Below are 121679 nucleotides of genomic sequence, written 5' to 3' on the forward strand. Positions count from 1 at the left end.
GGGGGGGCGATCAATAATAGCATCGGAAGGAGGCTCGTCCTGTACAGGATGAACAAGCAGGCCCCTGGGCAAGATGCTGCCCTTCCCCACGACAGGGCCATACACCAGCCACCTGAGTGAGGATGCAGGTGGTCAGTGCCTACCAGACGATTGCGGACTGCTACGAGAGGGCGCCAATGTCCCTGGAGATAGATAGCCTTGAAGACGGAGTTCAGGAGGAGCGTCAACCACACATCACCGCCGGGTTGATCATCGACCCGTGCGCCACGTCCGCGGACTGCCGCGCGGCCACGGCTGTCATGGTGATCAGGTCTGGAGTCCACATCCGGCCTACGCTTGGTTCGAGTCACTCGCCGCCAAGTCGAACCAGGCTCGGATGCGAGCCCAGGTACATACGGCATGTCGTTCATCGTCGGCCTCAGACCCATCAGGTTCAAGCTGACCCCAGCCGGTGTCGGGGTACGTGACGAGGAACTGGGGTAAGGAGAGAGCCTCGACCTTGAGACGCTAAAGACCACCTTGAAGATCATCTAGACCCCGGACCCGGACATGAAGACGGAAAACTACACGCAGTCGTTGATCGGCGGGACCACCTACAGCCCCGCGTGCACAGTCGCGTTGGCGAAGGTGAGCAAATTGTACGGTGGAGAAGAGAGAGGCACAGTGATCCTGGACGTAGTCACGTAGCCTGAACGGGCTCATTACCACCGACAGACACACGACGATTAACAGCAACGCCACCATGAACAGCAAAGACAACGCCACCAAGAGCGGGAGTCCGGTCAGGAACAACGTCCAGCCCCCGACCAAGGACGCAGTCAAAGGACACGACCAAGGACCAGGCCACGAACAGGACCGCGAATATGGACCCGAATGTGGGTGGGACCGGCGTCGGCACCGAGACTGGGACACGAAGATCGAGACAGCCGGGTCCAAGACTCGCCCGGCGACAAAACCGCGAAGACGGACAAGTTGAGGGAGAGTGCCAACGCCGCGAACGAGAGCAAGTTGATAAACCAACATGAACAAGCTGGAGCTGTTCGCCTCCACGAAGGCGGGGGAGTGGAAGACGACGGCCGCCCCCCTCCCCCTCCAAGCTCGCGCGACCATCGAGGTGGACGAGGACGGGTTCATGGTCTCCGGCAGGAACATCGGCGCAGAGCAGAGGGAGCCAGAGTGGTCGAAGGACTAGTTGGCCGTCATCAGGCAGATGGCCGCGACCACGCTCCAAGTGGTGCCCGTGAAACCGACACCAGACGCAGCGTCATCGACCCGATGGGTGAGTACGTACGTCGCGAGGGACGACACGGGCACCATCGTACCCACCGACAAGGCCTACGTCTCGAACCTGGACCCGAGCCAGTCAGTACTTACTGCATCGGGGTCGGCCCCCAGAAACACGATACCACCGAGTCCCTACGCTACTATACAGACGTGGTTATGACCGACATCAACGGCAACTGGCTGGTCAACCAGTGGACCTCGAAGGGGGTCGTGATCGAGGTGGGCGTGTCCAACCGCGTGCTCATGCAGCAGAACAGGACCGGGAACACGAGCGGGCGTGGGCCTGCCGGCCGGTGTACGCATTCGGGCCTCTGTTCAACACGTTGAAGACGCAGTACCCGGGCACCCTGACTGACCCATGTGGCGACCGCACAGAGGGGTAAGTACTACTGGATGAATGCGTCCTGGGATGTGCAGTCGTTCCTGGGCACCTTCGCGTGGATGGACGGCGAGTCGTTGCAGAAGACCAACACCCTCGAGTGGACGTGATGAGGATGTTGAACGGCAGGTCAGGTCGTCCCTGTGCCTGGCCACCATCGCCATCTTCTCGATCACGACTCCGGTGATCGAGGAGAAGGTGACCCAAGACACGAGCAGCTACGTACGGCCTGAGCATCAAAGTTTCACAACGCGTTCCACATCGAGAGACCGTGGACTACCACCACGGGGCCCCCGCAGCAGGGCTCGACGGGCACGAGGATCCCGTCAAGCATCGCGGCCAAGGCCAGGCCCTGCAGGACCTTGACCAGGCCCGGGAGGCCCGGGATTGTGAGCGTGGGCAGCGGCGGCGGTATCTTCGCGAACGCGAACAAAGAACCTGTTCCAATCAGAGCGCCGTCGTCGCCGGAGATCACCTCTTGGAAACGACGCCAACTACATGTAGACGGTCTAGCCCGCAGTGCTGACGATGAAGAGGGACGTGTTGGTTGATCCACAGAGCGGTGACGAGGAGGAGAAGAGGAGAAAAAAGAAGAAAAAGAAGGGGGAAGAAGAATCATCCTCGGAATAATGCCACGATAATGAGGTTTCAAGAGGCATCGACGGGGATGAAAGTCTGGATGGATCGCAAAGCCCATCACGCGGCCGCACCCCAGCTACACTTGTTACACGAACTCGACCCCTCCCGGGCCTCGGATGCCCACCCTGTCGACGGAAAGGGGAGGCGACGACGGACGTGGGCACAACCGGCCAGGCATGAGCAGGCAGACTACAAGCGTTAGGCGGCCGTCAGCACGGCACAATAACACGTACACGTGGCACCGCCGCCACCTGAACAGGGACAAGTCCACGCTTTAACCACGCACGCAGCTGTATACCATCTAGCCCGTATCGCCACCGTCTATAGGCAGAACTCCCCGACCACCACTCCGCCGAAACGCTGACGGACAGACAACCATGAGCACGGCCGTCGACGAGCACAGCAGCAACAGTGCGGCGAGCATGTGAACTACGCCTTGTCCGAGAAGGTGGCCACATACCCGATCGAGACCATAAGGAGCACCCCTGTACTCGATCGCCCTCGACGTGTCGGTCAAGAAGGCGTCGAGGCTGGTGTGTTCAACCCCATGACCACGTTGGTGTACTACGACGGGCATGTGGAGACGAACTTCTACGATAACTCGGAGCTGTCGGTGATCAGCACCATGATGATGAACATTAGGTACCTACCCGGTGACCAGCGCCTACGAGATCAGATGTATGGTTACGGTACTGGTGTATCTGGAGGAAAGGTGCTCTACGCCAGGACCACGGCCTCGGTCTCGGGACATCAGCGACGATATGGTCGTATTCAGCGACTACTCGGTGGGCAAGATAAAGTACGCACTTACGGACATTAATGACTCATGGTCATGAAGCGGGATCACGAGTCCCTTAAGGTAACCAAGATGGCGGGAGGCGGACAGGAACGAGGGCCTAGAGATGCTCAACAGCTGGAAGGAGTACAAGCACAGCGACAAAACCAAGGCCAAGGACGAGCCTGTGTGCGACTCCGGGTAGGCACAGCTCGAAGGTGATGTCCAGGTCCAACAGCACCGCCTAGACCGGCTACATGTGTAGGGTCCCGTACGCAGTCACGCGCGCTGACATGCGCAGGGCCGTGGGGGTGTTGGGGGAGGGGAGCATCGCATCCAGGAGACCACGTACACCTACCTGAAGGTGACCTAAAACAACTGCATTTTCAGCTGCATGTCCATGTCCAGAATAAGCATACGACCGCAGGGCGACATCTACAGCAGGAAGTTTTCGGTCAACATGACCACTGACGGGAAGGCGTCGGGTACTGGAAGCAGTGGGAGTTGACGAATATGGCCCTGACCTGCACTATGTGCAACGTTACGTGCATCTTCTCGAAGGAGCGGACCGACCTGGACATGGTCAGAAAGCCGGACCCGACCGGGACGACGATCATGTACTCGACGTTGGCCCGTTGGTGCGGAGGTCTCCAGAATGAGCAAGAACATCTGCACCACCATGGCCTGGACGGAGAGGGTAGGACGACCGACGGCATCCCTCCCAGGATCAGGACCATGGCCGACACCTCGGTGGTGGAGGCGGTCTGGGACAAGATCAGACGCGAGAGTGTCATCCAGGCGACTGTGGAGATGGTCAGCGGGTTAGAGGTGTTGTCGGACGGGGAGAGAGGTTCAATCCCACGGTCAGGGGGCTGATGGCGGTCAGCTACGGCGTGCGAATCAGAGTCATGTACATCGGCCTGTACCCGTACGAGGAAGACATCTTACCGCCCATCGCGACCTTGCTAGCAGACGACCCCACGAAGTGCTACGGGTCCAGGTCCTGAGCCAGGGCATGACTATGGTCGGGCAGCAGGGTGATGAACGGAGTCGTGAAGCAGGAGGAGGCGCGCCGCCCGGCCTCAGATCAGCAGCGAGGGCGCGCTGAGGTCCAAGTTCGCGAAGCTGCTCAGGTGCTCTTATATGTCCACGGTAGTAGGCGTGGCGGCGTTCGTCAACTACGTACCTGCGCCCGTGGACAACGCCGCGAAGAAAGTCAGGTACGCGTCGCTGTTTCTCGGAGTGGCTCGCGAGGAGGATGATCAGGATACACGACTCATTCCGGTTCAAGATGACCATGCATGGCCTACGAATGGAAGATGTACCCGAAAGAGATCGATCCTCAACGACTTCTTGAAAGAGGACAGCATCAGATCTCCAACTAACACGAGCACTTCTCAACTGCACTATCGAAGAGCTCTACATCCCGTTCTCGAACATGGCCGGGAACCTGTTCGGCAACATGAGCGCTGTCCGCAACGTTTTCAAGCCCGGGGCTCTCTGCCCGACGTCGACAGGGGCCATCTCCGCGAGACAGGGTCAGCAACAGCAGCAGCAGCAGGATAACGGTGCTGTCACAAACCAACCAGAGCGGGAACGTGGTCACGAACGAGCGCCAGTTGTTCGTCACGCGCAACTCCATCAACGGCCAGATGACCAGCGGACGCCTCGGGAAAGTCGCAGTCGCAGCAGGTCATGGTCCTCGAGAATATGATGACGAAGCTCCACGATGTCTTGGAGTCGTACAGGACCAGTCCAGGGATGTGGTCCTGGCCAAGCTCGAGAGCAAGATCGACATGCTGGTGGACAGGCATTCGGTCGAGGACGAGGAACTCGACGAGGTCGTGACCATAATCAAGGAGAGGTACCCGGTCGACCTCGAGGAGCTCGAGAATACCACGTCGGTGGTCGCGGCCATGCCCGCCGTCATCAAACGGGAGATCCAGCCCGCGGCGCCGTTGATGCGCAGGCACGACGGCTCGACCATGAGGGACATCGTGTACGAGCAGGTCATGGCGGACAGACGGTCGGGCGTCGCCCAGAGCAGGAACCCGCCGTCGAGCATGGGTATCTTCCAGAGTCCGAACGCCGTTCAGGACATGACCACAAACATGAACAGAGGCGTGGTCGGCGTCGTGAACATGGGGGATGTCGCAGAGTGCGGCCACGAGCGCCGCCGCTGTCGAGCAGCACATGAGGATGCTCGGGAACAAGGCGAAGAAGGATCTCTTCATGAGCGCCGTCGAGGAAGCGTTGGGCCGTTGAACATGGATTACAGACACTAGTCATTGCTATGGGCCCATTATATAGCGACCGCGATGTTGGAAGCGCGAGATACGGCAAGTCCTCTAATGCGTGGTCCAAGTATATGAAAGGAGCTTCAGGTCGATTTGCAGAACATACAGGTCGCGGTGGCCGACAAGCAATTGTTTTGACCAAGCCACCGCCAGACATTTACAGTCGGAGAGAGTGGTCCAACTATCGATGCTTAGAAGAACCGATCTTGACAGGAGCCTTCGGGGGCGCAAGGGCCATCCAGATCTGCTACAGTATGTCCACCCAACAATCAAGGGTGCGGTCGCTTTTTCAATATCAGATCTGGCCTCTCAATAAATCGGACGAGTGGGACAGTCAGATCTCTTTTCTCTGGTCAATCCCTCCATGGTCAATCCCAGTCCAGGCGATCTCTGGAAAGTGGCATGCTACCCTCGACAAAGCCGTCAGAAGCGTCGCCGCCATCCACTTCTCCTGCCCGCGTCCCTTCGATACCGATTCGTCCTCGTCCAGTCAAGCTACACAGGCTTCGTGGTCGATGCAGACAAGGGATACATACAAACCGCCATGTCGTCGGTCCTGGGCCCTTTTATAGGTTATTGCGTCTTTGACAACCACGAGGAGGTCAGTTTTGCGTCTCAATAACTTGACAATTGGGCTGAACGGAGAACGTCGTCGAGACGATCTCGACGTACATCATCGAGGACGAGGGCATGCAGATGGACATGGTCGAGATATTGCGGGGCCGACGGCTCGACGTCTGCAGAACTCCATAAAGTCGATCATCGAGATGATGGACCCGCCCACCGCCTAGACCATGACCGAGCTCGGCAGGATGATGAGGAAGGTGACCGAAGACTCGGAGGAGATCGTGGCCTTTTTCGACGACGACTGACCCGCTATGATTATGTCGGTGAACATGTGCACCACCGTGGAAACGCCCGACCGCCACTGACCGTGTGTGGATGCTGATGCCTAAAACTCCCTCCTGTACAACAACAGACTCACGGACTCGTCCATGGACCACGATCTGATCGTGGACTAACTACATGATGGTTGTGTGCTCGGGAACGGCAGGGGGGGTCCCTGACCCTGAATGTGTTGAGGCCGACGGAGGTGATGAAGGCCTCGGACGGGGCTGCTGAAGACGAGACAGGCCATGCGCCAGTTGGTGACCGCGTGTTTGGTCACATGCATGAGGGCGTCCGCGTCGCTGAGGGCGTCGTGCTGCACATGCTCGAACCAGGGGCGCGTCTTTGTTCGCCAACACGGCGGCCAGAGTGGCGGTCCCGTCCGGCACCGTGACGACCCTGAAGATCGGCAACGAGTCAGCGTTGGCAACCTCCACTTGGTCGGCCTGATGCCCCCACACCATCTATCACAAACAGCGCAGGGATCCGAAGTGAACCGCACGAGAGGAGCATGCTTTATAGAGTGGAGAAGCATACTCCTACGCAGCCTTCAGTAAAGGGGGTTGAAAGGCCACTCTGGAACATACCGAGCCGGACGAGCCTAAACCGCCCCCAGCCACTTGTAAACCGAAGGAGAAAAGGATGCTTCTCAGATGCGAGGAGCATGCTTTTCTTATGCTTCAAGTCTTGTCACTACCATACGTAAAGGGATACTTATTACTACGGAATCGACCCATCGCTGAGTACTGCCTATCTCCAGTAAGGCATTCCTGATACCATCATGGTCTTCATGGGCAGAACGTGGCCATGACACACATGCCGTTATGGGCCACGAGCACGACGTCGGACTCGGACCCGGTCTGGTTCGTCTGCTTGTGCCTCATCACTCTGTTCACCCACACGATGAAGTTGTCCAGCGCCGGCTTGGGCTCGGTGGCCACCACTATGTAGATCTACCATGGGCGTGAACCTGCTAATGATCGGGCTGTTAACCCTGCAAGATGATCCTTCTTTTCGAAGCTGAAAATCTCATCCAAAGTGGTGTGGCGAATGCCCAACTCGATCGATTTCTGTGCTCTCAGGGGCACGGTACCTCGAACTTCTCTTCAAAAGCTTGTTGCCCACGGTCCCTGGACAGGCCGCAATCAGCACAACCCTTCGACCCGGAGCGGCTGGACTATCTCGCATTCAGCAATTGGTTGCCACCCCAGGTCCGAGAGGATTTGACAGGGATGCTTCGCAGCCTGGAAAGAAACGTTTCAGGAACAAATGCAACCGCTGCCGAACACCGTCGAGTTCGATGTCGCATCCGCCATGCAAAGCTTGAGTGACGGAGAAAGCTAGCTTTCGATTTGGGTAGCCTGGCGAGGGATCTTTGCGCTCTGTTGATCGCCAGGCGAAGCTGGTACTCGTAATGGCCCGCGGGCTCCCTAGCGAATGAGCGCACCAGCCAAGTCGCGAGAGCTCCGTTGACTTGCGCGGCTTCTCGTCATGCGCCCTGCATCGCTTCATCAATCACCAGAGCATCGGAACTTCCTTTCTCCCTACTCTCACCCACAAGCTTTATGGTATGGCCTCCTCCACACCCAAGAGGTCGGTTGGAGAGTCTATTCTCCGCCAGTATGCCGAACATTCAGATCCCATTGACGCCGACGGCCAAACGCATGCCGTGCGCAGCTTGGTCCACGCGGAGCCCGATCCCGTGAGCGAGAGACCATACTCCTGAGGAACAGTCCTGAACCATCTGTTGGCAAAGTCTGGCGCCTGTAGGGGCGAGAAAAACGGTGTGCGATAAGAATGAGCCAGCAGTCAAGCCAACCGTCTGTGCCCGTCGAGGCATATGAAAATGTTCTGAATTGACAGCAGCGAAATGGCCCATCCGTCCACTGCGACGTCCTGAGTGGCACACATGAAGACCAAAAGGAACCACCAGCCAGTAAAGCTCCAGACTCCAGCTCCATCATTGTCGCCTGTAGCTCTCATCAACTCATCAATCTGACCTCCAAGGTAAATCATGGAGATCCCTATGTGACCCCTTTGACGCAGACAGACTACTTCTGGACTGGGTCTGGTGTTCTACCAAGTCGCCGAGATGGACATTTAGAGGGACAGTGCCCTTTTCTACTGCGAGAAAATCAAGGAGGCCGGTGGCCAAGTCAAAGCGGGTCAGCGTTTCTCACGTCCCTAGCAGATGGCTAGGCGGGTCTGTTTTGGCGCTGGCACGCAGGATTTTAGTACTGGCGAAGGAGACGAAAGGAGCGACGACCCCGGAATCTCGATTGGCATTAGATGTTCAGGCTATCGAACCCCCCACTGCGTCAGCACTTCAGATTTTGGCTTCTGGCCCACATGCCAGATTTTGTCGCCCCTTTTGCAACAACACCGCCCAACCACGACCCTCTCGCCACAATCGCCAAGCTCACGCCCCTGTCAGTGTGCAGAGGGACGGTGTGCAGGTGGAGGTGGAAGTTCTGTAGAAGGAAACTACAGCATCTCGTGCCTCATGACTCTACTGCCCAGTCGAGAGATCCGGAAGAAGCTCTGCGGGGTGTGTTTTCTTCGCTACCGTTGCAGACGCGGTCGATTCTGGTCGAGATGTGAGATATCGTTCGACGGAAGCGGCATAGGATCCTGACAGATCTGTACAAAGGGATGTTGACGCGTCGACGCCATGACGAAAAGTGGTGTAGAGTATTCACAGATGCAGGACAAGCCACTTGAAGTGCTGTCGACCCTGCTCTGCCCTGTCATTGGCACCTCAGCTGCGCTGTTGGCGGAGCACTCTGGACATGTCAGGACGATTGGCCTCTTTCATCCTCTTGTCGGTAGGTAATTTTCAGTGGGAACCAACCAGGAGAAGGGCCCCCCTACCCCAAAGGGCTTACCGCGAGGCAAGAATTGCAGGCTCATGCCCAAAGCCAGGCCCCGGATGAGTGGGAGATGTAAGGCCTGGAAATCTTTGAAAAGGGACTAGGTTGCCACGGTAGGGTGGTATTGACAGTCTCATTCGCAATCCTCATCTTTGGAGCTGGGATCGAGGTCGCTAGGTATCAGTCCCTGATCCCTAAATTCCAAGAGACATTGAAGGAAAAGAAAAAAGAACGGCAGAAGCGAAAATTCAAAAGACTTCACCACGACAAGAGCCTGCGGACCGAGAGACCGACAGCAACAAGGGCGGCCGTGGCAACGAGTTGGCATACGGCGAACTCATGAGACTCTGGCAACCCCCAAACCACCAAATGATTGATTTCTACGGAGGCAATGACAAACGGTGACAGCTCATGGCAGCTTGATTCCCGGGTTCGAGGATGTGTGCGGGGATGACTATCCGATGTGGATGCTGATTCCACCATGTGCCATCGCATGCCCGGTCCAGTCCAACTACCCAGCGAAGCCTGAAAGACACAGTGCTTCATTGTCACCCTTCCGGCGCTGCAACGGTTCTTTCGTCAAGTCGAAACACCACATGTCTGGAACTTCCTCCTGCAGCTGATGCCAGAGTGATTCTCCGTACTGTGTCATGACTGAGCCAAGTCCCTGGTCTTGGACTCATATACCGACGCTGAACCCCATCGTGGTGTTTGTTTCCCCCCTCCGTGACGAAGTAGATGGACACCGACCCCGTGATCTGAAGTGAACTTCGTCGTTCATGGCTCAGGACCGTCGAGAATCGAGGATTGTCCATCCCGCCGCCCATCTCGCACTGGCTTACATGCCGTGCCGTACAATCAGCACTTGACAGTCCACCCTAGATGGCAACCAAGTGGAGGCGGTATGTCACACAAAATCTTTTGTCGAGTCACAAAAACCTTAAATTATTTCCTCTTTCGGAAATGGTTTTTCCGAAAACGGAAAGAGACTCTTGGCATCACTGATCTCGCTTTTGGCTTGCATGTCCTGCCGTAAGGATTGCACTTGACGGTCCACCCTACATGATAACTAAGCGAGGCTGCACGTCACGTGTGCATCACATGTCAGGCTGAAATTCCTGCCAATTTATCAATTTCAGTAAAAAACGCTGTTTGTCGGGTCACAAACATTTTAGCGTATTTCCTAATCTGGAAATGATCCTACCGAAAACGGAAAATCGATCTTGGCAGCACTGGCATTTCAGGCTTCGTCCACCGCCATCCCCCCCAAACGTCTCAAAACAGCGCCATGGATGGCTGAGCTCTTTCCCTGGACTGCCTTGTCAGTTGTAAAGAGGAATCTTCGACGATGATGGGTTTTTTCGAGACGCAAGGACTGAGCGTGGGATCGAGTGCGAGGCTGTGTGGCAGATCCGCAAGGCCCGCGGCCAGACCGAGTCACTGTCACTATACGGAGACGAGCTGCCCGTCGATTCTCTCCGCTGGCGGTTGACGTTCCATGGCTGTTGTGCTGGATGTGTGACCCTTCGAAGACCGGTCCGTCGGGTGTGTGGAGCGTTATGGCGGTGATTCGACTTCCGACTGGGGTAGATGCATTTGTCTCCCATCACCTTCTTCGCCGGTCGGTGCTCCCTACGTTCAGTTCTCTATGGAAAAATCGCAGAACCCACCGAATGCCCTCGGCCAGCTTGCAAATCCAAGGACAGTATGGAGAATATCCACAATCGGGGTATATCTGCGGACAAGCAAGTGATTGAAATGCCCCACGTCACCGATCAGTCATCGAGAAGAACCTTCCGAGGTGAGGGTCAGGTGTACTTTCGCTCTGTCTGCCAAACCTTTGCCATTGTGATAGCCACTGGTGGAAAACAAGACGCGTGAAGAGACAGAGGACCGGGCGAGGGGGCGGTGTCAACTTTGATGCGAGTCCATGGCCGTCCCAAGTGTGTCGGGCACCGGATCCCTCATGCTCATGGGGGGGTAATGAGGGTCATTGAAGCATGGGAGACCTCTCCGATTCTTACGGAAATGGCAGGGAACCAGTACCGGGCACTGGGTGGCGTCGACCTCAAACATGATCAGTCAAGTCCACACCCTTTCTCTCCTCTTGTTCCTCTTTTCCCTCTCACGGATCTATGGAGCCGCCGGAAGAACTGCTTCTCATCATTGCCGCAGATGGAGCCTCACAGTCGTTGCATGCACTGCAATCGACCTCCAAACACTTCCACCGCGATTGCCAGCCTCTAATCTATTCTGACAGCACATCCCTCTTTCTCTCTCCCGTGGACCACTGCTGGTGAAGACCATCTACGGCAGACCAGAGATAGTCATAACAAAAGCCTTCAGCATTCATGCCATTGACGAATTTGGCGATTATGAGAGAGCCTCATCTACCCAGGTCAAGACTCTCCGTGTTGAAGATATCAACGAGCCTTGAGAGAAAGGACTCCCAACCGTTTACTAGGATTACCTCCTCCCAATCGGGTTCTCATCCTCTCCTCTCAAGAACTGGAACGCAAGTCGAGAAGCGTGGCTTGCCTTGTTGGTGTCTCCCTTGAATCGAATCAACTTGAGAGTCTCGAATGGAATATCAAATCGGAAAAGTCTCATGACAGTGGCTACAATATTTTGATAAAGGGCGCTACATCGAATGCAGACTTGAGCGCTCCGATATACTTCCCTCCCCCGCAATGCCTACAGGTTACCAACCTCCTCTCGATCTCGGTACTTCTGTCCAGGGTCTGTCATTTTCAACGACTGGAGATCGAGCATTACCACTCTTGGTCTCTAAATCCAAGCAATTCAACCCCTCATCTCGAGTGCTTCAGGTATCTCCGCCAATTTCGTCTCCATTATGGATCAAGGATTCAGAGAGTTGTGGCGCCGACGGCATGATCTCTCAATAGGCTTTTAGAATCGTTGCAGCTGGAGTTCTCTCGAGAGGCTTCGCGAATCATTGGAGCTGGAGTCCTCTCGAGAGGCTTCGCGAATCATTCATTGCAGTTGGACTTCTCTCAAAAGGCTTCCTGAATCACTGCAGCTGGAGTTCTCGCGGATGAGACTGAGAATCCAAGGCCACGCTCGGGGCCGTCCGCCGCCGTGGGGGGCTGCGATCCTCGCCGCTTAGCGAGAGGCGATACCGAGGTATGAGTGAGTAAGAATCAGTCAGTGGCCGTGTAGGCGGCGTAATTTATAGGCGTGAGGAGGAAACGCGTGCGCCGCCGTAGCAGACGGTTAAACGCGGTAGCTGGACTCAGAGTTCCCATGCATGTCGTTGGCCATATCCTGGAGCCACTCGCCTGAAATCGCAAGCCGCGAGAAGAAGTCCTGGCGTTGTATTGGTGGTTCAAAAGCCACCGTACACCAGGGAAGACTCTGACCGATCCCAGAATCTATCCGTCATGCGAGTGCCGGCATTCATGTTCAACCCTTCTTAACCTTTCCGACTCAATTTGTCTGGTAGAGGGTGCTATCAGAGATTCTCACTCTACACATGAGCGCGGATAAGGGGCAGCAGGTTGGAGAGATATACCATTCGTCATCATTGTGTGCAGCTATATACGGAATCCTTCGCTCAGCCCGTCGGACGACTCGACAAGCTCACTCTTCTTTAGCCATCCCTTCCAAAATGGAATGAAGAGGCTCGCCGAAGCTTACCATACACGTAAGGGTACTTTACACATCTCGATCTCAGGGGTGAATAGCGTCTGGCATGCGCGAGAGTTCCAAGAACGGGCTACTAGCGGTCGAGAAGAGCCGTTATGCGATCTCTGGCCAGCATTTTGTCCCTTCGAATGTGTGTTTCTGCCGGGGCAGGACGGGAATTTCAACCACGCAAATCGAACCGAGCAGACATCATTCCCCCATGTCAAGTGAAGATCCGAATGCGGGAGATTTCCATGCTCAATCAACCCGCCTTTCGGCCCAGACTGACTACTTCCAAGGTCAAGCTTTTTCCATTGACGGACAGTGCACGAAACAGACTACGTGGTGCACGTCTCATGGTCCAAAGTCAAATACGACGAAGTTCTCCTCTGCTGGGAGATGAACGGGGAGCCCACTCCCAGCCATTTCACGGCTATCCGGTGAGAATCATGGGTGCTGGGGTATATTGGTGCTCGAATTGTGAAATGGGTGTACAGGATCAAGGCTATTGAGCAATCCTTCACTCTCACCAGTCTAAAGCACAGAAATCTCTATCTCAAGTAAGTTGGTTTGGGACTATTGCCCCTCTTTGCCACCCCCCAGGCTGACCAGAAATAGCCAGCAGGCGGGCAAGCATAATCATCAACCAACAACCAACGGACGCGGCATTCAGATTCAGGAAATGCCCGTGAGCTCCGCCATCATGTCTCCGTGGACGCGTTTCAGGACCGGTACAAACCAATATCAACCGCGGGCCATGTACCGAAATACTGAGCAGTGGAACAGAAAGCAAGAAGTATCAGTCTGAGGTTCGAGGGACGAGGTTCGAGTTGCGAGGTGTGTTCACGTCGCGTCAGCATCACTGGAAAGCCGGAATACAGCTTCTGAAGTCTACTAGAGAGGACTTGAACAGTGGGATGTGTGAAACGGAAGTCCCTATTTTGAACGCGTCGAAATACTAGAGACAATGTGGCCCTTTTTGGTCCAGAGACGACCCCATCAGCAGGAATATCGGAGCCGACCTCTGGAAGACCGCTCGGAGGCGGCTCCGGTGCTCGCCTGTCCGAAGCTGCCTCACAACTTGAAGGCGATTCAAGTGAACTGAAGTCATGGGATAAGGAAGGGTGGATAAAGAGCATCGACATATGCCAGATACTTTTGGTGCTTGGCCGCTGCTACAACGAGGACGTGGTCCTTCTGACCCGGAGAGGTGAAACTCACCATGATGGATGATGCGGAATGTCAAAGTAGGTCTCCTTGCCTACTTCCTGTCTCCAAAACCCCTTGGCCGTCGAGAAGACCTGTGGGTGGCCGAGCGCCTTAGCGTCCTTGTTCAAGTGCCAGGCATCCGGCATGGGAACGTCCTCTTCTTCTTCTTCTTCTGCCCTCCGCGCATCAGAGGCGCCACCTTCCAGCGGCATACCCGCCATGCAGAGGATGAGATCCTCAGAAAATCTCTGTACCACCACCGTTGCCGTGGCATCTTGGTCTCGGTCTCGAACCTGCGATGCCGATCTATCCTCCTCCCCTGAACAACATACCACTACTCCAGACACAGAAAACAGATGGAGAGAGAGGGGTCTCGTAGGCGTCCACGACAGGCAACGCGGCAGTGCTCAAGTGGTCTCAAACAACGATACCCAATATGTTTGAGGGCTTTGAATCACTTTACAGCTCGCCTCGACGGTGAGCCGCTTCCACGACAAGCAGTAAGGTTAGGTCGGAGCGAGGTCAGCGTTATCTCCGAGGATGCGGTGAGGAGGATGTCGATGAAGCCGTCGTACGCGGTATGTTTCGAGTTGTACGGGTAGGTGCCGTCACTCCGTCTGCACATACCCTCCTGACAAGCTAGTAGGGTCCTCAAGATGTATGCCATGACGGAGAGAACAGAATGTAAGTGGAATAACTTGATTGATTGATTGATCAGGTAAGGAAATCTATTTAGCGCACCTGCGGACTTGTCGTGTGCCGAGGTGGGAATTATTCGGCTAATATTCCCGATATGGTTAGCGCAACAACGCAGACGGCTGGTCTCTACCAAAACTGCGCTCATCTCTTCCGCCACCCTGTGCTGAGATTGACCTGTATCCTCTATGAACAGCTCGTGCCCTACATTGAAGACCAATCCGTCCACCCTCGAGACACTGAAGTCTACGATCCGAGTCGCGCTCACGCTATCGACGCCTCCACGAACCCTCCACTACGGCCTCCAGCTCGAGACGAGATTCATCGAAGAAATTGAACAAACGACAGTGGTGCTTCTGAAGGAATGCTCAAGTTCGGTCATATTCCTTTCAGATGGACGAGATCCCAGGCACAGCAGCTCTTCCGACCCGATCGAACCTTGCCCGTATCTCAAAATCGATCGATGCCGCCCTCTCGCAGCAGCTGGAGGAATGGAATCTCGCCCTTTGCGACAAAGCCGAAGATTTGGTCACTGGTGATGGCATTTCAGGTATGCAGCCTGAGAAGGCCGCTGGTCCTATAATGCACGCCAAGATAAGAGCCGGACTACAACAATCTTGTGACGTCGGTACACGGCCTGACCGAACTACGACAGATATTCGGCTTGCGATAGCCAGTGAGATGTTCGACTACAACCTAGGTACCCACGGGACGACTGGCAATACTATAACGTCACTACTCTTTGGACTGTCACGCAACCCAAACATCCAAGAGAAGTTGCGCCAGCAACTCTGGACATTTATGCCTCCAGAGGTCACTCCTTTGAGTCCTCCTGACCTTTGGGAATCTTGACGGCTGTTCTTCTCTCAATGCCGTCGTTCTCGAGACCCTCTGAGTTTGGCCTCTAACACCACGTGGCCGCCCTCGTTTGTCCCTATTAATCAGCGCGTTCATTTGCCACGCGAAGAGCACGATCATGGCAAGGGCCACCATACATACGGCATTTTAGACATGGGTGGCGCACCCGCACAGATTGCGTTTGCACCACTCGAGGTCGAAATTTGAAGCGAGCGCAAGTGCGAATGAAATCTTACCGACTCCGGGTGTTGAATTAATACCAGCTATGGCTCGATAATCTGGATCCTCGATCGGATGTTTTTGCTGTCGATGATGGCATTTGGTGCAAAGCCCCGACCAGCGTGGAACTGCGCAATGTGCGTCAAGGTCCCTCTTTGCTACGGGATCTGGGACAAGTTCGACTCCCTCTCCAGCATCCTGATCTCGCTGGGCTTAGTGCCGCCGTCGGTATCTACGGCATAGCCAAACACCTGCACGCGCGGCACATCGTCTCGCCCCTTATTGCCCAGCACCTCCTACACCCTGAGCATACCGCTGCCCCCGAGGTGGGCGGCCAGCGTCTCGCAGGCGTCCTCGATAAGACCCCCGAGTCTCCCATCTCCGGTCACCCGTGTTCTCCCGCGAGAGTAGCCTACAGCAGCGGGCGATGCTTCTGAGGTTATAGACGTTCTCCTGTTACGAAGTCCGGGTCGGCAACAGCTCTTGTGGCAGGTTCGTTTGGGAAAAAAACAAAAAAAAAAAAAAAAATCTCGCTCACATGATCCCGCAGCTTGCTCGATATGTGGTAGCAGGATTTCCAGACGCGTGTTTTCAGCCGCGATGGAGCACCAAGGCCCGTATCAGAGGGAATCGGAGAATATACAAAGGGTAGGGGCAAGAGACATGGCAAACAGAGGGCTGGTGCCCGCGTGATGAAGGAGATTGGGGGCACAGCACAAACGTTTCGCTACAGCTCTTGCACGGCCATCTTTCAGGATCCGGCCTCATTTCCCGTCTTCTCCCAGCGTGGAGACGACGACGGCGATGCGCTTCGTGTACTACCCGAACGAGACACCACATACCCCGATCCGCTTCACGAGACTCTTTACAGCCACACAGCAAAGCATCGGTGTCTCGGTCTGATCGAACTCCCTCGTTGTTGCCAGAGAGGAACCAATCCAAAGCCTCGTCTTCCCACTCTCGTGTACACTACCATCTCCGACATTATGACATGTTTCGGAGTGATCGGGCCTTCTTCTTGCTCGAGGCTGAGAAAGTTGTCCCAGCTGTTGTCGGGGAGTTTCCTGATGGGGACCGGTTCGGACTGGTGACTGCGAGGAGATAGCGGTCGCGCTCCATGATACATTCTCCCAATTCGGTGATATCCTCAGCTGCAAGGTCGCCCAGGACGAGCTTGGAAACTCAAAGGGCTCGACCATGACATATCCAGATCGCAAGGTTCAGAAAGAGCGTCACGAGGAACTTGTACCGCGTGCCGACACGGGAAGGGCCATGCGACAGGCCTGGCTGACCAGGCCCCAACAGATGCTGGGGCCCGAAACACAAACAACCCACAGGACCTGCACGAATTCAGGTGTGAGACACTTGGGTGCGCCTCACGTTCTTTAAAACCTGAAAGTGCACAGGGTGATGGTCGATCTATGGACTACGGTACCTTCAACACACAAAACTTGGGTCACCCAGCTGTTTGTGCCAGTATGGAGCCGTCTCAAGCCTTGTCAGGATCTCCTTGCTGCGACAAACGTCCAACAAAGTTGGATCGACTCCAAGAATACCCCAAGGGCCGCAGTAACCTTGAGTGAGCGACTCCCGCCGGCGACTTTGCAGGTCGCAATCACCATGAGGACGCTCAAAAGGCGAAAAGTATGGTTCATCAACCTCCAACCAAGGGAGTTCTCTACGAACCCTGTCCAGAGAGGTAGCCAGGAGGCCTGCGGATACGAAGAGGAAGTGCAAGGCGCGCCCTCGAGCAGCAGCACCCTGGTATTCGAGCTCCTCGGGGCAATTGAATACTATATATATTACTGTCTGGCTTCTATTGCCAGCGCATACCGGTACGTTAAGAAGCTCGCAGGCCTCGAATTTATTCGGCATACATTAACATCCCATAGCATACCAGATCTCTCTGATCTCGAAAATGCCCGCTACAAGGACGAAACAGCACAAGAGTTCATTGATAAACGCAGGGAATACCTACAGCGTGAGCTGAGGGAGTCACAAGCAAACCATGATGCCGCCAACATCGGTCGAGCCTGCGCATGACGCGGTGGCCAGCGGAGAGGACACTCAACAAGATGTGCCTGGCCCTATCACGAATAAAAGTATCTATCTGCGCCCCGCTCCTAACGCGGACGTTCCGGGTATGAAGGCCATTCTCAATTTGCAATATTACTCACGGTATTCGTCCTTCGGAACTGGCAGAGATAGGCGATGATGACATGTATCAGCGGCTGGAGCATTCAACCGATTTCTACCATCAACGGCGAAGCAACGCACGTCATAGCCGTCCCTAGCATGGCAAGCAGAGTAGACGGAGCAATGATGTCCACACTGTCGTCGTTTCAAATCAGGAGAAATAACAAGAATATCGGGACCGCGGCCAGAAATCCCAAGCTTACAAGAGCTTTAGGTCCACGTCTGTCGGTAGTGCTGCCCACCCATATTGCAATAAAAGCTGGAGCAGCCACGGGGATCAAGATGAATCCTGCACCCTGAGGGTCCCAGGAAAAGACTTGGAGGACAAAGAGTGGCAAGACGGCGTCCAGGGACGTGATCAACGCGACCTGAACGAAAGTCGTCCCGGGAAGCTCTGCAGCCCAACGTCCGCGAATACTCTCCTGGCTAGATAGGTGGCTCCCGCTAGAAGTCGAGGCATGAAGCATCACGTCTTACTCACAGTATTTGAGGGTCTCGTCCGCCACGGGTATTTCAAAGGAAGACCTCACACTTCCCTCTGAACTCGGGTGCAAAGAGACATCACCAGAGAGACGGAAGACAGACATCAACGTGTCATTCTCCAATCACTCAGCGCGGTTGGCACAGACAGACAACCTGGCTGGGTAAGCCATCTCCGAACATCTGATCAATCCCTGCCGACAACGGACAGAAAGACATGTGGCAACAAGGGCCACCTCAGACCACCACCACTGACTGCGGACGCGTCTTCTGACATCCCTGCGATTCGACCGCATGCAGAATTTTCCTGTTCCGAAGAGCCCCCATCTTATGCTCGTCAAAGAGGTGTCGGTCGGCCTCACCTGATGGACAAAACAGAGACTTCGGCCCTTCTGGGTGATGGCGGAGCTTCGCCAGGCAAGCGAAAACACCTTCTATCACTGTCAGACATCCATTTGGCAGCCTGCTCGTGACCAACTTGGGCTGATTGGGACTTGATACGCCATCGATAGGCTCCACTCCCTCATCATGGTAGCAAAACATATCAGGGGACTTTTACGGGGCGTGGGGCTTTATCGTGTCAGATAGGCTCCTCTGTGGGTGCGGACTCGATCCTCCGAGGCGTTCATCGTGGCCAGATGCGCCTTGGCCATCTTCACTGACTCATTTCTCTACGGCGTGGTATGTGCATGGGCCTCCGAATTCCAACCATTTCATTGACGTGTCGCAAGGTGATCCCAGCGTTTCCATTCACACTCGTGGATGGTGCCTGCTAAAGCGTGGAAGACACCATTCGTGGTCTATTCCGATGCGAGCGTCGTCTTCTGCTCTCCTCTCGTCGTCCAGTAAACGAGCAGAAAGTGCCCAAGAGGAGAGGAAGCGAGAAAGGCTGGGAGGAGACGCGACATGTTTACCCCATTGTCTGTCTGCTTTGCATTGAGAGTAGACTGAGTTCAGTGATTGTCGAGGGCTGCTTCACCAGCCGCTGAACATACAGTGTGTCGACGCCTCATTCATTCTGGTCTCTGAGAATTGTTACAAAGGGTATTCTCCTTCACGAACGTCTCCTCGGCTCCCATCCGAGGAGCGAGTTGGCATATCGTCGAGCAGTGGTACATTGAGATCTTCAATGTTGGACCCAGCCATCCGCTAAATGGCCTCAGTCGGCCCAGGGACGTCAGTGCTGTTGGGTTGCTATGCAGGAGGCAGTCCGGTCACTTCGCCTGTCGCGGGCTATCTAGTTGACCGTATCGCCTCGCACGGCTACCACATTCTCTCTGCACGAGCCAGTTTCCTTGGTGGAAAATCAACACCACTGGAATGCTGGACACTCGCTGATAATCTTGCCCAGCACCGTCCTCATCTGCTCTCGCGCAGCTCCCAGACTACTACGTTTATGGGCACAACCTCTGGGCTCGAAATCCTCGGACTGGTTGGTCACCAGCTTTAGCCATGGCGGCACTCCCAGGGCCGCTTCTATGACTCTGTCTTCTAAGATTAATGGGTGGGAGGAACAGGTAAAAAGACCTCGTCCCAGTGCAGGCACCTCCTCCTCCTCCTCCTCCGATTGAGACCACTACCGCGCATACATACCCTCTTGGTCCGCTGGCGGGCGCACGTTGCGCCATCTTCATAGCGGCAGTGCTCTTTCAGATTGTCTCGACTGCTCTTCTGTCTATCGGCAACTCTACAGTCTAAATGATCCTCGGGCGAGCGCTGCAGGGAGCTTCGAGTGCCCTTACACGGACGGCATCAGCAGAATGCAGAGACTAAACATGACCGCAGGCGCAGGAGCAGGACAAGCCATCGAAGATGAGTACATTCTTGAAAATGGGTACATTCTCGGTCGAGAACTGCGAGACTATCTCAGGTCTCGCAGTCACAGGGGCGAGGGTCTTGAAAGATGGATGCAGTTGTATCAGATCTGATGTCCCTCTTCCGCGAGCGGATAGCTGCCCTCACACACACCGGCGACACGGTCAGCAAGGACGAATTGGGACCAAATACGCTGTTTTGCAGCTTCGGCATGAACCTCGCTATGGTGCTCTCTCCGCCGATGGGAGGAGTATCGTTAAAGGACAGTGGGTACGGCGCAGTCTATGGAGTTGTGTTCGGCCTTCTCTCGCTGGACCTCATCTGGCGACTGGGGATCTTGGAGAGGAGCACTGCGACAGAGTATGGAAAGACCCGAGGACGAGGGCTACTGGAGAGTCGCTGTTGGAGATCACGGTACACCTGTTATCATTGCCTCGCCTACGGAGTCGGACGTTTCTGAACTCGAGCTCGCCTTCTCAAACATTCAGGACCGGGAAGAGACAGCTCAAGTGGACATTCTGGAGAATCAAGGCCCCAGTGAGAGATCCCATGAGCTACGACAGTGGATACTTGTACTTCGAGACCTTCGTCTCCAGGTCGCACTCTGAACAGCCGGGGGCATGTTTTGGTACGAGGCACGCAGTGAGCGTTGTTGGAAATTATCGAAAGGAATTGCCCAATCTCCAGAAGGGCGACTGCGTCAACGCCATATGCCTTTTATACACATCATGACTGGGGCTGATGACCTTACCCCGATCGAACCACGGCATCTTCGGAAAGAAGCTGACATTGCGATACTCTCCAAGTTCAGTATATATTGATGTTGCCTCTCAATACACCGAGCTCCCGGGCTTCAACGCGACTCTTTATGTCCGCAGCTTGGATGGAACCATACCCACGTCGTTGTTCCATCAAAAACTGCCCTTCTGAACCTGGATTTGGGTTGAAAGAGTACACGGGACGTTAAGCAAATATTGACGGATAAATCTCGTGATTAGCGGAGGGAAACTCAATGACATGTGTGCAGGGTTTTGACGGCAATGACCGTCGTGGTTGATGATTGCAGTGCATGATGGCATGATGGCTGCTTGAATTGCTGCTACGAACCCTCGATTCTGTTCCCAAGGATGCAAACGGCTGGTATTCGACTGGAACTATCGGCCACGATGACGGTGTCAGTGTGGCAAACTCTCCAGGTGACTTTACTGGGCTGTTCGCTGAAGCTATCCGCTCCAGACTCTGTTCGAGCGTCGAAGATATTTTGACGATATCCCCAAGGGCAGATACGGCAACCTATTATGATGATGGTGACACGTTTCCGTGCCCAATGCTCCCTCAGGACCAAGTATGCTGGGTCGCACGCAACTATCTTGAGACCCTTTGGGGTTTCAACAACAATATTTGATTTGATACGAGGCCTTCAAGGCGTGTTGTGTTGCATTGTGTTCGGCCACTAATTGTCGCCATGTACAGCTGAGATCGGCGAGCCAACTCTGCAGGCATTTGAATTGGTTCTCAATTCTTCTGTTACCACCGGATCGACATTCGCGATTGTTCAAGCTACAAGAAGCACAAATCACATCTATAGGTTCCAGCTGCCCGTATCAACGTTGCTCTTGTCAAGCGTCCGAATCGTTTGTACTTGGAGAGCGTGAAGCAATAGACGAGAAAACGGACCGCGGTTGTCGGGTTTTGAGTCGACCACATTGTTGGCACTGGCAAAGCCTTTACATCGTTGTGTAGCAACACTGCGAGATCAATCCCGTCCATCACAAGATTGCCGTGGTCATCAAATGACGATCCTCACGCCGATGTGTCAGAATTCCTGGTCCCAATGGACTTGAGACGACCAATTCAATTTCCTCAGAATGCTTTTGATTGTCTCACGCTTATTGTCGAGTCCAAGAGGGAGGGCACAATCCGCTCATAACGAGTTGGGAACAGGCTGTCTGCGCTCGCCGACGAAGCAATTCCAGCTGCTCAATGGTGGACAATCCAATCAAATGCTTGGAGTTGGTGCCCAAGAAGACCAGAATGCCAGTCAGACCGATATCGGACTCTGTTGTGCATCGCTAAACAAGTCTTCCGCATCATTCCAGCCCGCAGATGGCAGCCTGTGTCGCCGCAATGTACATCGTACGCCGTGAAGCCAGTGGGATCGGAGGAGGAATGGGATCGGAGGAGGTATGGAATCGGAGGAGGTATGGATTCGGAGGAGGTATGGGATCAAGGAGGTATGGGATCCGTGAAGGAGCTTGTCGAACAGTGTTGGAGCATCACTGGCATCTGCAGAAGCTGTTGTGGTATCTGTCAAGATGTGCAGGTAATGACCGCGCTTGAAAAGGTGCAGTCTTTCCATCCAGGTTGACCGGTGGGACAAGGAAATGTGTCAATCCTGGACTCAATGGAAGATGTGAGCGAGATGCAGGAACAGTAAATCTCCTCTTCTTTTACCTAAACGGAAGAGCGCTGATCGAGATGCGGGATGTCATGCGATAGGAGCGACGGATAGATGAGGGCGAGTGAAAATATTTTCACGTCAGCTGGGGTACTACAAGTGTATAACTACAGTAATTCCTATGATCCCATCGAGATCAAGTAATGCGAGCCCAAGTTTTGATTGAAAGTGGCACAAGTAGCGGTGACGTCTAGGCCTGACCATCTAAAGGTCAGCCTAATGGATCCCCTAGGTAGGTACGTTTCGGGGTGTAAAGGCACGCCGAGCGAGGTGAAAGGGGCGAGTAAGGTTAAAGGGGTGAGCGAGATCAAAGGGGCAAGGGAGGTTCAAGGGGGTGAGCGAGGTCAAAGGGGCAAAAGGCACCCCTGGAAAGGCTGCAAGAGGGCACCCAAGCCTTGATTCAGTTTCAGTTGCCCGGGCGGCTTTGCGGCCGAGGTCCGCGCAGGCTTGTCAGTGGTGGTGGGCTCTCCAGGCCCAGTAGGAGCCCAGGTGGTGGTTGGAGCCCAGGTGGTGGTTGGATTCCAGGTGGTGGTTGGATTCCAGGTGGTGGTTGGATTCCAGGTGGTGGTTGGATTCCAGGTGGTGGTTGGAGCTCAGGTGGCTGTTGGGTGGTATGTTGGGGTGCTGGCTCTTGGGCACTGACCTTAAAGTTGGCCCACGTCCCAGACCTTTACGCGCCCAGAAACAGCCCATGACCCGTAAATGATTCGCTTGATGATTACATGCCTACCTAGCTAGGTAATCTTGGGGCTTGTCTGGGATCTGTGATTAGGCGAGGTTCCAACCAAGACCAACTTTCAATTCCCCCCCAGACTCACCTAAGACCCACCTGAAACTCACCTGAAACTCACCTGAAACTCAACTGAAAAGTGAGCGAGCCACAGTCGGGCCTCACCACCGATGGACCACGATATTGTCCCGCCCGCAAAAGACAGCGGCCGCAATTAGGCAAATAAGACTCCTCTGACGCTTCGTGATACTTTTCAAGACCACCTTATCACCCCTCGCCCACGCCCCCGACTATGCTCGAGTATCTCGCCGAAACGATGCCGCGGTCAAATTTTCACCGCGGTTGAGTCTTCACCTCCACCGACCTGAAGCCCTCTGTTACCTCGACTCACGACTCACAGGTACGTCAGAGAAGAATTAAGACGACAATGGGATACGATGTATACGCGCACCGCGACTGAGAACCCCTTTGTTCGGCAACTTCACATCGATTTCAGAACCTCAGATCCGCTCTGCGCCCCACGACCTCTTCCAAAGTGAGAAGTCGACACCATACGATGGACCCAGAGCGTCATCTGAGCGCTCAGTGTCGCGACCCTGCGCTTGACATCAATAATCCTCGTGAGCCTGGTTGACGCCGAAAGCAGCGAATGATCACCTACGGAGACGACACCTTGAGAGAAATTTGAGAGCGCCCGGTACCCTCGATCGAAGACGACTCTATCATATCCAAGACACATCACCTTCCTGGCCGCTACCCTAGCGCCACCTCTCCAGGTCTACAACCTCGCATCTCTCGTCCTCGACAACTCCCGGCGGCCTTTGTCTACGCCTCCAACCGCACTCCTGATTCCTGACCGTCCTCCGCCTCCACCTCATGAACCTCCAGTCAGACAACTCTCCTCGCGCTATCCGACCTTGGCCCTCATACCAGGCAGCGAAGCGATGGAAGCTCAAGTTACGGATGACGAGGAGGATGTGCACAGAGCAGGGCAAGTCGTGGACACATCCAAGGTGGAGATCAAGCGTCCGTCGCTTCCTTTACACCATGAACAGACGAAACCTGTCTCCGTTAAAGGAGGACTGGACATCCGTTAGCTCATCCGGTGAAGGATTGACGAGAACGGAGAGACGGTCCCAGAACGCACAGTGGATTCGCCACCGGACGACCTGTTGTTCCAGCATCTGCCCGCACCTCTCATCGATTTCGCCAACCGCCATCCAGTCACCTTAAGTCATATTCCGAGGAGAAAGCAAGGCCGTCGAGCCCAATACGAATACAACCTGGAAGAGCAGAGTCTCTAGCTGTGGCATTGAAGAGCCAGAAGGCCTGGGAGAAATTGACTGCGGAGACAAATGCGAAGATCGCTCAGTACAACCAAAGCTTCAGAGATTGGAACAGGGATGGAGATGCTCTGGAGTCCCGTGTCGCCGCCCTTGAAGCTCAGCTTGTCGGGAGAGGCTGAATAGAACAAAGCCCTAAGAGCCGAGCCCAATACATTGCCTCTTACTTCGGCAGTCCGAGTCGCTGTCAGACGCTGTCAACTCCCTCAACACCGAGACCTCCGAGCGGAAGCGCCTTGAGGAGGTTTGTGATCGATGGCAGAGCAAGTCCGAAGAACAAGATCGAGCCATTCAAGACCTACAAACTCATATCTCTAAACAAACCGCCGGACGAGCAGGTGCCCACAGAGAACCTCCTGTCGAGTCATTCCGCTACCTCGATACTCGTGCACAGCCTCCTTACCCCCAACCCCAGGAAGAGGGCTATGATATTGCTCGAGACCTCAACGACTACCACTGGCGACAACCGACCCCAGCCTCACGCTCAAGGGTCGCTCAGCGCCCTGCCTCCGCTCGTACCTCTACGGCCGATGAACGTCCCCTGGGAGGAGATCAAAGTCTGAAGGTCCGCGAACCGCGAGAGTTCAAGGGTGAACGCGACGATTACCCACAATATCGTCAGCAGTTGGTACACTTCATGAAGGCGAATGCATCAGTCTGGCGAAATCAGGGGCCTGGGTCGGAAGTCCTCGTTATTGCCCCAACTCTCGTCGGCGCAGCTCTTATTACCGCTGTGCAGTATATCCCTGACTCTGCTTGCAGACGCAGATAAAGTGTGGCGCTCCGCTGCCGAAGCTCTCGAATCTTTCGACAAAGTCTACGCTGAGCGACACCGGGACAAGTCAGCTGAGATCGAATATGGTAAGCTCTCCAAGAAAGACGATGAAACAGTCACAGAGTTTGATGCGCGGTACCGACGTCTTGCGATGGTGCTCCGGACCAGAGTACAGAGTCCTCCCCCTCGTCGAACGATCAACCGATCCTCCCCATTGCAGAATGTCTTCCGGGTGTCACAGTTGCCACCTACATGGCGGCAAAACCCGTCGGTGCCTCTGACCTGGTGCGGATGGTGGAGTTCTTCGTTTCCGGAGGCGACCGAAAATTGCATATGCTTACTCGGAACGACCGTCTGACCAACACCTTGTCAAAACACGTCTTTCAACCGTGATCAGATGATCCAAGAGCCTCGTCGGAGTGGCCCCGGTACCCGTTGAGCAATTTGGAATTGGCATGTGTGGTGTCGCTTTTGCTGAATGAGACGTTTGGCGACGAACATCCACCTGCCCGAGAACGTCTTGATCCACGACTTCACACAGAAACTTGACGAGCGTCAGTGGCGAAATGTCAATGGTTGTGAACCAGACTCCGACGACGACCTTATTGACTACTACGAGAAGAAGGAACGCAAGATTCTCACCAGTGGCTGGCGTAAGAAGACGAAGCAGTCTCTCCTCCCCAAGCCCACCAAGAAGGTCAAGTTCTCAAATCAAAAGGTCTCTAGTTGCGAACGACTTTCCTGAGCACCTACCATCAAAGACGCTAAAGTCAAGGTCGACCTTCAGGCTCGAAATTCTTGTTTTGACTGTGGCAAAGGCGGATGCCGACCCGGTCGCCCTGAATGCAAGCTCACCAAGCATGATGAGAATGTCTCTGCAGTGCAAGAAGACGATGGAACCTCCGACTCGGGCCAATCCCACGTTCCCGATTCTGAAACCGAATCTGACTATGCCTCCTCCGATGAGTCTGTAAGCTAGTCGGCCCGAGTCGTGAACGCGCTCAGGACTCGTGAAAACCACTGCCAATGCGTGATAAAGACCAATGCGATGGTCTCACTGAAGACGACACCACCGGTGAGACGATTTCCTTTATGGTCCTTGACCCTTGAAAAGGTTGATCACATTGTTCTTGACTGCACGGTGGGTACCCGTTACCCAGGAGCACCCCAGGCGATTAAGGTCCCCTTGACTCAACCCATTGAGCCCTCGAGGACTATTACCAGTACTGCCGTGATTGATACTAGCGCTACTACTTGCTTCGTCTACAAACGTTTTGTCAAAAACCAGCAAGGCCTGGAATCGTTCATGACTCGGCTGCCAAAACCTCGAGCAGCGTCTATGGCCGATGAGAGTAGGTCAAGAATCTCACATAGTATCGAACTCGATCTGGTGATCGGACAACACAGCGAGCCAATCGTCTTTACGTGTCGTACCCCGATTGAACTATCCCATGATCCTTCGTATGGCCTGGTTACAGAGGCACAACGTGATCCCAGATTGGCGAGCACGATCACTTACTTTCTCTCACACTCGCTGTGATGGAGCCTGTTTGCCCTGCCAGGTGGAATGCACCCTGCGAGATGGAATGTGCCCCTTCAGATGGAATGCACCCTGCTCGATGGAATGCCAGATGGAATGTACCCTACCAGATGGAATGCCAGATGGAATGTACCCTACCAGATGGAATGTACCCTACCAGATGGAATGTACCATACCAGATGGAATTCACCCTTCAGATCGAATGTCATGGAATGTACCCTTCAGATGGAATGTCCCCTTCAGATGGAATGTCCCCTTCAGATGGAATGTGCCTGGCCAGCTGGAATGTACCTTCAGATGGAATGTACCCTGCCACATCAGATGGAATGTGTCCTTCAGACGGAATGTGCCCTGCCAGATGAGATGGAATGTTCCCTGCTAGATGAAATATGCCCTTCAGATGGAATGTTTCCTTCAAATGGAATGATTCCTTCAAATGGAGTGTTTCCTTCAAATGGAATGTCAGCCAGATGGAATGTACGGAGTACAGCTCCCAAGGTTCTCCTGACACCCTGCGGAATGTGATCATTGATGGAGTCTCCAGTGGACCCATTTCACTGACCGAAAGCTGTGAGTCTCTTACAAAAGGAGAGCAGCTTGACTCTGTCGCCTATTTACCACGGGGATACGATAAGGAGACGGAGCCCTTTCCTTTTGTGCAGTCAACCCAGAGGATTTTGATACCTTCATGAAAGGGAAAGGTTACGGTTCCACGACAGATCAAGTACCTCAATGCTACCACGATGAGTGGGAGTTGTTTTCCAAGGAGAATGCTGATGCTCGCCGATGCTCTCCCGCCGCACCGCCCTAGCCTTGACCACGAAATCAAGCCAACAGAAACGGACCCTCACAAGCTCCCGCATAAAAAGCCCTACCCCATGACGAGGTTAGAAGGTGAGGCTGCCCATAAATACACTCAAGAGCACTGATTCAAGGGATATATTCGACGATCGAGCTCAAGTCGTACTTCTCCCATGATATCGGCAAAGAAGCCAGGAGGTGGGCTACGGTTCTGTGTCTATTACCGTGCATTGAATGCCATTACTGTCAAGAATCGCTACCCAATCCCGCGGATGAAGGATCTCCTCAGCCGATTGTGGAAAGCCAGATATTACACGAAGTTGGATATCATTGCCGCCTTCAATAAGCTACGCATCAAGGAAGGAGGTGAGTGGGAAACCGCTTTCACGACCAAGTTCGGCTCCTTTGAATACCTGGTGATGCCATTTGGCCTATGCAATGCCCCGTCATCCCTTCAAGGGTACATCAACGATGCTCTACAGACCTTTTTGGATGTCTTTTGTACGGCCTATCTGGACGACATTCTAACTCACAGTCAAACACTGTAAGAGCATATTAGCCATGTCAAAGGGGTTCTGGCCAAACTACGCAAGAAGGGCCTTTGTATGGACGTCGCAAAGAGTGAATTCCATGTGCGGGAAGTCAAATACCTTGGCCTTGTCGTGTCGACACAAGGCAGTCGAATGGACCCAGACAAGGTCAAGCAAGACCATCCATCCTTGAATGGGCAACTCCACGCACAGAAAAGGATATTCTATCGTTCCTTGGATTTGCCAACTTCTATCGGATGTTTATCGAAGAATTCAGTCGGATCGCTCTGTCGATGACAGCACTAACAAAGACAGATATCCCCTTTCATCGGACCGCCTCCTGCCAGCGGGCTAGGAGGCTTAGTCATCGCCGCTTAGTCATCTAGAAAGGGATAGGGCAATAGTTGACATCATCATGACGACTGTTCATGCAGGCGGCTGCGCACGGACCCTCAATTTTCGGAGCTGAACGTTAGGCACGTGCGCAGACCCCGTGAATTGACCATCCGACCCCAACCTGGAAACCTACCCGGAAGTGGACTCGTCCGATCAGATTGTGGCCGGAGCCTTTTCTCAGACGCACAATCGGGTACTGATGCCCGTTGCCTTCTTTTCAAAGGAGATGACTACTACCGAGTGTAACTACGAGATCTACGACAAGGAGCTGATGGCCATTATCCGAGCCGCGGCCTCGACCAACATCCTCTTCACCTGAAGGGGAAACATCCGCACCAAACTGCAGCTGCGTCGCCTAACAATGACCTTCGTAGCGAAGCCAAACCGCACCTCCGTGAAAAGAACCACAACAAGAAATGGGCAAGAGGGGCTCAAGAGGCTCCAGACCATCACTGCCACAAGCACACATATCCTGAAGACAATTGCCGCAAATGCATGGGCAGGCCAATTCGCCGAGATCAAGATCGAAGGGTCGGTCGGTCAGAGGCCAAATACAAGCATAACCTCCAGAACAAGCTGAGCGGCCACGCCGCGACCTTGGCTCGCAAGGCTTTCCGCAATGAAGTGGTCAATGCCATCGATGGCCTTTTGGCTCATGTCTCCGACACCTCTGAAGAGGAGGAAGTCCTAGACGCTCTGGCTCGGATGTCATTGAGCGTCCCACCCTCGAGCTCTTGCCCCTTTGCCCACTGCGTGCCGACCTTCTTGAGCCCGCCCGACTGCTCTCCTTGGATAAGGAAGATTTAGCCTTGAGGGCAGACCTCAGACCTGGTCAGATGTCGGGCTGATTCGATGCTCGCTTTTTCCTCTTTTGCCATCTGGATTATGATGCAGCAGTACGCACAGACTAGATGAGGGAAGAGACGACGAGTATCGGAGGCATTTTGTCTTCATCCTTGTACACTCTGGGCCATGGATCAACTGGCTGCTGCCGTTGCCCGGCCTTCGAAAAATGGCGACCTGAACTCGCGCCAGTGTTGACCCAGCGAAGTCCATTCAGGTGCTATCCGACCACAGGACGTTCGAATACCTCATGACAACAAAGCAGCTGAATCGGTGACAAGCTAGATGGGGTGAATTCCTGTCCGAAATCCACTTCGAAATCAAATATCGTCCTGGGAAATAAGGGGCAACACCCGATGCTCTTACCCGAAGGCCCAGAGATGCCCTACAAGGACAACAGGATCTCCAAGTTAAACACCAGCACCAAGTGATATCAAAGCCCCATCATCTGCATCCTACCGTGCGCAGGAGGATATCTCCCGGCGTCTCTCCCTCTTGTGCCATATGGCTGATGACTATGTACGTTCCGAGACTCTCCCTGACCAGGTTCGACAAGCCTATCTGCGAGAAGAGCAATCTCTTACAGAGCTGCCGTCATCAGTGTACAGTGAACAGTTGATCGACATTCCATCTGGCTGACATTCCATTCGAAGGGGACATTCCATCTGAAGGGGACATTCCATCTGAAGGGGACATTCCATCTGAAGGGTACATTCCATGACATTCGATCTGAAGGGTGAATTCCATCTGAAGGGAACATTCCATCTGGCAAGTAACATTCCATCTAAAGGGTACATTCCATCTCGTCTGGCAGGGTACATTCCATCTGGAGGGTACATTCCATGTGGCAGGGCAGGGTAGCGGACACGGTACACACTGCTCTGGCACGACCGCTGGCAAGAAATTCGGTGTCGCCAACAAGGCCAATGTCTACGCCCTGAAGGTGCAGACTGTCGTCTCTCGGACAACCAAGTGCTCCACCGAGGGAGACCCTGCGCTCCTGATGGCGACGAACTACGGTTGGGGCTCCTTCAAGCCTTCCACGATAACTCACTCGCAGGCCACCCTGGTAGGAGCAAGACTTTTGCCAGCCTGTCCCGTGTCTACTACTGGCCCGGGACGCTTGAAGACGTCCGCCGCTACGTCAAGAATTGCCACGTATGCCGTCGCTCGAAAGCCAATCGAACTGCCTACTCCGGTACCCTGATGCAGCTACCTATCCCTCTGTTACCATGGCAAGAGATTGCCCTCAACTTCATCGTTGAACTCCCAGGAAGCAAATAGCCTCTGACGGAGGTCTCTTCTGCGAATCCCCTAGTAGTAACGAGAGGTCACGTCCTCAACGTGACTCCGACTTGTTAGACGGCGCAGCCTGGAGGCTGTGCGCCCCGTGGAGACTCGTGGTTTACGTTGACGATCCCGAATCTCCGTCTGCAGTGGATCATTATTACCGGTTACGTGCTTGGAGGGACTACGGTGAGCTTCCCATTCACCTTTGCAGTAACTTGGTGGTAATGGATCGATTCTCCAAGTGAAGATATTATATCCCATGTCTCAATATGGCCTCTCCTCTCAGCGTGGCACGGCTCTTGTTGCGAACAGCTATCGCGAGGCACGGCGTCCCAGAATATATCACCTTGGATCGAGGACCTCAGTTCACGTCGGTGGTATGGGACGGACTCTGTCGACGCCTCATAATACGCAAGCGAATGTCAACTACTTGACCGTTCATCCAGAGACTGGTGGTCAATCAGAGAGCTCTAATCAGATCATGGAGCAATACATGCGTGCCTACTACAACTACCTGCAAAACGACCGGGTAGATTGGTTACCCCTGGCAGAATTTGCCGCCAATACTCACGACTCTGGAACAACAAAAGTGTCGCCATTTTACGGCAAACTGTGGATTCCACCCACGATTTGGTATTGAGCCCGTCAGCCAACAACCATCAATGACGGCCCCAGCAGCTCTTAACGCTGAATTAGCTGATCAGTTCGCTGAAGGAATACTCAGAGTGCTGTTCACTCCGCCCTGAAAGAGAAGATGGCATGTACTCAGGCCAGCTATGCGGAATTCGCCGATCGACACCACAACGCCTCCCCAGCTTACAAGGTCGGAGACAAGGCTTGGCTGAACGCGAGGAACATTCGCACTGAGCGCCCGTCAAAGAGGTTGGATGCGAAGAACTTGGGACTCTTGGAGATATCAGAAGTCGTCAGCTCCTCATCTTATCCATCTGTGGTGTGACCAGTGGATGCCTGGGTCTATAAACCAGTGTCTGGTATGTTATTTACCGTCTCTTTCCCTTGAAAAAGCCTCGGTAGCATGGGAAGGTTGCTGATATCGACGACTTCTCTCTATACAGTGGACCATACACGCTTTATCCCGAATGCTTGCCGACTCAAGCTCCCATCGAGCATGAAGATCCACGATGTATTTCATACAAGCCCTCTTCTTCACCCAGATATGAACGACCCATTAACGTTACCAGGTCAGTCTCATCCTGCTCCTCCACCTGTGGTGACAGTCCGAGACGAGGAGCGAGCTGAAAGAAGAATGGGAAGCCGAAGATATCCTCGACTCGTGTAAGACAGACAGGACAACACCGGGGGCTGTGGGCTTCGGAGGATCACGCAAGATGCTTTGTCGGCCCACCATCACTCTCCCTTACGATCTTGTGTGAACGAGGTACGAGGACTGTACTTGGCCAGTCAATCAGTCAGTAAAACCGTCAACCTACCGATCCGCCCATCTGCTGGCCGTACACCTCAACCAATTCCGGCGCTGTCGTGACGGGGTACCGCTCACCGGCCTTCCAGACATCCGCAGTCTTTGTCTCTTGAAGGCCAGCTGGTTCCAAAACAGCATCAGCGTCCATGACTGATCCGAATCACGCACCGCTACAGCAACGCACACTGCCCGCCACGGAGGAAGAGCAGTCTCCAGTACCGCGTGAGCTCCGAGTCGTGGTCGCCCAGGCCATCGCATCCGAAGCCCTGGTCCGGGTGTCCTTGTGCATCCCTCGCCCAAGCCGGTAGGTCTAATATCTCCATGAGGTCTGGGTATCTCTCAAAAGCCTGCAGGCAGATGCTGACGGAGGGTTGGCCTGAATTTAGCAGTGCGAAGAACGCCTGAGGGCTTTGGAGTACAAAACCTACACCGAACCTAGCTGGCAGGACTGGAGGTCTGTGCTACCAGGATGCGACGAACCGATCAGAGACTCTCACGAAGCCAACCAAGCAAAACCAGGTCCCCCGTCCCCTCCCCGCAGAAGTATGATGTCGAGACGGCAACAATGAAAACTGTGGACACTGGTAGAGAGCCCAAGAGACGGATCAGAGACGTCGAGAAAAGGAAACAAGCGCAGAAAGCATGACTTCTCTGCCGAAGGAAGACACGTCTTCGAGGGCGAAGACACCGTTTCTGAGGAGGTAATGCCACGGTCGCTGGAGACATCTGGTCAAAATATACGCTGCACAGTCACATATCAAAGTCACGTGAAATGGGCATGACAGCATCGTCCTGGGCAAATCCAAATATGGGGCAGCATTATGACGCCGCACAACAGCACAAGAGTCTCCCCATACTGAATACTGCGGGAATACTTGGTGGATGGTCAACCATGTAGTCCCCCTGCGTATTGCAGACCTGGTTGACCTTTGTCCCTCGAGCAAAGGCAAATTCTTCTCGTGGCCTCGATTCCATCTGGCGTGTCGAGCCAACGTCTCACTCCGGTTTCCGCAAGGACTTCCTCTCCTTCAGTCGCCCCAGTGGCGGGTTTCTATCTATCTCACCTTGTCGCGAACGACTGCAAGAAAGCAGCTCACGAGAAGCGCGCCAGATCTACCAGACGTCCTTCAGTCCGAAACAAGACTTTTATGCATGCTGAGCATCAAAAGATCAGCCATCTCTAATGGCAACCCAGAGGATCGCCAACATGCACTTACAGGGGTTCGCCCTTGTGAACAAGCTCATCTCGTGGTTGCCAAATCGGGCTGCCCTGTTTATCTTCATACTCGGTCGGGTCGCAACATGGTGGTATCTCTTCTTCAGGTCTGGTGCACTGACGGCTTCCGATTACAAAATTTGGCCTGTACTTCCGGCCATTGGTAACCGGTGTTGATGAATGCTTGTCACTGACCGACAGTGATATGTTGAGTAGGACGAATCCGCATCAGTGTGGATTGGACGGGCGTAACTGGCGTCCTTTTGAAGGATCAGATATCCTGGTTGGTTGTCCACCCGGCTGTTCAAAAGTCATTCTTACCAAAGCAATCACCATCGGCAATCAGACCGTTGATCATCGCCCCCTCGTCATTGGGGGCCGGCAAGGTCAATGGTTCTTCCACCACCTATCAAGGAGATTCATTTGTTTGTGGCGCGGCGATTCATGCTGGCCATATTCCAAGATTTTTATGGCAACTGCGGCCTGCTCCGTCGAGAGAGAGAGTCTCGAAAATTTGTAGGAGATTCGCGAAACGGTATCGACAGCCTCAGTTTTGATTCAAGCTTTCCCCTCTCATTTTCTTGAGATCAATATCGTGTAATTACAAAGACCCTCGTTGGAAACTGCTGACGGTGCCCTTGACTACGAACCTACTTCTACCATCGACGACGAAGTCGCCCTCGGAACCTTTCGCTATCGTCCTTGCCGCGGTCTCGATCCATGGCGCACTTATGTCAGACCCTCTGGGTGAGCCCGCGATTTCGACCTTCGAGGATATAATTTGTGCCGGGCTAGGAAGATTCCTCCGAGCTGGGCACCCTTACAGCCGTCGTATATCGGTCTTGGATCTGCAACACGGACAGAGTGAGACTGGAGAAATATCGCTACTGGACCGCGTGCGTTCTCAGGGTCTGGAGTGGTGCACTCTCCAACGTCTTCAAGCAGCTTATGTCCATGAGGGAAGATCGAAGGTCGACTCGTCCTCTCGATCGGGCTCGGTATGGTGACGTTCTTCGTCGTTAAACCGGCCCTCCATTTTTACAAGAGGGGTCACATCCAGCACTTGCCGACGTATTACCTCTCAATTGCCTTGGGTCTCGGTATGGCACAGGCCGCCTGCCACCGTACCGGAGTCTACCTTCATTTGCACCACTATATATGGCTGATACCGTATTGCCAGGCACAAGTACACTTTGTCTCCAGTCTTCATACTACCAGGGCCTGCTTCTTGGTATTTACCACAACGGGATATTTCATCGGGGGGTTTGATGACCTTCTGGAAGTCCAGATGTCCAAGGTCCTGGAGCAGTCGCAGGATGAACCGCCTACGATTCCAACTCCATTTATCGACGGGTCGCTAATACTCTTCGAATGGCCATTTCATTTTGCTGGAGCTGCAGGTCTAAGCATCCTTGTAAATGATGTTCTTAGGTTTCAGCAGTTTTTCGATGACGAGCGGGCCATACGCTTCGTGTGGAATCGAACCTCACATACTCCTACTCTGTCCTTCTACTTTCGGGTTGGTCGGATCATGGAGGATCCATATAGAGGATCGACACTGAGTGGTTTCACGTCCAAGGCTGGTGTCTGGCGGCAGGATGGAACATGCATGGTCGAGCTCATAAAGGTCGAACCAAAGTCGAAGCTCGGCAGTCTCATCCCCTTCAGAAATTGACACGGTACATCACTGAGTCCATGAAAAAAGGGGATTGACAGGGAAAGGGCTCATGAAGCTGAAGTAAGCATCTTCACCTCGGCTCGACTCCTTTCCAACAGAAGTCGCCGGTTCATCCAACAGACCCTCAGAAAGCGGTATCAACGGGCTCGGAAGCTTGCCAACCAGACATCTAGCCACTGGAAAGATCAAGGGTTTTGTCTGATTGTGCTTTGGAAATAATACCCAGCGACGCTGTGGTAGGTAAAGTACAATATCGTGAGGAGATGGGTGCAGGCAGCGTTCCCGATGCTCAAGGTGCATATTCGGGGTGACCTCGATCGAACCCGAGCGTGTCGGTCGCCACGACAGCGAAATGGTGATTCCGGATCCACTGGGCACTCTCTTCTGTGGCTTCGAGGCCGACGAATGCGCCCCTTTTTCGAAGCTGCTTCGGCCTCTTGCTCCTTGATACTGGCGTGGACATACATGCCAGTGGTGAATCCCGCGCGAAGAATGAGGATGTCCCCGTCGCGCAGCTGCGTCTTTGGACGGACGCTTCGACTTCCGCGGCGCGCGTGTGATGCGAGCATGTCCATTGCTGAGAGTTTTCTGCTCCCAAGCTTGATGGGATAGACCTTTGGGAGAGGACCTTGATCAATTTTCTTCTTTTTGGAATCATCAATGTGGCCTGGGGGAGATGAAAGAGTGTTGTCGCACGTGGCGACGCTTGTCACCGACATCTCGGAAGAAATGGCTTCCCAGGCATCCACAACCGACATGGTCCTTCGGAACCGACAGAGATTGGATCGCCGATGATGACATGTATCAGCGGCCGGAGCATTCCCTGAGGGCTTTACTTCAGGTTCGTTTTGCTCTTGTCATATGTCGCAGTCTTCGACCAGTGCTCACATGTGTTGTTTTCCAGGTCGAAGCATCTGATCTAAACTGCTCCTCGAGGGGATATGCAACTCACACAAAAGCTCTTGAAGCCATTGACTCACCAGGCGACAGTTCTGAGCCAAACAATGAAAGAACAGTGGTATAATTGCCGCCGCATTTTGAGCCACGAAGCTCCACCACGCGCCCCATGGCCTGGATGACTTCCACCGACGGCGTGTTCACTGATGGCGGTATGCTCGCCTCCACAGTGAGCTAGTTGTCCCTGATCCGAGCGTTGTTCTCAGCTTCATGATCCGAACGAAGTTCTCGACATTTGCCGGGGCCCGACAGCCTGTAACCCAGTTCCGCGTCGCGCCCTTAGCGCTCTCATGATACAAGGAACAAAGTACAATGATTACGAGTCTTGGAAATGAGCGGTATGTGCCGTTGAGTTTCTCCTGTGTATACTCGGGTATTCACTCTATTCACTCTTCTGTCCTGCACACCGGCCCGGAGGCCTCGATCGCACCTTGTGCTGACCTCACTGGCAGAGAGCGGAACAAGGCCATTGATATGTTCCTCGCCATGAGGTGTCCAGGTGTGACTGCATTTTACCACGATTTCTTTTGAATCCTGCCTCAAGTCGTGGAGATGTAATTTACCCGAGTCGGTACCCAGCAGCAAAACCTGCGGCGACAGCGCATGCAGGACGGTTGGCCTATCAACCCTGCTTCGACTTTGGGCTAATCGGGTTGGAGAGGGAGAAGATGTCGACGTCAAGAGGGGTTTTGGGTGAACGACCCTGACCGTCCCGGAGATCCTGAGCGGACCGGGTTCTCTTCCCACGACGCTTCCATGCTTCCTCGAGACACTCTCGCGATGCGAATCCTCCTAATCTTCCGATTCCAGGCCCGAGCCTGACCTAGCAACGCGAATGCTGTCCTCCTCCGACTCACATTTGACGAGCGCAATCACTGGACATTGATGAACTGTCGGTCGTGGAGAATCGACTGGAAGATGGATCGATGCGTCACATCGACCCGTCCGCCATCCCGTCAAATCACAAAGCTCCACGCCCTCTTCAAAGATCCCCCAGAACTGTGCGGCGCAACATACGGTGCGCGTCACATACGACGCCATGAAAGGGAAACGAGTCCGTGTTGTCCGGCTGGCGTAACGTTATATACTAACACCCAGATCTGGAAAAGGCACTCATCTTTCTCTTCGACTTCGGCTTTATCGAGCACCGAACAAATGATTGGCGTCAAGGGATACCCGCGAAAGCTGCTTCCCTGCCGGGCCGCCCAAGATTGGTGACAACGCATCGAATCTGCCACTGTCAGTCAGATCCTCTTCTTCGCCGTATGTCTGCTCCGCGTCGAGGACGAAAATCACCCAGTCTGCAAGCTTGCAAATGTCCGGACGACTACGATACTGTCCCTAGAGACTAATGGGATTCTCCTTTGAGCGCGTCCGTTCCGTTGAGGTTCTCGATTCCGGTTCCGCAGGCGGACCCTGCCTGAAACTTTTGACTGATCCCCCGTGTCAACATCTAGATTATCAAGGAAGGCGAATTGTTCACGTCCTTGCCGTAGCCAGGGCTGCTGACTCTTCGCTCGTTACAGATGAGTCTCGGAGGGATGACCTGACCTGCCTCGTCGCTAGCAGGACGAGTCTTTTTTGGCGTGCAGAATGTGACGCCCGTGCTCGACTCGACTGCACTCCCCGAGATGATCGAGGAGATGATGATGAACATCAACCACAGGCGGCGTCTTCTGCTCGGCGGTCAGCTGCGCGCGCGGCAGATGATTAGGCCACGACTGCAGCGGCTCCATCCTGCTCGACGCGTCCATGGAGCGGCATGGCATGGCATCTATATGGTACAATGAGTTCGAGAGGTAATCGGAAAAGGGGCGGTACACCCTCTCTCGTTGGACGCGTACTTGGGGAAGGGTGCTTGTATCACCCCGTCTGGGCCAGTCAGCCAGAAGCCAACATCCAGACACCCAGGGGGGAACAGAATTCTGTCCCCACTATTAGGGTATTCTGCCCGGATTTCGTTCCTCACTAGAGACGGAATTCTGACGGCCCCTTGCTGCCAGATGAAGCAGGAAGAAGCAAGACAACAATTTACGCGCCAGCAGGCAGGCGGCTCAGCAGCAACGAGAGCAACAAGGTGGATAACCGCGAGGACAACCACGAGGACCACCGCTATTCTTCTACACGACTACTTGATCCGGTTTTGACGGGGGCCTGACATACACAATGACGTCTTGGTCATCCACGCTAGCTTCTCGCGGCGAGGGACTTGGGAAGAGAGCGCAAGCAATTTATTCCTCGTCGTGCTCCGCTGCCAAAGCAGCTATGAAGCGACACCTGTGTCTCTGAATTTGCGTTGCTCCAGTGCCACGTTGCAAGTTGCCTTGATGAATGGCCGGCATATGAGAGCCACGTTTTGACAGGAGCGCGAACCGTCGCTGGAACACCACCTGTGGAGACGACCTCATTCATCCGATGAGAAAATACAACGTCAAGCGGATTTCAGGGATTTCTTTCGATCTGGCACTGAGTCAGGTTGAAAAGACTTGCGCTGCTCGCCTTTGACCGTTGCAATGCTTACTTACTCACTCACAGTACTTTCTATCTACCCACCTGATGAACGGAGGGCTCACAGCAAAGGAGCCCTGGATCCGACCAAAGGCACGCCGATGGCCAAGTTGTGTCAAGGAGTGTCATGGGTTGAACCCAGGACAAGGCTTGGGTCTGGCGAACCAGCGCCAAGACTAACTCCAGGACTAACGCCACCTCCGAGACACGCACGGTGCAAGGGATGCAGGATCCTGGCAACTGAGACACCGTACGCAAGGGAAGACAGACAAAGTGTAAGAGGAATGCAGGGCGTGTACGAAAGAGGAAGGACAAGAGAGAAAGGGGAAGACAATGGATATCCTTTACGGGGGAGCGTACGATATAAGGAGAGAGAAAGACGACGTTGTTCCTTCTTCCTCTCTCCTCAGATTTATCCTCCTTGTTACTAGGTTGGCCAGCTAGTTGCAGAACTCTTTCCAAACCCTCACAAGGAGGAGGGAGAGAAGAAGAACATGCAAGTCGGTACAGCCTTCATACCCCGGATGGTCGGACTCTGCACTTGGCCTCTCTTGGACTGACGACCCGGTATGTATCAGCCGCAAAGACTCGCCATGACCGCCCCAACACAAAGGTGGTTATTCACTGCTACTCGTCTCGAAAGGTTCTTTCCTCCAAGTGAGGGATTCCTTCTGCAAATCTCTGGCTGGCAGCGACCTGTCTTACAATATTACTCGTCCTTGGAAACATGTCACGCCCTTTCCATCCCATACGAAAGTCATCACTATCCCAAACCAGTATCAAACGTTGTTCGAGGGCGAAGTATTCAACATCGGCAACGGCGGCATGTCTGACCGCTTCTGATCCCCAATCTCCAGGAGGCCCATCGATATCTGAGACTGTATACCTCGACGGTACCAATCGACGGCCTCCTACACTCCAATCCCGGAGACTACTACCCTCGCTGAGACAGTCCCGAGCGCTTGGAAACAACTCGATCTCAGCTTGACACACTCGAACCTCTGCGGATTCCACAGTCAGCTTTGACGGCCAGATAAGAAGTCAAACAACAGATTGTCATGATCGAGGCTTTTGTGGCGAGAAGCGAGAGGCACTCCGGATCTCCTTCCGTTAAGCGGTGGCGGGGAGGGGCAGGGTGACTGAGCAATGCGCGACCGACACATCTAACCGTGTCGGGATCTCTTTACGCCATCCGGAGAGGGAAACGTGGCCTTTCCGCAACATAAACATGGGCTTGCGACCCAGCCAACCCAGCTCCTTGGAGACCAACAGAGGCTTGTCCTTGGGAAAGAGGTAGCGCGCCTGGTCGAGAGGATATCTTGACCTGATACGAGCGTGTCCCAGACGTTGGCCGACCATACAAGGAGCGCTTCGGCGGCAGGTTGCATTTTATCCTGTCCGAAAAAAGTAATCACCGACACATTATCGTTCGCTTGGAGACAGGGACTTAGACCCTCTCATCTTGACTGTGACGCCGTGAAAAGATGTGGTCCGAGTTCGTTGGCTATCTAATGTGGCGGACACGAGTGAGGCACTCGAGGGCGGCAATGCCACCACTCAATCTCCGATCTTTGTGCTCAAGGCCCATCTGATCGACCGCAATGGACAGGTAAATGGCCCGCCAACCAGAGGACATTGCAAGGTGTGTCAAGAATCAACCGTCGTTCGGTCGACTACTTGGCCATGGCCAACCTCGATTCCCGGCACGACTGCATGAGTATGCGACATGTGCATTGAGACATTCGGATGGATGCTCACACTGGATACATGCTCCCGTCGGACGAGCCTTTCGATCTCGCCGCCGTCAATGAACTCACAACGCAGGCCTGGGGCTACCCCCAGTTTTCATACTGGGAATTCTTCCTGGGGCCCGATGCTTCCGAGAGGCTGCGTGTGGTTCTTTTCGTACCAGGATCTGATACTAACGACACTTGGTCAAGACCTCTTTGCCTACTCGGTACTCCTTACTCGTTACTCGTAACGTTGGGCAAGCAAGCAAGCAAGTCCACCCACAGCTGCATAATGGCTTCGAGGAGATCCCGCGGATTCCACAGCTCAAGACCCCACGAGTGGTTGATCCTGGCAATCACTCCCACGCGGACTACGAACGAGACCTTCGACTCCTACCCTTTCACATTGATGTGCCCTTTGTACTGATTGGGCCTCGCGTCAGGGATTTGAAAAGGCAGTGTCTCAGTTCCAGCGGATCGACGACGTGTGATTTGACAAATTGTCCTCATTGCTCTGTTGTACGTGAGTTTCTGGAGAATCCAAGCGAAATAAGGCTACAAGAATCTTCCGTCATGTCAAAGACTATAGCGCAGTTGGCGACGGTGTAATCGATGACACCACTGCCATCAACAATGCCGTTACTGATAGGTCGCGATGCGGACAAGGCTGCGATAACTCCGGAATATGATTGGAAAAGCCATGAAGAAGGCCGCACCGGCTTTTTAGGATGAACCTGCGGTGTCCTGCTCGCATATGCCTGGGATTATCCATTACTCCAAGGTCTGTTGGCAACGCGTGCTTCCCTATCAACACCCCGACGACCATAAAGTGCACGGCGACGTGTACCACGCACGTGGATCAGACCATCGTCCTGTATGACGAGGACGACAGTTACTGCCGGTGACTGCGTGGCTGCCAGCGGCGGAACTCATATCTACGGCACCTCCATCAGTCGAGGACTTTGTGGCCGATGATACGACTATTCGGCCCATCTCCTTTCTTCAACCACATATGTGAAATCCTTCACCCCTTTGCCGTCCGTTGGATTTTCGAAGCAGCAGAGCCATCCGCGTCCCTTCAGGAGCGACCGAGCGAGGAGAACTTCGCACTTCCTGGACAATCTGAATCTCATCCATTTCGCCCATCTTGACAGTGGCCTCGCCAACACCATGAGGTCGCTGTTACATATCAACCGCCTTCTCCGCAACGATTTCCTTAGGTCGATTCATAGAATTAGCTGGCTCGCCACGCCAGTTAAAGCTGACTTCGATGCAACGCAGTTTGTTCGGTGGGACTTCCATGAACAACAAGCTGATTTGATATTATTGAAAGCCACGTTGACACCAGCTCCGACGGTGCCGTGGCCGGGCAGAAAGAACCATTAGTCGATTGCTCTGTGTTTCTGCCATTATGGATGCTTGTTTGCTTGGGTGTCCCCTTGAGCTGGTTGTTCGCGTATTGGATTGAATTGACGATTCACGGCCTCAAGGAGACTGGAATGTCGACACATCCTTTGAGATCAACCGTGCGTCATTCATTCCTTTGTTTCTAGGAAGTTCCGCAAGATCAATTGGAAGGAGTGGAACACCATCGAGAAGCCAAAGACTGAGAAATAATCCCACACTGCGTGCATCATCCACCACTTGATGCCGAGTCAATTTGAACAACAATTGACCGGCACGCTTTTCCTTCCGCACTGTCTTTTGCGACTCCGTCAAGTCTGGAGAATCAAAATCCAACCTCTCAGCATCGGCTGATCTGAAGCCTCGGCTGAGGTCAAACGAAAGTAAGATAGCCGGCGCGGACACGAATTGAGGTCTGTCTGCTCGTCGAAGCTCGATGGTCCCGTTCCCAGTCACGGTCACGGTCACGATTGGCACCCGGGAACCGCGCACTTGGGTAGCACTGGTAGGAGGAGGAGGGAAGTACAGGTTCGTGTGGAGCCATATTAGACCGTACGAGAAGAATCCCAATTGAACGAACCAACCATGCATCCGCACTGGTGTCGAACGTCATCAACACCGACAACAGATCCGCGCTCTTGGCTGCAGCGGCAATGTCTTTCATCTTCCAGCTCCCCCCTACGGAATTCAACTTGATGGCTTCCCCTCTCTAGGTTCTCCGCCTGGAGAAGAGGCTCATGCGCGAAGTTGACCAACCCCGTCGAGTTGAGCGAGCCTTGCATACTTGGCAGCTCGTTTACGAAAGATTGGACGGTTTTCGAAATCCATATTTCCTCCCCCGAAACCACCTACTACTACTGGTACGAACGATGGCAGACTTTCCCATCGGTGCGGCTTCATGAACCTCACTTCCGCCACCAGATACTCTTCCTCTCGAGGAGCTGACGATCGAGACCTTGAAAGGTCAGCTTTGAGAGACAGACAGTATCAGGCAGGAGCACATACATCTCGGGCTGAATGATAAGTTGCGAGTTCTGCGGACGGTGCACTATAATGTTCCATCTGTCCCGGAGAACTTTCTCGCCAACTTCTTTCTTTCCTTTTTCTTTTCTTTCAACGCATCCTGAAAGCGAGAGGCGAGAGCTCTAAAGCTGCGAGCGACAAACAATCCCCGATAATAAGTCCTTCTGGAGACCTCCAAGGTCGGGGTTACATTCGCCATGATCAAATGCGCGCATAACAGCTGCCAGCCGGGTTGTCTTTCGTTGGGCCGACGCACCGTCACAGGGAAGGATCTCGTAGCGATGGGTACTGTCTTTGAAAGCCCTGACTGCGAGCGAGAGTGTCAAAGGCATGAAGAATCAAATTGATTCATGCGTATTGATGCTGACTGTCACATTGTTCTTCTATGTGATCTCGTTCTTCGGGTTGAACTCAGGATGACCGGGGAATGCAACGACACAAGTTTCCTTCTCGTCTCTGGCTCAGTATACTCAAGAGAAGTGGCGGGGGATCTGGAATAACAAGCATTTCCCTCTTGCTAAGTGGCAGTTTCTGGACCATCCGTGCATGTCCCTAAGGGAACTGACATGATATTTCCCACCCTCTGTCTCCATCAAATCCTGTCCGAGTGTTCTGCACCTGTTACATCAGCATGATCTCGAGTGTCCCCAGAGAGACAGCGGACTACTTGCCTCAGCATAAGCCCGACGACCCTGGGCTCGCATGACAGTATTCCCAATGGTTGTCACGACTGGGGCATAGAGCCCCTTGACCTCGACTCTTTCATATGAGAACCTTCGCCCTGACTCCAGAATCCTCGAGTCAGGAAAGATATACGGAGTGCAGCGTCACCAGCGTGGCCGAGAAAGTCACGACCACCACCAGTCATCTGGTCTTCCTTTGATCCACCGGTCGACGTCCGGGAACTGAAAAGGCTCAGCGACGTGTCGTCGGCGCGGGATAAAGTTCTGATCGACCCGTCGACGGGCAAGGAAGGCATTGCCACCTCGTTGGATTAGACCTCTGGCCCGTGGCGGACATGATCGACCGGAACGAGGCGTACTTTCAGGCATCCGAGGCAAGGCTGAGGCTGACGAGGCTGAGGTCGGCGAGGCTAAGGTCACTGAGGTTGGCGAGGCTGATGAGGCTGAGGCTGACGAGGCTCCCAGCCTGATTCCCGAGTACATGGACACAAGTCCTAAAACGACATCAGATGTTGATATGGTGGCCTCAGACATCTCCCTCTCTACAGTATTACGCGAGCAACAAAGCGCTGGAAGCGTCATTGCCATCACACATGCGTGCATTCGCGTGATTGGTCAAAGCAGGAGTCACGTCATCGACCTGCGCCCTGGCTGGATATCTACTGCTTCCACTCAGCTGCTGGAATCTTTGACTACTCATTCGTTGTTCAACGCGGCTTGAGCCTAGCAGAAAGATCGCAGGTGCTCGTTGGAAGTCTCGTCCTCATATCCCCGAGTTGTTTACTGCACTTGTCCAAAATCGTGCCATATCAGTCTCTCCTCTTTCGAATTCCACAGCATATTCCGCAAACAGGTCCGGGTCGAGCAGGTCCTCCTCGAGGCCCTGGCAGATCTTGAGCCGGCGGTACAGCTCGTCGATTCATCCCAATCCTCAGTCGTCAAGACGTCAAGTTCCTGCCATAAATCCTCTCCCCCCTGATCGAGCAAGAAATCCACACGCAGCGGAAAGATCCTCCTCCCGAAACGTCAGAAGGAAGACAAGACAAAGTCACACACAGGTCGGACGATACTCAAAGAGATGGATATAAAGATAAAACCCGTCAGATATTAGAGATCTCGGTCGGTCCCGAAGGACAAGCGCACCGGTAGAACAATGGAGCCGGCGGGCACGACGAAGACCACCATCATACGGCTATGACCACCCGCTGTTGGACGAGATACGCACCAAGAAGCTTCTGATCGGACAGCAGAAAAGTGAAGCTTTACCCACCACTCATCACTCTCACATGTCACCCTCCCCATCCATCGCCCTCTTCGGACCGCACACGTGTCGTCAGACGACCCAAGTCGAAAGCCCGGACCCTGTCATGGCAAGCACGAGACCCCTCCACGTCGAGACGGAGACCACCCTGAGAATCTCAACGGTAAAACCCGATATTCTATAGCGACCCGGGTCGTGATCAAGAGATATACGGCTGACGCGGTCTGAGTGGAGAGAAATCGAGAAGCCCCTTAAGTGACCACTGGTACATGTGATGCCCACTTCAAGAAGGCCAAAGAGAGGTCCTCAAGAGACATGTCGCCACGGTCCAGAAGGCTGATCCTGCAAAATCTCAGGTGTGAGATCTGTTGATAAACCTTACTCGCGCCATGACAACCTCAGAAGGCATATCACGGTCATGCCATGGGGTGGAGGAATGGATATTAAGACGAGAAACACGGTAAAAATCAGGGAGAGAACAAGCACAAGCTCATTGAAGGGCGTTCTTGACCAAATGGCTCAGGATCGCCACACACAATCCCAAGCCCTGACCTCATATGCGCAGCCTACAGCCTAATGGAGCGCAGACGGCGCCGTCTTCGCGTACGAGAAGAACGACCTTGTGTCATCGAGTGTACTCTGCAGTACTGTCCTAAATCAAAAGGAGTTGGAAGTCTGGCATGTTATCATGGGTCCAACACAACCAACGTGCATGGAGTTTCTCCGCATGCATACAATCATCGGACACAGCCCTGGCATCACTGGTATGAGGCGGACGTCTGACACTGTCTTAAATATCAACGGTTCGGGGCGCAAGGCTGTGGTGCAACATGACCAATTCTCTTGTGCCCTCGAACACCTCGCAGACCCCTCCCTGACCCCGACCTTCACTGATGAGATCCTCCTTACCCTCCTGCGACATCCAAAATGCGAGCCTCCCTTAGTAATGTCATATTACATTGCTATGTCTCCACCACTGGAAGATCCCGGACATGGAAGGATGACATCAAATCAGGTCACAGACCAGTTGACATCCGCCGGCTGACAGCGCTTGCAACCGATTACACCGCTAGTGGCAGGAGGAGCGTTTGTTGTTTGACTTGCAAGAGTGCGAGGCCTGCGGAGTTTGCTTGAATCGGGACTTTATGGCGGCTCAGCTCGACTATGAGCATGAGTGAGATCCGTTGCTCTGCCTGAATGACACCATGCTCAGCCACCTGCCGGTGCGTGAAGCGGCGAGGCTCAGGTCCACCCTCAGGTCCAAAGATGAAGATGGAAAGTGGTCATGTCGAGATCCAGATCCCGATGTCGATATCCCTGTTGCCCGAGAGAGAGTTCTTCCACCATGGCGCCGTTCGTCGTCGACAATGAAGCCAAAATTGACGCTCTAGTCACTCTCGTCACCAAACGTATGCGGGTAGAGCAGGCCCAGCTGACGTTTGTGGACCTCGAGGGCGTCAATCTCAGTCGGTCTCAGGCACGATTGCCATTATGCAGTTGCTGATGCCACTCAGCCCAGTCGTTGACCAACCTTGTCGACGTCCACCAGCTCAAGGCAAAGGCATTCGACCTCACCACGGTCGACGGGACCGGCCTTGAAATGGTGCTGGATGGAGTCTTCAAACATCTTGACAGTCTTCGACATTCGCAACGACTCGGATGCCCTCTACGCCCACTTGGGCGTCCACGTCGCGGGCATCATCGACCTGCAGGTCATCCATCGGTTATGCCACCAGAAATCCGAGGGGCAAGAATGTCAACGGACTAGCCAAGTGCATTGAGAGGGACGCAGGCTGCCTTCACATCCCAGGCTGGTCGCTCAGCCAAGCTAACGGGTGATGTCTCTTTGCACCCGAGGTCGGAGGGAGGGAAGTATGAGGTCTTCCTTGAAAGACTCATGGCGGACGAGATGCTCAAATACTGTCACAGGAGCAAGGCGTGATGCTTCATGCCTCGCCTTGCGGCGTATCGGTGTATGGCGGGAAGCTGCACTGCAGGCTGGGTGTCGCCGCTCAGCTCCAGGGTATTGTTCAACAGATGAACGTCTTCGGCTGGTCCATGTCATCGGTTTCGTCCAGAGAACATTCGTTCCTCCTGCTTTGTCCGCCGATGTCCGATGTCCCCCGATCCAAGCTTGCTCTTCGACTGGAGCACTTCGATACACCTCGGAGCTTTGCCATCTCTTCACATTGCGAATTGACTGTGTTTATTATCAGTTGGTCGAGCCTCGCGCTGTATCGCAATCGGAAGTTACGCTGCTGCGCTTTTCGATTCTGATCCCTCCTTTTCTGCAAAGAAATCGTCGTCAGTTACTGTCGCTTTGTCTCCGTTGAGGCCGTGCAGACTACATCGAGAAGCGATCAAAAAGTCAGTGGAAGTCGAACACGCTCACTGGTGCTAACGTCCTACTTCTGCTTCTAGTCAATCTTGTCTTTTCATCATCGTTACTGTTGGCCCTTTCAGGGTGCTTTGACAGCGTTGATCAGAATCTCGAGTGCGATGCTCCTGGTGTAGTCGCCACCACCAAAAGGGCGGTCGAACGAATTTCGTCCACCTCGTTTGGTCGGGCCAGGCAGGACCCTAGAGCTAGCTGGGGACAAATCACGAATCATTGAGTGCTCGGTACAGACACGATGGCTGAAACGCCATCATAAAACCCCGACTTTCCCCTTCTACGAGCGAGGTTAATTACCGAGGACATTCAATGTCCAAAGGCAACAGCAGTCGCAGGCTCAGCGTGGGACTTCAATATCACAGTATGCAGGCGGATATTCCGCGCGCATGGCTGCCTCACCTACAGAGGCGATTGATCTCGGACGAACATCCGGAGGACCGTCCATACCACCACAGTCCACAGCCGACCTTTCTCGAGACCCTCGTCGTATTCGGGCCTCAACTTACCTTACCAAAGCACAACAAGATGGCGTGGAATGCACACCAAGCTCGAATCGCAAGGAGAAAAGGCGCAGGAGAAGCCGTCCGACGTGGTGAGTGGTTTGCATGTATCGAAGGTCTCCAAGGAGCAATGAGGCACCTTCAGGCACACCTACACAAACCAGGCAGGGTACCTCCGAACTTGAGGCAGATCTGTCCTTGGGCGTCAACGACATTGCTAGCTGTGCAGACTGCCACATCCGCCGCACCACCGCCTGTCGCAGCCTTGACGTCGTATTGCAGGCTTAACCGCGTCATTGGGGGAGGAGGTGGAGGAGGCAGGATAGCTGCTACGCCTTCTCCATGGCGGACTTTGAAAAGCTGCGGAAATGAGCACACATTCGGTCCGGTCCGTCGAATATCTCGAATACTCACTTTCTAAAATACCATCAGTCAATCGTCTACACGTCTACAGGACAGGGAAAGCACTCACAGGGTTGAAGACCGCGACCTAACTCAACCTCAGGTCTCAGGTTTGTATGCGGCGGAGCAAGCAGTCCACAGCAGTCATTCATTTCGATCGCTGCACAGCCAAACACTTGCGGAGGCGGCTTGATGTGGCCGGGTTTTGGCGAAGAGGCACATGGCGAACTCGCGCTGGAACGTCACTATGCACCCCCTGGGCGCGGTGGTTGTGGCCAGAAGTTTGAATACCAAAGGCGAGGAGAATAGCCCCGGTTCTCACTCACTTCGATCGGTACATATGTTCTTGACGTTGACGATAGAATGATCACTCGATAGAAGATGAAAATGCTATACCAGATTGTGCACGATGACTGTCACATTCGTGATGCCCTGGCCTTTGAGCGATTTCAGGGACACCATGAACGTATAGTGTAACATTACTTACTCATGGGGCTGTTGTGTTCGATCTTTTCTACCTCGGATACTTGAAGATTGGAACCTATGCTGCAGATCATCTAGAGTGCCAATATCGATTCAGAATATTAGATCAATACCACTACTAAGCGACTTGATTACACTCTCTCCGACCACCGAGCCGACAGGCCCGAATACTTTTGAAATGGCTCCACGGGCCAGGGCCAGGGCCAGGATTCATCATGCGGCAGTCTTGCCTTTCGATTCCCACTCTTGCTGGCTGTTAGCCACTGCCGGTCTATTACCACACTACTACAGTATGAAACGTCTTGCTATAAAAGGAGGGCATGACTTTAGTGGCGGTAATTGACTTGCGAGGTATACGACACGCGGGGAAGAGCGAAACGCTTCAAAACACGATAGTCGCGTTGGCAGCAAGTAACCTGAGGAGGATGAATGCAATGCAATCAAGAATGTCTCGAGGTTGTTGCTCTTGTGGCGAACGAGACAAGACCCGCACGGGCTATCTATCGCCCACATCCGCGACGAGCAAGCTGAGCATCACTTCTTTTGCATCCAATCCAGCCTTTGTTGAAGGTCCGTGCTGGACGACATTCATTGACGCCGCTGACGAAGACGAAGACGAAGATGCAGACGATGGATGGCCGGCGCCAACTAAACTACCCGCAATGTCCTCTTGATACCTGTCCCTATTTGGCCGTTGGTACCACTGGCGATATGATATCTAACTACAGTGTCAACATGGTAATAACCCAAGTGGACGAGCGCAGCAGCCGGCGGAAGCACGGGATGGGATGGATGGATGCTGTATATGGATTGGATTTCTGAGACTATCATCTACTTTTGCGACAGCTATCTACAGCAACACATGGATTACAGACCATAAATTGTGCAGGACAGGAGACCAAGACTCATCTTTGTCCCGGTAGTGGTAGTGGTGGAGGCGGGTGACAAGGAGGCATCCAGGATGTCGATGGCGATGCTGGACCTGTCGTACGGTAGAGCGACTCACTCGGCCACTGGACACCCATGATGCTACCGAAAGAGGATGACGGCAAGGAGCAACGACGACGATTTCGAGACGATGACGGTGACAGTGCCGGGGACCCGCGAGGTCGACATCGACATGCAGAACTATCACGACGCCGCCAAAGCAGGCGAAGAAGACACTCGAGGGAAGAGGTGGAGCTTTCGATCCACGAGCTGCCGGGCAAACGATGAGGTTGGCGACGGAAATTGAGGGCCCAACTGGCGAGGTGTACTCAGAGGCCCTATACCGGAGCCACTTGGCGAATTTTTTTGTTGCTCAGCTCCGTCCTCCTCATCTCGTGGCGGAGTTAGTCAGTCGTTGACCTTCTATCAATTGGCGGGTTCGTTCTCGGCACTTCCCACCCAAGGATGTCCATCCATTTATCTTCTGGCTAAAAGCCGTATTCACTTCGCAAGACGCCGGGCAGAAACGACACGCGTGTACTGCTCACGGCACGGCCGTCTGGGAGCCGCCATTGGTAGCGACAAGCGGCATAGGAGAGGCGCGGAGTCGGTTGCCGGAGCAGGTGTGCGGGTAGGGACAAAGCACGCAAGGGGACCTCCTTTTGTGTACAGGATTGTCACGGATCTTGTGCTGATCGCAGCGGAAGCTCTGGGTGGGGTGGTCGCCATCGAGTGTGTCGCGAGACTCGGCCTAAACTCGATCATTGAGCGCCAACACATTGCAGAAGTTTTGGGAGAGCTCATCATCTCGCAGTGGTGCAGGGAGCTCAGGTGCCGGGCCAGACGGAATCTCAAATTCTCGGCTTGATCCGATATGTTGAAACAGCGTCGGACTGCATTAACCGTCTCCATAAGAAGTAGATTCGATTCGAGGTTATTGCGAGGACGGTGGCGCTCTTATAGTCGAGGTCCTGGAGGAAGAAGAAGAAGAAGACGCGAGGAGACGAGATAAGACGAAACGAGGTTTGCAAGCCGAGTCGAGCCGAGGAGAAGAGATAGAGAGAGAGATGGGCGCATCGATGGGATCGGACTGAGGTTGGAATGCTTGCAACTTCCTCCTCTTCATGCCAAACTATTGAGTATATGCTTCCTCTGTGCGTCTCTTTCGATCATTGAGGACCTCAAGGGCGAGCGCTGCACAAAACCGAGGACGAGCCCGCAGCAGCGCCGGCCCTGAGGAACTGCTCGTCCTTGTATGTCCACCACACGCTGTTGACTAGACATCGTATGTTGAATAGTAGCGTGGATCCAGAGGGTGATGATAAAGAGTGGCGCCGGAGGGTCCTTGAGGGCTCTGGGATTGCAACCAGACGTCGAGTAGCACCCTCAGGCAGGACGGGATGATGAAGCCGATCATCAACAGCCCAGCCAGCGAGCGGACTTTCATGACGCCGAAGACTGCAGCTATAAGGGCACCGAGCCCGGTGGTGAAAAGGTAGGAGGATCTGATTTGGCTGATGTCCGAGAACTGGTAAATCCAGAAGAGCCAGAATATTGAGGAGGTTGAAAGGCCGAGATGTGCGCAAATTCCGAAGACAGCAAGGACTGCTGAGCCCTGATCGCGAGCGATTATCTCGAGATAGCAGTTGGAGTTCTTTCAAGAGAAAGCCGACGGCGGATATTACGAGTCTATAATAGCATCGGGATCGAATCGACCATTAGCGAAAGCTTCACATGAAGCTCCCAAGACCGGAGATGTAGTTTACCTATCGGCGTCTCGGGTTGCCTTTATCGACAATCAGTCAGCTTTAGGGCAAAGGATCGCAAAGCGTGATCATTCTCGATCAGACAATTTGGCGTCACAAGGTCAATGGGCGTAGCTGACATCTGGGATGGTCTTTCAAAGGGATTGCTTGCAGCGTTGGTAGCAACTGATCATATCAATCTTCTTCTCTGCTTCCCGTTCATTGGTGATCCTGTCACGTGCTTGAGACCTGACGTCAGTTATTATACTGGGGGCCAAGTCAAGTGTTCCGTCTCACGTCCGAAAGCATGCGAGGAAGGTCAGACGAATAGTTTCCACCTTGGGAAAAATGCCCAATCTGGTCTTCCAGATGACTAAGCAGAGCTGACTAAGCTTCCCCTCATTTAGTTTCTCCAACTCCGCGATTCTCATCGTCATCGCTTCAGCGATCTCCGTCTCGAAGCGAACAGTGCCTATTCCACTTACAGGCAGCGCCGCTGGAAGCGCTGAACTGGCACCCACAGTTCACCTGAGACCAATTGTGTCATCTTTGTCCATTTCTGAACGCCTACCTACATGGAAGGGCAACCCAATGTCCCGTCGAAAGTGCCGTTCGAGAAGCTGGAGGTACTTTCACCGTGATCAGCCTCAGTGAGACCTTTGGGGCTCTCTGGGTGTGCAGAGCTGAAAATCCTGTTTTGAAGGAGGGCTGTCAACCTGCAGCCATCTCACCACTGTGCATCAATAGTTCAAACATACACCCTGGTGATCAACTCGTATCATCTGCAAGCCCTCACGGACATCGAGTGTTCTCGACCGGCCACTTTCCGACCTTTGATGGATCTTCGACATGGGAATGAACTTGGAGGCCGCACATCTCTGCTAGATCCACCCAGAGGCAGCATTGCTAAATGGCCTGGACTTTTCCCAGGCAACGATATGCCTTCCCACACGGTCTGGCAATACGAGGCCCGCAGGGGAATTCATTCGACAGGCAAAAGAGCGGTGAAGGTCTTGGCCCTGTCACTGGCAGCAGGCGGTCCTTTGCGTTGCTCAGGTGTGTAACCACTGAAAAGGGGAGGTGAAGCCCTTTCATTGACAGGGAACCTTTTGCATTGTTCAGGTGTGTAACCACTGAAAAGAGCGGTGAAGGTCTTCGCTCCTTCATTAGCAGGTGGCGTTTGGGGTTGCTCATTTGTGTATTCACTGAACAGGGGAGTTGAAGGTCTCGACCCTTTCGTTGACAGCAGGAGACCTTTTGCAATGCTCAGTTGTGTATTCACTGAACAGGGGAGGTGAAGGTCTCGGCCCCAGGCACTTTCATTGACAGGCGACCCTTTGCGTTGCTCGTTTGTGTAACCACCAAAAAGGCGTGCGATACGAATTTACTGGCTGTGGTAAAGGGCCTCATGCAGTCAGGACCTTTTGCTTCAAGCCTCCTACAGACGACCGACTCGGTGAATTAGGAAACGGACTGTCCTTGACCAAGACATCATCATTGGTTCACACTGTTGGCCTCACAGACAGGCCCAAGGAGGGTGGGTACCCATTTAGCATTGGTTTTACGTACATTGTTAGGCCTCAAAGACCTGGTGGTGGAAGTGGGTCCATGTCTCATGCGGGGCTCGGGTGAATTGGGCAGCAACTGTCCTTGGCAAAAACATTTCGATTGGTTTACACATTCTTGGCCCGAAAGACCCGCCGCAGTTGTGGATCCGGCCAGCCAGCCAGCCATTCTGGTTTGATTAGGAGGCGCCCCTGTCCACCAATAGTTTCACGTATCCCCAGCTCCCTCGGAAATAGGTGGAAATGAGGGTGGGTCGAAAGGTGGAGCCTCCCTCTGCCTCTGCGAGTCTGTCTCGCCGTCACTCGTTTCGGGTGGGCGCTCTGGCTGGTTGCACAGTTGCTCAGGTGTTTCTTGTCCGACCTGGTGGAAGGGCACGAATGCCTCGAGTGAGGTCATCATCTACACCATGTCACAGTCATGCCTCATCTCCACGTGACTGAATCGCCGGTCAATCCCGGCCGCTACGGTTCTAGATACTGAGTCAATTCGGTGTAGGAAGGAAGCTTCGGAAGGCCTGGGGAAAGGAAGGTACTTTTTTTGATTGAAGGAGAGAGTGCGTAAGGGAGTCCGACGGGCTGCTTTACGAAAAGCTATGCCTCCTTTCACCGGGTGAAGGAGCCGACACAGTCCGCTTTTAACATCGAGCCGCGATGTTGTCCCAATCGAGCATATTACCAAGAACGAGACTCCTCCATGTATCCAACCTAGGCCTTGACCGTAAACGTTCGACACTGTCCTTCCTCCGATGGCCTCGAACCAAGCTCGCTGCCCTGGGTCGTTGCCTGTCGTGCGTGATGCATTTTCGCCGATTTTGAAGTAGCTTTCGTTGTTGCTGAGGACCTCCTCGAGACCGTGGCCTTCGAACCCGCATATTCATCATGACCTTCGTAGGCAGAGTCGCAGCACGGTCTTCTCCTCCTCCCAGAGACAAAGACTCCAGACCCAGGTCTTCCGGAGCCGGTGTGTTGGGCGGAGCGAGTGTCTCGGCAAGCTCTTCCTGCGGTTCCGAGACAGAAAGAATGAACCGGGGCGGCGACGGCGGCGGCGGCGGCGGCTTCTTCATGTCCCTTTTGATCGCCTCCAGTTGATCCTCCGTCACGCCTGTGAACAATGTAGCCGCCGCGTGGAGGTAGATGGTCGGGTCGTGGAGCACCGCGAGCTCAATGGGGAGGAACAATTGCTCCCGCTGCGGCTTCATCTCGTCGCTCCAGGGCTGGCTTCTGCGCGAGCCGCATTCTCGATACTCGCGGGTGCCAAACACGATGACACGCTTGTTGTCGACTTCCGGAGGCCCGTCCCAGTCGAGTGTCTGTCTGGTAAAGAAGATCGGAATTGCCCCGTCCGGAGCGAGGTCCACGTCCTCGGTGGAGGGTGCCTCTTTGCAAAATACCAGGCGAACGGGTGTGACCCCGAATTGTCCCATAAACTCGGCCTTGATAGGGTTTCCGTTCCTGTCGGTATTGTAGGTGTTCTGCCACAGCGCGAGATTCTCTGACATTGTCGATGTGGTGATATACTTTGAGCGAAAGGAAGGTAAAGTTGAAAGTTGAAGAGCTTGGAGCGAACTCTGAGCGGAAGGAAGGTAAAGTTGAAGAAGCTTGGAAAGAAACTCTGAGCGAAAGACGACGACAAAGTGGAAAGTTGAAGACCTTGGAGAGAGAAGTCTGATGGACGGGGATTTGGGTTGGGTTTCTGAACAAAATCTCTGCGGATCCAAGGCTGATGTTTAGAATCCTTTCTTTTCTACTCTGTTGTTTGCTGCCTCTCCTGTCTCTCTCGCAAGCTGGCGGACCCAGAATCTGCCTCAGGGCATCTGAGGAGTTTTTTGCGGGCTGAAACGATCCTGAGTCGTTGATTGGATGTTTTACCTTCTAAGCGAGTCTAGCGCCTTGGCATATACGGATGAGCGGTGTAGCAGCCGGGGAAGCGTAGAACGAATGCCGGACGAGTATATCGTGTCTCCACACACACACACACGTGGGTATCGGTGGGTGGCCTGAAGGCGCCAAGGTCAAGTGGTACAATCATTGGATACGTCGACTAAGTACAGCATGGGGATCGGCGCTTTCAGGCCTCCCACTTCTCATGCCCAACCCACGCCCATAGCGACGAGCACCGGCGCGCTTGCTGGGTCATCCTTGTCACCCTCCCTCCATGACCCAAGACATACTCCTAGGCTGGTGGCCCCCATATCGCTGAGAACCCCCACATCACTGAGAATGGAGGAGGGGGGCCACCCTGTTGATTCTGGGAGGACCATGGGTGAAACTGGACCATGCTCGGTCCACCAGCAGAGGTCTGCTCCACACCCTGGTTCTGCTGCTGATACATTTGTGTCCACTGGTCGTTGTACTGCTTGATAACATCGTCCAACTGCTCCTTGGACGCATAAGGATGGGCGTACTGCAGCAAGTTCCTTGGCGTGAAGTTGTTGTATTGAGGATACAGGGGATCGCAGACGATCTCTTTGGGAGTCACGACGAACGAGGGGATAAAAGTTCCCGGAACCCGCCAGTAACTGTGGTCCGTGCAGATGATCCGGAGAGAAGTGAATTGCCACGGCGACAGGTATTCTACCAGCGCCTGCACGACTTGCTGCGGGTGTTCTTTCAAGTGTCTTTCCAGTGAGCCGCGAAATGTCGGGTCCAGTTCCCCAGAGGTTTCATAAAGGAGTGCCTCCGCGATATCGATAGATGGCCCGGAGAAAAAATAGACCAGGCTTCGCTCAAGGTTCGATGTGGCGATGTACTCGCGTCGGGGAGCGTTACTGGACCAGGTCATATCGACTTCGGCCCCGCCGAGTGTGTGTTTGATACGTATGTCGCCGTTGACCAGCTGCCAGGGAAGATACTGGTCAGCCATTGTTTGTGTCGGTGTCGGAGGAATGCAAAAGGTTGGGAGAAGGATGCAGTGATGCAGGTTGATGCAGGTGGTGCCCAAGTTATGTCTTAATCGGCGTCCGTAAGGGTGTCTCCTGAAGGAGGGTGGTACAAGGTGTTGGCAAGACCTGATTGTAGCGTAAGCCAAGGCCAGTCTGTGTCTTACTCGTCTATCGTGGCGTTCAGCTGGGGGGGGCCATGGCGTCGACCTGCAGATGAACTATCGTTTTGTAAATGAGAATAACCTGTTTTTGATTTTGATCTCTCCAAAGGCCAACAAGGATTGGGCTTGGCGTGTCTGAGAAACAGTCATCAGGTGCAGAGTTGCGGCATGCAAGACCAGGGCCTCATGCCAGTGCATTCAGGGATGGCGAGCAACGTGCCGCACCTGGTCGTAATTGCGAGCTGTCTGCTGTCAACTTTCACTCAGAAAGGAAAGGATCGTCTTTCATTCATCATTTGTTGTCGTCAGGCGGAAGGTGCCAATACGGTGACTTGACGGGGTAAGGGCAATGGTTGGACGCAATCGTCGGAGACACGGGTCCGGCCTACCGCTTGAATGCATCAATTTACTCAAGCCGCTGTTCATCACACCTCCCTGGAAGCCATTCAGCCCGCTGGTCAAAGTGAGGGATGGGTGACGAGGTAAGTAAGTATCTACGCCATGTTGGCAGACTGTCTGGTGTGCAGCAACACCTAGAAGCGGTAGTTATTAGTCTGAGGAACTGGAGATTTGAGCGTCAACTGACGAGCATCACATTGATAAAAGGACCTTCAAAGAAAGCTTTCTCCACGCGACCTAACTACGCTCGATAGCCTTAGCAGAATGGTTAAAATTAAAAAGAGTTTGAGGTGGGACCCGGAAGTTGATCGACAGCAAGAAGCCTTTGCTTTAAAGTCCTCCGAAAGTCGGCGAGGCGATCCGAAAGTTGATCAACAGCAAGAAGACTTTGCTTCAAGGTCCTCCGAAAGTCGGCGAGGCGATCCGGTAAGCTTTTTTCGTCTGTTAATCCTACCGACGCTAACAGACGTCAAGCATCGTCCGACCGTCTTCAATCTCGCCGGGAAAGACGTATTGCGGGAGCAAGACGGAAAGGCTTATTTCGGCGGAAAACTTCTCCTGATCACTATGCTACACCTGGAACGAGGCAACCAGGTAATTTACCACGACCTGGATGACTACTACGATGATTTCTACACTGGCAAGAATTTTCCACCCAGACTGGAGAGGCACCTTTCCGGGGCGGTCGTTTCAAAAGGCTTCACGATGATCAGTCCCACCCTGAAAAAAGCGGCAAGATATTTAGCTCCGTCACTGACGCTTAATGACAAAACTGCGCTACAAAGAGGACAGGAGCTGGCTGGAAAACTTCCCCTGCAACGAGGAATGGTTTGCGTTCGCTGGCAGTTTCCGGACTGCGATCAGGTGCTCATTGTTAGGGGGGATGGGGAAAGGACACCGGAGGAGCTTCATGACGAAGAGGCGGATTACGGCGTGGACACATATTACGAGGTGGTTGAGAAGAATGGTGTTTCCATCGAGCACCAGACCATCTGTTTCCTTTGTCGTGCTCTTGGGTCTGATATCTCGGCCGAAGAAGAACATGTACTGAATAGCCTACTCAAGAAGTTACAACGGCAGAGCTTTGAGATAGCATAACAAGTATATCAGGCCTCTATATGATGTATGAAAACATCTCACAGGTATCCTGAACCGCATAATCCCCCTGAAGTGTAAAAGAGATAGGTCACCGGCTTGCGCAGTGCACCGCGATACGCCCAACCACTGCGCCAAGGTCCACCACTTTGCGGCTCGCACATCGTCCCCGTCAGTTTTCCGCTTCTTCGTGAGCTGTTCAGTGGCCGGCATATCGTCTTCGGATGTAACTCTTCCATCGTTTTTGCCATCATCCTCGCTCGTCTGAGTTGTGTCATCCCATCTTCATTCAACATCCTGGCCGGATCCCGCGTCGCCTTTGGGGGAGGAATCAACATCTCCTTGGCCGGCGGTCTATTGCGAAGCGTTGAAATCGTCACAGCGTCGCTTCCACGTCCTGCACACGAGGAAAATGACGACCTCTTCGCCATAGCATTTCTTATCGAGAAGGTCATAACGTTCCTTGTCGGTCGTAGCAACAATTTCCTCGCCGTCAGCCTTGATCGCGACGATTCCATCCAGGAAAAATCCAAGATCGCCCGGGTAGAGCTCCCATCTGTGTCGTTCATCGACATGGTCGGGACAGAAAAAGGAGCGGTGCCTGAAGAATGGCCTCGGCTTTTGCTGGTCTGTGTCATTGGAAGCATCGTTCTTGCCTTCGCAGAGTGTAGATGCGTCATCTGTCTTGGAGGGGGTAGACGCGTCGTCATCTTTCTTGGTCGACTGGTGTGAAGCTTCTGCCTTGGAGCGACGCTTTTCCCACATTTTCCACTTGTCCATGAACCGGTCAACGTAGAACTTCGCAGCGGGATCATCGTGGAATATGTCTCCCACGAAACCGCGGGTGTGCTCTTCATCGACGAGGGGTTCAGAGTACTCGTATTCCTCCCCGTCGTTTTCGATCTGCACAATCATGTTGCCGAAGAAAAAACAAAGGTCGCCCGGCCGAAGCGCCCATCCGTCTCGGTTTTCAACATTGTCGAGACAGAAGCATGAGTTGTATGCAAAGAGAGTATCTGGCGTCCGCTTTAGTGGCGCTGGCCTGAGTGTCGCCATCGTGGTGACCGTCAGGCGAACGGCAGTCGTGTAGAGGATTGAACGAGGAAAAAAGAGCTATTCCTTATTACGATCGATGCGATTGAGCCTCAACAGGCAATGAATTGATTGAAACTGCAGTACAAAGGACTATCTGAAAAGGCTGAGCTTTTATTGTGTGAGAATAATATTCCAAACGGCTGTGTTACCACGATGCGCTGTACAACCTCAGGGATGGGAAGGGATAGTTGTCCTCCTCGACCGTATGGTCATCCCCTGGCCATCCGGGTCGGTGAGCATGGCTGCGAAAATCTGACAGGCCACGGCCCCATAGGTACGTCCTCAAAACTCGTCTTCCATGCTCTGGTCATCTTCTTCCGCAGAGTTGTCATACACGTCCGGCTGAGTGGCGACCTGCAAAAAAAAGGGGGGAAAGGACAGAAACCCTGAAAAGGGGTGTGGTTGGCACTGTGGTGAGGCGTCGTCCCAAGCATGGCAGCCAAGGCATCACTTAGCGTCGTTTCGGAAGCGCTAGCGAATGTGACGGCCAAGACCTTAGCGGCTGAAGTGACCAATGTGGCGCCCGCAGACCCCCATAATTCAGCCAATAGAATTGCCGAAGGTGGGGCAGTGCACACTCAAGACAGAGCAGTTGATGCCACACTCAACGCATCATCCAGCATCGCAGCCAAGACCTCACTCAGCGTGGCATCCAAAGCGCTAGTGGATGTGACAGCCGGGGCAATCAGCCAATGCGACGTTGAGTGTGGCACCCAATTAAACAGACATCTCATCTCGTTCGACGTAACAATTTACTTTTGGCCGGGTTAGCCTAGTCCGGCGTTCGCATGAACAAGGGGAGACGGACGGCGGGCGCCAGCGCTAGCAGGGGAATTTCCAAGTTTCCGAACGTGATTCAATACAAAGGTGCATGCCAAAAAATCAGCTGCTCATCCGCGGGGTATCACAATCCATCAGGCGATGATAAGTGCGCCTGATTTCGCCCACCCATCCGCTGCGATCGATTCGTTCTGCAAATCCATCTCCTCGCACTACCATCAGCAATCCTACTCATCAGCATCATGGCTCTCAACAAGAAGCGTTCTGAACGGCAACTTGAACTGGCTCCGTATGAGACTTTAGTCTCGGACATCGTTCAGGGTGGCGCGCTCACCTTCTTTTTCTCGCCCTATCCCTTTCGTCCCCATCTTGTTCCTCAGCTCTTGTTCAGCCGCAACAGCAAGCTTATTTACAGATGCGGGGGAGAAGAAGCCGATCTCGGTCCCGTCAGCGTACCGGCGAACACGACGCTGATCATTGTCACAAGCGCCAAGGTGCTTTGGTTTGAAGCCGGACAGTCCGGAGAGCTGGACTACGGCCCTCGGTATCGATCGGAATTCCGTACGATCCGTTATTTTACCACTCTCGTCTTCCACGGAACCCTAGAGCAGGCCTACAATCTCTTCGACGACTATTACTGCAAGATCAACAACCTCCCCTCCAGGTGGACTAGGAACAAAGTGCCGGCTGCTCTCGTCGAGGCAATTCAACGGGAAGAAAGAGAGTCTGTGCAGCAGCGGACTGGGGCTGACGCCAACACAATAAAGATAACTGTTGAGCAGCCGCACATGAGAGCCAGCACGCTCCCCGCGAAGAAAATTAGCAGAGCGGAATTGACGAAAGGTCTCGATGACCCCAAAGACCCTATTCGTCGGGATCCGTCTGACGACGGCGAGGCACATTCATCAACCACCGCTCGCAGTTCTCAACAACACTCAAAGTCGGATTCCATGGTGGCAATGGACAAGTTGATCGAAGATGCCTACACCAGCTGGCTAGAGCTCGGGTCTGACGACGACGGGCTGACCCAGGTCCCCACCCCTGGGTCAACCCTCGGGTCCGGGGAAAAGGGGGAGGATGAACTGCTCGTTGGGTCCAAAGTGACGCCGCTGGCTACATTTGTACTCCACAGGCCCTTGCCTTCTGAAGAGAAGGCCCCATCACCACGGCGACGTTTCGCCGAATGGTGCCGCCGGGGCTTCAAGAAATTGGTACGTGCAGAAGGTTAGCCATTCTGATTACATGGTGGAATGATGGAAAGATGGAATGATGGATCCCTCCACCCCAGATTTCGGTCCCTGTTTGAGCTTCAGGCCTTCGCCATCGCCCCTTAGAGGGTGTCACACTCATTATATAGGCACAATTAAGCAGTGTATAATGCTATCAATTTCAAATAACTATTCTATGACTATCCTCTTGTCCAGGAGGTGATCCTCCGCCCATCCCTCGGTAAGATAGAGAAACTTTGAGCCCGGGCATGGCCAGGCAGCGAAGAAAACATGTACTTCCTTGAACAGCGCCATGAACCTAGCTGCTTCTCCATCCTCATCTCCTAAAGCCCGTATATCCGCAGTCTGATGGCCCTCCCTCCTCCTTTCGACCACGGAGGTCTGAAGAGCCTAATGCTGCCGTGTCCGTGGTTTAGGTAGTTCGGGCTCCCGGGGGAATCTCCTCGACCTCGTCGTCATCCTCGCCCTCTTGCTCCTCCTCGTCCCCGCCACTGGAGGCTTGATCGGCCGAGGTATCGGTCTCATTCCCTTCCGGCTGGAATGCATACGGCTCTTCTTCATGAGTCTCCTCGATGACACACTGATCCTCATCCTCCTCATCCTCATCCTCATCCTCGCTGGAAGGTTGCTGATCTTCCTCACTTGTCTCCGGTAGTGAAGCCGGGTTTACCGAGGAGGCAATAAAGGGGGAACTGATATGCCTGGAAACTGGGAATTAATTCAAAGGATCTAGATACGTAAATGACATACATGATAAAACAGGCACACTCTTCGCCTTTGCTCGAGAACCCTCCTCCCATACATATATCCCAAGCACCATGGTCTATTCCGTGAATGTAACCGTCCTGTTTTCGATCCGATCCCTTTCCTCATCATCAATCGCCAGCTGCCGTTTACTGCCAGCACCAGTTGGCCTCCCATAACGTCCAAGGCAATCTTTACACTCGCAAAGGTCCTTAGCTTCCGCGGTGCAATCCCATTCTCCGCCGTCATCATCGGAAATGTCCATACAGCCCTTCATGATCTTTCGAGCCGCCCTGCGTATAGCCCTCGTACGCTTGTACGTCTTCACCCCAAGAAGCGCACCGACACTGCACAGGGAGATGTTGATGTTGTCGGGCTTCACGGCACCCCAACTGTCCTTGCTGAAGTCCCTGAGTGTCTTCGAGGTGAGGAAAGGTGTCTCGCGAAAGGCGTCATTCGGAGGCGGTTCAGTGAACAGCACGTGTGCGTTACTGAATATGACGAGGGCCGGAGTGGACAGGGCCTCGCTCTGCTTCAGTGGGATCTTCGGTCCTTCACAGACGTAACAATCAACACTCTTCACTCCTCCTTCCCACGAGTATATGAAGTGCAGGATCCATCGAAGCTCTGGAGAAGGGGTCTCGGGTTCGTCGGGTACAGTGGGGGCCACAAGGGATATGGCTGGTTCAGTCGGCGCAAGCGAAGCGGCCGGGGACCATCGGAGCTCTGGAGAAGCGGTCTCGGGTTCGTCAGGTACAGTGGGGGCTGCAGAGGATATGGCTAGTTCGGTTGGCGCAAGTGAGGCGGCCGGGGACCATCGGAGCTCTGGAGAAGCGGTCTGCTCTGGAGAGGCGGTCTCGGGTTCGTCAGGTACAGCGCTGGCCATAAAGGATATGGCTGGTTCAGTTGGCGCGAGTGAACCGGCCGGGGAGGCAACCTGAGCAGTATCTTGTGAGGATGGCATCGACGAGGGTGGAAGACAGAAGGTGATGAGAGTTGTTCGTGTAAGAGGCCATGCATTCCATCTGCCGCACCTGCGGACTTGTTGTTGTGTGGAGCGGGGAAAATTATTCGGCTTACATTCCCAACAGGGTTAGGGCAACAGGCCCCCACATACCCACACACACCCACACACACACACCGGTCAGCTAGCCTGACAAGGATTCGCGGGTTTCTTGGATGTGTTATTCACGATCGCAGATTCAATCGATGTGAATAGCCTCAACAGGCAGTGAATTGATTGAATCGCAGTACAAAGGACTGTCTTGAAAGGTCGAGGTTCTGTTGTGTGAAGACATTCCAAGTGGCACGCGGTGGTGCCAAGGAAGCAGGGCTCAGGTGGCACGTGATGGTGCCAAGAGACTACGTGCGGCTGAGCTATTCAACCCTTCAACCCTTCAGCCACCAAAATTCCTCTCTTGCAAATTTCACCACAGTCCATTTCGTTTGTTGCACAATGGTCCACACGCGAGGCATGGAGAAGGCACCCAGCGCGCCACCTTCGTCAACAAACTCCACTCTCATGCTTCCTGCGCCCTCCCGACGCATCGCGGGCAAACGCATCGCTGGCAAACGCACCGCTGGCAAACGCCCCTCGGGCAAACGTGGCCCAACCAAACGCACCACCAGGACACCTGCAGCTCCCAAGGCCACCTCCTCGACCGGCGAGCAACCCGATACCGACGATGATTCGATCACCTGCTGGATCCCTGCCCCCGAGGTGCCGGGTTTGCGTCCTGTCGAGAAAAATGACTTTCACACGGAGGGCTTTGTCTGTTTGTGTTACTGGAGTCCCGACAAGACCTGGTTTGCCATACGTATCTGCACGCCCAACAGTGACCCGAGGCTGCAAGACCTACTGAGAGATCTTATCTCCGAAGCCGAGGCGTGGAGTAAGAAAGAAAAGAAGCAGGGCGGTGGTGCGGGAGGCGTCCCGGACAAAACCACCACCATCGAGAACTTCATCCGCGACACCAGTCCCTCGCTCTGGTACAGCGAAGACGATGGAGGAAAACAGCTGGAGTAGGTGCCCCGAGTCTTGTCTCTTCCTTGCTGCCACTTTCTCTTTCCTTTCGTTCTACAGTGGCTACGAGTTTACCTCACAACAACCAAGGTATGCTGACGAAACCTTTAGTCAATTCAGCTGGGTGCCCCAGATGGCATGCATGCAGTTCGACGAAACCTTTGCCCGCGAGAACAAGCTGCCTTTCGTGGATCTGGCGAAAAAGGACCTCGCGTCCTTCACGGCAAAGCAAGCCTTGCTCGCCATGAACGAGTCCGTTCAAGCGATGCCAGCAAATGAGGAGGAGATGCCAGCCAACAATGAAGAGGCGATGGCCGTCGATGATCAGGAGGAGCCAGCAAATGAGGAGGATATGCCAGGCAATAATGAAGAGGTCATGGTCATCGATGATGATCAGGAGAAGCCAGCAAATGAAGGGGGGATACCAGTCAATGATGAAGAGGTGATGGTCATTGACAATCAGGAGAAGCCAGCAAATGAGGGGGAGAAGGCTGCCGAGAAGGAAGAGAAGGCTTCCGATGAGGAAGAGAAGCCTCCCGGTGAGGAGGAGAAGCCCACCAATGAGCAGGAGAAGCCTGCCAACAAGGAGGACGCCAACGACAAGGCCGCTGGGCCGGAAGAGTCTTAGATAGTAATAGCGCGCAACTCGCGCAACTCGCGATAGAATAGTTAATGAACACTCTGGCAGACCTCGTGCGGAGTAATCAGCATTGTGCGGGGTATCTCACACTTAACGTGAATGAGACTTGTCTGCGTTTCCGTCCACCGCCATAGACTGATTGCAACCAATTCGGTTCGCCAGTGATACCGCCGCGTTCCCGCCCACCCTCGCTTGACCTCTGGGAGTTTCTCGTTCGATTCGCATTGGAAAGGGGCTACCTCAACGACTTCTCGATCCTGACGGGCCCAAAATGCGGGAGTTTCTTTCCAGGCGACATTCACCAGGTTGGCCGCGGCAGCGTCCTGAATTCACACTTGGAGAGACCGTGGAGCCAAAAGAACTAGACATATGAATTGAAAAACTACGGCTGAAAGACGCCAGAGGGCTGCCAATGGACGAAAGTGCCGTTGTGCCCTGCCCTCTCGCCCTTTAGCCTGAGAACGACACACCTTACGGAATCACGAGCAAACGCAATGAATATCGAGCAAACAACCCGATTCGGGGTTGCGGGCAGATGACAGCCGCGTCGCAGTGCATCACATTGGCGTACGAGTATCTACATATCGAAAGGAAATCTATCGACCGTTTAAAACATTGCCGCAGACCGGCCAGATCAAGCTCAGCTTGCTTCCCCCGGGACCCCGGATTGTTCGTTCACCTCCTGGCCGTCGCTCACTGTCTCAGACAATTGTCATGACGTTTACTACAGTAAGCTGCCAAGAGGTCGCTAGACTTGAAGGAGCTCAACCGCCTTGCCCTTACCGTATTAGGAGTGTTAGCCGAATAATTTCCAAGATTTTTGTGCCAATCAATTTATCATGGACGCCCCACGGGGACCCCTTAACTGTATCGGGAACATCAGCCGAATAATCCCCACCGCGGCACACAACAAGTCCGCAGGTGCGGCGGATGGAATGCATACCAGTCAAGTCACCATGATCACCCACACCCGCGGCCCCCAATGCGTTCGCCACTCGCCTGCTCATCCCTCGCTTGCTATCTCCAACGGTCCTCATGGCGATCTATGCGTGGTGTCTCCCGCTCGCCAACGAAGCGCGCCAAGGTCAATCTCATTGAATATTCGGCATCCTTTACCATCCGGACCTTCGAATTGTCCGAGCCCGATCTCACTTCGCAGGTTTGGCGTGAGAGTGGTGGCGGACATGAAGGGATTTTTGCACACTCGAGGAGGTCTGTGACCAGCCGAATTGATTGCTCAAAGGTACTGACGTGGAGATGGTCCCAGGAATGCCGTCGTCTCCAGGCTGATGCACCAGATTCAGATTCTGCGCCTCCTCGTTGACCCTTGATGCAACTCCTTCAGCTCAACAATCTGAAATCCTTGAACCTCTGCCACCCTTGAACCTCTGCCGCCCTTGAAACTCTGGCTGCACGGCCCAAGAAGAAGACAGTCACGCCCAACTGGCCGTGGTTGTGCTGGTCCCCAAGGATGGATTGCGATATGGTGTGACCAGGCGTTGGCCACAACGGGCTGCCGAGAGGCCACTTGACTTGAAGAGCTGGAGTGCAAGAGAATTCGCAGTATGCAGAGCGCTGAGACTTGGCTCTCTCGTGTTGGATACTTTGCCCCAGTCAAGCCGCTGCATTTCTTCCGATCACACCATTCCCACACCCACTCCTACCTTTCACGCCAGGGTCGCCTCGTTGGCTGCAAGACCAGGCCAGGGACGCGGCGGCTCGGTCCTCAATCATGAACCATTCACGGTTACGGTGGAATCTCGAGCAACTGAAATATCGAATTGGCAGAGTTGGGCACAGGAGATGCCTTTGCCAACAAACAATTGCAAAAACAAGAGCCCTTCCTTTCGCCTTCCGTGGGATCTCAGGTCAAGTCCACAAACTGGGACACCAACGACCCACACAAACTGGACGGATGGACCGCGACGGAACTGGAAAAGACACGAAAATGGACGTCAACGCAGTCAATGGTAGCCACGGGGTCGCAGAGGCTCAGGACATGTCCTTGGCCGAACCGCAGCCGGCTTTTTGGAGGAGGTATCTCGCCATGGGCTGATTCATGCCCGTGTTCCCTATTCCATGTCCGTCTGCCTGTGTACACCTTCCCTCTGCTTTCTATTCGACAGACGTTTCTAACATGGCTTCTCTCACAGTCAACAGAAAGCCACCAAGCCTGACCTGGCCCTTTCCTGCCCTGCCTGCCACGATCGAAGTCGGACCGCGCCATCTTGTTGCCCCCAGATCTACCTACGGACTCATAGTGCGAAAGCGACGAATGGTCAATACCTCGACGCTTCGATGCCGCGGTCGGTCAATCAATTGGTCGACAAGAATAGGAGCAGGAGGAGGAGTTGGAGGAGGATCAGGAGGAGGAGCTGGAGCAGGGAAACAAAGTCACGATCTTCATACTACATTATGTATCACGGCGCAACCTGGAGCAGGGGGAGCCACTGCTGTTAGGGTGCAATCATGACATGAGTATCACATGAATTCTGCGACGGAAGAGTCCAACTGGTAATAGCCCGCAGCTCGCAGTAGAAGAGTCAATAGACACTCAGCCTCGTGTGGGGTAGTCAGCCTCGTGCGGGGATCCCACTCTCAACACTCAACATTGTCAAGGCCACGGCGGGACACCGCAGTCTTCGACTTCTTGCATGTTGTCTGTATATATTCCTCTCCTCGTCGAGTGTCCAACTTCATCTCCCTCCGTCTCGTTTCAGGTCCGCTCAATTTCTCGTGTACCCCACTCCTCATGTCCTCTGCATTGCTCATGTTCCTTTCCCTCATTGATGACGCAGGCATATACATACCCATGTCAGATTCCTCTCTCATATTTCCCCCTTTCATGTTCCGTGTCCCACATTCCATACTCCACGCTCCAAATACCTCCGCCCGTCTGCATTTACACCTACACCCTCCCACCGCCATATTCGCAGGTGTTTCTAACCTGGGTTCCTCACAGAAAGCGAATTATCCGATCCTGTCCTCTCCTTCCTACCACGGTCGAAGCCGCGTCTGGTTCCGTTCAGAGCTGCCTTGGGAAGAAAAAAGCAAGGAGCAGACCATCCTGTAAAACTCACCATTCTGGAATCCCCTGGCGGCGACGTGGCCGCTACTTTTCACCCACTCTTGAGCCTCTGAACGGGTGTTCCTCTGCGATCCTGATGAGTCCTCCAGGACCAATGTTGTCCGCCACAAAGGTCTGGGAATGCGCGATTCGAAAAGGCTCAATCCGATTGGCAATGCCGCAGTCCGTTGGTCTACATGAGCAAGAGAAAGGGGGAGGGAAACAAGAATCACGACACATCGTTATGATCTTCGCCTCATACCGCACGAGACTGTTCGTGGGCAGGCCGATTGACATTCCATGTTCCATGTCTGCGAGAATGGCGAGCATCTGGCAAAGGTACATCTTGTCTCTGGTAACACGATATTCAATACCAACATGGTGCCGCAGGACTGTCCAAACGAGGAGACGCCAGCCTGCCGCAACTGTTGCGATGAGGAATATATGGCTATCCATTGTCCGACCCGTGAGAAGACAACCTGCCGCAACTGCGGTGACGAGGATCATCTGACTCGAGACTGTCCTCAACCCCGAAAGATGGCTTGCAATACTGGCAGTAAGGAAGGTCATATGGCTCGTATAAGTCTTTCGTCTCGTCTGCCAGTCGATCAGTCAGTCAGCCTTTCTATCCTACTTCCGCTTTCTCATTTACTTCTGGTTCTGACATGGCTTCTCTCACAGAAGACAGAAAGCGACTGAGCCTGTCCGTCCGTCCTGTCCTCTCCCTCCGCGATCGAAGTACACTGTCGTGTCCGTGTTCCATCCAGACCTGGCCAGGGTATTGGCAGTGCAGTGGTACTGAAAAGGTGGATTGTCTATACATCGAGCCATCGGTCTATACCAGCAGGAGCAGGAGCAAGAGAACAGAAACTCACGATCTTGATGGCCTTCACTGTTACGATACACTTCGTGTCCATCCCGCAGTCGGTCTACCAGAGTAGGAGCAAGAGAACAGAAGCTCACGATCTTCACGGCCTTTACCGTTACGATCCTCTTCGTATCTACAATCCTCTTCGTGTCCATCCATGCCGCAATTGGGCCACAAGAGTAGGAGCAGAGAAACAAAAGTCCACGATCTTCACGGCCTTCGCCTCAACGTTTCGACCCTTTTCGTGTCCATTCCTCTCACCATCTGCATACCGTCATTGGTCTACAAGAGAAGGGGTATCTACAAGAGAAGGGGTAGGGAGACAGATACAAAACGTCACGATCTTCACCTCATATCATGAGGATCTTCGAGAGCATGCTGAGTGATGATCCGTGTTCTATCTCTGCGAGTCTTGGAGGCGTTCAGCCAAGGTACGTCTTATCTCTGGTATCACGATGTTTGATACTGATATGATGCCGTAGAGCTGTCCAAGCAAGGAGAAGCCAGCCTGCCGCAAGATGCGCCTCGGGCATATCTGTGCACCTGGTTGGATATCGATATTGCGATGAAGAATTGGCCAGCACCACTGCCCGAATTGACTCAACCATCAATGGCACAGCATGGTCAGCGTGATAGATGGTGGTGACGAAGGTCATCTGGCTATGGATTGCCCGACTCGTGAATTGCCCCAACTGCAAGAGATGCGAAGCACCTCGCCCACTGCTATCCAAATCTGAGACTTCGTCAGTCGACCGCGAACACCGTGGGCTTCTCACTACATACCCCTTCTGTCTTTGTGTCTTGGGATACTACATACTCTGCGCATACACTGTTAGCAGCCTGTCAACTTAAATTGAATATCTTCTGACATTTATTCCACTTCATGACTACACGCTCCGGTCTACCATCGAGCTTGCCCCTTCGGACGCGACCATGATACCGCAACCAACCCCTAAGGCTACCTCAGGCACGAGAAGATACCATGCCGGGACTGTGGCGAGGGATATCATATCTGGCTCGAGACTGTCCTCGACCCCGAAACATGACTTGCAATATTTGCAGCGAGGAAGATCACATGGCTCGTGCAAGTCTTTCGATGCTTGTCTGTCTGTCAGTCTACCTTTCCACCCCACTTCGGCTTTATCCTTTACAGATGACTCTAATATGGCTTCACCAGTAAAGGACAGAAGGCGACCGAGCCTCTCCTGACCGAGCCCGTCCTGACCGAGCCTGTCCGAGCCTGTCCGAATCTGTCCGAGCACGTCCGAGCCTTGTCCTGTCCCAGCCTTGTCCCAGCCTCCGATCCTATCTGTCACGGTGCTCCGCACAAGGCTGGCTACTCCTCACGAGGCTGAGCGCATACCAATATCTACCGTGTTGTCGTTGCAACCACTAGTTAGATTCTTCCGGACTACAATCTCATCAATTAGACCGCAAAGCAATCCTGTCCGAGTCTTCCCTGTCCAAACCTGTCCTGTCCAAACCTGTCCTGTCCAAACCTGTCCTGTCCTACTACGATCGAAGCGCGTTGTCCTGTTCTTACTCTGTTCAGACCAAGCCAGAGGACTGGCGGCACAGTGGTGAAGAGAAGGCTGATTGTCTATACGTCGAGCTGTCGGTCTACGAGAGAAGAGGCAGGAGTAGGAGAAGGCAAACAAGAGTTGACTATCTTCACGATCTTCGCCTTGACACTACGGCCCTTTTCGTGTCCATGCCTTCCGCCGTGTCCATGCCGCAGTCGGTCTACGAGAGCAGGGATGCAAAGTCGCAGTCACAGCCTTCATCTTGGGAAACAAGAATTCACGATCTTCACACCTTCACTATTGCGGCCCCCTTCGTGTCCATACCTCTCTCCATGTGCATGCTGTGGGCGGTCTACAAGAGCTGGAGCAGGGAAATAAAGTCACGGTCACAATCTTCACCTTAACATTGCGAGGCTCTTCGTGTCCATACCTTGGTCGGTCTACACGAGCAGGGGGAGGGAAACAAAGCCACAGCCACGATCATGACCTTGACATGGCGAGGGCCTTCATGTTCATCATGTTGAAGCCCTCTCATTGCCAAACCCATACACACACAGTACACCTTTCAAGACACCCAACGTGCCATGCATCGAGCTGGTGGCAATAGCGAAGACTGGAAAATGAGCGACATTACTGGTCGAATCGACTCTTCAATCTGTATTCACTACAAGCCGCAGCTTTTGGCAAAAGCCGGGTTCACCTCTCGATCCCCCTCCTGCGAAGGAAAGACCTGGACGAGGTATTCAGTACCCTTTCCTTCGCCTCTCTGAACTGCCTCAATCGAGCTATGCGCTGATATGACCCCCAAAGTACTTCAACCTAGGCGGCGGCACGGACGACTCTACCAAGCACAACGAGGCGTTCCTTCATTCCGGCATTGGCATGAACCTGATCATTCTCGACCCGGAGCTATGCATGACGACCACGCCGTACCACTGGCTCAGCACCGCCGTCAGGAGCCTCGATCACTGCGTCGAGGCGCTGTGCTCGCTTCAAGACACAGAGACGTCCGACCGCAACGCAGAAGAGGGCTTGAACAAGTGGAAGGACGTCGGCGCGAGTCATTCTTCCCATACCTACAGAGGCACTTTACCAAGTACTCATCAGGCACCCAGTCCCGACGTTGGATATCCTGAGATGCTTGAGAGGATTTGAAAGGCACAAAAGGAAGTCAAACACTTACTTTATCAATGGCCCAAGCGGGGAATGTCGAGGAGACTCGGCTTGAGGAGGAGTCATCTCATTCACGCACGCGATTCGAACCGCAAGCTGAGGACGCAGTCGGCGGCGAGACTACCCAAAAGCAATGGAAACATTCGCCGGCTTTCCCTCATCGCGCATATTCCGCAGACCGCCTAGTCTTCCAGGCAGCTTGTTCATCACAACGCGTGCCGATGTACACGAAAAGGAGAGTAATGACGAACTCGTCCGCGTCGATATCAAGATCAGCGCCGATGGAGGAGCTTCCGCAGGGCCTGATAAAGTACACGCTATCATGAGCCAATTTGGCCACTCCCTCCAGCCTTTTCTGGCAGTCCCCAGTCGGGCCCAAAGCACGCTGGCTCAGATACTCCAAGGAGGTTGTCATGGGGGGCAGATCATCTGGGACGCCAAAGCGGTTCAAGATTGCCATCAGTCCACGGTCAAGCTGGCTGCAATCATCAATATGGCAGATCTACATCGACACTTCCTCGATTCTTGACAACCAAGTGTATCAAGAAGTCGTCCTTTGCATGATGAGGCTGGAAGATGTCTATGGTAATGCTCGCTATACAGCTTGGATCGTATCGGAGCCTTGCCAGGAAGACCACTACGCAATGCGAGTCAAGCCCGAGGCCGACCATCTGCGTCCGGGCACCCTGCACGTTTACCGCAGCACTTGGACTCTTCTGCGCGAACGATTGCAAGAACGGATCGATGGGAGAAGCAATCGGGCCGAGAAACAACCAGGAACACCACCACCACCGGGAACCCGTACATGGAAGAGGAGATGGGCGGGGACACACACATGGTCTTGCTCGGCTACAAGTGCGACACGATGCTCGTGGTGATAGACAGATACGCGAAGCTGCTGAGAGACCCGAACGGCAAGACGTGCGGGGCCTACGTGATGCTGTGCATGTGCAGCATGCGCGCATTGCGGCGGTGAAATTTGGTCGAGCACATCCATTTCCACGGGCAACATGCCAAAGTTCGCCTGATCCGCGTCCAAAGATATCCGTCAGTCGGACGTAAAGCGCTTGAAGGGGGAATTTGGTCGAGCACGTCCATTTCCATGGGACAACATGACGAAGCTCGCCTGCCACAGGTCCAAAGATATCTGCTAGTCGGCCGCAAAGCACTTGAAAGGTGCATTGGGCCCGAAGGCATGATATCATGTACAGGGACGAGCTGGTAGGACTCACGTTGCCTGGATCATATTCTGAAGCAACCAAGCAACCAAGGAAGCAAGGAAGCAAGGAAAACCCTCCTGAGCCACCACCGCCGTCGTCATCTTCACGCACTGCTGCCTACACAGGTGATATGGCCAGTTATATTCACGTGTCCCCCAGCTGATGGCGGTTCAGGACAGTTGCTCAAGGCCACTCATGGCTACTCATGGTTACTTCTACTTTTATATTCGCCTTAAATTGTCAGGAACGGCCTATAGAGATAGGCAGAGGGCAGCGACAGGTAACAGGTAGGTACAGGTATTCCTTAATAGTATATCCTGACTAAGACTTAAAGCATAAGGGAAGGAGCTTCCCTTAGGCGGTGAGCATGCGGTACTTGCAACAATAAGGGGTTATTACGTGTGAGTGATACTTTCCGGTTCGTGACATAAATTCTTCCTCCTCGACCTCTTCTTCTTCTTTCTCTTACATCTTACCTTCCTTGGTAACAAAACATACAAAACTCAAGTCAGTTCGCTTCTTCAGCACGATTCCTGTCCATCCAACTCTTTCAAGCCTCTGATCATCGTCACCATCAGCATGCCGAAAGCATTTGAACCAGGGCAATGTTACCTTCCTACCCGCGAAGGCATGGAGTGGTTCGTCATTGATCGAGTTCAATCCCACCGACTCTCTATCCCGACCTTGTGCAAGATATTGAGCGAAGAGTTTCCTGCTCCATACGTTCCAAGACTTTTTGTTCGTGATCCCCATCACCTCCGAACTGATATTTACTTACCAACTCATAGATTGTGCGAGGCATGCGATACCTGTACGAAGCGCCCGAGGAATTGAGTCCCGTAAGTCCAGCATGCCTCTTCTCCAACCATCTACACTACTAAGCCGGCTTAGGCGAGACTCGAGGAAGCCTGCGTGGATAGGTCCTAAAGCAACGATGAGATGAGAACAAAGAAAGCGAAGCAACTCGGCAAAAATATGGCGAGGCAAAGAGAGTTGGGTGCAAGGAGAGGATGAGATTGCAAAAGGTGCACCTGAGATCCTATTCATAATTCCACAATTCATCTAAGGGCCATTGGAGGCTGAAACCCCAAGGGTTTACGCCTCACAGTCTATTTTATGTTCTATGTGGAATTTCCCCTTCTTCGTGGCGCTTTTTGTACGTTTTACCTTTGTACATGTTTTAAGCGTTGCTGTCAAAAAAAAAAAAAAAATCCGTCATCCGGAGAAAAGTTCCAAGTCATTCGGAAGGGTGTATCGGCACCCGGCCGTTAAGTCCCCAAACAGAGAGCATCGAATCCCGTATGTACCACACCGCGGCAGCTCCCTTACTACAGGCGTTGCTGCCTTCCTACCATAGGCGCTATGGCTCCCTCCTCCACGACCATGACCCGATCGATGCAAAGGAAACGACTAATGCAGAAGATATGATGAGCGATGGAGAGAGTATGGCTGAGCGTCCTGCGTATCTTTCTACTTCATGTGTATCCTTCTTGAACGTTGAGGAAGCGAAGAAACGCTAGATGACACGCATATTTTTCTTGGGTGTAGTGGCGCGCCTACTACTGCTGGGCCGGACGGATTTGGGGATGCCACCCCCGAGCCTCTTAGAGACTCTGGCGGGTTCAGTAGAGTGTCCGTGAGACCACGGGGCTCACGAGGCCTGCATCTGTGCGTCTGACACGATTTGACTACGAACCTCGGCCTACTCGGCCGCGCTGGTCAAATTCTTGCATGTGGCTTTTCGTTTTGTTTGTTTTGCAGGTTCTTCTCTCATGTCCCTCTTTTCACCCTTCATGCCCCTCGACGTCTTGGACATTCCTCTTCGCATTCAATGATTTTCTGTTTTTTGACACGTTTTGCATGTTTCCCCCCTTCGCCGAGAGTCCAATTTCATCTTCTTCCGTCTTGATTCATGTTGCCTCCGCTGCTCATATCCTGTGCATTTCTCGGTTCCTCTCAACTACCCGTTACCTCACATTATTCATATCCTTGCCTACATGCGCCCCTTCACCAATACCTTGGGCGCATACATATCCATATCCTGCTCCTCTCTCCAGCTCGTCTCTCCTGCTCGTCTCTCCAGTGCCATATTTCAAGTCGAACCGTCTTCTGTCTGTCCACCTGTTTTCCACCTCCACCCTCTGTCCGCAGTCGCAGTTACAGGATATTCCTGACATGGCTTCCTCACAGGCGAATGACCGATTCTGTCCCATCCTCTTACGATATCCTACTACGATCGACATCGAAATCGAAGCGTCTCGTCTTCTTCCACTCAGACCAGAGCGACAATCAGTGGTTTCCGAAAGCCTGCTTGTTGATATCGCGGTCGATCAGTCTGCAAGAGGAGGAGTAGGCAACAGCAAGACTGATGGGGGATCGCTGGTGCCGAAAAGGCTGGTTGTCGATACTGCAGGCGGTGTACAAGAGTAGTGATAGGGAAACAAAGCTCACGGTCTTCACGACCTTTGACTCTCACTATGACAATCTTCGTGTCCATCATGCGCCGATTCATGCTCCATACTCTCTACATTCTCTGTCTGTCTGTCTTTCTACACCCTGGCTCCGCTTTAGCTTTCGCTTTCGCAGATTTCGAACATGGTTGCTCTTACAGAAAAGTGGCTTCTCTCACATGAGAGCGAATCCACTGACTCTATCATGTCCTGTCAGGATCGAAGCGAAGCGCATTACCTTATTCAATCCAGACCTGGCCAGGGGATTCAATCGGTAGTGCCATGGTACCACAAAGGCGGATTCTGACTGTCGATATCGCAGTTGGTCAGTCTGCAAGAGTAGGAGCAGGGAAGCAACCAGACTACCTGGTGACAGGTGGTACTGAAACGACACGGTATCAATACCACGGTTAGTCAGGCGATCCGTCTACAAGAGTAGGGACAAGGAAACAGGCTTCACGGTCTTCACGACCTTTACCTCGCCGTGTCGAGTCAAACCGTCAGGATCCGCGGAAGTTCCTCGCTTTACGACACTCTTCGTATCTATCATGGGCCGATTGATGCTCCATGCTCTACGTTCCCGGTCCGTCTGTCTGTCTATACCCTACCTCCGATTTCGTTTTCGCTTTCGCAGACCTCTAACGTGGCTTCTCTTACAGAAACGTGGCATCTCTCGCAGAGCAGCGAAGCGATTGACTCAATCCCCTCTGCCATGATCGATACGAAACCCGTCGTCCTCTTCAATCCAGACCTGCCCCGTGGATTGGTAGTGCAGTGCCGTGTCCACGATGCTCTGGACCTCGTCCGTCACGTCGGCGTGGATCGCGATCACCGCTCCACTGGTGGCCCTCGGCCTCGATCATCTCGACCGTGCACTGCGTCATTACGATGTACCGGTCCACGCAGACGACCTTGAACCCGTTGTCCGCGAGGAATGGTACCGAAAAGGCTGATTCTGATTGTCAATATTGCGGCTGATCGGTCAGAGGACAAGAGTCGGAGCAAGAGCAAGGGTTGGGAAACAAAGCTACTGTCACAATCTTAACATCATATTGCGATGAGATTCGTGTGCTTATCGGCTCGCGTTTGACGTTCCTGGTCCGTCTATCTGTCTACCGTTACACCCCGCTTCACCCCCACCCCCGCAGACCCTCCTAACGTGGCCGCCCCATAGCAAAGCGGACCGCCCCACCCTGGCCCGCCCTGCTACGATCGAAGCAAAGCGCGTCCTCTTCTCCAGTCCGGACCTCTCCGGGGGGGTTACCAGTATTGCCGTACCGAACAGGCTGGTTCTGGATGTCGACATCGTGGCTGATCGGTCAGTCTTCAAGAGTCAGAGCAAGAGCAAGGGTTGGGAAATGGGGCCACAACCACAATCATCACATCATACTGCGATGATATTCGTGTGTTTACCGGCTCACACTCGATGTTCTACATCCACCCGTCTATATACCTTTCCACATCCTCCTTTCACTTTGATAGATGCTTCTAACACACCTTCTCCCACAGAAAACGAAACGAATCACGGCGTCCCATCCTGTCCTGCTACGATCGAAGCGAAGTTCTTCATCTTCTTCAACCCAGACCTGGCCAGGGGATTGGTGGAACAACAGCATCGAGGAGGCTGATTCTGATTGTCAAGATCGTGACTGAGCGGCCAATCTATCTGTCTGTCTACCTTTCCACCTTGCTCTCCTTTCACCTTACTCTCATTTCACCTTACTCTTCTTTCACCTTTGTCGATACTTCCAGCGTGGCTTCTCTGACGGAGAATTCTCTCACAGAAGGCGAAACGAATGACGTCGTCCCATCCTATCTATCCTACCACGATCGAATACGAAGCGTATTGTCTTGCACCGACTCAGGTCTGGGAATTGGTAGTGTGGCAGAGACGAAAAGACTGTGATATCGGCGCCAGTCAGCCTACAGGAATAAGAGAAAGGCAAGGGAACAAAGTCACAATCTTCATGTCAGAACTACGAGGCTCTCTGTTGTGTCCGTCGACCTATGGCGGGAGAAATCGTCCAGCGGGCACATCTTCACCTCGCACACCTCCCAAGACGATGTCCGCAGGCGATTTCGATTCCATACCGATTTCACGTTCCATATCGCAGATTCCATGTCTCTCCGCCGGTATGTCTATCCATCTGCCTTTCCAACCTCCTCTGCTGTTAGATTCGCAGGCACTGCTAACACGGCTTCTCTCACAGAAAAGCTAACCGGCTGACGTATCCCGTCCTCTCCTGTTCCATCACGATCGAAGGGCGAAGCATACCGTCTTACACCCACTCGCGCCCGAGAATTGGCAATGTGATAGCGACAAAAAGACTGATGTCGCGATCAGTCAGTCGGCAAGACCAAGAGAAGAGTAGGGAAGCAAAGTACAATCTTCACGTTACAACTGCGCGTCTCTCTGTGTCGATATCGAAGGCCGGTTCCGTATCCCGTGGTCCATGTCCGTCGGTATGTGTATTTGTCTGCCTGCCTTCCTGTCTACCTTCCTACCCCCTCTACCGTCATATTCGCAGATGTTTCTAACATGGCTTCATGCATAGAAAAGCTGAGCGACCGGCCGTTGTCCTCTCCTGCCACGATCGAAGTACGTCGTCCTCTACCATTCAATCAGACCTGCGAATCGGCAGTGCGGCAAACACGAAAAGACGATAATGGCGCAGCACGTCAGTCTGCAAGAGTAAGAGAAGGAAGGGAAACAAAGCCACAAACTCCATGTTACAGCTGTGAGCCTCTGTGTCCATACCGATGGCCTGTTTTATTTCCCGTATCCCATGGCCGTCCGTCGGTATGTTTATCTGTCTGCCCCTCTACGCCCCTCTGCTTTCTCTCTCGAAGGTATTTCTAACGTGGCTTCTCTGACAGAGAATTCTCTCACAGAAAATCTACGCGACTGACCGTCATCCCTCGCCCGCCACGATCGAAGTGCGTTGTCTTCTTCCAGCCACTCGGACCTGGGAATCGACAGTGTAGTGGTATCGAAAGACTGACTGATTGTCGATGTCGCGGGCCTCAGCCTACGGGAGCAGAGCCGGAGCAAGAGAAGGTGAGCAAATATTCATGACCTTCGTGTCCCAATTGCGAGGCTCTCTGTGTCGATATCGATGGCGCGTTTCACGTTCATATCCCATATTCCATGTCCCTCCCGCCGTCCGTCGATCCATCTACCATTCTCACCGTCTCTACTTTCTTTCATATTCGCAGCTATTCTAATGTGGCTTCTCTGACAGAAAGCGAAGAAATTGACCCGGTCCCGTCCTGTCCTGTCCGATCGAGGCACATTGTCTACATTCCCGGACGAAGCTCATGCAATGGGTGGTTATCCTGGCGATGTTGTCCTTGATGGTGGGCGTTTTGTCTTTCCTGTTTAACGAGACAGTGCGGACTTGGACAGTCCAGAGGACAGAACGGCCTCGGATCCTGGACGAAGCCCATGCAATGGATGGTTGTCCTGGTGGTGTTGTCCTTGATGGTGGGCGTTCTGTCTTTCCTGTTCAACGAGACAGTGCGGACTTGGATAGTCCAGAAGACAGAACAGCCTCGGAGGGACCAGAATCCTTTTGTCTTTCCTGTTTAACGAGAAAGTGCGGACTTAGATAGGCCAGACGACAGAACGGCCTCGGACGAGCCAGAATCCTCCTGAGGAGAGACCTCCCCCAGCCCATGCACCCTCTGGGCAGTGGGCACGCGCAGTGGTACCAAAAGAATGATTGACTGTCAATATCGCGGTCCGTCAGTCACAAGAGCAGCAGGAGGAGCAGGAGCAGGAGAAGCCAAACAAAAATTCACGATCTTCATACCACAATTGCGAGGCTGTCCGCATTCATACCGATTTCATGTTCCTTCTTCCACGTCTATCTGTTTCGCTGCTTCTCTGTCTATCTACCTCTCCACCTCTACTCTTCATTCGCAGATACAAGCTAACATCGCTTTCTACAGAAAGCCAAATGAACGACCCTGTCCTACTCCTACGATCGAACCACATTATCTTCTTCCGCCCTGATCTGTCTGGTGATTATGGGTGTGGGCATTACCGAAGACGATGATCGATGCTCCGATTGCTCGGATCCAATACAAGAGGTGGAGCAAGAGTAGGGAAACAACTCGAGCCGCTCTCATCCTCAATATTGCCATCCCTTCGTGGACATGCCGATTCTGTTCTATATTGTGCGTTCGATGTTGGTCTGTCGGTCTGTCGGTCTGTCTATCCTTCCTTCATCCTTCCGCTCTCACTTTCACGGATTTCTAACAATACTTTTCTCACAGAAAGCGACGCGACCAACTCTGTCCCCCCCTGCCACGATCGAAGCGTGTTCCGCTTGGGCCTAGCTAGGGATTGGTGATGCCAAAAGGCTGATTCTAACATCTATACCACGGTCGGTCGGTCTACAAGAGAAGGAGTAGGAGCAGGCGCAGAGAAACAAATGCACATAACCTTTGTCCCCCTTCACACCACGAGAATGTTGATGGGTATACCGATTCACACTCCACGCTTCATGTCTGTCTGTCTCTCCATCTACCTTTCAACCATCTGTCCTCTCCCTTTGCAGATTTCTCTGAAGTGGCCTCTTCCACCGAAAATCGAAGCGACCGAGCTTGCCGTTCACTACCCTACCACGACCGAAGCGTGCTCTCCCCAGACCTACCCAGGGATTGATTATGCCCAAAGGTTTACGGATATTCTCAACTCAATATCGCGTTCGGTCGGTCTCCAAGAGAAGGAGCAGGAACAGGAGGAGGGATATAAAGGCGCATGATCTTCACCTTTCCTCCGCCTACGAGAGTCTTCGTGAATACGCAGATTCATACTCCACGTTCTATGTCGGTCCGTCTGCCTGTCTACATTTCTCCCATTCCTCCACTCCTTTCGCGGATATCTCCAACACGGCCTCTCTCAGAGAAAAGCGAAGCCACTGAGCTTGTCCTCTGCTGGGGTACTACGATCGCAGCGGCCCGGACTGTCTTGCTCCACGGACTATCCGGACCTGGAGATTTGGATTGGTACTGCCAAAAGGCTGGTCATCGATGCTGCGTTCGGATGGCGAGACACATTCCATCGCGAGATACATTCCATCGCGAGACGCATTCCATCGCGAGCCACAACACATTCTATAGCGAGCTACGACACATTCCATGACGACCCATGGTACATTCCGTGGCGAGATACATTCCACGGCGAGATACATTCCACGCGACCTTCAATCTATCGCGACCCGTTACACATTCCATCGTCAGGCACATTCCATAGCGAGCTACGATACATTCCTTCGCGAGATACATTGCATGGCGAGCCACGATACATTCCATCGTGAACTATAATACATTCCATCGCGACCCATGATACATTCCATCCCGAGCTACGACACGTCCTATCGCGAGATACATTTTATCGCGAGCTATGACACGTTCCATCGCGAGATGTGTCAACCCACTGCTCTCGGCCCAGATCTGGCCCCTGCTCGAACATAACGAACTCGAATTTCGTCCCGCTGAACAGTGTCCCATCATAGTCGGTGCCATTATTCGAGACCTTCTTGACTCGGTGGCCTCGACTGTTGACGAGTATTTCTCTGATTTACCGGCAGAATCGACCTTTGCGCTGCACGTCGGTTTAGTAGCGGCAAGAAATCGCTTTCCCGGATGCTCCTCCGTCTCGCAGGATTATTCCAGGAGCTGTGAAGCGAAGAGCCGAGACACGGCAGCCTTTGCATTGTCTTCAGGCTTTCCAATCCTTTCATATTCGAGGACGCCTATCATCTATGACAGCCTCTCTCTCCATCCACACAACCTATCTGCAGGGTATCACCACTTAACGATGACTTTACAGACGTCGTCGAGAAGCCCATCGACACAATGGAATAATTTAGCGTTATTTCTGGTCATCCTCATGACGATGTCAATGCATCAACTTAAAGAGCATACCAAAGCGACCAAGGGAATAGGCACTATCGACTTCAGAGCGGCCTGCGTCGGTCACAGCAAGCGGAAGGCAAGCTCTGTTTCCGACTGACTATATCCTACTTCATTGTCTTTGCTGTTCTGGTTTATGCTAGGCGTTACCTGTACAACGACGCGGAGACGATGGCAGCAGCCTCTGACGATTCGCGAGCCGCTTTGTGTACCCAAGACGATTGGTGTCTCTCAACCTGCAGCACCAGCTCAAGGCAAATGTGGTGGCCGGATGTACCCTCATCTGGGCCATCCATTCCAACAAGAGTGCCGCTTTCAGCTTCTCTACTGCCGATACAGGGGTCCCTTCATTTTCCACGTCTTCGATAAGTGAGACAACCCCATCCATCGTCGGCCGTGGCTGTTCTCTTGATTCGACGGCAATATGGCTTCAGCTATCCCAAGAAGATTGAGACGACCGAGAGAGTTCTCTGGAGAAACTTCGTCGTGCCATTTGATCACGAGCAGCAGCCTTGTCCCGCGCTCTGGGCATTGACGCAGCCGTCTTTCTATTCATGCACGTCGCCGTCTTCGCCACCACACCAAAGCAGCAGGCTGGCAGTGTTACATTCAAGCTCAGAACCAATACCAACGTCCCCCCCCCCCCCCCCCCCCTCTCAGATCTTCACCGCCAATGGGTTCGCTGAGGACGTCGCACACGAGACACCGCAACGCCTCCTCAGCGTACAAGATCGTAGACAAGGTTTGGCCAAACGCCAGGAACATTCGCACTGAGCGTCCGTCCACAGAAGTTGGATGTGAAGAAACTTGGGACCCTTCGAGATATCAGACGTCGTCAGCCTCCGATCTTATCGACTGAAGCTCCCATCGAGCGTGAAGATCCACAATGTGTTTCATACTAGCCTTCTTCACCCAGATAACGAACGACCGCTTGGGGATTCTGTCCATTGATGCAAAAGCATGAACCGGCCAGCTACAGAATAGCAATTCCATTGCTCCGTGTTTTGGCGGCATGCGGCGAATGTGGTCGAGGACACTTTTGATATGTCGGATGGTAGTACGACCGTCTTCCCAGCCTTGCCGCACTCTGCCAAAATGGTATTGTTCTCAGCTGCAAAAGTTGCGCTTCGATTCTCACAAGGCCATCTCGACGACCAGCGCGCTGGCAGAGGCCTCCTCAATGAACGCCTCGACCTTGGGGCATTGGCGGGATGGAGTTGATTGACATTCTGGGTCATGGGAAGTTATGGATTGGGCCACTTTGAGGATTGAGGGTGGACATATTGTTGCTTTTGGCAATTGAAAGGACAATGCCGTGATGCCGACGGCGATGCTGGACTAGAGATCATTCGCTGGACCTCGACTCAACCACGAATCCTTCAAGTCCTGTCTAGCGGAACGAGCAAGCCCTCCAAAACGCCAGAGCAGGCCGATCGATGTTTCCTCGACAGACGCAAGCACATGCCGCGGCCAAGCGTCCGGTCAGTCCATCAGCCACAACGCCTCCTTGGTTTCGAGACTCGAATATCGGGCCTTTGACCTCGAACCGTGAGACATCACAAGTGGCGGTGACATGGCCAATGGCTTCGCAAACGCCAGTGGGAGGGCGCCTTGGATCTCCTTTCGAGTCTAGCCAGCCTTTACATTCACCGATCACGCCTCAGCAGAGTCGGAACCCGGAGATCACTACACCGGCACCTCTCACGCCTCGCGAAACTAGCTAAAGACATTGACCGGTGTCGCCCTTGCGGCAGAATTCCAAAGACGCATGTCCTTTCCGCTCTCCGGGATATGCGCGCAAGTGGGCTTCTTCTGTGGCTGCCGGAAGGATATCATCACGCTCTCGAACACCGTCCTCGTTTCGGAGAGTAACAAGTACCTGTTGCGAGCAATCGGAAGCTGTTTGTCCAAGACTATCGAAGATTGGAGCCTTGTGAAGACTATTGCACTTGGAGATGCTACAAGGAACCCGGGATGATACCACCTTCCCCCCGATCGTTGTTGGATTTTCGTCCATCTCCAGAGTTTCAGGGTCGATTTCGCCCTTTGCTGTCCTACATCGTTGATCGTGGATCTTCATACGGTAACACGCTCCTTACCGAAGCTCCCGCCGGGACTGAGACGGACACGAAAGCGCACAAGACTCATTGTTGAATTCTCATCGCCAAACCTTGGGAAAAGCATTCAAATATGCGGTACAAGGCGTGTTGTGTTGCTGGATAAGATGGCGCAGACTCGTTCGATGCGGCAGTTCATTCGTCATGCCACACTGCCCGTGTGCTTGACGAGGATAACCTCCTGCGTGCCGAGGAGCTCAGCTGCTCTGTCTCGTCTCGCCGGCATTTTCCGTGGGCTATCATCAACCGTCACGTCGAAGTTGCCGGGTCTGGCTTTCAATGTGGCCCACGATTCCGTCGTACCGATTGGACGTCGTCGGTGGTCTTGACTCAGACAACAATCTTGGCCATCTTGTCAAAGAAGAAGCCTGTGTGGTAAAAACAGTTTAGAAGCTGGGATCTTGATATTCGAGCAGCAGCAGCAGGCGTCGGAGTACGACCTCATTCATCCATCCGCTGGTTCTGTCGACTGTACCGGTACGTCCAAGTCAAACAACTGCTGGACCGCCACAGGGTCCCTCCCGTGGAGATTTGAGGTTACTTGGACGTGGGAAGGAAGAATTTACATACGACCTGAGGCTGGATGGAGGTTCAACTGGTTGGTGGCAAGACGAGGCAGACCACGACGATTTGTTCCACCGACGTGTCAGAGGGTCTTGTCTGGTCACGTCTGCAGATGTTTGCCCATAACACCGTCGGAGGCTGTGCTAGGAAGCCAGGGGACTTGCTCGGTATGTTCATATCCCTTTCTTATATTCGTCTCACCCCTTGATCTTCCCCCTTTGATCTTCCCCCTTCATCATCCCGCTTCATCATCCCTCGTCCATGTCTATGGCCCTTCTTCATGTCCCTACTTCATCTTCACATTCCTTTTGCATGTCGCCGTTGCCTTTTGCATGTTATATTTTGCATATTCTTCCATATTCCTCCCACGTTCCGTCGCCTTCAAGGCGGCTTTGCAACCTCCTGCTTCTTCCATGTTGCTCCTCCCATGTTGCCATCATCATGTTCATGTTTATATTCCTTTTTATATGGCTGCCTTTTTCATATTCCTCCATGTTTCCCCCACATTCGTCCTCCTCATGTCACCTTTCTCCTCTGACAAGATAGGCGAGACTGTGGCGAATGCTGTCAAACAGCAAGTTACTTACACCCGGGTCTGAAACAGTGGCGGAATACCAGTCAAGTCCCTGCTCACTTGACCTGCTTGATCTAGCCGTCGACACGACCATCGGAATCCCCATCCGGACCGGCATACTCAGCATTTTGACGGTCGGCGCACGGTACATTTGCACCTCTCGCGAATCCTCTCGAATCGTCTCCAAGGCGGCTTTGCAGCCTGTTGCTTCTCGTCTGTTGCTTCTTCCATGCTGCTTCTTCCAAGTTCATGCTCATGCTCCTTTTGTATGCTGCCTTTCGCATGTTCCCTTTACATATTCACCCATGTTTGTTCGTCTTCGAGGCAGCTTTTGCATCATCTTCCTTTCTGTTACTTCTTCCATATTGCCTTCCTTTATGTTCTTGTTCATACGACTTTTGCCCATTCCCCTCTATTCGTTCGTCTTCGAGGCGGGCTTTCTACCATCTTCTTCTACATTCTTCTCTTATGTTACTTCTTTCATGCTGCTTCCTTCATATCACCGCTTCCATGTTACCTTCTGTTTATTCCTCCATTTTATTCCCTTTCGAGGCGGTCTTTGCCTGTCCCTCTTGCTTCAGGTTGTGTACACCACTGGCACAGGGTACGTCTGTCACCGCTAATGCACCTTGTCATCCTCTCTGCAAAATCGTCAACAACTACTTCCACCCGTCGACCTTTCACTTACACTTACACTTTTTGTCCCTCTGAAATGTACCCTTTCATTCTCTGTGAAGTCGTCAACCACCACTCCTGCGTGTCAACCTTTTACTTTGACTTTCACTTTTCAAATTTCAATTCCAACCCGAGGATGATTCACTTGTATATTGCTTTTTGCACGTTCCATGTGGAATCTTCCTCCGTCTTCCTCCTTCTTGAGCGTCCCTCTTGCATGTTCCTTCTTCTATATTGTCTTTTATATGTTTGTCTTTCAGGCGGCTTCTTCTTCCAGGCGGCTTCCTTCAGGTGGCCGTTTCATGTCCTTCTTCCTTGCTGCCTTTTGATTAATGCGTTCTATATGTTCCTCTTGCCTGTTTCCCCCCTTTGTTCCTTTTTCGCCCTCGTCTTTCAATTTCGTGTTACTTTTTGCATGTTCCATGTGGAATATTCTTCGTTCATGTTTCCCTTTCAGATCGCATTTTGTATGTTACCCTTTGCCTGTTCCTCTTGGATGTTCATGCTCTATATTCCTTTTTCAATTGCATGTTCCCCTTTCGATTGGATGCCCGCTGAAGACTTCGTGGGGTCCCCGAGAGATGTCGGGGCGGATTCGCAAGCAAAACTGATTGTGACATTGGCATCGAGGTCGGCACCCGAGACAGACAGACAGACTCACACCCTCTCGCGGCCTCCTGGAAGGCATGCGCCTCAGTTGTTCCACCAGGGGCCAATCGACCTATAAGAGGACACTCTGGTGCCACCTGAGTCTGTTTACAGAACTATCAATCCTCGGAATGCCGCGGCGCGTGCTGCCCAGGCTGGGTTGAAACGGATTCTCGCCACCATGATATGAGAGAGAAAGAGAAGGAAGAAATGATGGAACATATTCTTATATGTAAGAAATGATCTCTCATGGCCCGATGTCCCACTAGCCCATGGCCCACGGCCTGTCGATTGGATGCCCTGTCGATTACTTGCCCTTTCGATTACTTGCCCTTTCGATTGCGTGTTCCGTTTCTATGTTCCTCTTCAAGGCGGCCCTGACATGTTCTTCCCTGCCGTGGCAGGTGCTCGTTGTATTTCCTTTTTGGTCTAACACGTTGCATACGGGGAACACCCCTGTTCTATCTCCCTTTGTCCTCTTCTTCATGGTGCCTCCCTCTTGCAGGTTACCTACTGAGCGTCTTGTTGGTTCATCTCCCCTCACCCTCATCGGCATCTCCTGCATCACCGTCTTCTGCACCAGCGTCTTCTGCCGCACCGGTCTCTCCTGCCGTGTCGATATCGTCCTTATCGTCCTTGTCATCTTTCTCCAAGGGTTGAGAAGACCTTTCCAGCTTAAATACCTTTCCGGCCGAGGCTGTAGAGCCACCAACGGTGGGGCCCAGAATGATCCAACTCCAGCAGGTAAGCCGTACAGGCCCCTCTCCATGTCGCCTTCTTCTATATTGCGTTTCCCATATTCTTCTCGCATGATCCTGTTGGATGTTCTTCTGGCACATCTCCTTGAGCGTTCCACTCGAATGTTTCTCTTCAGTATTGCTTTTGTATGCTCCTCCTTCGTTATGCTTTCCTCACCTTCTATATGAATATTTCCCTTCAAGGCCTCTGAATATCATCTGCAAGGCGACGTTCACCATCAAGCAGCGTCCATCTTCAAGGCGTTATTCTTCCTCACGGCGCTATTCTTCCTCACGGCACTATTGTTCCTCACGGCGCTATGCTTCTGCCACGCGGTGTTCATCTTCAAAGCGGTGTTCACGGGAGCTGGAAAGCTCAGTGCTGGTGGGCGACGGAGGACGGTCAGATGCTCGGTTACCTCCCCAGGCAGAGTCTCGGTCGTCAGGCATGAAGATTCCACTGGAACTAGCTGACTTCGCTTGCGATTGAGATTGGGAGCCGGCAACGGAACCACAGCAATGCCCGAGATCACAGAGCCTGACACATGATGTGCCTGCTGCGGATTTCATCGTCTCTGATGCGTTCCTCCTCCAAGGCCCTGTGACGTGGCTGCTGAGGACCAGACCAGGCGAGAGGAGGGGAACTTGAAGATGTGGTGAGGATCAGGTGAGAGAAGAGGAACGTGAAGATGTGGTGAGCGACCGTGTCAGGATGATTCGATTCAAGAGGACCATGTCCGAAACCTGCCGTACGTGCCCCAGATCACATTCCAAAGGCTGTTCCCACAGGAGGAATGGCACTTGCCAGTGCCCTGGCAGGTTGAGATCGACGCAGAGTGTCTTGCTCCCGGACGACGGAATTGGAGCGGGCACAAGCTCCTATCGTGCAACGTCAGTCAACTCTCCGAGAGTGACAGACACAGGCATCTGACACGAGTTCCATCATGGCGTTTCTTCTCATGTCAACCACATGGGCGTCTCAGGAGTCAAGGCGGTCTTGGCCTCCAAGACAACGTTCATCTTGAAGGCGGCAGTTACCTTTAAGGCGGCAGTCACCTTGAAGGCGGCCTTCATCTTCAAGGCCATATTCATCTATACCGCGCTCTTTACAGGCTCTTCTTGTATGTCCTTCTCCAAGATGGCCTTTTACATGTTCTGCTTGCATATTCTTCTTCAAGGTCTATATGTATATTCCCTTTTCGTATTGCTTGGTCCCCGCTGTTGCACTAGACCTTGGAGACTGACGCAAAGACAATGGGACGAACAGATCTTGCAGACTACGCGTGATACTACGCATGCTTTCCGGCTCTTACTCGACAGCAACGACTTCTTTGCCCCCGCCCGGCCTGGTCACGGAATCTACGTCGCCGTCATCTGCCTGGCTCGCTTTGTTTTGCCGCCATGGAAAGCTTTACGCCCGAAGATGAACACGCCGGTCAAGCTCATCCCGGTGACGTATGGCCCCAGCATCAGCGGCATATGTACCTGTTCATGCTCTCACCGTGCTCGAGTCCGTGGCCACGGTCGCGCCCGACGGCGTGGCGGCGTACAAGGTCCTGACCGAGGACGGGTTGGAAGACAACGAGGAGACCGTGATCAGGTTCGTGAGAAACACCACGGTCGGGACGAGGAGACATTGCAGCTGGAGCATACGGAGTCGAGCCAGCCCTAGCCAGTCCTTGGACGCGCGGCCAGACGCAGCCACGCGGCCCACCTGCCACAGACCTCGTTGCCGGGCTTGACGCTGGTCGTGTGCGGGGTCATGGACATCGTCTCGATGCACACTCCAACTCCATGGATTACATGTCGTGTGCGTACCTGACGTCGATGCTGTTGCCCCCTGATGATGGTACTCGACACCAACCGGCTCGATCGTCCACAGACTCGCCACGATGGCGGGGCACTCCCACCTGACCAACGGCATGAACATGCGCTCGTACCTCTCCACGGCCGGGCTGAAGCCCACAGCCCTCCTGAACGCGCCCACGATCATGACTATGAACGAGTCTAGCGACGGGACGCCCCCTCTGCCTGAACATTATCGACAGCACCTCCGACACTGTCAGCGGCGGCAGCTCACTTATCACGGCATTTCTCATCGTCCTCACGAGTGCTTCTCCTATCCCTCTCCTGCTGCGCGTGCCCTGTCGAGTCTTGGGGCCTTGCCGAGCTGATCCTTGAGTCGTCGAACCTCCACGTGGAGTACATGTTGAAGGACAGGTTGACGTTCAACAGGAGGATGAGGGACCCGTCAGCGGTCGAGCAGCTTGCCCAGCATGGCGCAGAAGAGCAGGAGGCGCAGCCACACTCTGAGTAAGAGCAGGAACATACACGCGCACGAGAGGGTACCCACCGACTGGACCATGATCCCGACGACGGTCGAGGAGATGAACACGGGCTTCGCGGGCATCCTGACCTCGAAGACGAACCTGAGGCATATCGAGGTGGTGTGCGGCATCATGGCCGACATCATGTGCCTGATCGAGATCGGCATGGGGTACGAGAAGTCACCGGGGAACAGCATCGACGTGATCTGCCTGAACGTGGTGTCGGGAGGGCACATGGGCTGATGATCATCAAGTACCTCTTCGAGGTCATGCAGATGTTCGTGTTGACGAACGAGAATGTGTCCCCTACACATGTGCCTGAGCGAGCAGCTCTACCCGGTCGCCACCACGGTCCTGACGGCGAACATACACACGATCATCGACTGGCCCATCCACATCGCCAGGCTCACGACCACTCGGGCTGGGAGCAACGCGGTGATCATGACGAGGGTGTCTATGGAGCCGAGCGAGGCCCTGCAGATGATGAACATCACGGACATATTGGTGTCCATCGTGGTGCCCATGTCCAACCCCGTGACGATGATCAGCGTCAGTAACGCGGTGAGGAAGAGGGGGATGGTCATGGAGACCGCCTTGGTCTCTGACCCAGACAAGACCATGGTGAGGGTCAGGAACGCGGTCATCCACACGAAGCATGGCAGGATCAGGCCGCTGTTCAGACTGGAGCTCGACTGCCCGGCACGGCCTTGATGGTGAACGCGATGACGGACATGATCAGGCCCATGAACTTGAAGAGGATGTGCTTCGATGGCAGGGTGATGCACGCGTTCAGCACCACGCTCCCTGCGCATACTCAGGAACATCGATGTGGCCGCGACCGTGGGCGTCGACGCGCACTGGTCCGAAAGCTTCGCTGAGAAAATCATCACCATCGATACCTGGACGAGTACGACAACCCAATCTGGATCATCATTATCATCATCATCATCATCATCATCATCATCATCATCATCATCATCATCATCATCATCATCATCATCATCATCATCATCATCATCATCATCATCATCATCATCATCTTGTCCCTGAAAAACGACATCGTGGCGGGCCCTGAAGAGATTGGCCACCGTGCTGCTTGGTGTACGTGGGCGAGAGGCAGGCGACCGACACGGACTCGATCCTCATCAGCCTCGGGAAGCTGGACGACTTCGTGGGGGGGCACGAGAGCCTCTACGCGTTCACGCACACCATATGGCGCAACCTGCCGGACCCGCCCGACTGCGAGACGGTGTACCGTCACCATCTGGATGATCAGCGCCGAGAACTACAGACGTCGACTACTCCTCGGAGCCCTGGGAGGGTACGAGCTGGGGCGCAACGCGTACGTGCACCTGTGGCCGGCGATCGACAGGTTCAGAGCCATGATCGACACCAACAGCGCGTTCTGGCTCATCGGATCGAGGGGGGCTTCGGGCTACGCCGAGTTCATGGACCTGCCTGGGGTGCCTGACACGCACCGGTAGCCGCGCGAGGAGGTGACGCCGCCCCACGCCTAGGTTTTGTCCAGCACCATGCAGAGGTGTACGACCACCGAGCTGCGCGGGGACTACTGTCGTCCTACGACTTCAAGAGGACCATGATGATACGCAAGAACACGTCCATGATCGACGTCGGCGGCATGCACGCGCGTAATGCTAGGATAATGAGGGAGAGGATGGAGCGGAAGACCACGATCAACGAGAACACGCCCACGCACGAGGAGCTGGACTATCTCCCCGAGCAGGTAGGTTCTTGCCCTTGTACAGATTCTTGAAGTCGAACATCTCTCCGTGTCCTTCATCGTCTCCATCATCATCACGAGGGTCTCCGACGTGGATCCTTTGTGCTGCTGGTGCTGTCCTAGGGGCAGAACTTTAGGAAACCAGACCCAGAAAGTCTGAATTCCGGGGGTCGTCTTCTTTTTAACTTCCCGAACCTGTTCGTATCTGAGGAAAAAACTATGAACATTGCTCCCTTTATGTCCATATTCCAAAACTGTACGTTGCAGACAACAGCCACTCACAAAATCTCTGCAGCCGGGGGAGCCAGGATCAAAACCACACACACACTTCGTTTGGGTTTGTCGCCGCCTTCAACCTTTTGAAAAACCACGTCGTCGATGACTGACTTCAGCCGCTACTAGCCCCTCAAAGCCATCGAGGGTGTGTGTCCAGTGCATTCTGGAACGCATGGCCTGGCTGGGATTGGCTGTGTGGCTCCTGTGGTTTCAACCTGAGATGCCTCCGAGAGACACTGGCAGTTAAAACGACATCCTGATCACGAACTCACCCATCGTGCGAACGAACACAGGGATTCATTTCGCTCTTGAGTCTCATGGACTGTCGTCGAGCCTGTCGAAGGAAATGCGTGGAGATTCGTCACATATGAGCAGTGAACTGATCTGCGGTGGTCCTGAATGTGGCCACATCTATGCTTTCAAGGTGTCTTTCGTGACAAGTTCTTCTGCAGTCGACCTTCTTTCTTCACGACTTTGTCGTTTGCGCCAGCCACAGCGGCAGCGGCAGCCGCATTCTGATCCTCGTTGGTAAAGCGACGCCAACTCCTCGGCCGAGTTACAGACCCAAACCTTGGTGTTAAACATAGCCGACGCGGCTTGCTGGCAGCACAATCACCCCAGGGCGCTCGCTCTCATATAGCTGGCGCACGAATTCGTAGCCGATTCGGGGATTTGTGTTAGGAACAGCCTTACATGCGACCTAGGGCGGGGTTCGTCCAGGGGAAGGTCTACTAGGATAGGTAGCCCGGAAAAGGATATAGAAGAGTTAGGGCTAAGGTTACGTACGGTACGTGACTTTCTAGAAGAGGAATATACGATATAACGACATATCGGCCCCGTCTATATAGATAGTAGGTTAATATACCGATATACTATCTCCGGTTACCTGTTCGAGATAAATCTTATAAGTATATATAGCTATACTTATTACCCTTTTATAGTTATACTCTCTCGTAGCTAATTTAAAACATCTACTTTACGATACTATTCTAAAGTTACTTGACTATTTATACCTTACGTACTCTCGACCTAACTATCTTTTGCACAGATCCCAGCGATGTCCTCCTCTGTTTGGTGTCGGCTCGCTTGGCTTTGGTGCCGGCATCTTGGCGCCCACCTTCGTTAGCCGCAGAGCCGTGATGTATTCGAAGCTGGGGGCCTTGCCGACAAAGAAGCGGCAGTTGCGCAATCTTTGGCGTGATGCGACTCACCATGCCCAGCAACGTGCTGCCCTTGTCTGACATGCTCTCCCTCCTACAACATGCTGTCGTCCCACGATGAAGATAGCCAGCCACGACGGTCCAAGGACTCATCAAACTCCTGGGTCAACGAGAAGCTCACCACCCTTCACTATCCACTCATTGTCCGCCACCTGAATGTGTTTCGGTGAAGGTAGCCAGCCAGCGATGGAGGTTGACAAGGTCCTAGGACTCGTAGCCGCAGTCCGAAAGAGACAGATGTTCGATGTTCTTCAGATCGGACACAAAACCGTGCAATCCAATGCTGGTAGCCCACGTTCTTGGAATGTTCGGAAAACGGCACGCGGTTCCCGAGAGACTTCGACATGCTATACAGTTTTAAGACTTTAATAGTAGCGGGTAAACGGAGGCAGACGGCTTACGTTAACGTCCTGAAAAGGCGGCCATTATATGACGCACGAGTGACGGGCGTGATTTTCCCAAGATCCATCGTAGCTATCTTTCCCCTTCCTTTGTGAACTGGCTGAATAGACTTTTATCCCCCACACCAGCAGCAGGAAGCAGGGTAAAACAAAGCTCATCCTCGCCGGCCGGCCTGGAATGTTGTCAAAGTCTCGTCGAACGCGGAAGGAAGAACGATTGTCTGAGCGCCGGATGCGTAGGGTTTCTTATCGCCAAGCTCAGTCATGCTGTAAACCTTGGTCCAAGGAATGTCCCAACAAGCGTCAAAGCTGTGGTACAAGAACAGGGCCTTCTCGGCATCGTGCTGAACAGTGCGGATCATGTAGGACGCACCCGCGCGCTCCATTGCCTCTTTGTGGCGGTCTGTAGCCAGGCCTCCGCTGATTCTGTAGATGCGTGCAAGTTGGAGCGACGACATTTCTTGGGCCACTACCCAGCTGCCGAGAATCTCCACGAGGTCCTGAGATAGGGGCGTTTCAGTAGGGAGCTCGCTCCGGACCAGCTGCCACATGCTGGATGAGTCCTGCCACGTGTCGTTGGTAGCCTTGGGGTAGACCTTTGCTGCAGTCCTTTCGCAGCATGTATCGAAAAGACGCCGTGCCTTGTAAAGGCGGTCGCAGGCCTCACAGTCGACGGAACTGGAAGGAGGACGGTCATGGCACGCATCGCACCGGCGGGCACTCGGCATGATCGGGTGGAGAGCCTATGCATGTCATCAGCAAACGGAACATCTGGACGGCAGGGGATCAGCTCACATGAACAAGATCGACGAGCGTTCTTGCATCTAGGTGGACCTCCTTGACGTCGTAGCAGCACTGGGGTGTTATTTCGTCGACGGTGGACCTGTCGATCTGAGGACAAGTGTTAGTGCGTCGTGTTGAAGGACCTGTTTCGGACGGGACCATGGGCTTTACTGGGCGACCGGAAGCCTGGTGCTCGGCCAACTTCTAGATCCACGCGTACTCTTCCAAGCGCATCCTGTCTTCCACAATTCCTTCGTACTCTGGAAGTGTAGGGCTAGGCATCTCTTTGGTCGTAGAAAAAAGCTTGAGCGTCATCGCTGTCCCGTGGCGCTGATACATCAAATCACGGCGGGCAGTTGCACAGGTTTGGGGTAGAGAACCGTACGAGGGGTATATAATGGAGAGAATCGTGTGGAAAATAGGAAGAGAGAGAACAGCGGCATACTGACGATGTTTATCTGCGCTGATTGGGGGCTGAGTCGATCCATGTGTCACGTGTGGCACTAGGCCGGGTTGGGACTAGCCCGATCTTTATTCTCCCCCTCTTTTATTCAGGTAGACCGAGTCACTAGGACTCTTCCTCCTTCTCTCTCTTCACACAGAAAAGAGCTCAACAAACTAAACCAATCTGCCATTGCGGCAACCAAATCCTTTTCCTAGTTGTGGGCTGGTGTCGAGACTCATTCGGTTGAACGTCTTGCAACACCATGTCCTTGTCGTTTCGCCGCCTTATCACGTTACAGCTTACGGTCGTGCAAACACCCTACTGCAGCCCGCCGACCAATCAAACTACTCCCTCCCTCAAGCAAATCTATACAAACATGCCAATCCCCGACGCTAATGACAAGCGGAGGCCAGTGGCAACGCCGCCGCTTTAACGGACAAGTGACGCTGTTAGAACCCTGTCGCCCGCCGGCCAACCAACTGCGTCGACACCAAAACCCCAGTCAATCCAGAGCCCGGAGGGACGGCCTGGGTGCTTGGCAGAAGGTGGTCGACGTGGCAGGCGTGGCTTCAACAAATCACAGCCACCAGGTTCTGCTTAGGCTGCCAGGGAACGCGATCCTCGACAAAAGAACCATCGGACCCAAGGGTGTGTCTGGTCGCCTGACTTATTGCCAATGGATGAGACGTGTCTCACTCGCGGGTTCATCGTCTCCTGGACCCCGACTGACATAGCGGGGAGGCCCTCACGCCCATGCCCGTACATGCCCTTAATAGGCTGGGGTCGGGTTAAACACCCTACGACACCGCCGTGTGAAAAGATCCCAAGGCATCTAGCTTCCTGGCCAAGGCTGAGTCTTGCACCTCGGTCTCCTGACCTTCTTCCTGCATGCCTGTGGTCCAAGAAAAAATGATGAGAACGAAGCACCGACACATTCGGTAATAGTTCGAGTGATGGCAAGGAGGATGGCAAGAGAGAGAGAGAGAGAGCATCAAGATGGATGAGAACTGTACAGAAACAGACGAAGAGAGGGGGGGTAACACACGAAGCGCGGCGGATGTAAAACGGGCAGGAAACACGCGAGAGGTTTCCCGTCTGAGGCAAAGAGTTACGTCAATCATGGAGTACCGCGATAGGAAATTCCGGGCAGAAATTGCCTGGAGAAGCAATTGACTTCGCGTCTGGACAACTATTACTAGAGGATAGAAATTAACTCTCTAATAGAAGATAAGAGAAGGAGCTAGATACTACTTTATATATTAATATCTTATCTATAAGATATAGTCTAGTAAGACCTTAAGATTATTATCTCGTAAATATAGGTTCTTACATCAGTATATAAGCTTAAGATAGTAGTCTTAAAGAAGATATAAGTAGAATATGTATGGTTAATATACTCTATATCTACTAATTTAAGTAGGTAAGTCTAGTTAATTAAGAACTATCTCCTTCTATAAAAAGTAAAGTATTAGATAGAGGCTATACTTAATATCTTTAGTAGGGAATATTATATCTATAGTTAATAAGGATATTATTATAAATAGGCTAGAGAAGAGGCTACTATAAGTTAAGATATAGGAAGGTACGCTAAGGAGGAGGTAATGATATAGTAGGCGAGAGATTATATAGAACTTACATAACCTACTCTATTATACTTCTAAGGTTAAGTTGAGCTATAGGGAGTACTATCGATTCTATCAACTTTATAGTTCTCGTACTTTCTATAGTTCTCCCTCGTAGTTAACATCGTTTATAAATAATTAAGTTCCTTTAGTTATACGCTTTACCTATAGTTCCGTATACTATACTCTTAGTTTCATCTCTACTACTTTATACTACGACTATATTACTAAGTAAACTATCTAGGTTTACTATTAATACCTCACGTATAAAGTAGCTCGTAATAGATATAAGAAAAAGGATTATCTATACTTTAAATTAGTAACTATTAATATAACGTAAGTAAAGTATATAGAGGATGTAAGGAAGAATAAGAATAAGAAAAAGCAAGTCCCTAGATTGGGATCGTCATGATCGTAACATCCGGGACAAAATAACGGAGTGGTTCGATATGATAGGGCCGATCTTAAATAACCCGGATGTCCTGCCAGAAAATGTCTACAATATGGACGAGACCGGGATCATGCTCTGCTTCTTGCCCTCGAAAAAGGTTCTCGCCGGCCACGACGACCCGACCAATTGTAAAGGAGCCGGAGTGAAGCGTGAGCTGGTAACGGCCATTGAGTGCATCTCGGCCGATGGTCGAGTTATCTCGCCACTCATCATCTAGGCGGCGTCAACCCACCGCAGTAATTGGACCACCCATCCCACCCCTGGATGGCACTCTGCCTGCTCGGAAAGTGGACGTACCAATAAGGCCATCAGTCTGTACTGGATTCAATATGTTTTCGATCCCTCTACTAGAACTCGAGCCAATGGTCGACCTCGCGTGCTCATCAACGACGGCTTTTGGAACACACGAATCCGAAGAAATCTTGAAGTTTTGTTTCGAGAACAACATCATTTTGTGCCGCCTTCCGTCCCATACTTCGCACACACTCCAACCCGTGCGATCTTACAGTTTTTAGTTCCCTCAAAAGTGCTTATCGTGAATAGGTCGAGAACTTGTATCGTGGCGGAGCTACCACCGTAGGCAAACAGCACTTCACCCTGCTTTACAGCCGGGCACGCGACGAAGCTTTCACGCCGCGGAATATGAAATCCGCTTGGTGCAAGGCCGGCCTCCAGCCGTTTAACCCGGACCGGGTTGCCCAATGACATCCAGCCACCACTTATGGAGGAAACTGATCCTCGAACACAGACCGTGAATGTAGAACTTCCATCGCCGAATGACCTGCTGACCACTACCACCACTTCTTAGGGTTATAACATTGCTGAGCAAGAAACTGAAACAGGATATCGGTGATCTTGACAGCCCTGTCAAACGACGATTTGCCAAGTTCCACAATGCAGTTCAAAAGTCGCGTGCTGACTGTGGCGCTCCTGCGGGCGGAGAACAAGAACTTGTTCGAACAAAACAATGAGGAAAAGACGCGAGCATCGACACGATCCACCGTGGTTGGAAGGGCCAAAATCATGGTCTATGAGGACATTTTGTCAGCGCAAAGAAAACGCAACACAGAAGAATCAGTCATCGCTGTTTGAGCCAGAAAATCCAGCAAACGTCCAAAAAAATATATCGCAACTCTTCAAAGCCTCCTTTGCCGGTGTCACTTGCTTCCCTCACAAGCCTCCGGTATTGAGCCCACGGGCCTCGAAAGTTATTGTTCAGTTTTTGCAGTTCTGATTGTCCTTTCAAGCTCTCATCATTGGGTTGACTGCCCCATCCTGGGTCCGGTGTCGCGGATGAGTCTCGGCAAAAGGAAACGCCAAATTTCGTGGACTCGGCTTTCTAGGATTTCTTTTTCGAGAGCGCGGAGGGCGATAGGTGATCCGTTCTCTCGGACTCAACTGTCTAATCGTCAATAGGCAGGAAGCCAAGCACCAGAGTTTGCAAACAGAGACGGAAGCAGACCTGGCTGAGTTGTCCTCCACACAATCGTAGCGACATCAAGTGCCTGGTGTCCATGATCGAATGTTCGTCAGACTTATCTCAAAATCGAGGATGAACGGCGCTGAACTTCCTTCACAAGGCCGGCGAAACGTTTTCTGCGCTACGCCAAAAGACGCGCATGCTGCCAAGACCGCCAGAATCCTGTTGGGCTCCATGTTTAGGACGTGCCCTTTCCACACTTCAGCTTTTCATGAACCTCGAACGAAAATTCAACGATGCAGCACAGGTTAATTATACTGTATGCTACACATACGTTAGCTCAGCTTCGTCGCGCTGACCTAAATGTACTTTGGCTTGTGGATGATAAGCGTATCGCTGACAGCCTAAAGTGCTAGTCAACCTTTCTCAGTCGATCGAGTGTTGGGACCCTTTCTGAATCGGAATGTCTCTCTCATGGAACAACCAGTGACAACCCATGAACGTTTTTCGGGAGGTAGAAATAGGAGGGGGAAAGAAGCTACCATTGGAGCTTAAGAGTGGCGGATCACCTTGCGCTGTTCACTGTAGGGCTTTATGATAGATTAAAATAAGATCCTGATGTCTGTTGACTTGAAATGTAGGGAAGGTGGATCAGTCTGAATGGGAGAGAGGCTTCAAACTACTAGATACCACTACGGCCATTAAAATGATTCCAGATGGTTGGTCTGCCTGATTGTCATTGCGGTGATGACTAGAATGTCTCCTTATCATCATCCCAGATGCCTGCATCCTTCATTGCCTCCTGCCATCCGGGTTCGGCAGTCATGGCTTTGTCATGGGCCGCCTTTTGCTTTCGAACTAGTGCCTGAACCTCCTGAGCATCCCTGAACAATTCCAGCGTTGGGTGGCTCTGCCGAACTAGCCTTTTGACATACATGTATCGATTGGTGTAAAGTGGCCTCATGACGCGGCGTTCAGCGCTTCTGTACAATTCGTATGATTGCAGGAATTTGACGAGCTCATCCACTAAACGTCTCTTAGTTAGTTATTTTGATTTTCGAATGCAACGGCGATGTATCAACAAGTATCGCTTCAATGGCATAAATGACGTACTGCTAGACTCATTCTTCAGAAGCGGTCCAAGTGATTTCCCGAAGTTGTACGCATCAACGTGAAACACTGGTTCGCCATCCTCTGGCCAGTACATGGCATTCCTGAGACGATCTTCTTCTGCGACTGGCCCGGTGCCGCTTGTTTGAGTCATTGTTGAAGTCAAGTTCGGTGTTGGGAGAGAGAGTCAAGAAAGATTGAGCAGTTGAAGAGGGATGCCGCACTCGCCTGGTGACAGAGGCTTGGCGGTTGCCTAAAATCGTGGGGCCCGAGCACCTTAGTGGAGAATTAAGTGACGGTAATGGTTGGTATTCTCGCGCGGGTAATGGAAGGAAAAAGAGACGGGAACTGGGGGGAAGGGCCCCCGTTTATATAATTTACCACTGTGTCCCAGCAAATCACCACACAGCCTCATGCGGCTTTGGGCATGATATTGGGGCTGGCATGTTTTCTAGTTTCGCCGGCATTCCGCATGATGCAGCCCGGCTGTGCTCCAAGCCTCACACAAAAATGCAATCCCTTGGTCGCGCGTGCTAAACCCATCGTCATCGGCGTCCTGGGAAAATGACGACCACTCATCGCGCCAAAGTGCTGTGGGATATCTCGGTGGCTCCCGTCAACGGAAACACATCAGCCTATCGATTTTGGGTTGAAGCGCGAGACCCTGCCCTGGAAAAAGCGATGCGCTAACGATAATTACCCGCGTCGAATTGGATCAGGAAACATAGACATAGAACCGAGCATAGGAAGGCATCAAGAAGAGCACAGGCCACACACAGGCCTAAGCGCTATTATGTGGATAAGTTTCAGCCATGGAATACAAACTCCTTGTCTCTCCTACTGCCCAAGTGCGTTGCATGGTGCCATATTTCTATCGCCGTAGAGGACATGAGTTAAAACCCTTGTGCAACCGCAACACTTTGTCTTAGACTGAAGACGTCTCGAGGCCGGAGACCTTCTGCAGCGCACCGAAGAGCTCTGAGGTCCAGCTTCCGGATCCCATCGTTTGACCGACATTTGCATCCTAGCTTGGGAATCGCCGATGGGGGCTAGAGTCCGACCAAATTCAACGCTGCGTGGCTCCAACTGGCCAGGGTTTGGGCTGTGCGGTGGGAGCAGTCGGTGTGGTGTTATGATTGCACAATTGCCTTGGTCTCCCCTCTCTTGACATTGACATGGCATTTTAACGAAAGCTTTCTCTTAGTACCCCACTCTTGCCCTGTTTGTACCTGGCCACCAGTGTCTTTCTTCAGCCTTAAAAGGTAGTCTTGAATTGTCGGGAGAGAGAGGGGGCTGATGGTAGTAACGGACATCAGGTGTGAACATCAGGAATGAGGTGAAACCCACGAGATCAAAGCGCCGTCGGTGCGTGTGAGATAGGAGATGATGCTGGATCGATGTGTCTCGGATCGTCGTTACAGGAAGGGGGATAAGTGGACGCCGAACCGCGACGGGATAAACCAATTTTTCAAGCATCGAATTTGAGAGGTACTCACGCAGACCTGTCAGCACGCATCAGTCCTGTACGATAGGTACCTTTGAAATGGGATCGCTGGAGTGAAGAGAGAGATAGAGCAATGTTCGACAGACCCGAGTCTCAGCTCCGTGATACAAACACGCGTGTTTGTATATGCTACAGTTGAGGATCTCACTCCTTGGAGGTTCTGAATCCACGACCAACTTCAAAGAATATTGTTTAGTCGTCGTCGCTCGATGTTTCCATCAGCTCTACGAACCGGCAGGAGTTAGAAGAAGATTCCACACTCCATCTTCATAGGCTTTCGGTACGCGCGAAAAGAAGTTTTGCCTTTCCCCGAACTTTCCCGCGCCAAAGAATGATGAATCTATTATTAGGATGAAGTAATCTAATCAAGCCACAATTTGTGGCTGAGTGGCTGTTCTGTATGAGCTTGTAAAATCAGCGACTCATGACATCTTGGCCCTGTAATACTGTTTCAGGGCTACTCGTCCAAAGGACCTTGCGGCGCCTTGTTAACTTACGCTGGAGTGTCTTCGCGAGCCTCCGTCTCATTCGGGGGAAAGTGTGCTCAGATATTAACTCCTGCTGTCTGATTCGATTCCTTTAACTTCAGAAGCGCCGGATGCCATGGATTTGACTTTCGACAGCGTAGAGTGATGAGAAGTTCCAAGTCTAGACAACGACGAGAGCGTAGTTGGCAATTGCATTCCGTTGTAACATTGGTATGTGCGCTAGGTGCTCATCATAATAGTGGCCGTTTATCACTCTCTAGCTGTTCTTGGACTTATATCAACTTACAAAGAGGAAGATTATTGGGCTGAGGCCTCAGGTACCTAGGGCGCATTTCACAATGCAGGGAGTTTCATAACGCAGGGACGTGGGTTATAATATGGTTATATGGTTATAACACGTTATGGTTACGACCTCATGGTTATTTATAGTTATGGTTACGACCCCCAAGATAACCATACGCAACCATGTGCCCATGTATGGTTCAGGCCCCCCCCCCCTCCCTCTGGTTCAGGGCCCTATAGCAGACCGCAGCAGTTGTCGCTCCCGCACAGACACATTTCGTCGTCGTTTGATTGTTGTGGCGGCGGCGCCTTCGGCTCCTCCATCCCAGCCTGGGTGCAATCGTGGTACTTGAAGGTCAGCTCCGTGCCAGCCTTCACCGGCATGAGGGTGAACACGGCGACGTGCACCCTGCCGTCAGCCCCCTCCCACTCTTCAGTCCCGCAGTTCGGCTCGCCGCACGTGTGGTTGATGTAGCGCGCCTGCGAGTTTACGTGCGTCGCGTCCAGCTCGCGTCCGTTGCTGAGGGCCACGCGGAAGTGCGAGCCGCTCCGGTCCCCGTCCGAATCCCGCATGTCGCGCATCACGCCCTTGATCTCGCCGACGAAGACGTCTTCCGGCAGATCCTCGTCGGTGCGCAGGCCGCGTCCGCGACGCGTGTGAGTTTGGAAGACGGTGAGCTTGCGCTTTGGTGGCTCGGCGAAGAGCCGATTTTGGCACCAAGAGCGACCGCAGTTGTGGTGATCACATTCAACACGAGTCCCGCGGTTAACGCACTCGTTTGTGCTGCAATCGTATGTGCAGCCCGAAGAGTCGCATCGGCCTGGTATGAATGTCCGTTTCGTGAGGGAGCGTGGACTGCGCCGCAAAGGGCTCTGGACTGCCTCTTGTTGTATCGCGCCGACGCCATGGTTGCGTGGGCTGCGCCGCAAAGGGCTCTGTTTTTTCTCAACTGTCTTTAGTCGAGAGAGCTGTTTCGGGCGATGATTTCGAAATGACGACGGCACTGTGCAGGCTGGGTCTACCTCTTCTTGTTCGACTATTGCCGACGCGCAGACTATGGTGCCACCCCAATGTTCAGGCTTCGGTGAAGCTCTTCCGTGTCGGCCCGGCCCCATGGCTGGGGTTGTGGCTTTTGGAGATGCTTCCGGCAGCTTTGATCTGGATCTTGAGACAGAAATGGGTGAACATGGGTCTCGACTTGTTGGTCTTTTGGCAGAAAGCAAACCACAGACAGTCGGGACGCGCCCCGGGATTGGGACGTCCTTTATGTATTACAGCCATGTTCTGCGATAGAAACATCATAGTCCGTAGACTAGCCATGGCAGAGTATTCATTAACAAGGCAGCCAATGGTACATGCACACGATGTTGGAGCATTCCCGCGACCCACGGCTCGGTAATTTCCGTCGTCCAGTCAAGGGTCACGTAGAAGGAATTATCCGCCAGGGCCCCGACTACCAACACACGCCCCTATTACTCCTGTCACCCCCCTGTCACCCCCCTGTCAAACCCCTGTCAGACCCCTGTCACATCCCTGTCACCCTCCATGCGGCTGCAGCGGGGTCCAACAGTTGACGAAGAACGAAATATGATAAAAAAAGACAGTTCTGTGTTGCTTTCCGCATGTACCCGTTCTGGGCGCTACCGTCTCGGCCCGGGCAAGGCTCCCTCTGTGCCGATTTCCGTTTCAATCTTTCCGTGTCTCAAAACTATGAGCCGCTCAATTGGCTTAGCCACACAAAGGCCGTCACGGCAGAGGCTGACAGTGGCGTATTGTCATGACCAGCATCGCCGACGTCGGCCTCCCTCTACTCTGTACATAGTAATAGACCATGGTAGGACATCAGTTCACCTGCGCCCTTGACGTTGTCCAATCTCGACAGACTGAAATAATTCAGCAACAACGGCCGCAACGTCTCCCTCATGTCTATAGGCGTAAGGCTGAAATAGGCAGGTTGACCGAAGATGGTCCAGGTGCTGCGGCTTCGAGATCAGCTTCCTATGGCTTGCGTCTCTTACGTGGTCTCCCTCGTGGTCGAGGACTCAGATCCACGCTGAGAGGTGGTGTCCAGGTAGGTCACAGCGACTTCCGACGTGTCTGGCAGGCTCCTGAAGCAAGATGGCTGATGTCTGGTTGGTGGACTGTTTTGTAGACAAAGATCAAGTCCTTCTGGGAAGAAGTGCGCCATAGATCCATCAACCCTGCGACCATGTGCCAGTCAACTTGCAACTGGCGTCTATCGAAGCGATTCATCTTTGACGTCTACTCAAAACGTTCTAGCCAGCGGACTCCAACGTCGCAATGTCGGCCCAAAGAACAAAATAACATATACCCGCACAACCAAACCGATCTCGCCGGCGGTGAGGTTCCAGAGCACGCCGGCGGCACCCATCAGCCATCCACCATCGCCATCCACCATCGCCATCCACCATCGCCATCCACCATCGTCCATCACAATTTGTCCCAACCATGGACCACCAGCTCACTCAACAGATATCATGAAGAACTTCTCCGTACACGCCCAGCAATTTCTTCATTCCCCTGCAGAAAATTGCGATCGCATCCTCCTTCGTGGCTCGGCAAATTGTTTCACTGGGCATCTTTCCCCGGCCGCTTGACTATTTCCTGCTGGCTGTCGCTGCGGCGCGCGCGCTCCAAGTCCCTGAAGCGCTCATACTCTGCCAGACACGCGGGGTTCCTGACGGTAGAACTCGTCTTGACGACCTGGCCCGAAATGACGACGGGCTTGACGGAGAGCTCGACCTTTTTTCCGGTTCAGTAACTGTCAAACCTCAGCCGGCCAAGGACCCCCCTCGTCGAAGAAAGCATCTCTACTTCTTCTACCACAAGACCGACCCAGATATCCACACATACATCCGGTCAGTTAGCATCAATGCCTAGATACGGCCGAAATGGAAAAAGGCTCCCTAGGCGACAGTGTCATACTGCCAGTCTTATGACACTCGTCCGGTAGACAAACTTGTTGTCCGCTCGATATCTGAATCCTTGTCGAGCTCGATTCCACGTATGCGCTCTTCGCCCGCAACTTCTCCCCATATCGTCGAAAGAACCAGCGGCGGCAAGAGAAGAACTACCTCTTCAATCACGAGGGCTGTTCCCCCTCCCGACGATCCTGCTCATGCCACAGCTGCAACGATCGTCAGCGTCGTTCCGTTTGGCGGGGAAGCTTACTGGCGCCACGCGAACGAGGTGCTAAGCGAACACTTCAAAATTTGGGCGTGCTGGCTTTTTTCTGGTAACGTCCACTAGAACTCTTGGGAAACAAGATGGCTGTTTCCCGAACGTTCGGCGGGTGCTCGAATCTACAGAAGCCACATGGCACAATCCGATTAATCTAAACAGGCATCAAGCACTGCGGCCCCGTTGATCCCGACGACCCCAAAGATATCATCGCGACGACACCGACGAAAAGAAAAAGCCGCGGCCACCCGATATTCGCGACGGAGACTACAGATATCTAACATCTCTTCACTATTAAAGGTGAGAGGATCGTACGAAGCACTGACATTACATCGTTGAGGCTAAGTTTCGGCAGCAGCACGACAATATGGCACGTCTACGTACGCCGGCACTGGATTCATCAGTCGAGGGTCCGACATGGTGGATGAGAACATCTTCCGCGGCCTGCATCTTGGGGACGCCTTATGAGAAATGATCCATCTAAGCCTGGGGCTCAGGGCTCAGGTGTTGGATGACTGACTACTCCATGATATTCGCTGCGTGGATAGCTATTTTACGTCTGTTGGAATCCCACACTCTCTCCCTCTGCTGCCATGACGCTCGCTTTGCAACATCTGCCCCCGGCATCCGCCCCCGGTCGCCTGAATGGCTCGCTCAGCTTGTCTTCTCTCCACCCAGTGAGACCGCCCCCTGGCGACAGGGCCGGGCTGCAGACCCATGGAGCTGACATTTCAGAGAATCGCCCAACTGTTGCAATTCGCACCATCGTCGTGGCTGATCGAATTAGCTGTGCACTATTGACACCCCTCCCTCGTATACATGTAGGAGGTACATCTACTGTGGCCCAGCCCGCGATAACTCCTTCTGCAATCCCCCATTTCGACTGCCTCACGGTGTAGACAAGCTTTCCACATTCCGCATGCCAATTCAGTCCACCAACGGCGGCGCAAACCATGTTGCTTCTCCAACCCACCCGCTAAAGTTTTGCGTCGATCACCCGTCGGATCCATCGTCGAACGCCTCCCGCTATCGCAGACCCACGAAGAAGTAACTAGTCAATCTCCAGCGTGCTTTTGTCGGTTCTTCCCGGCTAGCTAGCTCTGAGCCGATAGTGAAAACCCTCTTTCGATGGCGCTCTGCACATGCATGGGACATCCAAACCGCATCAATAGTCTTCTGTGGGGTTGGTTTCAGCAATGATACTCGGGCGTGCCCGTCATATCTGATATCGATTGCCCTCCCGTTCTTGTTCTGACTCTTGTGGTGTCAACTCGATATTCCGTGTCAAAGACAATGCTCATCGTGGAGAAAATGTGTGAAAACGTTGTCACTAACGACAGAAGGTTCAAAGATCCCTCAGGGTTGTAAGTGGAATTACTTGATTGGTTGCACCTACGGATTGGTGGTGTGCGATGGTGGAAAATTATTCGGCTAAATTTCCCGATAGGGTTAGGGCGACTAGGGTCGATCCTTGCCGCCGGTATCAGATCCAATGGGTTTCCTATGATTGGGACTGCGATCTTGACCTTCTGCGTTCTGTGGTCCTTGGGAGTACTACTCCCTGCCTCGCCATTGCAGTTTTTTTCTACAGCCATCGTTCGTTCTCGTCTACTGGCTAAACAGGTTCAGCGACCATCTCTTGCACACCCCATCATACTTGCTGATAGAAGCATGACGACAGTCCCCGAGCCGATTGTGGACGGAGGACTGCAGGTATGGTTATCCACAGGTTTTTGGCTATATGATGCTTTGGCTAACGTCAGTATTAGTCCCCCCGAGATTCGGCTCTGGGAGACGAAGTGGACTCCTCAACAACTACTTTGGACTCAGCTGCCACCGATTACCGATACCAAAATGGCCGCTGGTACTACGCAGACGACGACCGATCCCTGTACCTCTTCCCCAACGACGAGATGGAGCAAGAGAGACTCGATCTCGATAACGCGGTGTGGAAGCTCACGTTGGGAGGAGAAAAGATGTTTATGGCACCCATCGAGCAGCCACAGAAAATCTTGGATCTCGGCACCGGCACCGGCATCTGGGCGATTCAAGTAGCTGACCAGCACCCGGGGGCAATTGTGACCGGTATTGATATAAGCCCGATCCAACCCACATTGGTTCCGCCAAACTGCAAATTCGAATACTTTGACTACAACCTTGATTGGAATTTTCATCCTCATGACCTCATCTTCTGTCGTCTCCCCCCTGGTGGTCTTCGGACGCCCGAGGCTCTCTTCCAGAAAGCCTTCAGACAGCTCCAGCCCGGTGGATGGTTTGAAATCCATGGAGTTTGTCTTCCCACGTCTGATGACGAGACGATTCCGCCAGACAGTGCACTTCATGGATGGATCAACCACATGAGCAACGCTCTCGAGAGAGCAGACCGCGATCCGTCTTTGGATCTCGGTCGAAAGTACGAGGACATCCTTCGGAATGAGAATTTCGTCGGCATAGCCCGAATGGAATACAAAGTCCCGCAGAATGAATGGCCCAAGGATGACTCTCTCAAAGAGTTGGGTAGATACAACGTGGAAAGTCTCGATATGGGCATTGAGGCATTCTCGATGCGTCCATTCACCGAATTCCTCGGGTGGACGCCAGAAGAAGTCAAAGTGAGTGAGGCGCTTGTTCGCCGGGAACTCCGCGATCGATCAATTCATGCATATTGGCCACGGTAAGTGAGATTCCTCCCGTGTGGCTTCATCACTTTTGACCTCAGAAGGTTCGTTGTCTATGGGCAGAAGCCGGTCGCACCATAAGGCCGACTCACAGCCTACGATTCAGAATGGCGGGCGAAGAGAAGGGTGGGCTCTGGGATTGCCATTGGGCGGCCAAATGAGAGCTTTACATCATGCCCATCTCACTACCAGACTTGACGGACATGGAACTGAACAAACTTGATGGAACAAATGATCAGAGGGTCGATTCTCCTACTGGGTGATATAGAACGTTCCAATCTCTTGTACGATCAAAGCCCAGGTCTCCAGACCATCCAAGGGTGTCACTTCTGGTGGATTGTTGAACGCACTTGACGGGGTGGGCTCTTCATACCATCTCGCGATTGCAACCACAAATAACAGGGAGACGCGAGATGATGCCTTGATTCAGGATGGGCGTCTAGGTGAAACACTACGATGTTCTACCCTCTACACCAGATCAAAGGAAGGCATACTTCGAGTCCTTCTACGGCGAGACGAATGGATCGTCCAGGCAGAACAGGTTGCCCAAGTGACTACAGGACCACAAACGGCTACCTCCCTGAGTCTATTGTGGGACAAACCTTGGGGGGAGCGGAACACATACCAGTCCAATTCAGAATCAGCCCCCCTGCCCTCGTTCCGCAACGCTAGTCGGCACTGCCAGCCTCCATCACTCCTTGGGTAGCCTTGATCCCTGCATCTTTTCCAAATTTGCCCCTACGGCCTTGCCGTTCCGGCGCGACCGTACATGGGCGTGTTTCACTTTCAAAAAGGATGGGAAGTACAGCCTCACGTTATTGGCACCCGTATACCGGTCCCCTAAACAACGCATACATGGTCGCAGCGTGACGCCCGTAACCCGGAGAGTATGAGGCCGACGTGTCCGCCCGGCAGACCAAACTGTTGAGACGCTAGCAGCCTCACGTTGGGCACAAACATTGACCGGCCGTGGCAGTTGCATACCCGACGAGGGTCGCTCGCTGGCGCAGCAGGGTCATGGCCGTTTTGGCCTTCGGGTCGGGGTCTTGGCAGGAATGGCTTTTGCGAGCCCTATTTAAGCCCTTTCAGTGTTGCCCTAATCCTTCTCAGGTAGGTTAACCGAATAACTTCCATTTCGGGCACACAACAAATCCGCAGGCGCAGCAGCGCAGCTTGATAGATGTCCTTGCCTCATCAATCAAGCAAGTTCTTCTACTTATATTCAGTACCTGACCCTCGACCTTCTCTCTGAACTTCAACATCATCCTTCTCCAGCGTTCCTCTTTTCTCAAGCGACTCTCACCATGGGCAATTGCTTTTCTGCTGAAGCGGGACCGCATCAGAGGCCCCGGCATCATCCTCGTCCTCGTCCTGATCCGGCAGAGGATGGGATTTCGAAAGGGAAGCAAGCGATGCCATCGTCGTCAAAAGGGCCACAAGGACAAGTCCTGTCGGATGGGAACGATGTCACGCTCACCTCCACCGACGGTCAGCCTCCGGAATACAGCTCCGAGACAATGCATGGTCACATCCTTCAAATTTATGAAGAAGTCAGCAATCGGATCGATTTATCGAGCCTGAAAACGTTCAATACGGTCCTCTGCGTCGATGACAACGCTCGAACCACCCCCAAGCAACAAAATGCCACCAAGATGATGACCTGGCTTATCATGTGCCTGCTCCAAGCGATCGGTGCACCGGTCCAGCTGATGTTCATGGATTACCACAAGCCCGAAATGAGATCCGCTTCTGCCGCGGAGCAGGAGGCCGCGACCATATTGAACAACCTCTTTGTGCAGGAAGAAGCGGGCGATGTCATGGCCGAGATTCGGAAGAAAGATAATTTCAGCAGGTGGCTCAATAACAAAGCCCTGTATGATCTTCTGGGATTGATCATGGACAGGGAGCCCATGGGAAACCGCCACCAGAAGATGTTGACAGAAATACGGAAATTGCGGTCTGAATTGTCAGAACCGTGGAAAGTGAAGGATTGGTCCTTCGATAGGGTCGTGGAGACATACAACGCCGCCACCGACTTCGTTGGGAGACAGCCGATGATTGTCAGCGGCCTCAGCTATGCTCTTGTCGGATTGGTCGACCAGCAAATTCAGAAGCACAGGGCACGAGTAAGCGATTCCACCGAGACGATCAGCAAGCAGAAATTCATCGTGGTCACCACCAGCGCGATCAGCGAGACCGGATACAACAACGTCAAGAAGGGATTGGACAAAGTGAAAGGGGGTGACACCGAGTTCAGTATCACGACCGTCTATCTCCACGAGGAAAAGTTGGACGACACGGTCAAGTCATTCCAGCAGAAGCTCGACGATCAAAATCAACAAGGGAGGGATATCTATGACGCCGTCTTCTTCGCTACATCGGACCTCTTGGGGTACGGTCCTACATTGGAACTCATGGCAAAGATCCTGGCTGGTCACGAGGCCAAGTGGGATAGGCTCAGGATGAAAAAGCCGGAGTATGGTAGCGGTAGGCGACCCTATCAGGGTGGTGTGGTCCTGCCTTCTGTCGCCGACGTTAAAGATCACTTGGGTATCTAGGCAGGTTCTAGGCGTATGCACGCTTCAATGTCGAGTGGTACTCCTCCCCCCTTCCCATCTGGCTCGATGGTTCCAAACATGATGCGGCCAACATACATACCCGCTGATTATCACAGATGAAGGAATATCGGACCGTGTTTCTTTTGTTCGAAGGCGATGGCAATGGTAGTTAGGAATGGTAGTTAGGTATCTGACTAGTGAACTGAGTTTGTAGTGGTATGCTAGGCACGTTTCTATCCTGTGTTGTGGTTCAAGGCTGACCGTGGATGTTCATTTTCATCTTTGACCCCTCCATTCACGCCCCCGTTCGTACTCGCTGTCTATCCACCTTTGAGTAGAAACTTTTCCATCTTTCACCCGTTCATTCACGCCCTTGTTCGTACTCGCTGTCTGTCCACCGTTGGAGCGGGAACTTTACCCTTGAGACATGCCTCTTTGTCACGGAAATATGTATGCCCTTGCGTCCGAAAGGGGAAAGACTGGAAACGAGTCTGGTCATTTCCTCGCCCAAGCCGGTGCAGACGCTCACCCCATGGCACACGTGCACCTTTTCGGTGACATGTGAACCTTTCTCCATGGCCCTCGGTGCACCTCGTGGGTGACATGTGAATCTTCCTTCGCCCGAGATCCTCGGTGGGCGGCGCACGTGCGAGAGAGAGAGACACAGAGAGAGAGAGAGAGAGAGACAGAGAGGAAGAAGGGCGAACACTCCCTCTCCCTCTCTCCTCACAGTGTTACACCGCTACGCTCCACTCACCGCAAAGGATGCCCATTGTGTCTGACTCATCTCCTTTCACCTCCCTCTTTGGTCCACGTCATCCGTCCTTTGCCAAAGTTTCCCTTTCACCTTTTGTCTTCCTTTGTTTCCCTTTGTTTCTCTCCCTTGCGTACGGTGGAGACTCTCAGCTGTCAGTTGTGGGGATTCTGAATCCTTCGCGTGCGTCTTGGGCCAACCAGGAGGGCCGTGATTTAGTTGAAAACTTTCCCAGGCAGATTCAAGCAGTCTGGAGGGTTTAACTTCACCGCAAACCTTCGTGGCAGAATTCAGCCAACCAGCAGGCTGTAACCTAAATGTATACTTTCCAGGCCAGTTCAACAAATCATACGGTGGAGTTCGTCTTGGCGCTGGTCCACCAGACCTGCGCCTTCTCCTGCTCATCACAGGTCTCATCACAGGTCTCATCACAGTTCTCAGCACGGAGGACCAGCCTCACCCAGTTCAAAGGCAGCTTCCCATTCTGATGATCAATTTCGCCTGCCACATGATCTGAGTATGAGGAATTGACAGCAGTGGTGAACTGGCAAGGCGTCAGTGACTGCCATTTCAGGGGGGGGGAAGGGGGGGGCACCAACAGGGCAGGCAGGCTGAGGCACCCGGCCAACCGTGCACGGGGCAAAAGGCCACCAAGCGCCCCCTCGTTTAGAACCCCCGGATTGTCTTTGAGGGCTCCACCGAGCTGAAATCGATACAACAAAGGATGACGCCCCTCCCGACTCCACAGAGGCAAGGGAAAGGCGGACTATTGAGCGCTAAGGTCGATCAATGACGGGTGTCTGCGCACGTGCCATCGTTGTCGGAGCAGGCGGTCTGGTCTGCCCACATGTCACGCATGACTGTCAGAGCAACCGGTCTGTGTACGGGCGTGGTATTTGCGCACATTTCATCATCCATGACGCCTTTTTCATGCAGGAGGCTGCGCACGGGCCTTTGACTGTCAGAGCTGAACATTATGGCCCCATGCGTGCCTTTGGTCAAACTTGGCACGTCAAAACCATCAATCGAGGCAAAAAGAAAAAGGTGGCATCAGCCCCCTTCCCCCCCTTCGCGGGCGCTTCCCTTTCCTCTCTCCTTTTCGAACCATTTCGATGCCCATGTCCGCCGCCATGGACGTGCAGGCAGAAACCGTGCAATTCCTTGTCCGCTTGTCCGAAGTACTGACGGTCGACTATTTGTGCCAATTTCGGAATCTTCTCGATGCCAAAATCACCTTCTTGAAGGCCAGTCAAGGCCAACACGCCGCCTCGGACGCCCGCATTGAGGCCTCTTCCTCGTCGAATCCACGTCCTGCTCCGCCGCAGGCTTTTCCTCCATATGCGCAGACGACATCAGCAGCACCACCACCACCACCACCAGCAGCTCCAGCTCCTGTACCAGCTTCAGTACCTACCCCAGCCTCAGCTCCAGCCTCAGCTCCAGCTCCAGCTCCAGCAGCAGCACCACCACCACCACCACCAGTACCAGCTCCAGCTTCAGCTACAGCATCACTACGACCACGACTACCAGCTCCGGCATTAGCTTCAGCTTCAGCACCACTACCACCACCACCACCAGCTCCAATACCACCACTGCTACCAGCTCCACCACCACCACTACTACCGCTAGTAGCACTACCAGCAGCAGCACCACCACCACCAACAGCAGCTCCTCCACCTCCACCACTACCAGTAGCACCACTAGCAGCAGCACCAGCTCCAATACCAACTCCAGCTCCACCACCACCACCACCACCACTGGCTCCAGCATTAGCTTCAGCTTCAGCACCACTACTACCACCACCACCAACTCCAGTACCTATACCAGCTCTACCTCCAGCACTAGCTCTACCTCCAGCTTTAGTACCTACACTAGGTCCAGCACCACCACCAGCTCCAGCACCATCACCAGCTCCAGCAGCAGCTCCAGCTCCAGCAGCAGCTCCAGCTCCAGCAGCAGTTCCAGCAGCAGCACCACCACCACCACCACCACCACCACCAGCAGCTCCAGCAGCACCAGCTCCAGCTCCAGCTCCAACTCCAGAACTAGCTATAGTACTAGCTCTAGTACTAGCTCTAGCAGCCCGAGAGGCTGAAGGACGTGGGCAGAGGGATGTCGAACCTCAGGATGACGGTCCGGCTGCACTCTCAGGGGATGGAGACGTCGAGATGTTGGCTGATTGTGGCCCTGTTCAACCGAGGACCGAACCTCCGTCTGTCCCTACAACGCCACGCGAGAGGTCTCCAGCACCTCTCGCAACTGAACCTGCCTTGCCGCCGTTGGGGGGACCCCCAATGTCTCCCACAACTGGACCTGCCTTGCCGGTGTCGGATAGCTATCTGACACCTCCCGCGACAGCACCTACCTTGCCCCTGGTGGATAGACGTCCAACACCATCCGCAACTGCAGCTGGCTTCCCGCTCGAGAGCTCTCCGACACCTCTCGCAACTGCATCTGGCTTACCACTTGAGAGCGCTTCGACGGCCTCTACAATTATACTTAGCCCACCACCACCTGCGAGCTCTCCAACAGCTCCAGATCCCCAAAGAGCGAATTCCCTAAGCCTGAAGCGTTATGCATGCGCTTCCTCTCGGCCGCCAGCGAAGAGAGCCAGAACAGCACCCCTCCAGGATTCCACCCCGGAAGGTATCTCTGCAGAGTCCTTGGCCGCTGCTATCTTCAGCAAGCCGGCAATCGAACAATTCCTAGGCCTGGTCAAAAGCCGAAGGAACCCATGTTCTGATTTGGTCATTGGGGATCCTGATGATCCTCCCGGGCAGATTTCGAGGTGTCTCGCAGGAATTGACAACGCCAAATGTGACAAAAACCTCAAGCAATTCTTGACGCGACTCTATGAGCTGTATCTCTCAAGAGCGGTTGCCAACCTCTTGAGCGGTCGAAGTCGATTGGACCCGAATGTTATAGGGCGGATTGGGGATACTCTTGGATGGTCTTACTCCAAATACCGTCGACATCTTAACAGTGGCAAGCACTGGGAAAAAATCTGCGGGAAGTACGATGGCCTTCTGTGCTTTATTCCACTCGCGAGGGCGAGCAGCCGACAGAATCAACAACTGACAGACGACGAATCCGCAATCTTCGATCCCCAGCACTATTCAAAGATGAGTGACGACGATATCAAAATCTTCCACGCACAGCTTGATCAAGAGGCGATGACGGCCTTGATCTGTCGCGCGGGAAAGGCATTTCAGGAGTCTCTCGACAGTGACAAGATGGACGTTGAGTTCTGCTTTGAGGGTCGACCGTTTCCGCCATACACCGAGGTCACCAGGGATGTGCTCGAGCAGCTACAGCCATTTCCATCTCTCGAGGAAAACCACTACGACGCGTCTGAATACCCCGACTGGGAGAGGCCGCTTGGATGGCCCGGAGACCTGCCCTGGCCAACCAACCCCATGTCACTCGATCCCGACGGTGTCCAATGTGACCTCTGTACGGAACGTGATTGTCGCTGCATCGAAACCATCCAAGGATCCACAGCCCGGATCAAGTCCTACGCGGGTAAAGGACGTGGTCTTCAAGCGAATGGGCCCAATGGACAATTGGCGTACCGAGAGGGGGCCCTACTCGGTCAGCTCACCGGCGAAATCCAACCAGAGGGTACGCCACCACCAGGAGACCAAATTTTCATCATTGTGAGAGGTGACATCACCGATACTGAAGATCCCGAACCGACCGTCGGCCAGCTCAATAGCGCCAGGATGGGGGGGATTTTCAGGCTGGTCAGCCACTCCTGCAAGCCTTGTACTCGCTTTCGTCAGATGCGCGTCTCTGGCCTGATGAGGGTCGTTATTGAAGCCAAAAGAGATATCCGCGCCGGGGAGGAGATCACTGCGGACTACGGGAGAAGCTACTTTCCAAAGGGAGAATGTCGCTGCGAGGACTGCCAAACACCGCTTCTCCCTTGGCAAGCCCAAGGCTCTCGTCAACTGGGCAGCCTTTTGAACCCTGCGGCTGAGATTCTCGATCCCTTCGCCAAAAGTCTGGTGGGCTGGGACAAGACTGACCTGAAGAGGGCGATCCTTCAACGATCGTGGTCGGCCCTGGGCCATATTTCTCCAGATTGCGCCCAAATTTGGCGAGCGGCGAACATTGGCCTGCCCCGGTTTGTGAGGCCGGCTCAATGCTGGGGGGCGTCTCCAAATCTGGACAAACTCTGGCAGCAAATACGGACAGTGGTCAAGTCGAGACCGGAGAAGTACTCGGGTTATGATGGCTCATTCAGCGGCGACGATCATTCCCTCACCACCTTTTCCACAATGACGAACCCGGATATCTCCAAACCGCAGAGCTTCCTCCACAACATCCCCGTTGAATTGGCTCCGGGCCAGCGTATGAAAGTCCCCAGGGAGCTCTTCACGAAATATCGACCGATCGCAGCGGATGTACCAATGGCCTGTAATGTCACTCCTACCGGTAGCGTCTTCAGTCCTCACCTCGACACCAATCGAGACGGGCTCATCGCGGTATTCGGAAACTGCACCAAGTTGATCGCCTGTTGGCCCGCCAGCGCTCAAAATATCGAGTTTCTCCTCAAGACCGAGAAGATGAAGCCTTGCGAAGCCTTTCGACATCTGGTGACAAAACTCTCGGGTGGAATTCTCTTGCGTCTCACGATGGACGACGCTCTATTTATGCCCGCGGGCACGATTCACGGGACAATCACTATGGAGGGTGGCATCTTGATCGGCATCAACACGCATTCGACCGGAAGCCTCGTCGGAGCCCTGGTCAGCGCCACGTACGAACTGCGGAACAACCTGTTGGCCGACGAGGACGTACCTGTGCTTCTAGAACCTTTTGTCCCCCTCCTGGACGACAAGGTGTTGAAACGGTTGCGGGATGACCGGAGACACGTGGAACAAGAACTCTTGCGTGAATGGCCGGCCACGTTTGATGCTCTCCTGTCGAGGCTCTCTCGCGTGCAGGATCGAGAGGTCTCGGAAGAAATCATGGCAAGGGTCAAATCGACATTCACTCTTGTGAAATTCAGGTTGGTGGAGATCGCTCGGGATACCGGTTTGCCGACACCAACTTGTTGTGGAGTGGTCAACGATTTGACACATTTCATCGCCGCCCACCTCGATGAAAAGAGATTCCCCGGCGGCGGCGGCGGCGGCATCGGCGGCGGCGGCGGCGGCATCGGCGGCGGCATCGGCGAATGACTTGTCCCTCCACAGGACGGCGAGCCTCTCTTTATCTATTTCTCTCGTCTACGCTTCTCTGCCTTTATTGTTATTTCTTGCTTCTATCGTCATATCTTGCTTCTATTGCTATATCTCTTTACATTCCGGGGGACCTGATGTGGTGATTTCAAGACACATGTTGTGGCTCGACAGTTGGTAAGTGGTTCAATCATTGACACAAGGCAGCACACACGGGCTCCGTCCATGGACGTGTGACTGAGCTTTCTTTCTCTCTGAGTCCTCGTCGAAGGCCGCTAATTCTTTCGTGAACATTAGGAAATCTACCACAATGTCTGCCATGCGAGGAGGAGGGGGGAGGGGGAGCTTGGAATCAACGGTGGTACGGATTTTGGAAATTGCAGGAGGAGGACTTACTTGACTTTGGTTACGGGCGGAACAGTCGCCATTATGGACCATATATTTATCACACCCAGCTATGCGAACCCATGCGCAGTGCACACGACGAGCTTTTTGATTACTGCAGAGTAACTAGAATCTATCTATCTATATCTATCATCTCTTTCTCTCTCTCTATCTCTCTTGTCCTCTTCCTGACCTATCTGGCTGTTCTCCGCCTCGATCCTCTTCGTTCCTCATTACCAGGTAAGCATTGAGTCCACGACATGGCCAAGTCCTCCTGTATCGAGATTGTGAAGTCCCAGAAACCGCTCACCCGAGCCACCGTGCGGAATACAGTGTTCAGAACGGACTTGTGTCAGGTCACACCGGTTTCAGATGCACTGCAGTCCACGTTCATGTCAAGGTGCAAAGGCCATGGCGCCCATAGGCAGGTCAATATACATACATACATACCTGTGTCTCCCTGGACTGAGCTACACGTCATTCGTACTACAGTCGCATCCATTCTCTGTTGCCTTGGTGCTACAGTGCAAAGAGGTGAGGAATTATTACGTGGTCTTCATTATCCGACGGAAGAAGGGTTTTTTTACTCTTACATGTCGAACCCAACGAGACCGTCCTGGCCGAAATGCCGAGATAAAAGTGTTGTTGATCGAAGAAGCCATATGGGGCACGAGATGAATCTGGAAACCTATTGACCATATTACGGGTCGCAGATCTAATCGATACGGACAGGCCTCAACAGGCCATTGAATGAATTGATTGAATTGCATGCAGTACGAAGGACCTATCTGAAAAAGGTTGAGGTTCTGTTTGTTGTGAACAATTATCTCAAGTGGCACCGTGATCAACGTGGCCCAAGGGACCAGTGTGTTAGAAACGGTCTTACTGCGGGATGCCCAAGAGAAGGTCTGCCGAGCAGGGTGGCTTGAGCAGGGAGCATGAACACAAGGTAACAAAGGCTTGGGTCACGTGTGTGGCACGTGACTTCCGGGAAAGGAAATATTCCGACCCTGATGACATAACATACTAACATACCATCCTACGTTGGCTATTCGGGACAGCCTCACAACTATATAGCTGCACTCACTACCCTTTTCCATAGTTACACTCTCTGGTTGCCAACTCATGACATAGTTCTACTTCACGATGGCTGTTCTGAAGTCACTCACTTGACTATTCTATTCATTTATACCTTGCGTACTCTACTCTCAGCCCAGCTAGCTCATGCAATATAAAGGATCTGTGACTGAGGAAGCACAACACCATTGATTGAGCCATACAGGATGCTTAGCAGGTGCAGCTCTGACAACCAGGTTCGTGACAGACCATCGATCGCTCTCCTGGCTATTTTAATAATTCGGCATTTGCCTGCTCCAGACGTCTAACTTACCGAACAAGGCCTTCTCTGGCAAGATGGTGTCTGCAGACAATGGCTTCGATTCGATTCGATTCGAGCCCCATTGTCAGGGCTAGCTATATATATATACAGCAGCCAACTATCGATCGATCCTATTCCAACACCCTTCAAGGTCTGTCTGTCCGTCTGTCTGGTCGCAATTGTGAGCGCGTCTTCCGTGGCAAGATTGAAAAACTCACGGGTTGATACCAGCATAAGCGATTATGATAATGTTGCGAATCACGGTTTTCCTTTCCAATGTTTCATTATCATGCTCGTCAAGTCCCGATCATGTATTCTCTCCCACTAGTCAGTTCTATCCGGACGGTCCTTAATTCACACCGACCGACCGACCGACCGGCATTTTCTCGTCTTGTACCCCCCACCCCGTATATCGGTAAACTACCACCGTGTGTGTTTGTTGCTGTTCGCCACAGGCAGGCAATAATAAGTGGGGGTCGTTGCCTCAGATTCATCCTTGCACATCCATAGACAACAACTAACTCTTGTTCACGACGCGGGAAAAATTTTTACCTTTTGTCATTTCCAGTCTAGTCTTTTTGGTGGGGGGGGCAGGCAAAATACCGATCGAACAATTTTACCTTCCCGGATCCTGACCTAACCCATAAGCTCTTGCGGAAGTTTTCACTATTGCGCGATTATCGATCTCGGAGCAGTTAAAAGTCTGTTTGTACACAGGCAGGCCATCGGAGATGAGATCTGTGGACATTTTTTTGTCCTGGATTTCCTCTTTCTGAGAAGGGGGAGCCATGGTCCTCCTCGCAGACGGTGGTGGCGTGGCAGACTCTGTCTATATCGACGAATTTCGACAAGCCATGGCTGCCTACCGGAGATGGGCCTCACGTTCGTCTCGTCTCATACAACTAACTGTCACAGATGGTGCACCACAAGAAAGTCCCAAACACTCATCAGGAATAATAATCTTCGTGCTGTGTATTAGGCGAGAAGATATATATTGACTGCTTGCATCACAACTCCCCCTCTGCTCTTGGGGCCTGAGTGGTGGTGGAATTGACTTGGCGATGAGCCCCGCCTTGATCCAAAATGAAAAGTGTTCAATCATGCAATCAGGCCATCAAACTTGTCGAAAACAAATCAGACAAATTGCTCTGGAAGATCATTTTCACTACAGAACATGACATGACTCTTGAAGGATATGCTTGTTGAATCCGCATGGGACGAACAATCCCAAGTCAAGACTTGCTGTGGCCATGTTCTGCCCAAGCGGTCTCCTCAGCTGGGATCCCTTCCACCTTACCCAATGGAATAGTTTGACGATTGCGGTCTTTCCATCGAGTTCCTTGACGGTTGGCTAGACACTTTCAGGACCACTCGGGCTGTCGAACCGGCGTGTCTTCAGTCGACCAGATATTCCGAACGTCCATGATTTCAAGCCCTGGAGATGGTACGATAAGAGAGAGAGAGATCTTCACAATGCAGCATATACTACCCTACAGAGAGACCTTCAATGTCCCAGTCTCGCAGTCAAGATACAGCATCTCTATATAAACCTCACGCTCGCTCTTAGTTGGATTCTCAAATGGGGGAAAGCTTCAGTTTTCCAATCAAACCCGCAGAGCTAGCTGCCGTGTCCCGCATTACACTATTCTGCCGGAAGTGGCCTGCCTCTCTCCCTTGGCCACTTCTACTACGAGAGACCGAAACATACATACCCCCTTGTCGGCGACTCTTTTAGAGGTCTTGGATCCGGCAGAGATGAAAAAAACCTGCAAAAGCTTCCACACTGCGGCCGTGCTTGTTGCGGACGGACATGGTCGTGTGTCGTGGGATCGATCATCGGGTGACTGATAACTTACCTCTGCCTCTGTGTGTCTCTCATATGTGAGTACCTCGTGTGAGTGTGAGAGAGTGTTCGAAAAAGGCGCTAATGGAATCTTGCAACGGTTTTGCGGACAAATTGGTCGTTCATTGGCACCAAAGGATGGCGGCGCATGCCAGATATACGTTGCGCTTCAAGGGGGCACGCTCTCCAATCTACCGCCAACGCTTGAAGAAATCCTCCGCGGGAGATTTCCGATAGATCCCTGAACCGGTAGGGGTAGGATTGGCAACTTCAAAAGCATATATCCCTGCAGGGCTCCGGCGAGATATGAGATGCGGATGGCGGGCGGCTTCCGAGTGTCCGTCTCCTGTGTCTATCGATGCCAATGGGTGTTGTCGCTCGGAAAGGTGTAGGATCTCCTGCCCGAGGATCGAGGAATTATTCACGAGGATGATGCTCTTCAAGGATGGAACCGCTTCCGAGGCAAGAGTCGCACTCGAGAGATCAGGCACAAGTGCTTCGAGAAGCGAGACAAGCGTGGATCTTTGGGCGTACCGTAGGCATTTCAACTGCGACTTCGAGGACCCTGCCTGCCACCAAGACGAGGCTGGTCAGCATGATATCAGCGCGTTTACCATTTTGCCCAGGCAGGCGACTGTCTTGAACCCCTACCGGATCTCTGAGTTGAAATCGAACCGCAAAAAGAGTCGAATCATTTTCTTTGTTGAGGTTGCGCAGTTGAGCTTTTCGTTCTCCCCTTCCGACCTCTTCCTTGTCATTTCGCGCTCCCGCCCTTGTATGTTTGGCAAAGACACATATTGCTGTCGTTGGGATCCAAGGTATCGATCGGCGCAGTCGCGGACGCGGACGACTTGGGGCATCGAAACCCAGACCAGAGTGTCCTTCCGACAGTTGGGTGGTAAATGGGTCGGTGATAGGGTTCTTGATGACCTTGTGCTCATCAGTTCCTCCTCAGGTGTCTCTTTTGCTTCTCTCTTACCTCCCTCCAGCATCCATCCCAACTCACCCACGCTCTGCTGTGTGTCAAATATTCTTTTTCTGGTATCATTTCTGAGACAGCCCCCCCCCCCCCCCCCCCCCTTTTACACGCAAGAAAAGCAAAAAGCCAGGATGTCTTCCATCAAAGCGTAACCGAATGCTTTCCCTCACCGTGATCGACAGCACATTCTCCGGCTCGTGCGGAGGGTGTGGGATATGGGAATGGTGTGGAGGGAGGTTGAGGACAAGATCCTTGACCAGCACGTCGACGGCGGACGCACCCTCGCGCACGGTGGTCCACGAAAACTGACAAATCGTGGTTGAAGCGACAGAATGAAGCCGCTGGTCGTCGTCGCCTTGCGGATGAGGAGATCGGCTCCAGGTGCGTGTCTGAGGGAGGTCGATCGGGTCGCAGGTCGCAGGGACTGGCGTCCTTGTATTTGCCTTGTATCAGAGGACCGTTTCCCCCACGAGTAGAGTCGAGCGTACTCCTCGCCGGCCCTGATGTACCCGAATCTTATCACGGCGCAGCCTTGGACAGGAGATATCGCTGTTAAGGGTGCAATTATGACCTGAATTCTGAGACGAAGACCGGTCTAACTAGTGTAACTTCTTCGGCCTGAAAAGATGTGTGTGCGACCAGCCTCGTGCGGGGTGCTCAGCCTCGTGAGGGGTCGCCTGCTGTATCAGGGGCATAGGCTGTGATACTGGTGAAAATGCCCTCTGTCGATCTATCCCCGGGTTGCCATGGAACATCTACATGATTTCTATGACATTCCCTCTTTGTCAGATGTCAAGTACCGTCGGACGAGTGGGCTCGAACTCGTTCTCGACCGTTTTATCCAGCTCCGAGACTACCACTACCAGATTCTGGATGTCATGCGCGCGCGCGGCGCGCCCGCCTGGGCATTACGACCATGGTGTGTGCACGCCGAGAATGCGTGGTTACAGAACTAGCTATGGCCTTCGGATCCGATCGTGGCCTGGAGAGAAGGTCCAGCGGCTCGTCTCAACCCGGCTAACAGAAAAAGCAGTCATTCTCCATCGGCTCTTACCAGCAAGCACAGTTAACGACGATTTGTCGTTTTCCACTTCGAGATGGAAACCCTACCCCTTTCTTCCAGACACCAGCGATCCCCTCGGTAAAGCGACCCCTACCTACCTCGATCGCCCGTACGGCACCAGGGCCGGATTAGATGTCGATCGCAGGCCGTATCCGTATCCGCCACACGCACAGCACCTCTCGATGGTGTCGGATCAGACCGCGGATACTTTCGTCAAAGACCATCAGCGACTGACGCAGGTCCCGGCAATCTTGCACAACGATGTTTAGTGTTTGTTGAACACTTTGAGAGCGGATGCACATCCTGCACAACAAGATTTGGCCAAGCCTCGAGATAACGTCCACATGGATCAAACAACGAGTCTTGGATGGAAAGAGAACTGTTTTCAGTACGGGATACAGACGCCTAGGAGAGCTTGATCTCCGCGCGGGACCCGAACAAAAGAATGGGTGGTCGGGCAGAAACATTCCAGTCTCTGGCAGGGCATCGAAAGATCTTCCCAGAAACCATCCTCGAAAACATGGCGCTCCATCTGTTCGCTGCGCTGCGCTAGGATACGGTGTCGGGTGGAAGGAAACTCTGGAGGAGTGCGGCTACGATGTATCAAACGTTCCCAACCTCACTCTCGTTCGATGCTGCTGCCGGCTGGATTGAGGTCGGGTCCAGAACAAAGTCGAGGTTGAACATGAATTAATCGTCAGCACAGGACAGGGCAGAACAGGACAGGGCAGAACAGGACAGGGCAGAACAGGACAGGGCAGGACAGGGACAACGGCTGGCGATTTACAGGTGATCTACAAGACCGGAGCACCGAATTTGGTAGCCAAATCCAAACGTGCAGCAGGCAAGATCTTATCCGCGCTGTATGTCTCAAGTCCTCTGGCCTCCCGTCCCATCCGATATTCATCTCAACGAGCCGCAAAGAACGCATCTCGCGACATCTGCAGTCTCGATGTGTAGAGCTTGCGAGTGGACAGCTGTGTACAATGAAGATGCATCGAAACCGTTGCTTTATTGGTTATTCTGGGGCATTGAGAGTACATTTTAGTTGGACTTTCACTGATCAAGAGTGAGAGAGAGAGCCATTCGCACCGGGAGAGAAAGTGACGGCCACGGCAGCCATACTTCTAGCACAAAGGAGAGGGATAGAGATTATTGGAACTCCCGTATGTGCTCGAAAAGAGTCAATGGACCTGAGGCCCTCCGCAAAGGTGCTCAAGGAGTGGGGGGAGGGGACGTTCCAGCCCGCGGCCACCTGCACCCTTTTTTCAGCTGCGCCCGCACCATTCTCAGCGTTGAAAGCACGCCCAGCGTGCTTCTCCTTCTTGGACAGCCCTCGATGTTGGCCCCCCAATTCCATGGTGCGAATCCGGGGGTTGGGAAGCCTTCAGTCATACATAGCTCGTCTCAGCTGAGGCCCGCCTGTCCATCAGATTGATGCTCGTCATCCAGATGAACAGACCGACGGCCAAGACCCAACAAGGCCGGAAACGAAAAAAGACACGAGCCGCCATGCTGGCACCGCCGCCACTGAATGCCAAAGTGAAAAAATCATTAGCGAAACATGTCTCGGACGCCTTCAAACGTATCGACGCAGCTGGCCGCAGCGCGAAAAGACGGTCTTGGACCACGGGGTCGACTGTTTACTGAGTCTGCGTCGACACCGCGTGCAGGGATCGCGCGACTCAACATCTCTGCCCATTCGAAACGAGCAGAATGATAGCATGGCAGCGAGAATTGCCAACATGACATTGTTGGAGGGTCGTGGTGAGGATGGGCCCGGACCTGAGCCTGAGCCTATGCCCGAGGGCGGGTTCAACAAACATACAGCACCCTAGCAAAAATATCCGTCCACCCCCCATTTACCACTAAAATCCCTGACTTTCACATCGCCATAACTTTTAAATTAATAAGGTAGCTATACTTTTTTCAGCTAGGAGATTAAAGTGTATATCTAGTAGTACTATTATATCTCTTTATAACTTTAGAATACTTATCGAGACTTAAGTAGCCTATAATTAAAGAAAAAAGATACGGAAAATTGTAGTTTTTACATGAGATTTTACGATCTATTATATCTAAGCTAGACTACGCAGGCGAAAATAGAATAATAATAATAATAAT

At 53.2% G+C, this 121679-nt stretch overlaps 30 protein-coding genes across 30 annotated transcripts; 20 read left to right on the forward strand and 10 right to left on the reverse strand.

The window, feature by feature from the left end:
• Nucleotides 1–2303: 2303 nt before the first annotated feature.
• Nucleotides 2304–3122, forward strand: AYO21_09509 (hypothetical protein; the record flags this gene model as incomplete). The annotated part of the gene is made up of 2 exons (XM_022659442.1): nt 2304–2499; nt 2674–3122. The coding sequence occupies 2 exons, from the start codon at nt 2304–2306 to the stop codon at nt 3120–3122; spliced, it is 645 nt and encodes a 214-aa protein (XP_022508219.1).
• Nucleotides 3123–3590: 468 nt separating this feature from the next.
• AYO21_09510 (hypothetical protein) lies at nt 3591–5362 on the forward strand (the record flags this gene model as incomplete). Its single annotated transcript, XM_022659443.1, has 4 exons — nt 3591–3898; nt 3964–4077; nt 4136–4529; nt 4595–5362. The coding sequence occupies 4 exons, from the start codon at nt 3591–3593 to the stop codon at nt 5360–5362; spliced, it is 1584 nt and encodes a 527-aa protein (XP_022508220.1).
• An 8632-nt stretch (nt 5363–13994) lies between these two features.
• AYO21_09511 (hypothetical protein) lies at nt 13995–14653 on the reverse strand (the record flags this gene model as incomplete). The annotated part of the gene is made up of 2 exons (XM_022659444.1): nt 13995–14279; nt 14450–14653. The coding sequence occupies 2 exons, from the start codon at nt 14651–14653 to the stop codon at nt 13995–13997; spliced, it is 489 nt and encodes a 162-aa protein (XP_022508221.1).
• Nucleotides 14654–15075: 422 nt separating this feature from the next.
• AYO21_09512 (hypothetical protein) lies at nt 15076–15534 on the forward strand (the record flags this gene model as incomplete). The annotated part of the gene is made up of 1 exon (XM_022659445.1): nt 15076–15534. One exon carries the CDS (start codon nt 15076–15078, stop codon nt 15532–15534), a length of 459 nt encoding a protein of 152 aa, XP_022508222.1.
• A 1845-nt stretch (nt 15535–17379) lies between these two features.
• Nucleotides 17380–17802, forward strand: AYO21_09513 (hypothetical protein; the record flags this gene model as incomplete). The annotated part of the gene is made up of 1 exon (XM_022659446.1): nt 17380–17802. The coding sequence occupies one exon, from the start codon at nt 17380–17382 to the stop codon at nt 17800–17802; it is 423 nt and encodes a 140-aa protein (XP_022508223.1).
• Nucleotides 17803–20338: 2536 nt separating this feature from the next.
• AYO21_09514 (hypothetical protein) lies at nt 20339–27096 on the forward strand (the record flags this gene model as incomplete). Its single annotated transcript, XM_022659447.1, has 9 exons — nt 20339–20610; nt 24172–24530; nt 24620–24888; nt 24957–25459; nt 25521–25642; nt 25732–25945; nt 26040–26209; nt 26303–26526; nt 26596–27096. 9 exons carry the CDS (start codon nt 20339–20341, stop codon nt 27094–27096), a joined length of 2634 nt encoding a protein of 877 aa, XP_022508224.1.
• A 974-nt stretch (nt 27097–28070) lies between these two features.
• Nucleotides 28071–29630, forward strand: AYO21_09515 (hypothetical protein; the record flags this gene model as incomplete). Its single annotated transcript, XM_022659448.1, has 2 exons — nt 28071–28441; nt 29198–29630. 2 exons carry the CDS (start codon nt 28071–28073, stop codon nt 29628–29630), a joined length of 804 nt encoding a protein of 267 aa, XP_022508225.1.
• Nucleotides 29631–31215: 1585 nt separating this feature from the next.
• AYO21_09516 (hypothetical protein) lies at nt 31216–31596 on the forward strand (the record flags this gene model as incomplete). Its single annotated transcript, XM_022659449.1, has 1 exon — nt 31216–31596. One exon carries the CDS (start codon nt 31216–31218, stop codon nt 31594–31596), a length of 381 nt encoding a protein of 126 aa, XP_022508226.1.
• Nucleotides 31597–34901: 3305 nt separating this feature from the next.
• AYO21_09517 (hypothetical protein) lies at nt 34902–35288 on the forward strand (the record flags this gene model as incomplete). Its single annotated transcript, XM_022659450.1, has 1 exon — nt 34902–35288. The coding sequence occupies one exon, from the start codon at nt 34902–34904 to the stop codon at nt 35286–35288; it is 387 nt and encodes a 128-aa protein (XP_022508227.1).
• Nucleotides 35289–35580: 292 nt separating this feature from the next.
• AYO21_09518 (hypothetical protein) lies at nt 35581–36049 on the reverse strand (the record flags this gene model as incomplete). The annotated part of the gene is made up of 2 exons (XM_022659451.1): nt 35581–35704; nt 35757–36049. The coding sequence occupies 2 exons, from the start codon at nt 36047–36049 to the stop codon at nt 35581–35583; spliced, it is 417 nt and encodes a 138-aa protein (XP_022508228.1).
• A 10153-nt stretch (nt 36050–46202) lies between these two features.
• On the forward strand, nt 46203–46625 carry AYO21_09519 (hypothetical protein; the record flags this gene model as incomplete). Its single annotated transcript, XM_022659452.1, has 2 exons — nt 46203–46323; nt 46372–46625. The coding sequence occupies 2 exons, from the start codon at nt 46203–46205 to the stop codon at nt 46623–46625; spliced, it is 375 nt and encodes a 124-aa protein (XP_022508229.1).
• A 3054-nt stretch (nt 46626–49679) lies between these two features.
• On the forward strand, nt 49680–50432 carry AYO21_09520 (hypothetical protein; the record flags this gene model as incomplete). The annotated part of the gene is made up of 3 exons (XM_022659453.1): nt 49680–49853; nt 50029–50189; nt 50237–50432. The coding sequence occupies 3 exons, from the start codon at nt 49680–49682 to the stop codon at nt 50430–50432; spliced, it is 531 nt and encodes a 176-aa protein (XP_022508230.1).
• A 3077-nt stretch (nt 50433–53509) lies between these two features.
• Nucleotides 53510–54373, reverse strand: AYO21_09521 (hypothetical protein; the record flags this gene model as incomplete). The annotated part of the gene is made up of 1 exon (XM_022659454.1): nt 53510–54373. One exon carries the CDS (start codon nt 54371–54373, stop codon nt 53510–53512), a length of 864 nt encoding a protein of 287 aa, XP_022508231.1.
• A 674-nt stretch (nt 54374–55047) lies between these two features.
• On the reverse strand, nt 55048–55737 carry AYO21_09522 (hypothetical protein; the record flags this gene model as incomplete). Its single annotated transcript, XM_022659455.1, has 1 exon — nt 55048–55737. The coding sequence occupies one exon, from the start codon at nt 55735–55737 to the stop codon at nt 55048–55050; it is 690 nt and encodes a 229-aa protein (XP_022508232.1).
• An 843-nt stretch (nt 55738–56580) lies between these two features.
• Nucleotides 56581–57414, forward strand: AYO21_09523 (hypothetical protein; the record flags this gene model as incomplete). The annotated part of the gene is made up of 2 exons (XM_022659456.1): nt 56581–56742; nt 56791–57414. 2 exons carry the CDS (start codon nt 56581–56583, stop codon nt 57412–57414), a joined length of 786 nt encoding a protein of 261 aa, XP_022508233.1.
• Nucleotides 57415–57765: 351 nt separating this feature from the next.
• On the reverse strand, nt 57766–58467 carry AYO21_09524 (hypothetical protein; the record flags this gene model as incomplete). The annotated part of the gene is made up of 1 exon (XM_022659457.1): nt 57766–58467. One exon carries the CDS (start codon nt 58465–58467, stop codon nt 57766–57768), a length of 702 nt encoding a protein of 233 aa, XP_022508234.1.
• A 1061-nt stretch (nt 58468–59528) lies between these two features.
• AYO21_09525 (hypothetical protein) lies at nt 59529–60515 on the forward strand (the record flags this gene model as incomplete). Its single annotated transcript, XM_022659458.1, has 1 exon — nt 59529–60515. The coding sequence occupies one exon, from the start codon at nt 59529–59531 to the stop codon at nt 60513–60515; it is 987 nt and encodes a 328-aa protein (XP_022508235.1).
• Nucleotides 60516–60927: 412 nt separating this feature from the next.
• On the reverse strand, nt 60928–62223 carry AYO21_09526 (hypothetical protein; the record flags this gene model as incomplete). The annotated part of the gene is made up of 2 exons (XM_022659459.1): nt 60928–61223; nt 61458–62223. 2 exons carry the CDS (start codon nt 62221–62223, stop codon nt 60928–60930), a joined length of 1062 nt encoding a protein of 353 aa, XP_022508236.1.
• A 492-nt stretch (nt 62224–62715) lies between these two features.
• AYO21_09527 (hypothetical protein) lies at nt 62716–63910 on the forward strand (the record flags this gene model as incomplete). Its single annotated transcript, XM_022659460.1, has 2 exons — nt 62716–63281; nt 63343–63910. The coding sequence occupies 2 exons, from the start codon at nt 62716–62718 to the stop codon at nt 63908–63910; spliced, it is 1134 nt and encodes a 377-aa protein (XP_022508237.1).
• A 3124-nt stretch (nt 63911–67034) lies between these two features.
• On the reverse strand, nt 67035–67656 carry AYO21_09528 (hypothetical protein; the record flags this gene model as incomplete). The annotated part of the gene is made up of 3 exons (XM_022659461.1): nt 67035–67182; nt 67252–67586; nt 67642–67656. 3 exons carry the CDS (start codon nt 67654–67656, stop codon nt 67035–67037), a joined length of 498 nt encoding a protein of 165 aa, XP_022508238.1.
• A 2308-nt stretch (nt 67657–69964) lies between these two features.
• On the forward strand, nt 69965–70535 carry AYO21_09529 (hypothetical protein; the record flags this gene model as incomplete). The annotated part of the gene is made up of 2 exons (XM_022659462.1): nt 69965–70126; nt 70191–70535. 2 exons carry the CDS (start codon nt 69965–69967, stop codon nt 70533–70535), a joined length of 507 nt encoding a protein of 168 aa, XP_022508239.1.
• Nucleotides 70536–70686: 151 nt separating this feature from the next.
• AYO21_09530 (hypothetical protein) lies at nt 70687–71529 on the forward strand (the record flags this gene model as incomplete). The annotated part of the gene is made up of 3 exons (XM_022659463.1): nt 70687–70863; nt 70916–71354; nt 71435–71529. The coding sequence occupies 3 exons, from the start codon at nt 70687–70689 to the stop codon at nt 71527–71529; spliced, it is 711 nt and encodes a 236-aa protein (XP_022508240.1).
• Nucleotides 71530–86430: 14901 nt separating this feature from the next.
• On the forward strand, nt 86431–87634 carry AYO21_09531 (hypothetical protein; the record flags this gene model as incomplete). Its single annotated transcript, XM_022659464.1, has 4 exons — nt 86431–86646; nt 86728–86910; nt 86972–87060; nt 87343–87634. 4 exons carry the CDS (start codon nt 86431–86433, stop codon nt 87632–87634), a joined length of 780 nt encoding a protein of 259 aa, XP_022508241.1.
• Nucleotides 87635–87736: 102 nt separating this feature from the next.
• On the forward strand, nt 87737–90051 carry AYO21_09532 (potassium/sodium efflux P-type ATPase, fungal-type; the record flags this gene model as incomplete). Its single annotated transcript, XM_022659465.1, has 9 exons — nt 87737–87988; nt 88042–88064; nt 88111–88408; nt 88456–88647; nt 88696–88888; nt 88937–89250; nt 89316–89531; nt 89652–89784; nt 89921–90051. The coding sequence occupies 9 exons, from the start codon at nt 87737–87739 to the stop codon at nt 90049–90051; spliced, it is 1752 nt and encodes a 583-aa protein (XP_022508242.1).
• Nucleotides 90052–91580: 1529 nt separating this feature from the next.
• On the reverse strand, nt 91581–92523 carry AYO21_09533 (hypothetical protein; the record flags this gene model as incomplete). The annotated part of the gene is made up of 4 exons (XM_022659466.1): nt 91581–92026; nt 92093–92168; nt 92221–92308; nt 92429–92523. 4 exons carry the CDS (start codon nt 92521–92523, stop codon nt 91581–91583), a joined length of 705 nt encoding a protein of 234 aa, XP_022508243.1.
• A 4374-nt stretch (nt 92524–96897) lies between these two features.
• Nucleotides 96898–97410, reverse strand: AYO21_09534 (hypothetical protein; the record flags this gene model as incomplete). Its single annotated transcript, XM_022659467.1, has 3 exons — nt 96898–97030; nt 97082–97172; nt 97260–97410. 3 exons carry the CDS (start codon nt 97408–97410, stop codon nt 96898–96900), a joined length of 375 nt encoding a protein of 124 aa, XP_022508244.1.
• Nucleotides 97411–99764: 2354 nt separating this feature from the next.
• AYO21_09535 (hypothetical protein) lies at nt 99765–100438 on the reverse strand (the record flags this gene model as incomplete). Its single annotated transcript, XM_022659468.1, has 2 exons — nt 99765–100214; nt 100277–100438. The coding sequence occupies 2 exons, from the start codon at nt 100436–100438 to the stop codon at nt 99765–99767; spliced, it is 612 nt and encodes a 203-aa protein (XP_022508245.1).
• A 3965-nt stretch (nt 100439–104403) lies between these two features.
• AYO21_09536 (hypothetical protein) lies at nt 104404–105410 on the forward strand (the record flags this gene model as incomplete). The annotated part of the gene is made up of 2 exons (XM_022659469.1): nt 104404–104445; nt 104502–105410. 2 exons carry the CDS (start codon nt 104404–104406, stop codon nt 105408–105410), a joined length of 951 nt encoding a protein of 316 aa, XP_022508246.1.
• A 1412-nt stretch (nt 105411–106822) lies between these two features.
• On the forward strand, nt 106823–107968 carry AYO21_09537 (hypothetical protein; the record flags this gene model as incomplete). The annotated part of the gene is made up of 1 exon (XM_022659470.1): nt 106823–107968. The coding sequence occupies one exon, from the start codon at nt 106823–106825 to the stop codon at nt 107966–107968; it is 1146 nt and encodes a 381-aa protein (XP_022508247.1).
• Nucleotides 107969–109852: 1884 nt separating this feature from the next.
• AYO21_09538 (hypothetical protein) lies at nt 109853–113908 on the forward strand (the record flags this gene model as incomplete). Its single annotated transcript, XM_022659471.1, has 1 exon — nt 109853–113908. One exon carries the CDS (start codon nt 109853–109855, stop codon nt 113906–113908), a length of 4056 nt encoding a protein of 1351 aa, XP_022508248.1.
• Nucleotides 113909–121679: the final 7771 nt, after the last annotated feature.

This window comes from Fonsecaea monophora (assembly GCF_001642475.1).
Source record: "Fonsecaea monophora strain CBS 269.37 chromosome Unknown Scaff95, whole genome shotgun sequence".
NCBI classification, from domain to species: domain Eukaryota; kingdom Fungi; phylum Ascomycota; class Eurotiomycetes; order Chaetothyriales; family Herpotrichiellaceae; genus Fonsecaea; species Fonsecaea monophora.